This window comes from Phyllobates terribilis, unplaced genomic scaffold (assembly GCF_046119375.1).
Source record: "Phyllobates terribilis strain yellow unplaced genomic scaffold, ASM4611937v1 Scaffold_15__1_contigs__length_34870131, whole genome shotgun sequence".
NCBI classification, from domain to species: Eukaryota; Metazoa; Chordata; class Amphibia; order Anura; family Dendrobatidae; genus Phyllobates; species Phyllobates terribilis.
Window position 1 is genome coordinate 2,684,690 of NW_027362775.1, and position 144,179 is coordinate 2,828,868.

Sequence of the window (144,179 nt, forward strand, 5' to 3'; positions counted from 1 at the left end):
TAAGCTACTGCGACCTCAACGTCTCTTCCAAGGGGCATTTAAACCGATTTGTTAAGCTACTGCGACCTGCACGTGTCTTCCAAGGGTCATTTAAACCGTCTTGTTAAGCTACTGCCACTTGCACGTCTCTTCCAAGGGGCATTTAAACCGTCTTGTTAAACTTCTATAACCTCCACCAATTTTCCAAGGGGCATTTAAACCTTCTTGTTAAGCTACTGCGACCTGCACGTGTCTTCCATGGGGCATTTAAACCATCTTGTTAAGCTACTGCGACATGCATGTCTCTACCAAGGGGCATTTAAACCGTCTTGTTAAGCTACTGCGACCTGCACGTCTCTTCCAAGGGGCATTTAAACAGTCTTGTTAAGATGCTGCGACCTGCATGTCTCTTCCAAGGGGCATTTAAACTGTCTTGTTAAGCTACTGCGACCTCCACCGCTTTTCTAAGGGGCATTTAAACTGTCTTGTTTAGCAATTGCGACCTGCACGTCTCTTCCAAGGGGCATTTAAATCGTCTTGGTAAGCGACTACGACCTGCAAGCCTCTTCCAAGGGGCATTTAAACTGTCTTGTTAACCTACTGCGACCTGCACTTCTCTTCCAAGGGGCATTTAAAATGCTTTGTTAAGCTACTGCGACCTGCACATCTCTTCCAAGGGGCATTTAAACCGTCTTGTTAAGCTACTGCGACCTGCACGTCTCTTCCAAGGGGCATTTAAACCGTCTTGTTAAGCTACTGCGACCTGCACGTCTCTTCCAATTGGCATTTAAACCGTGTTGTTAAGCTTCTGCGACCTGCATGTCTCTTCCAATTGGCATTTAAACTGTCTTGTTAAGCTACTGCGACCTCCACCTCTCTTCCAAGGGGCATTTAAACCGTCTTATTAAGCTACTGCGACCTGCACATCTCTTCCAATGGGCATTTAAACCGTCTTATTAAGCTACTGCGACCTGCACATCTCTTCCAAGGGGCATTTAAACTGTCTTGTTAAGCTACTGCGACCTTCACCTCTCTACCAAGGGGCATTTAAACCGTCTTGTTAAGCTACTGCGACCTGCACGTCTCTTCCAAGGGGCATTTAAACCATCTTTTTAAACTACTGTGACCTGCAAGCCTATTCCAAGGTACATTTAAACCCTATTGTTAAGCTACTGCAACCTGCACGTCTTTTCCAATGGGGATTTAAACCATCTTGTTAAGATACTGCGACCTGCACGTCTCTTCCAAGGGGCATTTAAAACGTCTTGTTAAGCTCCTGCGACCTGCTCGTCTCTTCCAAGGGGCATTTAAACCGTCTTGTTAAGCTACTGCGACCTGCACGTCTCTTCCAAGGCGCATTTAAGCCGTCTTTTTAAGCTACTGCGACTTGCACGTCTCTTCCAAGGGGCATTTAAACTGTCTTGTTAAGCTACTGTAATCCCAACCACTTTTCCAAGGGGCATTTAAACCGTCTTGTTAAGCTACTGCGACCTGCATGTCTCTTCCAAGGGGCATTTAAATCGCCTTGTTAAGCTACTGCGACCTCCACGGCACTTCCAAGGGGCATTTAATCCGTCTTGTTAAGCTACAGCGACCTGCACGTCTCTTTCAAGGGGCATTTAAACTGTCTTGTTAAGCTACTCCGACCTCCACCGCTCTTCCAAGGGGCATTTAAACCGTCTTGTTAAGCTACTGCGACCTGCACGTCTCTACCAAGTGTCATTTAAACCGTCTTGTTAAGCTATTGCGACCTGCACTTCGCTTCCAAAGGGCATTTAAACTGTCTTGTTAAGCTACTGAGACATCCACCGCTCTTCCAAGGGGCATTTAAACCGTCTTGTTAAGCTACTGCGACCTGCACGTCTCTTCCAAGGGGCATTTAAACCGTCTTGGTAAGCTACTGTGACCTGCAAGCCTATTCCAAGGTACATTTAAACCCTCTTGTTAAGCTACTGCGACCTGCACGTCTTTTCCAAGGGGGATTTAAACCATCTTGTTAAGATACTGCGAACTGCACGTCTCTTCCAAGGGGCATTTAAAACGTCTTGTTAGGCTCCTGCGACCTCCTCGTCTCTTCCAAGGGGCATTTATACCGTCTTGTTAAGCTACTGCGACCTGCACGTCTCTTCCAAGGCGCATTTAAACCGTCTTTTTAAGCTACTGCAACTTGCACGTCTCTTCCAAGGGGCATTTAAACCGTCTTGTTAAGCTACTGTAATCCCCACCACTTTTCCAAGGGGCATTTAAACCGTCTTGTTAAGCTACTGCGACCTGCACGTCTCTTCCAAGGGGCATTTAAACCGCCTTGTTAAGCCACTGCGACCTGCACGTCTCTTCCAAGGGGCATTTAAACTGTCTTGTTAAGCTGCTGCGACCTGCAAGTCTCTTCCAAGGGGCATTTAAATCGCCTTGTTAAGCTAATGCGACCTCCACGGCACTTCCAAGGGGCATTTAATCCGTCTTGTTAAGCTACTGCGACCTGCACGTCTCTTTAAAGGGGCATTTAAACTGTCTTGTTAAGCTAATGCGACCTCCACCGCTCTTCCAAGGGGCATTTAAACCATCTTGTTAAGCTACTGCGACCTGCACGTCTCTACCAAGTGGCATTTAAACCGCCTTGTTAAAATACTGGGACCTGCACTTCTCTTCCAAAGGGCTTTTAAACTGTCTTGTTAAGCTACTGAGACTTCCACCGCTCTTCCAAGGGGCATTTAAACCATCTTATTAAGCCACTGCGACTTGCACATCTCTTCCAAGGGGCATTTAAACTGTCTTATTAAGCTACTATGATCTGCACGTCTCTTCCAAGGGGCATTTAAACTGTCTTATTAAGCTACTGCGACCTCCACCGCTCTTCCAAGGGACATTTAAACCGTCTTGTTAAGCTACTGCGTCCTGCATGTCTCTTCCAAGGGGGATTTAAACCATCTTGTTAAGCTACTGTGACCTGCACGACTCTTCCAAGGGGCATTTAAACAGTCTTGTTAAGCTACTGCGACCTGCATGTCTCTTCCAAGGGGGATTTAAACCGTCTTGTTAAGCTGCTGCTACCTGCTCATCTCTACCAACGGTCATTTAAACCATTTTGTTAAGATACTGCGACTTGCACTTCTCTTCCAAGGGGCATTTAAACCGTCTTGTTAAGCTACTGCGACATGCATGTCTCTTCCAAGGGGCATTTAATCCATCTTGTTAAGCTACTGCGACCTACACGTCTCTTCCAAGGGGCATTTAACCCGTCTTGGTAATCTACTGCGACCTGCAATCCTATTCCAAGGCGCATTTAAACCGTCTTGTTAAGCCACTGCGACCTCCACCGCACTTCCAAGGGGCATTTAAACCGTCTTGTTAAGCTACTGCGACCTGCACGTCTCTTTCAAGGGGCATTTAAACTGTCTTGTTAAGCTACTGCGACCTCAACCGCTCTTCCAAGGGGCATTTAAACCGTCTTGGAAAGCTACTGCGACCTGCACGTCTCTTCCAAGGGGCATTTAAACCGTCTTGTTAAGCTACTGCGACCTGCAAGTCTCTTCCAAGGGGCATTTAAACTGTCTTGTTAAGCTACTGCGACTTCCACCTCTCTTCCAAGAGGCATTTAAACGGTCTTGTTAAGCTACTGCGACCTGCAAGTCTCTTCCAAGGCGCATTTAAACCGTCTTTTTAAGCTACTGCCACTTGAATGTCTCTTCCAAGGGGCATTTAAACCGTCTTGTTAAGCTACTGTAACCTCCACCATTTTTCCAAGGAGCATCTAAACCGTCTTGTTAAGCTACTGCGACCTGCACGTCTCTTTCAAGGGGCATTTAAACCGTCTTTTTAAGCTACTGCGACCTACACTTCTCTTCCAAGGGGCATTTAAACCGTCTTGTTAAGCTACTGCGACCTGCATGTCTTCTCCAAGGGGCATTTAAACCATCTTGTTAAGCCACTGCGACCTGCACGTCTCCTCCAAGGGGCATTTAATCCGTCTTTTTAAGCAGCTGCGAGCTGCACGTCTCTTCCAAGGGGCATTTAAACCATCTTGTCAAGCTACTGCAACCTCCACAGCTCTTCCAAGGGGCATCTACACCATCTTGTTAAGCTCCTGCGACATGCATGTCTCTTCCAAGGGTCATTTAAACCATCTTGTTAAGCTTCTGCGACCTCCACCTCTCTTCCAAGGGGCATTTAAACGGTCTTGTTAAGCTACTGCGACCTGCAAGTCTCTTCCAAGGCGCATTTAAACCGTCTTTTTAAGCTACTGCCACTTGAATGTCTCTTCCAAGGGGCATTTAAACCGTCTTGTTAAGCTACTGTAACCTCCACCACTTTTCCAAGGAGCATCTAAACCGACTTGTTAAGCTACTGCGACCTGCACGTCTCTTTCAAGGGGCATTTAAACCGTCTTGTTAAGCTACTGCGACCTACACGTCTCTTCCAAGGGGCATTTAAACCTTCTTGTTAAGCTACTGCGACCTGCATGTCTTCTCCAAGGGGCATTTAAACCATCTTGTTAAGCCACTGCGACCTGCACGTCTCCTCCAAGGGGCATTTAATCCGTCTTTTTAAGCAGCTGCGAGCTGCACGTCTCTTCCAAGGGGCATTTAAACCATCTTGTTAAGCTACTGCAACCTCCACCGCTCTTCCAAGGGGCATCTACACCATCTTGTTAAGCTCCTGCGACATGCATGTCTCTTCCAAGGGTCATTTAAACCCTCTTGTTAAGCTCCTGCGACCTGCACGTCCATTGAAAGGGGCATTTAAACCCTCTTGTTAAGCTACTGCGACCTGCACGTCTCTTCCAAGGGGCATTTAAACTGTCTTGTTAAGCTACTGCGACCTCCACCTCTCTTTCAAGGAGCATTTAAACAGTCTTATTAAGCTACTGCGACCTGCACATCTCTTCCAAGGGGCATTTAAACCGTCTTATTAAGCTACTGCGACCTGCACGTCTCTTCCAAGGGGCATTGAAACTGTCTTGTTAAGCTACTGCGACCTCCACCGCTCTTCCAAGGGGCATTTAAACCGTCTTGTTAAGATACTGCGACCTGCACTTCTCTTCCAAGGGGCATTTAAACCGTCTTGGTAAGCTACTGCGATCTGCAAGCCTATTCCAAGGGGCATTTAAACCCTCTTCTTAAGCTACTGCGAACTGCACGTCTCTTCCAAGGGGTATTTAATCCGTCTTGTTAAGCTACTGCGATCTGCACGTTTCTTCCAAGGTGCATGTAAACCGTCTTTTTAAGCTACTGCGACCTGCACGTCTCTTCCAAGGGGCATTTAAACCGTCTTATTAAGCTTCTGTAACCTCCACCACTTTTCCAAGGGGCATTTAAACCGTCTTGTTAAGCTACTGCGACCTGCAAGTCTCTTCCAAGGGGCATTTTAACCGTCTTGTTAAGCTACTTCGACCTGCATGTCTCTTCCAAGGGGCATTTAAACCGTCTTGTTAAGCCACTGCCACCTGCACGTCTCCTCCAAGGGGCATTTAAACCGTCTTTTTAAGCAGCTGCGACCTGCACGTCTCTTCCAAGGGGCATTTAAACCATCTTGTTAAGCTACTGCGACCTCCACCGCTCTTCCAAGGGGCATTTAAACCATCTTGTTAAGCTATTGCGACATGCACGTCTCTTCCAAGGGGCATTTAAACCGTCTTGGTAAGCTACTGCGACTTGCAAGCCTTTTCCAAGGGGTATTTAAACCCTCTTGTTAAGCTACTGCGACCTGCACGTCTCTTTCAAGGGGGATTTAAACCGTCTTGTTAAGCTACTGCGACCTGCACCTCTCTTCCAAGGTGCATTTATACAGTCTTGTTAAGCTACTGCCACCTGCACGTCTCTTCCAAAGGGCATTTAAACTGTCTTATTAAGCTACTGCGACCTTCACGTCTCTTCCAAGGGGCATTTAAACTGTCTAGTTAAGCTACTGCGACCTCCACCGCTCTTCCAAGTGGCATTTAAACCACCTTGTTAAGCTACTGGGACCTGCACGTCTCTTCCAAGGGGCATTTAAACCATCTTGTTAAGCTACTGCGACCTCCACATCTCTTCCAAGGGGCATTTAAACAATTTTGTTAAGCTACTGCGACCTGCACGTGTCTTCCAAGGGTCATTTAAACCGTCTTGTTAAGCTACTGCCACTTGCACGTCTCTTCCAAGGGGCATTTAAACCGTCTTGTTAAGCTTCTGTAACCTCCACCAATTTTCCAAGGGACATTTAAACCGTCTAGTTAAGCTACTGCGACCTGCACGTCTCTTCCAAGGGGCATTTAAATAGTCTTGGTAAGCGACTGCGACATGCAAGCCTCTTCCAAGGGGTATTTAAACTGTCTTGTTAAGCTACTGCGACCTGCACGTCTCTTCCAAAGGGCATTTAAACTGTCTTGTTAAGCTACTGCGACCTCCACCGCTCTTCCAAGTGGCATTTAAACCACCTTGTTAAGCTACTGGGACCGGCACGTCTCTTCCAAGGGGCATTTAAACCATCTTGTTAAGCTACTGCGACCTCCACGTCTCTTCCAAGGGGCATTTAAACAATTTTGTTAAGCTACTGCGACCTGCACGTGTCTTCCAAGGGTCATTTAAACCATCTTGTTAAGCTACTGCCACTTGCACGTCTCTTCCAAGGGGCATTTAAACCGTCTTGTTAAGCTTCTGTAACCTCCACCAATTTTCCAAGGGACATTTAAACCGTCTAGTTAAGCTACTGCGACCTGCACGTCTCTTCCAAGGGGCATTTAAATAGTCTTGGTAAGCGACTGCGACATGCAAACCTCTTCCAAGGGGCATTTAAACTGTCTTGTTAAGCTACTGCGACCTGCACGTCTCTTCCAAGGGGCATTTAAACTGTCTTGTTAAGCTACTGCGACCTCCACCGCTCTTCCAAGGGGCATTTAAACCATCTTGTTAAGCTACTGCGACCTGCACGTCTCTTCCAAGGGGCATTTAAACTGTCTTGTTAAGCTACTGCGACCTGCACATCTCTTCTAAGGGGCATTTAAACCGTCTTGTTAAGCTACTGCGACTTGCACGTCTCTTCCAAGAGGCATTTAAGCCGTATTGTTAAGCTACTGTAACCTCCACCACTTTTCCAAGGGGCATTTAAACTGTCTTGTTAAGCTACTGCGACCTGCACGTCTCTTCCAAGGGGCATTTAAACCTTCTTGTTAAGCTACTGCGACCTGCACGTCTCTTCCAAGGGGCATTTAAACAGTCTTTTTAAGCTACTGCGACCTCCACTGCACTTTCAAGGGGCATTTAAACAGTCTTGTGAAGCTACTGCGACTTGCACGTCTCTTTCAAGGGGCATTTAAACCATCTTGTTAAGCTACTGCGACCTCCACCGCTCTTCCAAGGGGCATTTAAACCATCTTGTTAAGCTACTGCGACATGCACGTCTCTTCCAAGGGGCATTTAAACCCTCTTGTTAAGCTACTGCGACCTGCACGTCTCTTCCAAGGGGGATTTAAACCATCTTGTTAAGCTACTGCGACCTGCACCTCTCTTCCAAGGTGCATTTAAACCGTCTTGTTAAGCTACTGCGACCTGCACGTCTCTTCCAAGGGGCAATTAAACTGTCTTATTAAGATACTGCGACCTGCAAGTCTCTTCCAAGTGGCATTTAAACCATCTTGTTAAGCTACTGCGACCTGCACGTCCCTTCCAAGGGGTATTTAAAACGTTTTGTTAAGCTACTGCGACCTCCACGTCTCTTCCAAGGTGCATTTAAACCATTTTGTTAAGCTACTGTGACCTGCACGTGTCTTCCAAGGGTCATTTAAACCGTCTTGTTAAGCTACTGCCACTTGCACATCTCTTCCAAGGGGCATTTAAACCTTCTTGTTAAGCTTCTGTAACCTCCACCAATTTTCCAAGGGGCATTTAAACCTTCTTGTTATGCTACTGCGACCTGCACGTCTCTTCCATGGGGCATTTAAACCATCTTGTTAAGCTACTGCGACATGCATGTCTCTACCAAGGGACATTTAAACCGTCTTGTTAAGCTACTGCGACCTGCACGTCTCTTCCAAGGGGCATTTAAATCGTCTTGGTAAGCGACTGCGACCTGCAAGCCTCTTCCAAGGGGCATTTAAACTGTCCTGTTAAGCTACTGCGACCTGCACGTCTCTTCCAAGGGGTATTTAAACTGTCTTGTTAATCTACTGCGACCTCCACCGCTCTTCCAAGGGGCATTTAAACCATCTTGTTAAGCTACTGTGACCTGCACGTCTCTTCCAAGGGACATTTAAACTGTCTTGTTAAGCTACTGCGACCTGCACATCTCTTCTAAGGGGCATTTAAACCGTCTTGTTAAGCTACTGCGACTTGCACGTCTCTTCCAAGGGGCATTTAAGCCGTCTTGTTAAGCTACTGTAACCTCCACCACTTTTCCAAGGGGCATTTAAACCGTCTTGTTAAGCTACTGCGACCTGCACGTCTCTTCCAAGGGGCATTTAAAATGCTTTGTTAAGCTACTGCAACCTGCACGTCTCTTCCAAGGGGCATTTAAACCGTCTTGTTAAGCTACTGCGACCTGCACGTCTCTTCCAAGGGGCATTTAAACCATCTTGTTAAGCGTCTGCGACCTGCACGTCTCTTCCAAGGGGCATTTAACCCGTCTTGGTAATCTACTGCGACCTGCAATCCTATTCCACGGCGCATTTAAACCGTCTTGTTAAGCCGCTGCGACCTCCACCGCACTTCCAAGGGGCATTTAAACCGTCTTGTTAAGATACTGCGAGCTGCACGTCTCTTTCAAGGGGCATTTAAACTGTCTTGTTAAGCTACTGCGACCTCAACTGCTCTTCCAAGGGGCATTTAAACCGTCTTGGAAAGCTACTGCGACATGCACGTCTCTTCCAAGTGTCATTTAATCCATCTTGTTAAGCTACTGCGACCTGCAAGTCTCTTCCAAGGGGCATTTAAACTGTCTTGTTACATAGTAACATAGTAACATAGTTAGTAAAGCCGAATAAAGACTTGCGTCCATCAAGTTCGACCTGTTAGTTCTGTAATTGCTAAAGTTGATCCAGAGGAGGGCAAAAACCCCAAATGATTTGGCCAATCTTCACCTGAGGAAAAATTCCCTCCCGACTCTGAAACCAGCAGTCAGAATAAATCCCTGTATCAACCTACTATTTTATTCTATTTTTAAGTATATGCAGAAATCTGCCTGGTATCTAGAAAAGCATCCAGTCCCCACTTGAACTGGCTTAGTGAATCCGACATTACCGTCTCCTCACTCAATGAATTCCATATTCTCACTGCTCTTACCGTAAAGAACCCCTTCCTATGCTGGTGCTGAAACCTTTTCTCTTCCAGTCTTAGTGAGTGCCCTCTTGTTACCGTAATATCCCTCCTTTTGAACAAATCCCGGGCAAGGTCTCTATACTGTCCCCTAACATATTTGTACACATTTATTATGTCCCCCCTCAACCTTCTCTTTTCCAGGCAGAATAGTCCTAGTTTTGCCAACCTCTCTGGGTATTGCAGTCCCTCCATTCCCTTTATTAATTTTGTTGCCCTCCTTTGTACCTTTTCAAGCTCATTTATATCCTTTCTATATATTGGGGCCCATAACTGAGCACAGTATTCCAAGTGTGGTCTGACCAGTGCTTTGTACAGTGGAAGAACAATGTTCTCAGCCTTTGCAGCTATACCTCTTCTGATACATCCCATTACCCTGTTTGCCCTTACAGCAGCCGCCTGACTTTGGGCACTCCAATTTAGTTTGCTATCAATCAAGATGCCCAAGTCCTTCTCCATCTCTGAATGCCCCAATGATTTCCCATTCAGTGAGTACTGGTGACTTCCATTTTTCCTTCCCATATGTATGACCTTACATTTCTCCTCGTTAAACCTCATTTGCCATTTAATGCTCCACCTACCCAGCTTATCCAAATCCCTCTGTAGGTCTTCACTATCCTCTTTTGTATTAATTGTTTTACATAACTTTGTGTCATCTGCAAATATTGATATTTTACTATTTATCCCGTTGACTATGTCGTTAATAAAGATATTAAATAACATTGGGCCTAGTACAGATCCCTGTGGTACCCCACTAGTGACGCTTACCCAATCTTAGTATATTCCATTTATAACCACCCTCTGCCTTCTATCCTTTAGCCAGTTAGCTACCCACTTGCAGACATTTTCCCCCAGCCCCATCATTCTCATTTTGTATACCAACCTATTATGTGGCACGCTATCGAACGCTTTTGAGAAGTCGAGATACACGACATCCACTGGTTCCCCCTGATCTACTCGAGAGCTAACCTCCTCGTAGAAGTCAATCAGGTTTGTTTGGCAGGAGCGATTCCTCATGAATCCATGTTGGTTCGGGGTTAATAGATTATTAGCATCAAGATGCTCCATGATTGCCTCATTAATAAAGCCTTCAAAAATTTTGCCCACAACGGACGTCAGACTCACCGGCCTATAGTTTCCGGCGTCACTTTTCGCTCCCTTTTTGAATATTGGCACTACATTCGCCTGTCGCCAATCAAGTGGTACAGACCCAGTCTCAACAGAGTCCTTAAATATAAGATATAACGGTCTGTCTATCACATTACTTAGTTCCCTTAGTACCCGTGGGTGTATGCCATCAGGTCCTGGTGATTTGTTAATTTTAATGTTACTGAGGCGTTTCTGTACCCCAGCTTGGGTTAGATTTGTCATACTTAGTGGAGGATTAAGCTTGTCACTTCTTATTTCGCCTGTTAGTTCTTTTTCCTTTGTGAAAGTTGACGAAAAAAATTTATTTAATAGATTAGCTTTATCCTCATCTTTCTCTATGATTTTGCCTTCCTCACTTTTTATCGGTCCAATATTATCCGATTTAATCCTTTTACTATTTATATACGTAAAGAACAGTTTGGGATTTGATCTACTTTCCCTAGCAATACGTCTCTCTGTTTCCTCCTTTGCTATTTTTATTTGTTTTTTACAGGTTCTCGTTTTTTCCTTGTAACACATTAGTGCCTCCTTACTGTTTTCCTGTTTTAATCTCTTGAATGCCTCTTTTTTGCTATTTAACGCCCCTTTTACGTTCTTGTTCAACCATATTGGTTTCCTCTTATTTCTGGCCCTTTTATTCCCATACGGTATATACCTCTCGCACTGAGTATTCAGAATTCTTTTGAAGGTTTCCCATTTACTATTCGTATTTCCTTGATTAAGAACTTTGTCCCAGTCTATAAGTTGAAGGTTTTCTTTCAGCTGATCAAACTTCGCCCTCCTAAAGTTTAATGTTTTTGTTGTTCCCTTATTGATAACCCTACTGAAGGGCATTTTGAAATTGATAATATTATGATCGCTATTACCTAGGTGCCCCCCTATCTGTACCTCAGTTATTCTATCAGGCCTATTAGTCAATATTAAGTCCAACACTGCCTTCCCTCTCGTTGGTTCCTGCACTAGTTGGGAGAGATAATTATCCTTGATATTTGTCAAGAACCTTTTTCCTTTCTGCGATCTACAGGTTTCTGTTTCCCAGTCAATATCCGGGTAGTTGAAGTCCCCCATTACAATCACTTCATTATGTTTTGCTACTTTGTCTATTTGTCCTAATAGCAGTTTCTCATTCTCCTCTGTTATATTGGGTGGCTTATAGCAGACCCCCAGTAATATTTTATTATTATTTTTTGCCCCCTCTATCTCTACCCACATGGACTCGACCCCCTCTTCTCCCTCTCCTATTTCTTCCCTTAGTCTGGGTTTTAGACATGACTTTACATATAAGCAGACTCCTCCGCCTTTCCCCTGTTTCCGGTCCCTTCTAAATAAACTATAATCTGTTAAATTTACCGCCCAGTCGTAGCTATCGTCTAGCCAAGTCTCTGTTATACCTACGATGTCATACCTCTCCTCCGATATAAGCGCCCGTAGCTCATCCGCCTTATTGGTCAGGCTTCTTGCGTTGGTCAGCATGCAAGATAAAACTTTGGGGTTATTTAGCATCCTATTCTTCTCTAACGATCTAACTGTACTATCCCCACCCCCCTCTCCACCCTCATTATATTCACTTCTCCCCTTCCCCCTTGCTTGCCTCACATCCCACCTATTTCCTTGGTTTCCCCCCCCCGTCTCTAGTTTAAAAACTCCTCCAACCTATTAGCCATCTTCTTCCCCAGCACCGCTGCACCCTCCCCATTGAGGTGCAGCCCGTCCCTACGGTAGAGCCTGTAGCCGACAGCGAAGTCGGCCCAGTTCTCCATGAACCCAAACCCTTCTGCCTTGCACCAACTCTTTAGCCACTTATTCACCTCCCTAACCTCCCGTTGGCGCTCCTGTGTGGCTCGCGGGATTGGTAGTATTTCTGAGAAAACTACCTTGGAGGTCCTTGCCCTAAGCTTCCTACCTAGATCCCTGAAATCATTTTTAAGGACCCTCCATCTACCACTCACTTTGTCATTGGTGCCAATGTGGACCATGACCGCTGGGTCTTCGCCAGCCCCACCCAGTAACCTGTCAACCCGATCCGCGATGTGCCGGACTCGAGCGCCAGGGAGGCAGCACACCGTTCGGCGATCCCGGTCTTTGTGACAGATTGCCCTGTCTGTCCCCCTAATAATAGAGTCACCCACTACCAGGACCTGTCTAGCCTGCCCTACACTTCCCCCCTCCCCCTCATTACTGGAGCATACACTCCCCCGGCGGTCAGAGGATCTGTCGTGCTCCAATAATGCCGGTTCTGAACCAGCCTTCCTATACTTCTTCCCTCTATCCCTTCTAACTGTTACCCAGCTCCCTGCCTGTTCAGCCTGCGCTTCCCCACTAAGCTCCACCCCCAGTGTTGACCCATTGAGTGTCTGCTCGGTGAGCAGCAAACTCCGTTCCATGTTGTCGATGCTCCTCAGTACCGCTATCTGAGCACTTAGATCCAGGATTTGGGCTTCCAAGTGCACGATATGCTCACATCTCTCGCAGCAGTATGGATCCCTGAGCGGTAGCTCAGGGAATGCATACATTGCGCAAGATGTACACTGCACGGCTCCGGCCAACATGGACGTCATTCTAAATATGGGGATACAGTCAGTATATATGTACAAGTACAAAACACAATTATTTATATATAGGTGTATGGACGGGGATCAATTAGGGATGTGCAAGTGTATCGATTAGATATCGGCGCGGGATCAGTTAAGTATGGACGGGGGATCAATTAAGTATCAATTAAGTATGGACGGGGGATCAGCTGAGTGGGTCAGGTGGATTAATTAAGTATGGACGGTGTGTCAATTAACTATGGACTGGGATCAATAAGTATGGACTGGGGAAATAATTAATTGTGGACTAGGGAATCAATCAATTAATTATGGACAGGGGGTTTAATTAAATAGGATGGGGGGTAAAGCAAATAAATAGGTATGGACGGTGGGTCAATTAACTAAGGACTGGGGATCAATAAGTATCAATAATATCAATAAATATGGACTGGGGAAATAATTAATTGTGGTCTGGGGAATCAATCAATTAATTATGGACAGGGGTTAATTAAATATGGTGGGGGATAAGGCAAATAGATAGGGACTGGGGATGAGTAAAAGTGGACAAGGGGAATCTATTAAATAGGACAAGGGGAATCAATCAATTATGGGCTGGGGGGGTAAATCATTTAAATGTGGTCAGGGGGATCACTTTAATATGGACGGGGGGTGGTCGGGGATCAATTAAATGAGGACGGGGGGGTCAATTTAATGTGGTCAGAGGGATCAGTTAAATATGGACGGGGGTGTTCAGGGGAATCAATTTAAATATGGACGGGGGTGATCAATTAAATATGGACGGGGGGGTAATCAATTAAATATGGACTAGGGAATACAATACAATTACAATACAGATACAAATACAATACAGTACAGTACACACTTGGGTTCAGTAGGGCCGCTTATCGCGGCCTCCTGCCCCTCACTCACCTCCTCTAGGGACGCTGCACGCTATCACAGCGCGCTTGTCCCTCCGGTCGCCTCTTACCGGTCCTCCTACTGCGACCTCCACCTCTCCTCCAAGGGGCATTTAAATGGTCTTGTTAAGCTACTGCGACCTGCAAGTCTCTTCCAAGGCGCATTTAAACCGTCTTTTTAAGCTACTGCGACTTGAACGTCTCTTCCAAGGGGCATTTAAACCGTCTTGTTAAGCTACTGTAACCTCCACCACTTTTCCAAGGAGCATCTAAACCGTCTTGTTAAGCTACTGCGACCTGCACGTCTCTTTCAAGGGGCATTTAAACCGTCTTGTTAAGCTACTGCCACCTGCATGTCTCTACCAAGGGGCATTTAAACCGTCTTGTTAAGCTACTGCGACCTGCACGTCTCCTCCAAGGGGCATTTAAATCATCTTGTTAAGCTACTGTGACCTCCACCGCTCTTCCAAGGGGCATTTAAACCATCTTGTTAAGCTACTGCGACATGCACGTCTCTTCCAAGGGGAATTTAAACCGTCTTGGTAAGCTACTGCGACTTGCAAGCCTATTCTAAGGGGCATTTAAACCCTCTTGTTAAGCTACTGCGACCTGCACGTCTCATCCAAGTGGGATTTAAACCGTCTTGTTAAGCTACTGCGACCTGCACGTCTCTTCCAAGGGGCATTTAAACTGTCTTATTAAGCTACTGCGACCTGCACGTCTCTTCCAAGGGGCATTTAAACTGTCTCGTTAAGCTACTGCGACCTCCACCACTCTTAGAAGTGGCATTTAAACCATCTTGTTAAGCTACTGCGACCTGCACGTCTCTTCCAAGGGGCATTTAAACCATCTTGTTAAGCTACTGCGACCTGCACGTCCCTTCCAAGGGGCATTTAAACCGTCTAGTTAAGCTACTGCGACCTGCACGTCTCTTCCATGGGGCATTAAAACCATCTTGTTAAGCTACAGCGACCTGCACGTCTCTTACAAGGTGCATTTAAACTGTCTTTTTAAGCTACTGCGACCTGCACATCTCTTCTAAGGGGCATTTAAACCGTCTTGTTAAGCTACTGCGACTTGCACGTCTCTTCCAAGGGGCACTTAAGCCGTCTTGTTAAGCTACTGTAACTTCCACCACTTTCCAAGGGGCATTTAAACCATCTTGTTAAGCTACTGCGACCTGCACATCTCTTCCAAGGGGCATTTAAAATGCTTTGTTAAGCTACTGCGAACTGCACGTCTCTTCCAAGGGGCATTTAAACCGTCTTGTTAAGCTACTGCGACCTCCACTGCACCTTCAAGGGGCATTTAAACAGTCTTGTGAAGCTACTGTGACCTGCATGTCTCTTCCAATGGGCATTTAAATCGTCTTGTTAATCTACTGCGACCTGCACGTCTCTTCCAAGTGGCATTTAAACCATGTTGTTAAGCTACTGCGACCTGCACGTCTCTTCCTAGGGGCATTTAAACTGTCTTTTTAAGCTACTGCGACCTCCACCTCTCTTCCAAGGGGCATTTAAACCATCTTATTAAGCTACTGCGACCAGCACATCTCTTCCAAGGGGCATTTAAACCGTCTTATTAAGCTACTGCGACCTGCACGTCTCTTCCAAGGGGCATTTAAACTGTCTTGTTAAGCTACTGCGACCTCCACCTTTCTTCCAAGGGGCATTAAAACCGTCTTGTTAAGCTACTGTGACCTGCACGTCTTTTCCAAGGGGCATTTAAACCGTCTTGGTAAGCTACTGTGACCTGCAAGCCTATTCCAAGGGACATTTAAACCCTCTTGTTAAGCTACTGCGACATGCACGTCTTTTCCAAGTGGGAATTAAACCATCTTGTTAAGATATTGCGACCTGCCTGTCTCTTCCAAGGGGCATTTAAAACGTCTTGTTAAGCACCTGCGACCTGCTCGTCTCTTCCAATGGGCATTTAAACCGCCTTGTTAAGCTACTGCGACTTGCACGTCTCTTCCAAGGGGCATTTAAATCGCCTTGTTAAGCTACTGCGAACTGCATGTGTCTTCCAAGGGGCATTTAAACCGTCTTGTTAAGCCACTGCGACCTGCACATCTCTTCCAAGGGGCATTTAAACCGTCTTGTTAAGCTGCTGCGACCTGCATGTCTCTTCCAAGGGGCATTTAAATCGCCTTGTTAAGCCACTGCGACCTCCACGGCACTTCCAAGGTGCATTTAAACCGACTTGTTAAGCTACTGCGACCTGCACGTCTCTACGAAGTGTCATTTAAACCGTCTTGTTAAGCTACTGCGACCTGCACTTCTCTTCCAAAGGGCATTTAAACTGTCTTTTTAAGCTACTGAGACTTCCACCTCTCTTCCAAGGGGCATTTAAAACGTCATGTTAAGCTACTGCGACCTGCACGTCTCTTATAAGGGGCATTTAAACCGTCTTGTTAAACTACTACGGCCTGCATGTCTCTTCCAAGGGGCATTTAAACCATCTTGTTAAGCTACTGCGACCTGCACGTCTCTTCCAAGGGGCATTTAACCCGTCTTGTTAAACCACTGCGAACTCCACCGCACTTCAAAGGGGCATTTAAACCGTCTTGTTAAGCTACTGCGACCTGCACGTCTCTTCCAAGGGGCATTTAACCCGTCTTGTTAAGCCACTGCGAACTCCACCGCACTTCAAAGGGGCATTTAAACTGTCTTGTTAAGCTACTGCGACCTCAACCGCTCTTCCAAGGGGCATTTAAACCGTCTTGGAAAGCTGCTGCGACCTGCATGTCTCTTCCAAGGGGCATTTAAACCGTCTTGAAAAGCTACTGCGACCTGCACGTCTCTTCCAAGGGGCATTTAAACCGTCTTGTTAAGCTGCTGTGACCTGCAAGTCTTTTCCAAGGGGCATTTAAACTGTCTTGTTAAGCTACTGCGACCTCCACCTCTCTTCCAACGGGCATTTAAACGGTCTTGTTAAACTACTGCGACCTGCAAGTCTCTTCCAATGCGCATTTAAACTGTCTTTTTAAGCTACTGCGACTTGAACGTCTCTTCCAAGGGGCATTTAAACCGTCTTGTTAAGCTACTGCGACCTACACGTCTCTTTCAAGGGGCATTTAAACCATCTTTTTAAGCTGCTGCGACCTGCATGTCTCTTCCAAGGGGCATTTAAACTGCCTTGTTAAGCTACTGACACCTGCACGTCTCTTTCAAGGGGCATTTAAACTGTCTTGTTAAGCTACTGCGACCTCAACTGCTCTTCCAAGGGGCATTTAAACTGTCTTGTTAAGCTAATGCGACCTGCACGTAACTTCCAAGTGGCATTTAAACCGTCTTGTTAGGCTACTGTGACCTGCAAGTCTCATCCAAGGGGCATTTAAACTGTCTTGTTAAGCTACTGCGACCTCCACCTCTCTTCCAAGGGGCATTTAAACCATCTTGTTACGCTACTGCGACCTGCAAGTCTCTTCCAAGGCGCATTTAAACCGTCTTTTTAAGCTACTGCGCCTTGAACTTCTCTTCCAAGGGGCATTTAAACCGTCTTGTTAAGCTACTGCGACCTGCACGTCTCTTCCAAGGGTCATTTAAACCGTCTTTTTAAGCTACTGCGACCTCCAACTCTCTTCCAAGGGGGATTTAAACCATCTTGTTAAGCTACTGCGACCTGCATGTCTCTTCCAAGGGGCATTTAAACCCTCTTGTTAAGCTCCTGCGACCTGCACGTCTCTTCAAGGGGCATTTAAACTGTCTTATTAAGCGACTGCGACCTGCACATCTCTTCCAAGGGGCATTTAAACCGTCTTATTAAGCTACTGCGACCTGCACGTCTCTTCCAAGGGGCATTTAAGCTGTCTAGTTAAGCTACTGCAACGTCCATCGCTCTTCCAAGGGGCATTTAAACCGTCTTGGTAAGCTACTGCAACCTGCACGTCTCTTCCAAGGTGCATTTAAACCGTCTTTTTAAGCTACTGCGACTTGCATGTCTCTTCCAAGGGGCATTTAAACCGTCTTATTAAGCTACTGTAACCTCCACCACTTTTCCAAGGGGCATTTAATACGTCTTGTTAAGCTACTGCGACCTGCACGTCTCTTCCAAGGGGCATTTAAACCATCTTGTTAAGCTACTGCGACCTGCATGTCTCTTCCAAGGGGCATTTAAACCGTCTTGTTAAGCCACTGCGACCTGTACGTCTCTTCCAAGGGGCATTTAAACCGTCTTTTTAAGCAGCTGCGACCTGCACTTCTCTTCCAAGGGGCATTTAAACCATCTTGTTAAGCTACTGCGACCTCCACCGCTCTTCCAAAGGGCATTTAAACTATCTTGTTAAGCTACTGCGACCTGCACGTCTCTTCCAAGTGGCATTTAAACCGTCTTGGTAAGCTACTGCGACTTGCAAGCCCATTCCAAGGGGCATTTAAACCCTCTTCTTAAGCTACTGCGACTTGCACCTCTCTTCCAAGGGGCATTTAAACCGTCTTGTTAAGTTACTGTAACCTCCACCACTTTTCCAAGGGGCATTTAAACCGTCTTTTTAAGCTACTGCGACCTGCACGTCTCTTCCAAGAGCAATTTAAAATGCTTTGTTAAGCTATTGCGACCTGCACGTCTCTTCCATGGGGCATTTAAACCGTCTTGTTAAGCTACTGCGACCTGCACGTCTCTTCCAAGGGGCACTTAAACCGTCTTGTTAAGCTTCTGCGACCTGCATGTCTCTTCCAAGGGGCATTTAAACCGTCTTGTTAAGCTACTGCGACCTCCACCGCACTTTCAAGGGGCATTTAAACAGTCTTGTGAAGCTACTGCGTCCTGCACGTCTCTTTCATGGGGCATTTAAACTGTCTTGTTAAGCTACTGTGACCTCCACCGCTCTTCCAAGGGGGATTTAAAAAGTCTTGTTAAGCTACTGCGACCTGCACGTCTTTTCCAATGGGCATTTACCCCATCTTGTTAAGCTACTGCGACCTGCTCGTCTCTTCCAAGGGGCATTTAAACTGTTTTGTTAAGCTACTGCGACCTGCACGTCTCTTCTAAGGCGCATTTAAACCGTCTTTTGAAGCTACTGCAACTTGCACGTCTCTTCGAAGGGGCATTTAAACCGTCTTGTTAAGCTACTGTAACTTCAACCAATCTTCCAAGGGGCATATAAACCGTGTTGTTAAGCTAGTGCGACCTGCATGTCTGTTCCAAGGTGTCATTTTTAACCGTCTTGTTAAGCGACTGCGACCTGCATGTCTCTTCCAAGGGGCATTAAAACCATCTTGTTAAGCCACTGCGACCTGTACGTCTCTTCCAAGGTGCATTTAAACCGTCTTTTTAAGCTGCTGCGACCTGCATGTCTCTTCCAAGGGGCATTTAAAACGTCTTGTAAAGCTACTGCGACCTCCTCCGCTCTACCAAGGGGCATTTAAACCATCTTGTTAAGCTACTGCGACATGCACGTCTCTTCCAAGGGGCATTTAAACCGTCTTGGTAAGCTACTGCGACCTGCACGACTCCTCCAAGGGGCATTTAAACCGTTTTCTTAAGCTAATGTGACCTGCACGTGTCTTCCAAGGGTCATTTAAACAGTCTTGTTAAGCTACTGCCACTTGCACGTCTCTTAAAAGGGGCATTTAAACCGTCTTGTTAAGCTTCTGTAACCTCCACCAATTTTCCAAGGGGTATTTAAATCTTCTTGTTAAGCTACTGCGACCTGTACGTCTCTTCCATGGGGCATTTAAACCATCTTGTTAAGCTACTGCGACATGCATGTCTCTACCAAGGGACCTTTAAACCGTCTTGTTAAGCTACTGCGACTTGCACGTCTCTTCCAAGGGGCATTTAAACAGTCTTGTTAAGCTGCTGCGACCTGCATGTCTCTTCCAAGGGGCATTTAAACTGTCTTGTTAAGCTACTGCGACCTCCACCGCTTTTCCAAGGGGCATTTAAACTGTCTTGTTTAGCAACTGTGACCTGCACGTCTCTTCCAAGGGGCATTTAAATCGTCTTTTTAAGCAGCTGCGACCTGCACTTCTCTTAAAAGGGGCATTTAAACCATCTTGTTAAGCTACTGCGACCTCCACCGCTCTTCCAAAGGGCATTTAAACCATCTTGTTAAGCTACTGCGACCTGCACGTCTCTTCCAAGTGGCATTTAAACCGTCTTGGTAAGCTACTGCGACTTGCAAGCCCATTCCAAGGGGAATTTAAACCCTCTTGTTAAGCTACTGCGACTTGCACGTCTCTTCCAAGGGGCATTTAAACCGTCTTGTTAAGTTACTGAAACCTCCACCACTTTTCCAAGGGGCATTTAAACCGTCTTTTTAAGCTACTGCGACCTGCACGTCTCTTCCAAGAGCAATTTAAAATGCTTTGTTAAGCTATTGCGACCTGCACGTCTCTTCCATGGGGCATTTAAACCGTCTTGTTAAGATACTGCGACCTGCACGTCTCTTCCAAGGGGCACTTAAACCGTCTTGTTATGCTTCTGCGACCTGCATGTCTCTTCCAAGGGGCATTTAAACCGTCTTGTTAAGCTACTGCGACCTCCACCGCACTTTCAAGGGGCATTTAAACAGTCTTGTGAAGCTACTGCGTCCTGCACGTCTCTTTCATGGGGCATTTAAACTGTCTTGTTAAGCTACTGTGACCTCCACCGCTCTTCCAAAGGGGATTTAAAAAGTCTTTTTAAGCTACTGCGACCTGCACGTCTTTTCCAATGGGCATTTACCCCATCTTGTTAAGCTACTGCGACCTGCTCGTCTCTTCCAAGGGGCATTTAAACCGTTTTGTTAAGCTACTGCGACCTGCACGTCTCTTCTAAGGCGCATTTAAACCGTCTTTTGAAGCTACTGCAACTTGCACGTCTCTTCGAAGGGGCATTTAAACCATCGTGTTAAGCTACTGTAACTTCCACCAATCTTCCAAGGGGCATATAAACCGTCTTGTTAAGCTAGTGCGACCTGCATGTCTGTTCCAAGGTGTCATTTTTAACCGTCTTGTTAAGCTACTGCGACTTGCATGTCTCTTCCAAGGGGCATTAAAACCATCTTGTTAAGCCACTGCGACCTGTACGTCTCTTCCAAGGTGCATTTAAACCGTCTTTTTAAGCTGCTGCGACCTGCATGTCTCTTCCAAGGGGCATTTAAAACGTCTTGTAAAGCTACTGCGACCTCCTCCGCTCTACCAAGAGGCATTTAAACCATCTTTTTAAGCTACTGCGACATGCACGTCTCTTCCAAGGGGCATTTAAACCGTCTTGGTAAGCTACTGCGACCTGCACGTCTCCTCCAAGGCGCATTTAAACCGTTTTGTTAAGCTACTGTGACCTGCACGTGTCTTCCAAGGGTCATTTAAACAGTCTTGTTAAGCTACTGCCACTTGCACGTCTCTTCCAAGGGGCATTTAAACCGTCTTGTGAAGCTTCTGTAACCTCCACCAATTTTCCAAGGGGTATTTAAATCTTCTTGTTAAGCTAGTGCGACCTGTACGTCTCTTCCATGGGGCATTTAAACCATATTGTTAAGCTACTGCGACATGCATGTCTCTACCAAGGGACCTTTAAACCGTCTTGTTAAGCTACTGCGACCTGCACGTCTCTTCCAAGGGGCATTGAAACAGTCTTGTTAAGCTGCTGCGACCTGCATGTCTCTTCCAAGGGGCATTTAAACTGTCTTGTTAAGCTACTGCGACCTCCACCGCTTTTCCAAAGGGCATTTAAACTGTCTTGTTTAGCAACTGTGACCTGCACTTCTCTTCCAAGGGGCATTTAAATCGTCTTGGTAAGCGACTGCGACCTGCAAGCCTCTTCCAAGGGGCATTTAAACTGTCTTGTTAAGCTACTGCGACCTGCACGTCTCTTCCAAGGGGCATTTAAACTGTCTTGTTAAGCTACTGCGACCTCCACCGCTTTTCCAAGGGGCATTTAAACTGTCTTGTTTAGCAACTGCGTCCTGCACGTCTCTTCCAAGGGGCATTTAAATCGTCTTGGTAAGCGACTGCGACCTGCAAGCCTCTTCCAAGGGGCATTTAAACTGTCTTGTTAAGCTACTGCGACCTGCACGTCTCTTCCATGGGGCATTTAAACCATCTTGTTAAGCTACTGCGACCTGCACGTCTCTTCCAAGGGGCATTTAAACTGTCTTGTTAAGCTACTGCGACCTGCACATCTTTTCTAAGGGGAATTTAAACGTCTTGTTAAGCTACTGCGACTTGCACGTCTCTTTCAAGGGGCATTTAAGCCGTCTTGTTAAGCTACTGTACCCTCCACCACTTTTCCAAGGGGCATTTAAACCGTCTTGTTAAGCTACTGCGACCTGCACGTCTCTTCCAAGGGGCATTTAAAATGCTTTGTTAAGCTACTGCGACCTGCACGTCTCTTCCAAGGGGCATTTAAACCATCTTGTTAAGCTACTGCGACCTGCAGATCTCTTCCAAGGGGCATTTAAACCGTCTTGTTAAGCTACTGCGACCTCCACTGCACTCTGAAGGGGCATTTAAACAGTCTTGTGAAGCTACTGCGACTTGCACGTCTCTTTCAAGGGGCATTTAAACTGTCTTGTTAAGCTACTGCGACCTCCACCGCTCTTCCAATGGGCATTTAAACCGTCTTGTTAAGCTACGGCGACCTGCACGTCTCTTCCAAGTGGCATTTAAACCATGTTGTTAAGCTACTGCGACCTGCACGTCTCTTCCAAGGGGCATTTAAACTGTCTTGTTAAGCTACTGCGACCTCCACCTCTCTTAAAAGGGGCATTTAAACCATCTTATTAAGCTACTGCGACCTGCACATCTCTTCCAAGGGGCATTTAAACCGTCTTATTAAGCTACTGCGACCTGCACGTCTGTTCCAAGGGGCATTTAAACTTTCTTGTTAAGCTACTGCGACCTCCACCGTTCTTCCAAGGGGCATTAAAACCGTCTTGTTAAGCTACTGCGACCTGCACGTCTCTTCCAAGGGGTCATTTAAACCGTCTTGGTAAGCTGCTGTGACCTGCAAGCCTATTCCAAGGGACATTTAAACCCTGTTATTAAGCTACTGCGACCTGCACGTCTTTTCCAAGGGGGATTTAAACCATCTTGTTAAGATACTGCGACCTGCACGTCTCTTCCAAGGGGCATTTAAAACGTCTTGTTAAGCTCCTGCGACCTGCTCGTCTCTTCCAAGGGGCATTTAAACCGCCTTGTTAAGCTACTGCGACTTGCACGTCTCTTCCAAGGGGCATTTAAACCGTCTTGTTAAGCTACTGTAATCCTGACCACTTTTCCAAGGAGCATTTAAACCGTCTTTTTAAGCTACTGCGACCTGCACGTCTCTTCCAAGGGGCATTTAAACCGTCTTGTTAAGCTACTGCGAACTACATGTGTCTTCCAAGGGGCATTTAAATCGTCTTGCTAAGCCACTGCGACCTGCACGTCTCTTCCAAGGGGCATTTAAACCGTCTTCTTAAGCTGCTGCGAACTGCATGTCTCTTCCAAGGGGCATTTAAATCGCCTTGTTAAGCTACCTCGACCTCCACGGCACTTCCAAGGGGCATTTAAACAGACTTGTTAAGATACTGCGACCTGCACGTCTCTACCAAGTGGCATTTAAACTGTCTTGTTAAGCTTCTGAGACTTCCACCTCTCTTCCAAGGGCCATTTAAAACATCATGTTAAGCTACTGCGACCTGCACGTCTCTTATAAGGGGCATTTAAACCGTCTTGTTAAACTACTGCAACCTCCACCGAACTTCCAAGGGGCATTTAAACCGTCTTGTTAAGCTACTGCGACCTGCACGTCTCTTTCAAGGGGCATTTAAACTGTCTTGTTAAGCTACTGCGACCTCAACCGCTCTTCCAAGGGGCATTTTAACCGTCTTGGAAAGCTACTGCGACCTGCATGTCTCTTCCAAGGGGCATTTAAACCGTCTTGAAAAGCTACTGCGACCTGCACGTCTCTTCCAAGGGGCATTTAAACCGTCTTGTTAAGCTGCTGTGACCTGCAAGTCTCTTCCAAGGGGCATTTAAACTGTCTTGTTAAGCTAATGCGACCTCCACCTCTCTTCCAACGGGCATTTAAACGGTCTTGTTAAGCTACTGCGACCTGCAAGTCTCTTCCAATGCGCATTTAAACTGTCTTTTTAAGCTACAGCGACTTGAGCGTCTCTTCCAAGTGGCATTTAAACCGTCTTGTTAAGCTACTGCGACCTGCACGTCTCTTTCAAGGGGCATTTAAACCGTCTTGTTAAGCTACTGCGACCTACACGTCTCTTCCAAGGGGCATTTAAACCGTCTTGTTAAGCTGCTGCGACCTGCATGTCTCTTCCAAGGGGCATTTAAACCGTCTTGTTAAGCTACTGCGACCTCTACCGCACTTCCAAGGGGCATTTAAACCGCCTTGTTAAGCTTCTGACACCTGCACGTCTCTTTCAAGGGGCATTTGAACTGTCTTGTTAAGCTACTGCGACTCCCAACTGCTCTTCCAAGGGGCATTTAAACTGTATTGTTAAGCTAATGTGACCTGCACGTCTCTTCCAAGTGGCATTTAAACCGTCTTGTTAGGCTACTGTGACCTGCAAGTCTCTTCCAAGGGGCATTTAAACTGTCTTGTTAAGCTACTGCGACCTCCACCTCTCTTCCGAGGGGAATTTAAACCGTCTTGTTAAGCTACTGCGACCTGCAAGTCTCTTCCAAGGCGCATTTAACCCGTCTTTTTAAGGTACTGCGACTTGAACGTCTCTTCCAAAGGGCATTTAAACAGTCTTGTGAAGCTACTGCGACCTGCACCTCTCTTCCAAGGGTCATTTAAACCGTCTTTTTAAGCTACTGCGACCTCCAACTCTCTTCCAAGGGGGATTTAAACCATCTTGTTAAGCTACTGCGACCTGCACGTCTCTTCCAAGGGGCATTTAAACCCTCTTGTTAAGCTACTGTAACCTCCACCACTTTTCCAAGGGGCATTTAAAACGTCTTTTTAAGCTACTGCAAACTGCACGTCTCTTCCAAGGGGCATTTAAAATGCTTTGTTAAGCTACTGTAAACTCCACCACTTTTCCAAGGGGCATTTAAAACGTCTTGTTAAGCTACTGCGACCTGCATGTTTCTTTCAAGGGGCATTTAAAATGCTTTGTTAAGCTACTGCGACCTGCACGTCTCTTCCAAGGGGCATTTAAACCGTCTTGTTAAGCTACTGCGACCTGCACGTCTCTTCCAAGGGGCATGTAAACCGTCTTGTTAAGATCCTGCGACCTGCATGTCTCTTCCAAAGGGCATTTAAACCGTCTTGTTAAGCTACTGCGTCCTGCACGTCTCTTTCATGGGGCATTTAAACTGTCTTGTTAAGCTACTGTGACGTCCACCGCTCTTCCAAGGGGGATTTAATTAGTCTTGTTAAGCTACTGCGACCTGCACGTCTCTTCCAATGGGCATTTAACCCATCTTGTTAAGCTACTGCGAACTGCTCGTCTCTTCCAAGGGGCATTTAAACCGTTTTGTTAAGCTACTGCGACCTGCACGTCTCTTCTAAGGCGCATTTAAACCGTCTTTTGAAGCTACTGCAACTTGCACGTCTCTTCGTAGGGGCATTTAAACCGTCTTGTTAAGCTACTGTAACCTCCACCAATTTTCCAAGGGGCATATAAACCGTCTTGTTAAGCTAGTGCGACCTGCATGTCTCTTCCAAGGTGTCATTTTTAACAGTCTTGTTAAGCTACTGCGACCTGCATGTCTCTTCCAATGGGCATTAAAACCATCTTGTTAAGCCACTGAGACCTGCAAGTCTCTTCCAAGGGGCATTTAAACCATCTTTTTAAGCTTCTGCGACCTGCATGTCTCTTCCAAGGGGCATTTAAACCGTCTTGTTAAGCTACTGCGACCTCCTCCGCTCTATCAAGGGGCATTTCAACCATCTTGTTAAGCTACTGCGACCTGCACGTCTCTTCCAAGGGGCATTTAAAACGTCTTGGTAAGCTACTGAACCTGCAAGCCTATTCCAAGGGGCTTTTAAACCCTCTTGTTAAGCTACTGCGACCTGCACGTCTCTTCCAAGGCGGATTTAAACAGTCTTGTTAAGCTACTGCGACCTGCACGTCTCTTCCAAGGGGCATTTAAACCATCTTGTTAAGCTACTGCGACCTGCAAGTCTCTTCCAAGGGGTATTTAAACCGTCTTATTAAGCTACTGTGACCTGCACGTCTTTTCCAAGGGGCATTTAAACTATCTTGTTAAGCTACTGCGACCTCCACCGCTCTTCCAAGGGGCATTTAAACCGTCTTGTTAACGTACTGCGACCTGCACTTCTCTTCCAAGGGGCATTTAAATCGTCTTGTTAAGATACTGCGATCTGCACGTCTCTTCCAAGGGGCATTTAAACCGTCTTTTTAAGCTACTGTTACCTGCACGTCTCTTCCATGGGGCACTTAAACAGTCTAGTTAAACTGCTGCGACCTGCATGTCTCTTCCAAGGGGCATTTAAACTGTCTTTCTAAGCTACTGCGTCCTCCACCGCTCTTCCAAGGGGCATTTAAACTGTCTTGTCAAGCTACTGCGACATTCACGTCTCTTCCAAGGGGCATTTAAATCGTCTTGGTAAGCTACTGCCACCTGCAAGCCTCTTCCAAGGGGCATTTAAACCGTCTTGTTAAGCTACTGCGACCTGCACGTCTCTTCCAAGGGGCCTTTAAACTGTCTTGTCAAGCTACTGCGACCTCCACCGTTCTTCCAAGGGGTATTTAAAGCATCTTGTTAAGCTACTGCGACCTGCACGTCTCTTCCAAGGGGCATTTAAACCATCTTGTTAAGCTACAGTGACCTGCATGTCTCTTCCAAGGGGCATTTAAACTGTGTTGTTAAGCTACTGCAACCTGCACGTCTCTTCTAAGGGGCATTTAAACCATCTTGTTAGGCTACTGCGACTTGCACGTCTCTTCCAAGGGGCATTTACACCGTCTTGTTAAGCTACTGTAACCTCCACTACTTTTCCAAGAGGCATTTAAACGGTCTTGTTAAGCTGCTGCGACCTGCATGGCTCTTCCAAGGGGCATTTAAAACGCTTTGTTAAGCTACTGCGACCTGTACGTCTCTTCCAAGGGTCATTTAAACCGTCTTGTTAAGCTGCTGCGACCTGCATGTCTCTTCCAAGGGGCATTTAAACTGTCTTGTTAAGCAACTGCGACCTGCTCGTCTCTTCCAAGGGGCATTTGAACCGTCTTGTTAAGCTACTGAGACCTTCAAGTCTCTTCCAAGGCTTATTTAAACCGTCTTTATAAGCTACTGCGACTTGAACGTCTCTTCCAAGGGGCATTTAAACAGTCTTGTTAAGCTACTGTAACCTCCACCACTTTTCCCATTGGCATCTAAACCGTCTTGAAAAGCTACTGCGACCTGCACGTCTCTTCCAAAGGGCATTTACACCGTCTTTTTAAGCTGCTGTGACCTGCATGTCTCTTCCAAGGGGCATTTAAACCGTCTTCTTAAGCTACTGTAACCGCCACTACTTTTCCAAGAGGCATTTAAACCGTCTTGTTAAGCTACTGTAACCGCCACTACTTTTCCAAGAGGCATTTAAACCGTCTTGTTAAGCTACTGCGACTTGCACGTCTCTTCCAAGGGGCATTTAAACCGTCTTGTTAAGCTACTGTAACCGCCACTACTTTTCCAAGAGGCATTTAAACCGTCTTGTTAAGCTACTGCGACCTGCATGGCTCTTCTAAGGGGCATTTAAAACACTTTGTTAAGCTACTGCGACCTGCGCGTCTCTTCCAAGGGGCATTTAAACCATCTTGGTAAGCTACTGCGACTTGCAAGCCTATTCCAAGGGACATTTAAACCCTCTTGTTAAGCTACTGCGACCTGCACGTCTCTTCCAAGGGGGATTTAAACTGTCTTGTTAAGCTACTGCGACCTGCACGTCTCTTCTAAGGGGCATTTAAACTGTCTCGTTAAGATACTGCGACCTCCACCGCTCTTCCAAGTGGCATTTAAACCGTCTTGTTAAGCTACTGCGACCTGCACGTCTCTTCCCAGGGTCATTTAAACTGTCTTATTAAGCTACTGCGACCTGCACGTCTCTTCCAAGGGGCATTTAAACTGTCTCGTTAAGCTACTGTGACCTCCACCGCTCTTCCAAGTGGCATTTAAACCATCTTGTTAAGCTACTGCGACCTGCACGTCTCTTCCAAGGGACATTTAAACCATCTTGTTAAGCTACTGCGACCTGCACGTCCCTTCCAAGGGGCATTTAAACCGTCTTGTTTACCTACTGCGACCTGCACGTCTCTTCCAAGGGACATTTAAGCCGTCTTATTAAGCTACTGCGACCTGCACGTCTCTTGCAAGGGGAATTTAAACTGTCTTGTTAAGCTACTGCGACCTCCACCGCTCTTCCAAGGGGCATTTAAATCGTCTTGTTAAGCTACTGCGACTCCACGTCTCTTCCAAGGGGCATTTAAACTGTCTTGTTAAGCTACTGCGACCTGTACGTGTCTTCCAAGTGGCATTTAAACCGTCTTGTTAAGCTACTGCGACTTGCACGTCTCTTCCAAGGGACATTTAAACCATCTTGTTAAGCTGCTGTAACCTCCACCACTTTTCCAAGGGGCATTTAAACTGTCTTGTTAAGCTACTGCGACCTGCACGTCTCTTCCATGGGTCATTTAAACCATTTTATTAAGCTACTGCGACCTGCATGTCTCTACCAAGGGACATTTAAACCGTCTTGTTAAGCTACTGCGACCTGCATGTCTCTTCCAAGGGACATTTAAACTGTCTTGTTAAGCTACTGCGACCTCCACCGCTCTTCCAAGGGGCATTTAAACTGTCTTGTTTAGCAACTGCGACCTGCACGTCTCTTCCAAGTGGAATTTAAATCGTCTTGGTAAGCGACTGCGACCTGTAAGCCTCTTCCAAGGGGCATTTAAACTGTCTTGTTAAGCTACTGCGACCTGCACGTCTCTTCCAAGGGGCATTTAAACTGTCTTGTTAAGCTACTGCGACCTGCACGTCTCTTCTAAGGTGCATTTAAACAGTCTTGTTAAGCTACTGCGACCTGCACGTCTCTTCTAAGGTGCATTTAAACCGTCTTATTAAGCTACTGCGACCTGCTCTTCTCTTCCAAGGAGCATTTAAACCGTCTTGTTAAGCTATTGCGACCTGCATGTCTCTTCCAAGGCGCATTTAATCCGTCGTTTTATGCTACTGCGACTTGCACGTCTCTTCCAAAGGGCATTTAAACCGTCTTTTTAAGCTACTGTAACCTCCACCTCTTTTCCAAGGGGCATTTAAACCGTCATGTTAAGCTACAGCGACCTGCACGTCTCTTCCAAGGGGCATTTAAACCGTCTTTTTAAGCTACTGCGACCTGCATGTCTCTTCCAATCGGTATTTAAACAGTCTTGTTAAGCTGCTGCGAACTGCATGTCTCTTCCAAGTGGCATTTAAACCGTCTTTTTAAGCTACTGCGACTTGCACGTCTTTTCCAAGGGGCATTTAAACCGTCTTGTTAAGCTACTGTAACCTCCACCAATTTTCCAAGGGGCATTTAAACTGTCTATTTAAGCTGCTGCGACCTGCATGTCTCCTCCAAGGGGCATTTAAACCGTCTTGTTAAACTACTGCGACCTCCTCCGCTCTTCCAAGGGGCATTTAAACCATCTTGTTAAGCTACTGCGACCTGCACGTCTCTTCCAAGGGGCATGTAAACCGTCTTGGTAAGCTACTGCGACCAGCACGTCTCTTCCAAGGGGCATTTAAACCATCTTGTTAAGCTACTGTAACCTCCACCACTTTTCCAAGGGGCATTTAAACCGTCTTGTTAAGCTACTTCTACCTGCATGTCTCTTCCAAGGGGCATTTAAACCGTCTTGTTAAGCTACTGCGACCTGCAAGCCTATTCCCAGGGGCTTTTAAACCCTCGTGTTAAGCTACTGCGACCTGCACGTCTCTTCCAAGGGGGATTTAAACCGTCTTGTTAAACTACTGCGACCTGCACGTCTCTTCCAAGGGGCATTTAAACCGTCTTGTTAAACTACTGCGACCTGCACGTCTCTTCCAAGGGGCATGTAAACTGTCTTATTAAGCTACTGCGACCTGCATGTCTCTTCCAAGGGGCATTTAAACTGTCTCGTTAAGCTACTGCGACCTCCACCGCTCTTCCAAGGGGCATTTAAACCGTCTTGTTAAGCTACTGTGACCTGCATGTCTCATCCAAGGGGCATTTAAACTGTCTTGTTAAGCTACTGCGACCTGCACATCTCTTCCAAGGGGCATTTAAACCGTCTTGTTAAGCTACTGCGTCTTGCAAGTCTCTTCCAAGGGGTATTTAAACGGTCTTTTTAAGCTACTGTAACCTTCACCACTTTTCCAAGGGGCATTAAAACCGTCTTGTTAAGCTGCTTCGACCTGCATCTCTCTTCCATGGGGCATTTAAACCGTCTTGTTAAGATACTGCGACCTGCATGTCTCCACCAAGGGACATTTAAACCGTCTTGTTAAGCTACTGCGTCCTGCACGTCTCTTCCAAGGGGCATTTAAAAAGTCTTGTTAAGCTGCTGCGACCTGCACGTGTCTTCCAAGGGGCATTTAAACTGTCTTGTTAAGCTACTGCGACCTCCACCGCTTTTCCAAGGGGCATTTAAACCGTCTTTTTAAGCTACTTCGACCTGCACGTCTCTTCCAAGGGGCATGTAACTGTCTTGTTAAGCTACTGCGACCTCCACCGCTTTTCCAAGGGGCATTTAAACTGTCATGTTAAGCTACTGCGACATGCACGTCTCTTCCAAGGGGCATTTAAACCGTCTTGGTAAGCTACTGCGACCAGCATGTCTCTTCCAAGGGGCATTTAAACCATCTTGTTAAGCTACTGTAACCTCCACCACTTTTCCAAGGGGCATTTAAACCGTCTTGTAAAGCTACTTCTACCTGCATGTCTCTTCCAAGGGGCATTTAAACCGTCTTGTTAAGCTACTGCGACCTGCAAGCCTATTCCCAGGGGCTTTTAAACCCTCGTGTTAAGCTACTGCGACCTGCACGTCTCTTCCAAGGGGGATTTAAACTGTCTTGTTAAGCTACTGCGACCTGCACGTCTCTTCCAAGGGGCATTTAAACCGTCTTGTTAAGCTACTGCGACCTGCACGTCTCTTCCAAGGGGCATTTAAACTGTCTTATTAAGCTACTGCAACCTGCATATCTCTTCCAAGGGGCATTTAAACTGTCTTGTTAAGCTACTGCGACCTCCACCGCTCTTCCAAGGGGCATTTAAACCGTCTTGTTAAGCTACTGTGACCTGCATGTCTCATGCAAGGGGCATTTAAACCGTCTTGTTAAGCTTCTGCGACCTGCACATCTCTTCCAAGGGGCATTTAAACCATCTTGTTAAGCTACTGCGTCTTGCAAGTCTCTTCCAAGGGGCATTTAAACGGTCTTTTTAAGCTACTGTAGCCTCCACCACTTTTCCAAGGGGCATGTAAACCGTCTTGTTAAGCTGCTTCGACCTGCATCTCTCTTCCATGGGGCATTTAAACCGTCTTGTTAAGATACTGCGACCTGCATGTCTCCACCAAGGTACATTTAAACCGTCTTGTTAAGCTACTGCGTCCTGCACGTCTCTTCCAAGGGGCATTTAAAAAGTCTTGTTAAGCTACTGCGACATGCACGTCTCTTCCAAGGGGCATTTAAATCGTCTTGGTAATCTACTGCGACCTGCAAGCCTCTTCCAAGGGGCATTTAAACCGTCTTTTTAAGCTACTGCGACCTGCACGTCTCTTCCAAGGGGCATTTAAACTGTATTGTTAAGCTACTGCGACCTCCACCGCTATTCCAAGGAGCATTTGAACCATCTTTTTAAGCTACTGCGACCTGCACATCTCTTCCAACGGGCATTTAAACTGTCTTATTAAGCTACTGCGACCTGCACGTCTCTTATAAGGGGCATTTAAACCGTCTTGTTAAGCTACTGCGAATTGCATGGCTCTTCCAAGGGGCATTTAAACCGTCTTGTTAAGCTCCTGTAACCTCCACCACTTTTCCAAGAGGTATTTAAACCGTCTTGTTAAGCTACAGCGACCTGCACATCTCTTCCAAAGGGCATTTAAAACCCTTTGTTAAGCTACTGCGATCTGCATGTCTCTTCCAAGGGGCATTTAAACCCTCTTTTTAAGCTACTGTGACCTGCACGTCTCTTCCAAGGGGGATTTAAAAAGTCTTGTTAAGCTACTGCAACCTGCACGTCTCTTCCAAGGGGCATTTAAACCATCTTGTTAAGCTACTGCGACCTGCTCGTCTCTTCCAAGGGGCATTTAAACTGTCTTTTTAAGCTACTGCTACTTGCACGTCTCTTCCAAGGGGCATTTAAACCGTCTTGTTAAGCTACTGCGACCTGCATGTCTCTTCCAAGGGGCATTTAAACCATCTTGTTAAGCCACTGCGACCTGCACGTCTCTTCCAAGGGGCATTTAAACCGTCTTGTTAAGCTGCTGCGACCTGCACGTCTCTTCCAAGTGGCATTTAAACCGTCTTGTTAAGCTACTGCGACCTCCTCCGCTCTTCCAAGGGGCATTTAAACCATCTTGTTAAGTTACTGCGACCTGCACGTCTCTTCCAATGGGCATTTAAACCGTCTTGGTAAGCTACTGCGACTTGCACGTCTCTTCCAAGGGGCCTTTAAACCATCTTGTTAAGCTACTGTAACCTCCACCACTTTTCCAAGGGGCATTTAAACCGTCTTGTTAAGCTACTTCTGCCTGCATGTCTCTTCCAAGGGGCATGTAAACCGTCTTCTTAAGCTACTGCGACCTGCAAGCCTATTCCCAGGGGCTTTTAAACGCTCGTGTTAAGCTACTGCGACCTGCACGTCTCTTCCAAGGGGGATTTAAACCGTCTTGTTAAGCTACTGCGACCTGCACGTCTCTTCCAAGGGGCATTTAAACCGTCTTGTTAAGCTACTGCGACCTGCACGTCTCTTCCAAGGGGCATTTAAACAGTCTTATTAAGCTACTGCGATCTGCATGTCTCTTCCAAGGGGCATTTAAACTGTCTTGTTAAGCTACTGCGACCTCCACCGCTCTTCCAAAGGGCATTTAAACCGTCTTGTTAAGCTTCTGCGACCTGCATGTCTCTTCCAAGGGGCATTTAAACCGTCTTGTTTAGCTACTGCGACCTGCACGTCTCTTCCAAGGGGCATTTAAACCGTCTTGTTAAGCTACTGCGTCTTGCAAGTCTCTTCCAAGGGGCCTTTAAACAGTCTTTTTAAGCTACTGTAACCTCCACCACTTTTCCAAGGGGCATTTAAACCGTCTTGTGAAGCTGATGCGACCTGCATGTCTCTTCCATGGGGAATTTAAACCGTCTTGTTAAGATACTGCGACCTGCATGTCTCTTCCATGGGGCATTTAAACAGTCTTGTTAAGCTGCAGTGACCTACATGTCTCTTCCAAGGGGCATTTAAACTGTCTTGTTAAGCTACTGCGACCTCCACCGCTCTTCCAAGGGGCATTTAAACTGTCTTGTTAAGCTACTGCGACATGCACGTCTCTTCCAAGGGGCATTTAAACTGTCTTATTAAGCTACTGCGACCTGCAAGTCTCTTCTAAGGGGCATTTAAACCGTCTTGCTAAGCTACTGCGACTTCCACGTCTCCTCCAAGGGGCATTTAAACCGTCGTGTTAAGCTCCTGTAACCTCCACCACTTTTCCAAGAGGTATTTACACCATCTTGTTAAGCTACTGCGACCTGCACATCTCTTCCAAGGGGCATTTAAAACCCTTTGTTAAGCTACTGCGACCTGCATGTCTCATCCAAGGGGCATTTAAATCATCTTGTTAAGCTACTGCGACCTCCACCGCACTTCCAAGGGGCATTTAAACCGTTTTGTTAAGCTACTGCGACCTGCACGTCTCTTCCAAGTGGCATTTAAACAGTCTTGTTAAGCTACTGCGACTTGCAAGTTTCTTCCAATGGGCATTTAAACTGTCTTGTTAAGCTACTGCGACCTCCACCTCTCTTTCAAAGGGCATTTAAACCGTCTTATTAAGCTACTGCGACTTGAACGTCTCTTCCAAGGGGCATTTAAACCGTCTTGTTAAGCTAACGTAACCTCCACCACTTTTCCAAGGGGCATCTAAATAGTCTTGTTAAGCTACTGCGACCTGAACGTCTCTTCCAAGGGTCATTTAAACAGTCTTGTTAAGCTACTGGGACCTCCACCTCTCTTCCAAGGTGCATTTAAACCATCTTGTTAAGCTACTGCGACCTGCACGTCTCTTCCAAGGGGCATTTAAACCCTCTTGTTAAGCTCCTGCGACCTGCATGTCCCTAGAAAGGGGCATTTAAACCCTCTTGTTAAGCTACTGCGACCTGCAAGTCTCTTCCAAGGGGCATTTAAACTGTCTTGTTAAGCTACCGCGACCTCCACCTCTCTTCCAAGGGGCATTTAAACAGTCTTATTAAGCTACTGCGACCTGCACGTCTCTTCCAAGGGGCATTTAAACTCTCTTGTTAAACTACTGCGACCTCCACCGCTCTTCCAAGGGGCATTGAAACCGTCTTGTTAAGCTACTGCGATCTGCACGTCTCTTCCAAGGGGCATTTAAACCATCTTGTTAAGCTACTGTAACCTCCACCACTTTTCCAAGGGGCATTTAAACCGTCTTGTTAAGCTACTTCTGCCTGCATGTCTCTTCCAAGGGGCATCTAAACCGTCTTCTTAAGCTACTGCGACCTGCAAGCTTATTCCCAGGGGCTTTTAAACGCTCGTGATAAGCTACTGCGTTCAGCCCGTCTCTTCCAAGGGGGATTTAAACCGTCTTGTTAAGCTACTGCGACCTGCACGTCTCTTCCAAGGGACATTTAAACCGTCTTGTTAAGCTACTGCGACCTGCACGTCTCTTCCAAGGGGCATTTAAACTGTCTTATTAAGCTACTGCGATCTGCATGTCTCTTCCAAGGGGCATTTAAACAGTCTTGTTAAGCTACTGCGACCTCCACCGCTCTTCCAAGGGGCATTTAAACCGTCTTGTTAAGGTACTGCGACCTGCATGTCTCTTCCAAGGGGCATTTAAACCGTCTTGTTTAGCTACTGTGACCTACACGTCTCTTCCAAGGGGCATTTAAACCGTCTTGTTAAGCTACTGCGTCTTGCAAGTCTCTTCCAAAGGGCCTTTAAACAGTCTTTTTAAGCTACTGTAACCTCCACCACTTTTCCAAGGGGCATTTAAACCGTCTTGTTAAGCTGCTGCGACCTGCATGTCTCTTCCATGGGGCATTTAAAACGTCTTGTTAAGATACTGCGACCTGCATGTCTCTTCCAAGGGGCATTTAAACAGTCTTGTTAAGCTGCTGCGACCTGCATGTCTCTTCCAAGGGGCATTTAAACTGTCTTGTTAAGCTACTGCGACCTCCACCGCTCTTCCAAGGGGCATTTAAACTGTCTTGTTAAGCTACTGCGACATGCACGTCTCTTCCAAGGGGCATTTAAATCGTCTTGGTAAGCTACTGCGACCTGCAAGCCTCTTCCAAGGGGCATTTAAACCATCTTGTTAAGCTACTGTGACCTGCACGTCTCTTCAAAGGGGCATTTAAACTGTCTTATTAAGCTACTGCGACCTGCAAGTCTCTTCTAACGGGCATTTAAACCGTCTTGTTAAGCTACTGCGACTTGCACGTCTCCTCCAAGGGGCATTTAAACCATCGTGTTAAGCTCCTGTAACCTCCACCACTTTTCCAAGAGGTATTTACACCATCTTGTTAAGCTACTGCGACCTGCACGTCTCTTCCAAGGGGCATTTAAAACCCTTTGTTAAGCTACTGCGAACTGCATGTCTCATCCAAGGGGCATTTAAACCATCTTGTTAAGCTACTGCGACCTCTACCGCACCTCCAAGGGGCATTTAAACCGTTTTGTTAAGCTACTGCGACCTGCACGTCTCTTCCAAGTGGCATTTAAACAGTCTTGTTAAGCTACTGCGACTTGCAAGTTTCTTCCAATGGGCATTTAAACTGTCTTGTTAAGCTACTGCGACCTCCACCTCTCTTTCAAAGGGCATTTAAACCGTCTTATTAAGCTGCTGCGACTTGAACGTCTCTTCCAAGGGGCATTTAAACCGTCTTGTTAAGCTAACGTAACCTCCACCACTTTTCCAAGGGGCATCTAAATAGTCTTGTTAAGCTACTGCGACCTGAACGTCTCTTCCAAGGGTCATTTAAACAGTCTTGTTAAGCTACTGGGACCTCCACCTCTCTTCCAAGGTGCATTTAAACCATCTTGTTAAGCTACTGCGACCTGCACGTCTCTTCCAAGGGGCATTTAAACCCTCTTGTTAAGCTCCTGCGACCTGCATGTCCCTAGAAAGGGGCATTTAAACCCTCTTGTTAAGCTACTGCGACCTGCAAGTCTCTTCCAAGGGGCATTTAAACTGTCTTGTTAAGCTACTGCGACCTCCACCTCTCTTCCAAGGGGCATTTAAACAGTCTTATTAAGCTACTGCGACCTGCACGTCTCTTCCAAGGGGCATTTAAACTCTCTTGTTAAGCTACTGCGACCTCCACCGCTCTTCCAAGGGGCATTGAAACCGTCTTGTTAAGCTACTGCGATCTGCACGTCTCTTCCAAGGGGCATTTAAACCATCTTGTTAAGCTACTGTAACCTCCACCACTTTTCCAAGGGGCATTTAAACCGTCTTGTTAAGCTACTTCTGCCTGCATGTCTCTTCCAAGGGGCATCTAAACCGTCTTCTTAAGCTACTGCGACCTGCAAGCCTATTCCCAGGGGCTTTTAAACGCTCGTGATAAGCTACTGCGACCAGCCCGTCTCTTCCAAGGGGGATTTAAACCATCTTGTTAAGCTACTGCGACCTGCACGTCTCTTCCAAGGGACATTTAAACCGCCTTGTTAAGCTACTGCGACCTGCACGTCTCTTCCAAGGGGCATTTAAACTGTCTTATTAAGCTACTGCGATCTGCATGTCTCTTCCAAGGGGCATTTAAACAGTCTTGTTAAGCTACTGCGACCTCCACCGCTCTTCCAAGGGGCATTTAAACCGTCTTGTTAAGCTACTGCGACCTGCATGTCTCTTCCAAGGGGCATTTAAACCGTCTTGTTTAGCTACTGCGACCTGCACGTCTCTTCCAAGGGGCATTTAAACCGTCTTGTTAAGCTACTGCGTCTTGCAAGTCTCTTCCAAGGGGCCTTTAAACAGTCTTTTTAAGCTACTGTAACCTCCACCACTTTTCCAAGGGGCATTTAAACCGTCTTGTGAAGCTGATGCGACCTGCATGTCTCTTCCATGGGGAATTTAAACCGTCTTGTTAAGATACTGCGACCTGCATGTCTCTTCCATGGGGCATTTAAACAGTCTTGTTAAGCTGCAGTGACCTACATGTCTCTTCCAAGGGGCATTTAAACTGTCTTGTTAAGCTACTGCGACCTCCACCGCTCTTCCAAGGGGCATTTAAACTGTCTTGTTAAGCTACTGCGACATGCACGTCTCTTCCAAGGGGCATTTAAATCGTCTTGGTAAGCTACTCCGACCTGCAAGCCTCTTCCAAGGGGCATTTAAACCATCTTGTTAAGCTACTGTGACCTGCACGTCTCTTCAAAGGGGCATTTAAACTGTCTTATTAAGCTACTGCGACCTGCAAGTCTCTTCTAAGGGGCATTTAAACCGTCTTGTTAAGCTACTGCGACTTCCACGTCTCCTCCAAGGGGCATTTAAACCGTCGTGTTAAGCTCCTGTAACCTCCACCACTTTTCCAAGAGGTATTTACACCATCTTGTTAAGCTACTGCGACCTGCACATCTCTTCCAAGGGGCATTTAAAACCCTTTGTTAAGCTACTGCGACCTGCATGTCTCATCCAAGGGGCATTTAAATCATCTTGTTAAGCTACTGCGACCTCCACCGCACTTCCAAGGGGCATTTAAACCGTTTTGTTAAGCTACTGCGACCTGCACGTCTCTTCCAAGTGGCATTTAAACAGTCTTGTTAAGCTACTGCGACTTGCAAGTTTCTTCCAATGGGCATTTAAACTGTCTTGTTAAGCTACTGCGACCTCCACCTCTCTTTCAAAGGGCATTTAAACCGTCTTATTAAGCTACTGCGACTTGAACGTCTCTTCCAAGGGGCATTTAAACCGTCTTGTTAAGCTAACGTAACCTCCACCACTTTTCCAAGGGGCATCTAAATAGTCTTGTTAAGCTACTGCGACCTGAACGTCTCTTCCAAGGGTCATTTAAACAGTCTTGTTAAGCTACTGGGACCTCCACCTCTCTTCCAAGGTGCATTTAAACCATCTTGTTAAGCTACTGCGACCTGCACGTCTCTTCCAAGGGGCATTTAAACCCTCTTGTTAAGCTCCTGCGACCTGCATGTCCCTAGAAAGGGGCATTTAAACCCTCTTGTTAAGCTACTGCGACCTGCAAGTCTCTTCCAAGGGGCATTTAAACTGTCTTGTTAAGCTACCGCGACCTCCACCTCTCTTCCAAGGGGCATTTAAACAGTCTTATTAAGCTACTGCGACCTGCACGTCTCTTCCAAGGGGCATTTAAACTCTCTTGTTAAGCTACTGCGACCTCCACCGCTCTTCCAAGGGGCATTGAAACCGTCTTGTTAAGCTACTGCGATCTGCACGTCTCTTCCAAGGGGCATTTAAACCATCTTGTTAAGCTACTGTAACCTCCACCACTTTTCCAAGGGGCATTTAAACCGTCTTGTTAAGCTACTTCTGCCTGCATGTCTCTTCCAAGGGGCATCTAAACCGTCTTCTTAAGCTACTGCGACCTGCAAGCCTATTCCCAGGGGCTTTTAAACGCTCGTGATAAGCTACTGCGACCAGCCCGTCTCTTCCAAGGGGGATTTAAACCGTCTTGTTAAGCTACTGCGACCTGCACGTCTCTTCCAAGGGACATTTAAACCGTCTTGTTAAGCTACTGCGACCTGCACGTCTCTTCCAAGGGGCATTTAAACTGTCTTATTAAGCTACTGCGATCTGCATGTCTCTTCCAAGGGGCATTTAAACAGTCTTGTTAAGCTACTGCGACCTCCACCGCTCTTCCAAGGGGCATTTAAACCGTCTTGTTAAGGTACTGCGACCTGCATGTCTCTTCCAAGGGGCATTTAAACCATCTTGTTTAGCTACTGCGACCTGCACGTCTCTTCCAAGGGGCATTTAAACCGTCTTGTTAAGCTACTGCGTCTTGCAAGTCTCTTCCAAAGGGCCTTTAAACAGTCTTTTTAAGCTACTGTAACCTCCACCACTTTTCCAAGGGGCATTTAAACCGTCTTGTTAAGCTGCTGCGACCTGCATGTCTCTTCCATGGGGCATTTAAAACGTCTTGTTAAGATACTGCGACCTGCATGTCTCTTCCAAGGGGCATTTAAACAGTCTTGTTAAGCTGCTGCGACCTGCATGTCTCTTCCAAGGGGCATTTAAACTGTCTTGTTAAGCTACTGCGACCTCCACCGCTCTTCCAAGGGGCATTTAAACTGTCTTGTTAAGCTACTGCGACATGCACGTCTCTTCCAAGGGGCATTTAAATCGTCTTGGTAAGCTACTGCGACCTGCAAGCCTCTTCCAAGGGGCATTTAAACCATCTTGTTAAGCTACTGTGACCTGCACGTCTCTTCAAAGGGGCATTTAAACTGTCTTATTAAGCTACTGCGACCTGCAAGTCTCTTCTAAGGGGCATTTAAACCGTCTTGTTAAGCTACTGCGACTTGCACGTCTCCTCCAAGGGGCATTTAAACCGTCGTGTTAAGCTCCTGTAACCTCCACCACTTTTCCAAGAGGTATTTACACCATCTTGTTAAGCTACTGCGACCTGCACGTCTCTTCCAAGGGGCATTTAAAACCCTTTGTTAAGCTACTGCGAACTGCATGTCTCATCCAAGGGGCATTTAAACCATCTTGTTAAGCTACTGCGACCTCTACCGCACCTCCAAGGGGCATTTAAACCGTTTTGTTAAGCTACTGCGACCTGCACGTCTCTTCCAAGTGGCATTTAAACAGTCTTGTTAAGCTACTGCGACTTGCAAGTTTCTTCCAATGGGCATTTAAACTGTCTTGTTAAGCTACTGCGACCTCCACCTCTCTTTCAAAGGGCATTTAAACCGTCTTATTAAGCTACTGCGACTTGAACGTCTCTTCCAAGGGGCATTTAAACCGTCTTGTTAAGCTAACGTAACCTCCACCACTTTTCCAAGGGGCATCTAAATAGTCTTGTTAAGCTACTGCGACCTGAACGTCTCTTCCAAGGGTCATTTAAACAGTCTTGTTAAGCTACTGGGACCTCCACCTCTCTTCCAAGGTGCATTTAAACCATCTTGTTAAGCTACTGCGACCTGCACGTCTCTTCCAAGGGGCATTTAAACCCTCTTGTTAAGCTCCTGCGACCTGCATGTCCCTAGAAAGGGGCATTTAAACCCTCTTGTTAAGCTACTGCGACCTGCAAGTCTCTTCCAAGGGGCATTTAAACTGTCTTGTTAAGCTACTGCGACCTCCACCTCTCTTCCAAGGGGCATTTAAACAGTCTTATTAAGCTACTGCGACCTGCACGTCTCTTCCAAGGGGCATTTAAACTCTCTTGTTAAGCTACTGCGACCTCCACCGCTCTTCCAAGGGGCATTGAAACCGTCTTGTTAAGCTACTGCGATCTGCACGTCTCTTCCAAGGGGCATTTAAACCATCTTGTTAAGCTACTGTAACCTCCACCACTTTTCCAAGGGGCATTTAAACCGTCTTGTTAAGCTACTTCTGCCTGCATGTCTCTTCCAAGGGGCATCTAAACCGTCTTCTTAAGCTACTGCGACCTGCAAGCCTATTCCCAGGGGCTTTTAAACGCTCGTGATAAGCTACTGCGACCAGCCCGTCTCTTCCAAGGGGGATTTAAACCGTCTTGTTAAGCTACTGCGACCTGCACGTCTCTTCCAAGGGACATTTAAACCGCCTTGTTAAGCTACTGCGACCTGCACGTCTCTTCCAAGGGTCATTTAAACTGTCTTATTAAGCTACTGCGATCTGCATGTCTCTTCCAAGGGGCATTTAAACAGTCTTGTTAAGCTACTGCGACCTCCACCGCTCTTCCAAGGGGCATTTAAACCGTCTTGTTAAGCTACTGCGACCTGCATGTCTCTTCCAAGGGGCATTTAAACCGTTTTGTTTAGCTACTGCGACCTGCACGTCTCTTCCAAGGGGCATTTAAACCGTCTTGTTAAGCTACTGCGTCTTGCAAGTCTCTTCCAAAGGGCCTTTAAACAGTCTTTTTAAGCTACTGTAACCTCCACCACTTTTCCAAGGGGCATTTAAACCGTCTTGTTAAGCTGCTGCGACCTGCATGTCTCTTCCATGGGGCATTTAAAACGTCTTGTTAAGATACTGCGACCTGCATGTCTCTTCCAAGGGGCATTTAAACAGTCTTGTTAAGCTGCTGCGACCTGCATGTCTCTTCCAAGGGGCATTTAAACTGTCTTGTTAAGCTACTGCGACCTCCACCGCTCTTCCAAGGGGCATTTAAACTGTCTTGTTAAGCTACTGCGACATGCACGTCTCTTCCAAGGGGCATTTAAATCGTCTTGGTAAGCTACTGCGACCTGCAAGCCTCTTCCAAGGGGCATTTAAACCATCTTGTTAAGCTACTGTGACCTGCACGTCTCTTCAAAGGGGCATTTAAACTGTCTTATTAAGCTACTGCGACCTGCAAGTCTCTTCTAAGGGGCATTTAAACCGTCTTGTTAAGCTACTGCGACTTGCACGTCTCCTCCAAGGGGCATTTAAACCGTCGTGTTAAGCTCCTGTAACCTCCACCACTTTTCCAAGAGGTATTTACACCATCTTGTTAAGCTACTGCGACCTGCACGTCTCTTCCAAGGGGCATTTAAAACCCTTTGTTAAGCTACTGCGAACTGCATGTCTCTTCCAAGGGGCATTTAAACCATCTTGTTAAGCTACTGCGACCTCTACCGCACCTCCAAGGGGCATTTAAACCGTCTTGTTAAGCTACTGCGACCTCAACCGCTCTTCCAAGGGGCATTTTAACCGTCTTGTTAAGATACTGCGACCTGCACGTCTCTTCCAAGGGGCATTTAAACCGTCTTATTAAGCTACTGCGACATGAACGTCTCTTCCAAGGGGCATTTAAACGGTCTTGTTAAGCTAACGTAACCTCCACCAATTTTCCAAGGGGCATCTAAATAGTCTTGTTAAGCTACTGCGACCTGCACGTCTCTTCCAAGGGTCATTTAAACAGTCTTGTTAAGCTACTGCGACCTCCACCTCTCTTCCAAGGTGCATTTAAACCATCTTGTTAAGCTACTGCGACCTGCACGTCTCTTCCAAGGGGCATTTAAACCCTCTTGTTATGCTACTGCGACCTGCAAGTCTCTTCCAAGGGGCATTTAAACTGTCTTGTTAAGCTACTGCGACCTCCATCTCTCTTCCAAGGGGCATTTAAACAGTCTTATTAAGCGACTGCGACCTGCACATCTCTTCCAAGGGGCATTTAAACCGTCCTATTAAGCTACTGCGACCTGCACGTCTCTTCCAAGGGGCATTTAACCTCTCTTGTTAAGCTACTGCGAACTCCACCGCTCTTCCAAGGGGCATTGAAACCATCTTGTTAAGCTACTGCGATCTGCACGTCTCTTCCAAGAGTCATTTAAACCGTCTTGTTAAGCTACTGCGACCTGCTCTTCTCTTCCAAGGGGCATTTAAATCGTCTTGTTAAGCTACTACTACCTGCACGTCTCTTCCAAGGTGCATTTAAACTGTCTTTTTAAGCTACTGCGACCTGCACGTCTCTTCCAAGGGGCATTTAATCCATGTTTTAAAGCTACTGCGACCTCCACCGCTCTTCCAAGGGGCAATTAAATCTTCTTGTTAAGCTACTGCGACCTGCACGTCTCTTCCAAGGGGCAATTAAACCGTCTTGGTAAGCTACTGCGACCTGCACGTCTCTTCTAAGGGGCATTTAAACAGTTTTGTTAAGCTACTGTAACCTCCACCACTTTTCCAAGAGGCATTTAAACCTTCTTGGTAAGATAGTGCGACCTGCATGGCTCTTCCAAGGGGCATTTAAAACGCTTTGTTAAGCTACTGCGAACTGCACGTCTCTTCCAACGGGCATTTAAACCGTCTTGTTAAGCTACTGCGACTTGCAAGCCTATTCTAAGGGGCATTTAAACCCTCTTGTTAAGCTACTGCGAACTGCACGTCTCTTCCAAGGGGGATTTAAACCGTCTTGTTAAGCTACTGCGATCTGCACCTCTCTTCCAAGGTGCATTTAAACCATCTTGTTAAGCTACTGCGACCTGCACGTCTCTTCCAAGGGGCATTTAAACTGTCTTTTTAAGCTACTGCGACCTGCACATCTCTTCCAAGGGGCATTTAAACTGTCTCATTAAGCTACTGCGAACTCCACCTCTCTTCCAAGTGGCATTTAAACCATCTTGTTAAGCTACTGCGACCTGCAAGTCTCTTCCAAGGGGCATATAAACCGTCTTGTTAAGCTACTGCGACCTGCACGCCCCGTCCAAGGGGCATTTAAACCGTCTTCTTTAGCTACTGCGACCTGCACGTCTCTTCCAAGGGGCATTTAAGCCGTCTTCTTAAGCTACTGCGACCTCCACCTCTCTTCCAAGGGGCATTTAAACCATCTTGTTAAGCTGCTGCGACCTGCACGTCTCTTCCAAGGGGCATTTAAACCCTCTTGTTAAGCTCCTGCGACCTGCACGTCCCTTGAAAGGGGCATTTAAACCCTCGTGTTAAGCTACTGCGACCTGCACGTCTCTTCCAAGGGGCATTTAAACCGTCTTGTTAAGCTACTGCGACCTGCAAGTCTCTTCCAAGGCGCATTTAAACCGTCTTTTTAAGCTAATGCGACTTGCACGTCTCTTCCAAGGGGCATTTAAACCGTCTTGTTAAGCTACTGTAACCTCCACCACTTTTCCAAGGGGCATCTAAACCGTCTTCTTAAGCTATTGCGACCTGCACGTCTCTTCCAAGGGGCATTTAAACCGTCTTGTTAAGATACTGCGACCTGCAAGTCTCTTCCAAGGGGCATTTAAACCATCTTGTTAAGCTACTGCGACCTGCAAGTCTCTTCCATGGCGCATTTAAACCATCTTTTTAAGCTACTGCGACTTGAACGTCTCTTCCAAGGGGCATTTAAACCATCTTGTTAAGCTACCGTAACCTCCACCACTTTTCCAAGGGGCATCTAAACAGTCTTGTTAAGCTACTGCGACCTGCACGTCTCTTCCAAGCGTCATTTAAACCGTCTTGTTAAGCTACTGCGACCTCCACCTCTCTTCCAAGGGGCATTTAAACCTTCTTGTTAAGCTACTGCGACCTGCACGTCTCTTCCAAGGGGCATTTAAACCCTCTTGTTAAGCTCCTGCGACCTGCACGTCCCTTGAAAGGGGCATTTAAACCCTCGTGTTAAGCTACTGCGACCTGCACGTCTCTTCCAAGGGGCATTTAAACTGTCTTGTCAAGCTACTGCGACCTCCACCTCTCTTCCAAGGGGCATTTAAACAGTCTTTTTAAGCGACTGCGACCTGCACATCTCTTCCAAGGGGCATTTAAACCGTCTTATTAAGCTACTGCGACCTGCACGTCTCTTCTAAGGGGCATTTAAACTGTCTTGTTAAGCTACTGCGACCTCCACCGCTCTTCCAAGGGGCATTGAACCCGTCTTGTTAAGCTACTGTGACCTGCACGTCTCTTCCAAGGGGCATTTAAACCGTCTTGGTAAGCTACTGCGACCTACAAGCCTATTCCAAGGGGCATTTAAACCCTCTTCTTAAGCTACTGCGACCTGCACGTCTCTTCCAAGGGGGATGTAATCCGTCTTATTAAGCTACTCTAACCTCCACCACTTTTCCAAGGGGCATTTAATACGTCTTGTTAAGCTACTGCGATCTGCACGTCTCTTCCAAGGGGCATTTAAACCGTGTTGTTAAGCTACTGCGACCTGCAAGTCTCTTCCAAGGCGCATTTAAACCGTCTTTTTAAGCTAATGCGACTTGCACGTCTCTTCCAAGGGGCATTTAAACCGTCTTGTTAAGCTACTGTAACCTCCACCACTTTTCCAAGGGGCATCTAAACCGTCTTCTTAAGCTATTGCGACCTGCACGTCTCTTCCAAGGGGCATTTAAACCGTCTTGTTAAGATACTGCGACCTGCAAGTCTCTTCCAAGGGGCATTTAAACCATCTTGTTAAGCTACTGCGACCTGCAAGTTTCTTCCATGGCGCATTTAAACCGTCTTTTTAAGCTACTGCGACTTGAACGTCTCTTCCAAGGGGCATTTAAACCATCTTGTTAAGCTACCGTAACCTCCACCACTTTTCCAAGGGGCATCTTAACAGTCTTGTTAAGCTACTGCGACCTGCACGTCTCTTCCAAGCGTCATTTAAACCGTCTTGTTAAGCTACTGCGACCTCCACCTCTCTTCCAAGGGGCATTTAAACCTTCTTGTTAAGCTACTGCGACCTGCACGTCTCTTCCAAGGGGCATTTAAACCCTCTTGTTAAGCTCCTGCGACCTGCACGTCCCTTGAAAGGGGCATTTAAACCCTCGTGTTAAGCTACTGCGACCTGCACGTCTCTTCCAAGGGGCATTTAAACTGTCTTGTCAAGCTACTGCGACCTCCACCTCTCTTCCAAGGGGCATTTAAACAGTCTTTTTAAGCGACTGCGACCTGCACATCTCTTCCAAGGGGCATTTAAACCGTCTTATTAAGCTACTGCGACCTGCACGTCTCTTCCAAGGGGCATTTAAACTGTCTTGTTAAGCTACTGCGACCTCCACCGCTCTTCCAAGGGGCATTGAACCCGTCTTGTTAAGCTACTGCGACCTGCACGTCTCTTCCAAGGGGCATTTAAACCGTCTTGGTAAGCTACTGCGACCTACAAGCCTATTCCAAGGGGCATTTAAACCCTCTTCTTAAGCTACTGCGACCTGCACGTCTCTTCCAAGGGGGATGTAATCCGTCTTATTAAGCTACTCTAACCTCCACCACTTTTCCAAGGGGCATTTAATACGTCTTGCTAAGCTACTGCGATCTGCACGTCTCTTCCAAGGGGCATTTAAACCGTGTTGTTAAGCTACTGCGACCTGCATGTCTCTTCCAATGGGCATTTAAACCGTATTGTTAAGCCACTGCGACCTGCACGTCCCTTCCAAGGGGCATTTAAGCTGTCTTTTTAAGCAGCTGCGACTTGCACGTCTCTTCCAAGGGGCATTTAAACCATCTTGTTAAGCTACCGTAACCTCCACCACTTTTCCAAGGGGCATCTAAACAGTCTTGTTAAGCTACTGCGACCTGCACGTCTCTTCCAAGCGTCATTTAAACCGTCTTGTTAAGCTACTGCGACCTCCACCTCTCTTCCAAGGGGCATTTAAACCTTCTTGTTAAGCTACTGCGACCTGCACGTCTCTTCCAAGGGGCATTTAAACCCTCTTGTTAAGCTCCTGCGACCTGCACGTCCCTTGAAAGGGGCATTTAAACCCTCGTGTTAAGCTACTGCGACCTGCACGTCTCTTCCAAGGGCATTTAAACTGTCTTGTCAAGCTACTGCGACCTCCACCTCTCTTCCAAGGGGCATTTAAACAGTCTTTTTAAGCGACTGCGACCTGCACATCTCTTCCAAGGGGCATTTAAATCGTCTTATTAAGCTACTGCGACCTGCACGTCTCTTCTAAGGGGCATTTAAACTGTCTTGTTAAGCTACTGCGACCTCCACCGCTCTTCCAAGGGGCATTGAACCCGTCTTGTTAAGCTACTGCGACCTGCACGTCTCTTCCAAGGGGCATTTAAACCGTCTTGGTAAGCTACTGCGACCTACAAGCCTATTCCAAGGGGCATTTAAACCCTCTTCTTAAGCTACTGCGACCTGCACGTCTTTTCCAAGGGGGATGTAATCCGTCTTATTAAGCTACTCTAACCTCCACCACTTTTCCAAGGGGCATTTAATACGTCTTGTTAAGCTACTGCGATCTGCACGTCTCTTCCAAGGGGCATTTAAACCGTGTTGTTAAGCTACTGCGACCTGCAAGTCTCTTCCAAGGCGCATTTAAACCGTCTTTTTAAGCTAATGCGACTTGCACGTCTCTTCCAAGGGGCATTTAAACCGTCTTGTTAAGCTACTGTAACCTCCACCACTTTTCCAAGGGGCATCTAAACCGTCTTCTTAAGCTATTGCGACCTGCACGTCTCTTCCAAGGGGCATTTAAACCGTCTTGTTAAGATACTGCGACCTGCAAGTCTCTTCCAAGGGGCATTTAAACCATCTTGTTAAGCTACTGCGACCTGCAAGTCTCTTCCATGGCGCATTTAAACCGTCTTTTTAAGCTACTGCGACTTGAACGTCTCTTCCAAGGGGCATTTAAACCATCTTGTTAAGCTACCGTAACCTCCACCACTTTTCCAAGGGGCATCTTAACAGTCTTGTTAAGCTACTGCGACCTGCACGTCTCTTCCAAGCGTCATTTAAACCGTCTTGTTAAGCTACTGCGACCTCCACCTCTCTTCCAAGGGGCATTTAAACCTTCTTGTTAAGCTACTGCGACCTGCACGTCTCTTCCAAGGGGCATTTAAACCCTCTTGTTAAGCTCCTGCGACCTGCACGTCCCTTGAAAGGGCCATTTAAACCCTCGTGTTAAGCATCTGCGACCTGCACGTCTCTTCCAAGGGGCATTTAAACTGTCTTGTCAAGCTACTGCGACCTCCACCTCTCTTCCAAGGGGCATTTAAACAGTCTTTTTAAGCGACTGCGACCTGCACATCTCTTCCAAGGGTCATTTAAACCGTCTTATTAAGCTACTGCGACCTGCACGTCTCTTCCAAGGGGCATTTAAACTGTCTTGTTAAGCTACTGCGACCTCCACCGCTCTTCCAAGGGGCATTGAACCCGTCTTGTTAAGCTACTGCGACCTGCACGTCTCTTCCAAGGGGCATTTAAACCGTCTTGGTAAGCTACTGCGACCTACAAGCCTATTCCAAGGGGCATTTAAACCCTCTTCTTAAGCTACTGCGACCTGCACGTCTCTTCCAAGGGGGATGTAATCCGTCTTATTAAGCTACTCTAACCTCCACCACTTTTCCAAGGGGCATTTAATACGTCTTGTTAAGCTACTGCGATCTGCACGTCTCTTCCAAGGGGCATTTAAACCGTGTTGTTAAGCTACTGCGACCTGCATGTCTCTTCCAATGGGCATTTAAACCGTATTGTTAAGCCACTGCGACCTGCACGTCCCTTCCAAGGGGCATTTAAGCTGTCTTTTTAAGCAGCTGCGACTTGCACGTCTCTTCCAAGGGGCATTTAAACCGTCTTGTTAAGCTACTGTAACCTCCACCACTTTTCCAAGAGGCATTTAAACCGTCTTTTTAAGCTACTGCGACCTGCATGGCTCTTCCAAGGGGCATTTAAAACGCTTTGTTAAGCTACTGCGACCTGCACGTCTCTTCCAAGGGGCATTAAAACTGTCTTGGTAAGCTACTGCGACTTGCAAACCTATTCCAAGGGGCATTTAAACCCTCTTGTTAAGCTACTGCGACCTGCACGTCTCTTCCAAGGGGGATTTAAACCATCTTGTTAAGCTACTGCGACCTGCAGGTCTCTTCCAAGTGGCATTTAAACCATCTTGTTAATCTACTGCGACCTGCACGTCTCTTCCAAGGGGCATTTAAACCATCTTGTTAAGCTACTGCGTCCTGCTCGTCTCTTCCAAGGGGCATTTGAACCGTCTTGTTAAGCTCCTGCGACCTGCACGTCTCTTTCAAGGTGCATTTAAACTGCCTTTTTAAGCTACTGCGACTTGCACGTCTCATCCAAGGGGCATGAAAACCGTCTTATTAAGCTACTCTAACCTCCACCACTTTTAAAAAGGGACATTTAATCCGTCTTGTTAAGCTACTGCGACCTGCACTTCTCTTCCAAGGGGCATTTAAACCGTTTTGTTAAGCTACTGCGAACTGAATGTCTCTTCCAAGGTGCATGTAAACCGTCTTGTTAAGCCACTGCGACCTGCATGTCTCTTCCAAGGGGCATTTAAACCGTCTTGTTAAGCTACTGTAACCTCCACCACTTTTCCAAGGGGCATCTAAACCGTCTTCTTAAGCTATTGCGACCTGCACGTCTCTTCCAAGGGGCATTTAAACCGTCTTGTTAAGATTCTGCGACCTGCAAGTCTCTTCCAAGGGGCATTTAAACCATCTTGTTAAGCTACTGCGACCTGCAAGTCTCTTCCATGGCGCATTTAAACCGTCTTTTTAAGCTACTGCGACTTGAACGTCTCTTCCAAGGGGCATTTAAACCATCTTGTTAAGCTACCGTAACCTCCACCACTTTTCCAAGGGGCATCTAAACAGTCTTGTTAAGCTACTGCGACCTGCACGTCTCTTCCAAGCGTCATTTAAACCGTCTTGTTAAGCTACTGCGACCTCCACCTCTCTTCCAAGGGGCATTTAAACCTTCTTGTTAAGCTACTGCGACCTGCACGTCTCTTCCAAGGGGCATTTAAACCGTGTTGTTAAGCTACTGCGACCTGCATGTCTCTTCCAATGGGCATTTAAACCGTATTGTTAAGCCACTGCGACCTGCACGTCCCTTCCAAGGGGCATTTAAGCTGTCTTTTTAAGCAGCTGCGACTTGCACGTCTCTTCCAAGGGGCATTTAAACCATCTTGTTAAGCTACCGTAACCTCCACCACTTTTCCAAGGGGCATCTAAACAGTCTTGTTAAGCTACTGCGACCTGCACGTCTCTTCCAAGCGTCATTTAAACCGTCTTGTTAAGCTACTGCGACCTCCACCTCTCTTCCAAGGGGCATTTAAACCTTCTTGTTAAGCTACTGCGACCTGCACGTCTCTTCCAAGGGGCATTTAAACCCTCTTGTTAAGCTCCTGCGACCTGCACGTCCCTTGAAAGGGGCATTTAAACCCTCGTGTTAAGCTACTGCGACCTGCACGTCTCTTCCAAGGGCATTTAAACTGTCTTGTCAAGCTACTGCGACCTCCACCTCTCTTCCAAGGGGCATTTAAACAGTCTTTTTAAGCGACTGCGACCTGCACATCTCTTCCAAGGGGCATTTAAACCGTCTTATTAAGCTACTGCGACCTGCACGTCTCTTCTAAGGGGCATTTAAACTGTCTTGTTAAGCTACTGCGACCTCCACCGCTCTTCCAAGGGGCATTGAACCCGTCTTGTTAAGCTACTGCGACCTGCACGTCTCTTCCAAGGGGCATTTAAACCGTCTTGGTAAGCTACTGCGACCTACAAGCCTATTCCAAGGGGCATTTAAACCCTCTTCTTAAGCTACTGCGACCTGCACGTCTTTTCCAAGGGGGATGTAATCCGTCTTATTAAGCTACTCTAACCTCCACCACTTTTCCAAGGGGCATTTAATACGTCTTGTTAAGCTACTGCGATCTGCACGTCTCTTCCAAGGGGCATTTAAACCGTGTTGTTAAGCTACTGCGACCTGCAAGTCTCTTCCAAGGCGCATTTAAACCGTCTTTTTAAGCTAATGCGACTTGCACGTCTCTTCCAAGGGGCATTTAAACCGTCTTGTTAAGCTACTGTAACCTCCACCACTTTTCCAAGGGGCATCTAAACCGTCTTCTTAAGCTATTGCGACCTGCACGTCTCTTCCAAGGGGCATTTAAACCGTCTTGTTAAGATACTGCGACCTGCAAGTCTCTTCCAAGGGGCATTTAAACCATCTTGTTAAGCTACTGCGACCTGCAAGTCTCTTCCATGGCGCATTTAAACCGTCTTTTTAAGCTACTGCGACTTGAACGTCTCTTCCAAGGGGCATTTAAACCATCTTGTTAAGCTACCGTAACCTCCACCACTTTTCCAAGGGGCATCTTAACAGTCTTGTTAAGCTACTGCGACCTGCACGTCTCTTCCAAGCGTCATTTAAACCGTCTTGTTAAGCTACTGCGACCTCCACCTCTCTTCCAAGGGGCATTTAAACCTTCTTGTTAAGCTACTGCGACCTGCACGTCTCTTCCAAGGGGCATTTAAACCCTCTTGTTAAGCTCCTGCGACCTGCACGTCCCTTGAAAGGGCCATTTAAACCCTCGTGTTAAGCATCTGCGACCTGCACGTCTCTTCCAAGGGGCATTTAAACTGTCTTGTCAAGCTACTGCGCCCTCCACCTCTCTTCCAAGGGGCATTTAAACAGTCTTTTTAAGCGACTGCGACCTGCACATCTCTTCCAAGGGTCATTTAAACCGTCTTATTAAGCTACTGCGACCTGCACGTCTCTTCCAAGGGGCATTTAAACTGTCTTGTTAAGCTACTGCGACCTCCACCGCTCTTCCAAGGGGCATTGAACCCGTCTTGTTAAGCTACTGCGACCTGCACGTCTCTTCCAAGGGGCATTTAAACCGTCTTGGTAAGCTACTGCGACCTACAAGCCTATTCCAAGGGGCATTTAAACCCTCTTCTTAAGCTACTGCGACCTGCACGTCTCTTCCAAGGGGGATGTAATCCGTCTTATTAAGCTACTCTAACCTCCACCACTTTTCCAAGGGGCATTTAATACGTCTTGTTAAGCTACTGCGATCTGCACGTCTCTTCCAAGGGGCATTTAAACCGTGTTGTTAAGCTACTGCGACCTGCATGTCTCTTCCAATGGGCATTTAAACCGTATTGTTAAGCCACTGCGACCTGCACGTCCCTTCCAAGGGGCATTTAAGCTGTCTTTTTAAGCAGCTGCGACTTGCACGTCTCTTCCAAGGGGCATTTAAACCATCTTGTTAAGCTACCGTAACCTCCACCACTTTTCCAAGGGGCATCTAAACAGTCTTGTTAAGCTACTGCGACCTGCACGTCTCTTCCAAGCGTCATTTAAACCGTCTTGTTAAGCTACTGCGACCTCCACCTCTCTTCCAAGGGGCATTTAAACCTTCTTGTTAAGCTACTGCGACCTGCACGTCTCTTCCAAGGGGCATTTAAACCCTCTTGTTAAGCTCCTGCGACCTGCACGTCCCTTGAAAGGGGCATTTAAACCCTCGTGTTAAGCTACTGCGACCTGCACGTCTCTTCCAAGGGCATTTAAACTGTCTTGTCAAGCTACTGCGACCTCCACCTCTCTTCCAAGGGGCATTTAAACAGTCTTTTTAAGCGACTGCGACCTGCACATCTCTTCCAAGGGGCATTTAAACCGTCTTATTAAGCTACTGCGACCTGCACGTCTCTTCTAAGGGGCATTTAAACTGTCTTGTTAAGCTACTGCGACCTCCACCGCTCTTCCAAGGGGCATTGAACCCGTCTTGTTAAGCTACTGCGACCTGCACGTCTCTTCCAAGGGGCATTTAAACCGTCTTGGTAAGCTACTGCGACCTACAAGCCTATTCCAAGGGGCATTTAAACCCTCTTCTTAAGCTACTGCGACCTGCACGTCTTTTCCAAGGGGGATGTAATCCGTCTTATTAAGCTACTCTAACCTCCACCACTTTTCCAAGGGGCATTTAATACGTCTTGTTAAGCTACTGCGATCTGCACGTCTCTTCCAAGGGGCATTTAAACCGTGTTGTTAAGCTACTGCGACCTGCAAGTCTCTTCCAAGGCGCATTTAAACCGTCTTTTTAAGCTAATGCGACTTGCACGTCTCTTCCAAGGGGCATTTAAACCGTCTTGTTAAGCTACTGTAACCTCCACCACTTTTCCAAGGGGCATCTAAACCGTCTTCTTAAGCTATTGCGACCTGCACGTCTCTTCCAAGGGGCATTTAAACCGTCTTGTTAAGATACTGCGACCTGCAAGTCTCTTCCAAGGGGCATTTAAACCATCTTGTTAAGCTACTGCGACCTGCAAGTCTCTTCCATGGCGCATTTAAACCGTCTTTTTAAGCTACTGCGACTTGAACGTCTCTTCCAAGGGGCATTTAAACCATCTTGTTAAGCTACCGTAACCTCCACCACTTTTCCAAGGGGCATCTTAACAGTCTTGTTAAGCTACTGCGACCTGCACGTCTCTTCCAAGCGTCATTTAAACCGTCTTGTTAAGCTACTGCGACCTCCACCTCTCTTCCAAGGGGCATTTAAACCTTCTTGTTAAGCTACTGCGACCTGCACGTCTCTTCCAAGGGGCATTTAAACCCTCTTGTTAAGCTCCTGCGACCTGCACGTCCCTTGAAAGGGCCATTTAAACCCTCGTGTTAAGCATCTGCGACCTGCACGTCTCTTCCAAGGGGCATTTAAACTGTCTTGTCAAGCTACTGCGCCCTCCACCTCTCTTCCAAGGGGCATTTAAACAGTCTTTTTAAGCGACTGCGACCTGCACATCTCTTCCAAGGGTCATTTAAACCGTCTTATTAAGCTACTGCGACCTGCACGTCTCTTCCAAGGGGCATTTAAACTGTCTTGTTAAGCTACTGCGACCTCCACCGCTCTTCCAAGGGGCATTGAACCCGTCTTGTTAAGCTACTGCGACCTGCACGTCTCTTCCAAGGGGCATTTAAACCGTCTTGGTAAGCTACTGCGACCTACAAGCCTATTCCAAGGGGCATTTAAACCCTCTTCTTAAGCTACTGCGACCTGCACGTCTCTTCCAAGGGGGATGTAATCCGTCTTATTAAGCTACTCTAACCTCCACCACTTTTCCAAGGGGCATTTAATACGTCTTGTTAAGCTACTGCGATCTGCACGTCTCTTCCAAGGGGCATTTAAACCGTGTTGTTAAGCTACTGCGACCTGCATGTCTCTTCCAATGGGCATTTAAACCGTATTGTTAAGCCACTGCGACCTGCACGTCCCTTCCAAGGGGCATTTAAGCTGTCTTTTTAAGCAGCTGCGACTTGCACGTCTCTTCCAAGGGGCATTTAAACCGTCTTGTTAAGCTACTGTAACCTCCACCACTTTTCCAAGAGGCATTTAAACCGTCTTTTTAAGCTACTGCGACCTGCATGGCTCTTCCAAGGGGCATTTAAAACGCTTTGTTAAGCTACTGCGACCTGCACGTCTCTTCCAAGGGGCATTAAAACTGTCTTGGTAAGCTACTGCGACTTGCAAACCTATTCCAAGGGGCATTTAAACCCTCTTGTTAAGCTACTGCGACCTGCACGTCTCTTCCAAGGGGGATTTAAACCATCTTGTTAAGCTACTGCGACCTGCAGGTCTCTTCCAAGTGGCATTTAAACCATCTTGTTAATCTACTGCGACCTGCACGTCTCTTCCAAGGGGCATTTAAACCATCTTGTTAAGCTACTGCGTCCTGCTCGTCTCTTCCAAGGGGCATTTGAACCGTCTTGTTAAGCTCCTGCGACCTGCACGTCTCTTTCAAGGTGCATTTAAACTGCCTTTTTAAGCTACTGCGACTTGCACGTCTCATCCAAGGGGCATGAAAACCGTCTTATTAAGCTACTCTAACCTCCACCACTTTTAAAAAGGGACATTTAATCCGTCTTGTTAAGCTACTGCGACCTGCACTTCTCTTCCAAGGGGCATTTAAACCGTTTTGTTAAGCTACTGCGAACTGAATGTCTCTTCCAAGGTGCATGTAAACCGTCTTGTTAAGCCACTGCGACCTGCATGTCTCTTCCAAGGGGCATTTAAACCGTCTTGTTAAGCTACTGTAACCTCCACCACTTTTCCAAGGGGCATCTAAACCGTCTTCTTAAGCTATTGCGACCTGCACGTCTCTTCCAAGGGGCATTTAAACCGTCTTGTTAAGATTCTGCGACCTGCAAGTCTCTTCCAAGGGGCATTTAAACCATCTTGTTAAGCTACTGCGACCTGCAAGTCTCTTCCATGGCGCATTTAAACCGTCTTTTTAAGCTACTGCGACTTGAACGTCTCTTCCAAGGGGCATTTAAACCATCTTGTTAAGCTACCGTAACCTCCACCACTTTTCCAAGGGGCATCTAAACAGTCTTGTTAAGCTACTGCGACCTGCACGTCTCTTCCAAGCGTCATTTAAACCGTCTTGTTAAGCTACTGCGACCTCCACCTCTCTTCCAAGGGGCATTTAAACCTTCTTGTTAAGCTACTGCGACCTGCACGTCTCTTCCAAGGGGCATTTAAACCCTCTTGTTAAGCTCCTGCGACCTGCACGTCCCTTGAAAGGGGCATTTAAACCCTCGTGTTAAGCTACTGCGACCTGCACGTCTCTTCCAAGGGGCATTTAAACTGTCTTGTCAAGCTACTGCGACCTCCACCTCTCTTCCAAGGGGCATTTAAACAGTCTTTTTAAGCGACTGCGACCTGCACATCTCTTCCAAGGGGCATTTAAACCGTCTTATTAAGCTACTGCGACCTGCACGTCTCTTCTAAGGGGCATTTAAACTGTCTTGTTAAGCTACTGCGACCTCCACCGCTCTTCCAAGGGGCATTGAACCCGTCTTGTTAAGCTACTGCGACCTGCACGTCTCTTCCAAGGGGCATTTAAACCGTCTTGGTAAGCTACTGCGACCTACAAGCCTATTCCAAGGGGCATTTAAACCCTCTTCTTAAGCTACTGCGACCTGCACGTCTCTTCCAAGGGGGATGTAATCCGTCTTATTAAGCTACTCTAACCTCCACCACTTTTCCAAGGTGCATTTAATACGTCTTGTTAAGCTACTGCGATCTGCACGTCTCTTCCAAGGGGCATTTAAACCGTGTTGTTAAGCTACTGCGACCTGCAAGTCTCTTCCAAGGCGCATTTAAACCGTCTTTTTAAGCTAATGCGACTTGCACGTCTCTTCCAAGGGGCATTTAAACCGTCTTGTTAAGCTACTGTAACCTCCACCACTTTTCCAAGGGGCATCTAAACCGTCTTCTTAAGCTATTGCGACCTGCACGTCTCTTCCAAGGGGCATTTAAACCGTCTTGTTAAGATACTGCGACCTGCAAGTCTCTTCCAAGGGGCATTTAAACCATCTTGTTAAGCTACTGCGACCTGCAAGTCTCTTCCATGGCGCATTTAAACCGTCTTTTTAAGCTACTGCGACTTGAACGTCTCTTCCAAGGGGCATTTAAACCATCTTGTTAAGCTACCGTAACCTCCACCACTTTTCCAAGGGGCATCTTAACAGTCTTGTTAAGCTACTGCGACCTGCACGTCTCTTCCAAGCGTCATTTAAACCGTCTTGTTAAGCTACTGCGACCTCCACCTCTCTTCCAAGGGGCATTTAAACCTTCTTGTTAAGCTACTGCGACCTGCACGTCTCTTCCAAGGGGCATTTAAACCCTCTTGTTAAGCTCCTGCGACCTGCACGTCCCTTGAAAGGGGCATTTAAACCCTCGTGTTAAGCTACTGCGACCTGCACGTCTCTTCCAAGGGGCATTTAAACTGTCTTGTCAAGCTACTGCGACCTCCACCTCTCTTCCAAGGGGCATTTAAACAGTCTTTTTAAGCGACTGCGACCTGCACATCTCTTCCAAGGGGCATTTAAACCATCTTATTAAGCTACTGCGACCTGCACGTCTCTTCCAAGGGGCATTTAAACTGTCTTGTTAAGCTACTGCGACCTCCACCGCTCTTCCAAGGGGCATTGAACCCGTCTTGTTAAGCTACTGCGACCTGCACGTCTCTTCCAAGGGGCATTTAAACCGTCTTGGTAAGCTACTGCGACCTAGAAGCCTATTCCAAGGGGCATTTAAACCCTCTTCTTAAGCTACTGCGACCTGCACGTCTCTTCCAAGGGGGATGTAATCCGTCTTATTAAGCTACTCTAACCTCCACCACTTTTCCAAGGGGCATTTAATACGTCTTGTTAAGCTACTGCGATCTGCACGTCTCTTCCAAGGGGCATTTAAACCGTGTTGTTAAGCTACTGCGACCTGCATGTCTCTTCCAATGGGCATTTAAACCGTATTGTTAAGCCACTGCGACCTGCACGTCCCTTCCAAGGGGCATTTAAGCTGTCTTTTTAAGCAGCTGCGACTTGCACGTCTCTTCCAAGGGGCATTTAAACCGTCTTGTTAAGCTACTGTAACCTCCACCACTTTTCCAAGAGGCATTTAAACCGTCTTTTTAAGCTACTGCGACCTGCATGGCTCTTCCAAGGGGCATTTAAAACGCTTTGTTAAGCTACTGCGACCTGCACGTCTCTTCCAAGGGGCATTAAAACTGTCTTGGTAAGCTACTGCGACTTGCAAACCTATTCCAAGGGGCATTTAAACCCTCTTGTTAAGCTACTGCGACCTGCACGTCTCTTCCAAGGGGGATTTAAACCATCTTGTTAAGCTACTGCGACCTGCAGGTCTCTTCCAAGTGGCATTTAAACCATCTTGTTAATCTACTGCGACCTGCACGTCTCTTCCAAGGGGCATTTAAACCATCTTGTTAAGCTACTGCGTCCTGCTCGTCTCTTCCAAGGGGCATTTGAACCGTCTTGTTAAGCTCCTGCGACCTGCACGTCTCTTTCAAGGTGCATTTAAACTGCCTTTTTAAGCTACTGCGACTTGCACGTCTCATCCAAGGGGCATGAAAACCGTCTTATTAAGCTACTCTAACCTCCACCACTTTTAAAAAGGGACATTTAATCCGTCTTGTTAAGCTACTGCGACCTGCACTTCTCTTCCAAGGGGCATTTAAACCGTTTTGTTAAGCTACTGCGAACTGAATGTCTCTTCCAAGGTGCATGTAAACCGTCTTGTTAAGCCACTGCGACCTGCATGTCTCTTCCAAGGGGCATTTAAACCGTCTTTATAAGCAGCTGCGACCTGCACGTCTCTTCCAAGGGGGATTTAAACCGTCTTGTTAAGCTACTGCGACCTGCACCTCTCTTCCAAGGTGCATTTAAACCGTCTTGGTAAGCTACTGCGTCCTGCACGTCTCTTCTAAGGGGCATTGAAACCGTCTTGTTAAGCTACTGCGACTTGCACGTCTCTTCCAAGGGGCATTTAAACCGTCTTGTTAAGCTACTGCGACCTCCACCAATTTTCCAAGAGGCATTTAAACTGTCTTGTTAAGCTACTGCGACCTGCATGGCTCTTCCAAGGGGCATTTAAAACGCTTTGTTAAGATACTGCGACCTGCACGTCTCTTCCAAGAGGCATTTAAACCGTCTTGGTAAGCTACTGCGACTTGCAAGCCTATTCCAAGGGGCTTTTAAACCCTCTTGTTAAGCTACTGCTACCTGCACGTCTCTTCCAAGGGGGATTTAAACCGTCTTGTTAAGCTACTGCGACCTGCATTTCTCTTCCAAGGTGCATTTAAACCGTCTTGTTAAGCTACTGCGACCTGCATGTCTCTTCCAAGGGGCATTTAAGCTGTCTTATTAAGCTACTGCGACCTGCACGTCTCTTCCAAGGGGCATTTAAACTGTCTCGTTAAGCTACCACGACCTCCACCGCTCTTCCAACTGGCATTTAAACCATCTTGTTAAGCTACTGCGACCTGCACGTCTCTTGCAAGGGGCATTTAAACTGTCTTGTTAAGCTACTGCGACCTCCACCGCTCTTTCAAGGGGCATTTAAACCGTCTTGTTAAGCTACTGCGACCTCCACGTTTCTTCCAAGGGGCATTTAAACTGTCTTGTTAAGCTACTGCGAACTGCACGTGTCTTGAAAGGGGCATTTATACCGTCTTGTTAAGCTACTGCGACTTGCACGTCTCTTCCAAGGTGCATTTAAACCGTCTTGTTAAGCTACTGTAACCTCCACCACTTTTCCAAGGGGCATTTAAACCGTCTTGTTAAACTACTGCGACCTGCACGTCTCTTCCATGGGGCATTTATACCGTCTTGCTAAGCTACTGCGACCTGCATGTCTCTACCTAGGGACATTTAAACCGTCTTGTTAAGCTACTGCAACCGGCACGTCTCTTCCAAGGGGCATTTAAACAGTCTTGTTAAGCTGCTGCAACCTGCATGTCTCTTCCAAGGAGCATTTAAACTGTCTTGTTAAGCTACTGCGACCTCCACCGCTCTTCCAAGGGGCATTTAAACCGTCTTGTTAAGCTACTGCGACTTGCACGTCTCTACCAAAGGGCATTTAAAACGTCTTGTTAAGCTACTGTAACCTCCACCACTTTTTCAAGGGGCATTTAAACCGTCTTGTTAAGCTACTGCGACCTGCACGTCTCTTCCATGGGGCATTTAAACCGTCTTGTTAAGCTTTTGCGACCTGCATGTCTCTACCAAGGGACATTTAAACCGTCTTGTTAAGCGACTGCGATCTGCAAGCCTCTTCCAAGGGGCATTTAAACCATCTTGTTAAGCTACTGCGACCTGCACGTCTCTTCCAAGGGGCATTTAAACTGTCTTGTTAAGCTACTGCGACCTCCACCGCTCTTCCAAGGGGCATTTAAACCATCTTGTTAAGCTACTGCAACCTGCACGTCTCTTCCAAGGGGCATTTAAACTGTCTATTTAAGCTGCTGCGACCTGTATGTCTCCTCCAAGGGGCATTTAAACCTTCTTGTTAAGCTACTGTAACCTCCACCACTTTTCCAAGAGGCATTTAAACTGTCTTGTTAAGCTACTGCGACCTGCATGGCTCTTCCAAGGTGCATTTAAAACGCTTTGTTAAGCTACTGCGACCTGCACGTCTCTTCCAAGGGGCATTTAAACCGTCTTGGTAAGCTACTGCGACTTGCAAGCCTATGCCAAGGGGCATTTAAACCCTCTTGTTAAGCTACTGCGACCAGCACGTCTCTTCCAAGGGGGATTTAAACCGTCTTGTTAAGCTACTGCGACCTGCATTTCTCTTCCAAGGAGCATTTAAACCGTCTTGTTAAGCTGCTGCGACCTGCACGTCTCTTCCAAGGGGCATTTAAGCTGTCTTATTAAGCTACTGCGACCTGCACGTCTCTTCCAAGGGGCATTTAAACTGTCTCGTTAAGCTACCACGACCTCCACCGCTCCTCCAAGTGGCATTTAAACCATCTTGTTACGCTACTGCGACCTGCACGTCTCTTCCAATGGGCATTTAAACCGTCTTGTTAAGCTACTGCGACCTGCACGTCCTTTCCAAGGGGCATTTAAACCGTCTTGTTTAGCTACTGCGACCTGCACGTCTCTTCCAAGGGGCATTTAAGCCGTCTTATTAAGCTACTGCGACCTGCACGTCTCTTGCAAGGGGCATTTAAACTGTGTTGTTAAGCTACTGCGACCTCCACCGCTCTTCCAAGGGGCATTTAAACCATCTTGTTAAGCTACTGTAACCTCCACCACTTTTCCAAGGGGCATTTAAACCGTCTTGTTAAACTACTGCGACCTGCACGTCTCTTCCATGGGGCATTTAAACCGTCTTGCTAAGCTACTGCGACCTGCATGTCTCTACCAAGGGACATTTAAACCTTCTTGTTAAGCTACTGCGACCTGCACGTCTCTTCCAAGGGGCATTTAAACAGTCTTGTTAAGCTGCTGCAACCTGCATGTCTCTTCCAAGGAGCATTTAAACTGTCTTGTTAAGCTACTGCGACCTCCACCGCTCTTCCAAGGGGCATTTAAACCGTCTTGTTAAGCTACTGCGACTTGCACGTCTGTACCAAGGGGCATTTAAAACGTCTTGTTAAGCTACTGTAACCTCCACCACTTTTCCAAGGGGCATTTAAACCGTCTTGCTAAGCTACTGTGACCTGCACGTCTCTTCCATGGGGCATTTAAACCATCTTGTTAAGCTTCTGCGACCTGCATGTCTCTACCAAGGGACATTTAGACCGTCTTGTTAAGCGACTGCGACCTGCAAGCCTCTTCCAAGGGGCATTTAAAACATCTTGTTAATCTACTGCGACCTGCACGTCTCTTCCAAGGGGCATTTAAACTGTCTTGTTAAGCTACTGCGACCTCCACCGCTCTTCCAAGGGGCATTTAAACCATCTTGTTAAGCTACTGCGACCTGCACGTCTCTTCCAAGGGGCATTTAAACTGTCTATTTAAGCTGCTGCGACCTGCATGTCTCCTCCAAGGGGCATTTAAACCATCTTGTTAAGCTACTGCGACCTCCTCCACTCTTCCAAGGGGCATTTAAACCATCTTGTTAAGCTACTGCGACCTGCACGTCTCTTCCAAGGGGCATTTAAACCGTCTTGGTAAGCTACTGCGACCTGCACGTCTCTTCCAAGGGGCATTTAAACCATCTTGTTTAGCTACTGTTACCTCCACCACTTTTCCAAGGGGCATTTATACCGTCTTGTTAAGCTACTTCTACCTGCATGTCTCTTCCAAGGGTCACTTAAACCGTCTTATTAAGCTACTGCGACCTGGAAGCCTATTCCCAGGGACTATTAAACCCTCTTGTTAAGCTACTGCGACCTGCACGTCTCTTCCAAGGGGGATTTAAACCGTCTTGTTAAGCTACTGCGACCTGCATGTCTCTTCCAAGGGGCATTTAAACTGTTTTGTTAAGCTACTGCGACCTCCACCGATCTTCCAAGGGGCATTTAAACCGTCTTGTTAAGCTACTGCGACCTGCACGTCTCTTCCAAGGGGCATTTAAACCGTCTTGTTAAGCTACTGCGACCTGCACGTCTCTTCCAAGGGGCATTTAAACCGTCTTGTTAAGCTACTGCGTCTTGCAAGTCTCTTCCAAGGGGCATTTAAACGGTCTTTTTAAGCTACTGTAACCTCCACCACTTTTCCAAGGGGCATTTAAACCGTCTTGTTAAGCTCCTGCGACCTGCATGTCTCTTCCAATGGGCATTTAAACTGTCTTGTTAAGCTACTGCGACCTCCACCGCTCTTCCAAGGGGCATTTAAACTGTCTTGTTAAGCTACTGCGACATGCACGTCTCTTCCAAGGGGCATTTAAATCGTCTTGGTAAGCTACTGCGACCTGCAAGCCTCTTCGAAGGGCCATTTAAACCGTCTTATTAAGCTACTGCGACCTGCACGTCTCTTCCAAGGGGCATTTAAACTGTCTTGTTAAGCTACTGCGACCTCCACCGCTATTCCAAGGAGCATTTGAACCATTTTTTAAGCTACTGCGACCTGCACATCTCTTCCAAGAGGCATTTAAACTGTCTTGTTAAGCTAATGCGACCTCCACTGCTCTTCCAAGGGGCATTTAGCCCCTTAAGCTCCGAAGCATTTTTCGTTTTTGCATTTTCGTTTTTGCTCCCCTTGTTCCCAGAGCCATAGCGTTTTTATTTTTTGGTCAATATGGCCATGTGAGGGCTTATTTTTTGCGGGACGAGTTGTACTTTTCAACGCCATTACTAGTTTTATCATATCCTGTACGGGAAAACAGGAAAAAAATTCCAAGTGCGGTAAAATTGCAAAAAAAGTGCAATACCCCAGTTGTTTTTTATTTTTTTTTTTTACCATGTTCACTGAATGCTAAAACTGACCTGCCCTTCTTATTCTACAGGTCATTACGAGTTCATAGACACCAAACATGTATAGGTTCTTTTATACTTAAGTGGTGAAAAAAAATTCCAAAATTTGGTAAAAAAAAAAATAAAAAAATAGCGCCATTTTCTAAGACTTGTAGCGTCTCCATTTTTCGTGATCTGGGGCTGGTTGATAGCTTATTTTTTGCGTGCCAGGCTGACGTTTTTATTGATAACATTTGGGGTAGATCCGATGCTTTGATCGCCCGTTATTGCATTTTATTGCAATTTTGCGGCGACCAAAAAACGTAATTCTGGCGTTTAGAATTTTTTTCTCGCTACGCCGTTTACCGATCGGAATAATTCTTTTTTTATTTTGATAGATCGGGCGATTCTGAACGTGGTGATACCAAATATGTGTATGTGGGTTTTTTTTATATATATTTTATTTTGAATGGGGCGAAAGGGGGGTGATTTAAACTTTTATATTTTTTTATTTTTTTTTATATTTTTAAAAACTTTTTTTTTTTACTTTTTGCATGCTTCTATAGTCTCCATAGGAGACTAGAAGCAGCAACTGTCCGATCGCCTCTGCTACATACAGGGGACCAGCAGATTCCCTGCATGCAGCAGAAATGATCCTGTGCTATGAGCGCCGACCACTAGGTGGCGCTCATAGCGACAAGATCATGACAACCACAGGCGTCTGCTGCAGACCCTGGGTTGTCATGCACGCCCATCGGCGACCCGCGATCACGTGACGGGTTCGCCGGTGGGCGGGGCTTATGACGCGCTACCCGGAAGCGCGCGTTAAATGCTGCTGTCGGAGATTGACAGCAGCATTTAACTGGTTAACAGCCGCGGGTGGATCGCAATTCCACCCGAAGCTGTTGCGGGCACATGTCAGCTGTAAGAATCAGCTGACATGTGCTCGGTTCAGTGAGGGCTCAGCGCCGGAGCCCTCACTGAACCGGAGGTACGCAGATATGCGTACTAATACGTCCCCGGTAAGTAAGGGGTTAAACCATCTTGTTAAGCTACTGTGACCTGCACGTCTCTTCCAAGGGGCATTTAAACTGTCTTATTAAGCTACTGCGACCTGCACGTCTCTTCTAAGGGGCATTTAAACCGTGTTGTTATGCTACTGCGACTTGCACGTCTCTTCCAAGGGGTATTTAAACCGTCTTGTTAAGCTCCTGTAACCTCCACCACTTTTCCAAGAGGTATTTAAACCTTCTTGTTAAGCTACTGCGACCTGCTCGTCTCTTCCAAGGGGCATTTAAAACCCTTTGTTAAGCTACTGCGACCTGCATGTCTCTTCCAAGGGGCATTTAAACCGCCTTGTTAAGCTACTGCGACCTCCAACGCTCTTCCAAGGTGCATTTAAACCGTCTTGTTAAGCTACTGCGACCTGCACGTCTCTTCCAAGTGGCATTTAAACCGTCTTGTTAAGCTACTGCGACCTGCAAGTCTCTTCCAATGGGCATTTAAACTGTCTTGTTAAACTACTGCGACCTCCACCTCTCTTCCAAGGGGCATTTAAAGCGTCCTTTTAAGCTACTGCGACCTGCAAGTCTCTTCCAAGGCGCATTTAAACCGTCTTTTTAAGCTACTGCAACCTGCACGTCTCTTCTAAGTAGCATTTAAACCATCTTGTTAAGCTACTGCGACCTGCAAGTCTCTTCCAATGGGCATTTAAACTGTCTTCTTAAGCTACTGCGACCTCCACCTCTCTTCCAAGAGGTATTTAAACCGTCTTTTTAAGCTACTGCGACCTGCAAGTCTCTTCCAAGGCGCATTTAAGCTGTCTTTTTAAGCTACTGCGACTTGAACGTCTCTTCCAAGGGGCATTTAAACCGTCTTGTTAAGCTACCGTAACCTCCACCACTTTTTCAAGGGGCATCTAAACAGTCTTGTTAAGCTACTGCGACCTGCACGTCTCTTCCAAGGGTCATTTAAACCATCTTGTTAAGCTACTGCGACCTCCACCTCTCTTGCAAGGGGCATTTAAACCCTCTTGTTAAGCTCCTGCGACCTGCACGTCCCTTGAAAGGGGCACTTAAACCCTCTTGTTAAGCTACTGCGACCTGCACGTCTCTGCCAAGGGGCATTTAAACTGTCTTGTTAAGCTACTGCGACCTCCACCTCTCTTTGAAGGGGCATTTAAACAGTCTTATTAAGCGACTGTGACCTGCACATCTCTTCCAAGGGGCATTTAAACCGTCTCATTAAGCTACAGCGACCTCCACCGCTCTTCCAAGGGGCATTGAAACTGTCTTCTTAAGCTACTGCGATCTGCACGTCTCTTCCAAGGTGCATTTAAACCATCTTGTTAAGCTACTGCGACCTGCTCGTCTCTTCCAAGGTGCATTTAAACCGCCTTGTTAAGCTACTGCGACCTGCACGTCTCTTCCAAGGTGCATTTAAACTGTCTTTTTTAGCTACTGCGACTTGCACGTCTCATCCAAGGGGCATTTAAACCATCTTATTAAGCTACTTTAACCTCCACCACTTTTCCAAGGGGCATTTAATCCGTCTTGTTAAGCTATTGCGATCTGCACGTCTCTTCCAAGGTGCATTTAAACCGTCTTGTTAAGCTACTGCGACCTGCATGTCTCTTCCAAGGGGCATTTAAACCATCTTGTTAAGCCATTGCGACCTGCACGTCTCTTCCAAGGGGCATTTAAACCGTCTTTTTAAGCAGCTGCGACCTGCACGTCTCTTCCAAGGGGCATTTAATCCATCTTGTTAAGCTACTGCGACCTCCACCGCTCTTCCAAGGCGCATTTAAATCATCTTGTTAAGCTACTGCGACCTGCAAGTCTCTTCCAAGGGGCATTTAAACCGTCTTGGTAAGCTATTGCGACCTGCACGTCTCTTCTAAGGGGCATTTAAACCATCTTGTTAAGCTACTGCGACTTGCACTTCTCTTCCAAAGGGCATTTAAACCGTCTTGTTAAGCTACTGTAACCTCCACCACTTTTCCAAGAGGCATTTAAACCATCTTGTTAAGCTACTGCGACCTGCACGTCTCTTCCAAGGGGGATTTAAACCGTCTTGTTAAGCTACTGCGACCTGCACCTCTCTTCCAAGGTTCATTTAAATCGTCTTGTTAAGCTACTGCGGCCTGCACGTCTCTTCCAAGGGGCATTTAAACTGTCTTATTAAGCTACTGCGACCTGCAAGTCTCTTCCAAGGGGCATGTAAACTGTCTCGTTAAGCTACTGCGACCTCCACTGCTCTTCCAAGTGGCATTTAAACCATCTTGTTAATCTACTGCGACCTGCACGTCTCTTCCAAGGGGCATTTAAACCGTCTTGTTAAGCTAACGCAACCTGCACGTCCCTTCCAAGGGGCATTTAAACCGTCTTGTTTAGCTACTGCGACCTTGACGTCTCTTCTAAGGGGCATTTAAGCCGTCTTATTAAGCTACTGCGACCTGCACGTCTCTTGCAAGGGGCATTTAAACTGTCTTGTTAAGCTACTGCGACCTCCACCGCTCTTCCAAGGGGCATTTAAACCGTCTTGTTAAGCTACTGCGACCTGCACGTGTCTTCCAAGGGGCATTTAAACCGTCTTGTTAAGCAACTGCGACTTGGACGTCTCTTCCAAGGGGCATTTAAACCGTCTTGTTAAGCTGCTGCGACCTGCATGACTCTACCATGGGGCATTTAAACCGTCTTGTTAAGCTACTGCGACCTTCATGTCTCTACCAAGAGACATTTAAACCGTCTTGTTAAGCTACTGCGACCTGCACGCCTCTTCCAAGGGGCATTTAAACTGTCTTGTTAAGCTGCTGCGACCTGCATGTCTCTTCCAAGGAGCATTTATACTGTCTTGTTAAGCTACTGCGACCTCCACCGCTCTTCCAAGGGGCATTTAAACTGTCTTGCTAAGCTACTGCGACCTGCACGTCTCTTCCAAGGGGCATATAAATCGTCTTGTTAAGCTACTGCGACCTGCAAGCCTCTTCCAAGGGGCATTTAAACTGTCTTGTTAAGCTACTGCGACCTGCAAGTTTCTTCCAAGGGGCATTTAAACTGTCTTGTTAAGCTACTGCGACCTCCACCGCTCTTCCAAGGGGCATTTATAACATCTTGTTAAGCTACTGCGACCTGTACTTCTCTTCCTAGGGGCATTTAAACTGTCTTGTAGGGCTATTGCGACCTGCACGTCTCTTCCAAGGCGCATTTAATCCGTCTTTTTAAGCTACTGCATCTTGCACATCTCTTCCAAGGCGCATTTAATCCGTCTTTTTAGGCTACTGCGACTTGCACGTCTCTTCCAAGGGGCATTTAAAGCGTCTTGTTAAGCTACTGCGACCTGCACGTCTCTTCCAAGCGGCATTTAAATCGTCTTGTTAAGCTATTGCGACCTGCACGTCTCTTCCAAGGGGCATTTAAACCGTCTTTTTAACCTACTGCGACCTGTATGTCTCTTCCAAGCGGCATTTAAACCGTCTTGTTAAGCTGCTGCGACCTGCATGTCTCTTTCAAGGGGCATTTAAACCATCTTGTTAAGCTACTGCGACCTGCACGTCTCTTCCAAGGGGCATTTAAACCGTCTTGGTAATCTACTGTGACCTGCAATCCTATTCCAAGGGGCATGTAAACCCTCTTGTTAAGCTACTGCGACCTGCACGTCTCTTCTAAGGGGGATTTAATAAGTCTTGTTAAGCTACTGCGACCTGCTCGTCTCTTCCAAGGGGCATTTATACCTTCGTGTTAAGCTACTGCGACCTGCTCATCTCTTCAAAGGGGCATTTAAACCGTCTTGTTAAGCTACTGCGACCTGCACGTTTCTTCCAAGGCGCATTTAAACCGTCTTTTTAAGCTACTGCGACCTGCACGTCTCTTCCAAGGGGCATTTAAACAGTCTATTTAAGCTGCTGCGACCTGCACGTCTCCTCCAAGGGGCATTTAAAGAGTCTTGTTAAGCTACTGCGTCCTCCTCCACTCTTCCAAGGGGCATTTAAACCATCTTGTTAAGCTACTGCGACCTGCACGTCTCTTCCAAGGGGCATTTAAACCGTCTTGGTAAGCTACTGCGACCTGCAAGCCTATTCCAAGGGGCTTTTATACCCTTTTGTTAAGCTACTGCGACCTGCACGTCTCTTCCAAGGGGCATTTAAACCGTCTTGTTCAGCTACTGCGACCTGCATGTCTCTTCCAAGGGGCATTTAAACTGTCTTGTTAAGCTACTGCGACCTCCACCTCTCTTCCAAGGGGCATTTAAACCGTCTTATTAAGCTACTGCGACCTGCACATCTCTTCCAAGGGGCATTTAAACTGTCTTATTAAGCTACTGCGACCTGCACGTCTCTTCCAAGGGGCATTTAAACTGTCTTTTTAAGCTACTGCGACCTCCACCGCTCTTCCAAAGGGCATTTAAACAGTCTTGTTAAGCTACTACGACCTGCACGTCTCTTCCAAGGGGCATTTAAACCGTCTTGGTAAGCTACTGTGACCTGCAAACCGATTCCAAGGGACATTTAAACACTATTGTTAAGCTACTGCGACCTGCCCGTCTCTTCCAAGGGGGATTTAAACCATCTTGTTAAGCTACTGTGACCTGTATGTCTCTTCCAAGCGGCATTTAAACCATCTTGTTAAGCTACTGCGACCTGCACGTCTCTTCCAAGGGGCTTTTAAACCGTCTTGGTAATCTACTGTGACCTGCAATCCTATTCCAAGGGGCATTTAAACGCTCTTGTTAAGCTACTGCGACCTGCACGTCTCTTCCAAGGGGGATTTAAAAAGTCTTGTTAAGCTACTGCGACCTGCTCGTCTCTTCCAAGGGGCATTTAAACCATCTTGTTAAGCTACTGCGACCTGCTCATCTCTTCAATGGGGCATTTAAACCGTCTTGTTAAGCTACTGCGACCTGCACGTCTCTTCCAAGGTCCATTTAAACCGTCTTGTTAAGCTACTGCTACCTGCACGTCTCTTCCAAGGGGCATTTAAACAGTCTATTTAAGCTGCTGCGACATGCACGTCTCCTCCAAGGGGCATTTAAAGAGTCTTGTTAAGCTACTGCGTCCTCCTCCGCTCTTCCAAGGGGCATTTAAACCATCTAGTTAAGCTACTGCGACCTGCACGTCTCTTCCAAGGGGCATTTAAACCGTCTTGGTAAGCTACTGCGACCTGCAAGCCTATTCCAAGGGGCTTTTATACCCTTTTGTTAAGCTACTGCGACCTGCACGTCTCTTCCAAGGGGCATTTAAACCGTCTTGTTAAGCTGCTGCGACCTGCACGTCTCTTCCAAGGGGCATTTAAACTGTCTCATTAAGCTACTGCGATCTGCATGTCTCTTCCAAGTGGCATTTAAACTGTCTTGTTAAGCTACTGCGACCTCCACCGCTCTTCCAAGGGGCATTTAAGCCGTCTTGTTAAGCTACTGCGACCTGAACGTCTCTTCCAAGGGGCATTTAAACCGTCTTGTTAAGCTACTGTGACCTGCACGTCTCTTCCAAGGGGCATTTAAACTGTCCTGTTAAGCTACTGCGACCTCCACCGCTCTTCCAAGGGGCATTTAAACCATCTTGTTAAGCTACTGCGACCTGCACGCCTCTTCCAAGTTGCATTTAAACTGTCTATTTAAGCTGCTGCAACCTGCATGTCTCCTCCAAGGGGCATTTAAACCGTCTTGTTAAGCTACTGCGACCCCCTCCGCTCTTCCAAGGGGCATTTTAAATGTCTTGTTAAGCTACTGCGACCTGCACGTCTCTTCCAAGGGGCATTTAAACCGTCTTGGTAAGCTACTGCGACCTGCACGTCTCTTCCAAGGAGCATTTAAACCAACTTGTTAAGCTACTGTTACCTCCACCACTTTTCCAAGGGGCATATAAACCATCTTGTTAAGCTACTGCGACCTGCACGTCTCTTACATGGGGCATTTAAACCGTCTTGTTAAGCTACTGCGACCTGCATGTCTCTACCAAGAGACATTTAAACCGTCTTGTTAAGCTACTGCGACCTGCACGCCTCTTCCAAGGGGCATTTAAACAGTCTTGTTAAGCTGCTGCGACCTGCATGTCTCTTCCAAGGAGCATTTAAACTGTCTTGTTAAGCTACTCCGACCTCCACCGCTCTTCCAAGGGGCATTTAAACTGTCTTGCTAAGCTACTGCGACCTGCACATCTCTTCCAAGGGGCATTTAAATCGTCTTGGTAAGCGACTGCGACCTGCAAGCCTCTTCCAAGGGGCATTTAAACTGTCTTGTTAAGCTACTGCGAACTGCAAATTTCATCCAAGGGGCATTTAAACTGTCTTGTTAAGCTACTGCGACCTCCACCGCTCTTCCAAGGGGCATTTATACCATCTTGTTAAGCTACTGAGACCTGCACGTCTCTTCGTAGGGGCATTTAAACTGTCTTGTAGGGCTATTGCGACCTGCACGTCTCTTCCAAGGCACATTTAATCCGTCTTTTTAAGCCACTGCGTCTTGCACATCTCTTCCAAGGCGCATTTAATCCGTCTTTTTAAGCTACTGCGACTTGCACGTCTCTTCCAAGGGGCATTTAAAGCGTCTTTTTAAGCTACTGCGTCTTGCACGTCTCTTCCAAGGGGCATTTAAACCGTCTTGTTAAGCTGCTGCGACCTGCATGTCTCTTCCAAGGGGCATTTAAACCATCTTGTTAAGCTACTGCGACCTGCTCGTCTCTTCCAAGGGGCATTTACACCGTCTTGGTAATCTACTGTCACCTGCAATCCTATTCCAAGGGGCATTTAAACCGTCTTGTTAAGCTACTGCGACCTGCACGTCTCTTCCAAGGCGCATTTAAACCGTCTTTTTAAGCTACTGCCACTTGCACGTCACTTCCAAGGTCCATTTAAACCATGTTTTTAAGCTACTGCGTCCTGCACGTCTCTTCCAAGGGGCATTTAAACAGTCTATTTAAGCTGCTGCGACCTGCACGTCTCCTCCAAGGGGCATTTAAAGAGTCTTGTTAAGCTACTGCGTCCTCCTCCGCTCTTCCAAGGGACATTTAAACCATCTTGTTAAGCTACTGCGACCTGCACGTCTCTTCCAAGGGGCATTTAAACCGTTTTGGTAAGCTACTGCGACCTGCAAGCCTATTCCAAGGGGCTTTTAAACCCTATTGTTAAGCTACTGCGACCTGCACGTCTCTTTCAAGGGGCATGTAAACCATCTTGTTAAGCTACTGCGACCTGCACGTCTCTTCCAAGGGGCATTTAAACTGTCTTATTAAGCTACTGCGATCTGCATGTCTCTTCCAAGGGGCATTTAAACTGTCTTGTTAAGCTACTGCGACCTCCACCGCTCTTCCAAGGGGCATTTAAGCCATCTTGTTAAGCTACTGCGACCTGAACGTCTCTTCCAAGGGGCATTTAAACCGTCTTGTTAAGCTACTGCGACCTTCATGTCTCTTCCAAGGGGCATTTAAACGGTCTTGTTAAGCTACTGCGACCTCCACCGCTCTTCCAAGGGTCATTTAAACCATTTTGATAAGCTACTGCGACCTGCACGTCTCTTCCAAGGGGCATTTAAACCCGCTTGTTAAGCTCCTGCGACCTGCACATCCCTTGAAAGGGGCATTTAAACCCTCTTGTTAAGCTACTGCGACCTGCACGTCTATTCCAATGGGCATTTAAACTGTCTTGTTAAGCTACTGCGACCTCCACATCTCTTCCAAGGGGCATTTAAACCATCTTGTTAAGCTACTGCGACCTGCACGTCTCTTCCAAGGGGCATTTAAATCCTCTTGGTAAGCTACTGCGACCTGCAAGCCTATTCCAAGGGGCATTTAAACCCTCTTCTTAAGCTACTGCGACCTGCACGTCTCTTCAAAGGGGGATTTAATCCATCTTGTTAAGCTACTGCAACCTGCATGTCTCTTCCAAAGGGCATTTAAACCGCCTTGTTAAGCTACTGCGACCTGCTCTTCTCTTCCAAGGGCCATTTAAACAGTCTTGTTAAGCTACTGCGACCTGCACGTCTTTTCCAAGGTGCATTTAAACCGTCTTTTTAAGCTACTGCGACTTGCACGTCTGTTCCAAGGGGCATTTAAACCGTCTTGTTAAGCTACTGTAACTTCCACCACTTTTCCAAGGGGCATTTAAACCGTCTTGTTAAGCTACTGCGACCTACACGTCTCTTCCAAGGGGCATTTAAACTGTCTTGTTAAGCTACTGCGACCTCCACCGCTCTTACAAGGGGCATTTAAACCATCTTGGTAAGCTACTGCAACCTGCACGTCTCTTCCAAGGGGCATTTAAACTGTCTTGTTAAGCTACTGCGACCTGCACGTCTCTTCTAAGGGGTATTTAAACCGTCTTGTTAAGCTACTGCGACTTGCACGTCTCTTCCAAGTGGCATTTATACCGTCTTGTTAAGCTACTATAACCTCCACCACTTTTCCAAGGGGCATTTAAACCGTCTTGTTAAGCTACTGCGACATGCACGTCTCTTCCAAGGGGCATTTAAAATGCTTTGTTAAGCTACTGCGACCTGCACGTCTCTTCCAAAGGGCATTTAGACCGTCTTGTTAAGCTACTGCGACCTGCACGTCTCTTCCAAGGGGCATTTAAACTGTCTTGTTAAGTTTCTGCGACCTGCATGTCTCTTCCAAGGGGCATTTAAACCGTTTTGTTAAACTACTGCGACATCCACCGCTCTTTCAAGGGGCATTTAAACAGTCTTGTGAAGCTACTGCGACCTGCACGTCTCTTCCAAGGGGCATTTAAACTGTCTTGTTAAGCCCCTGCGACCTGCACGTCTCTTCCAAGGGGCAATTAAACCGTCTTATTAAGCTACTGCGACCTGCACATCTCTTCCAAGGGGCATTTAAACCGTCTTATTAAGCTACTGCGACCTGCACGTCTCTTCCAAGGGGCATTTAAACTGTCTTTTTAAGCTACTGCGTCCTCCACCGCTCTTCCAAAGTCCATTTAAACAGTCTTGTTAAGCTACTACGACCTGCACGTCTCTTCCAATGGGCATTTAAACCGTCTTGGTAAGCTACTGTGACCTGCAAGCCTATTCCAAGGGACATTTAAACCCTCTTGTTAAGCTACTGCGACCTGCACGTCTCTTCCAAGGGGGATTTAAACCATCTTGTTAAGCTACTGCGACCTGCATGTCTCTTCCAAGGGGCATTTAATCCGTCTTATTAAGCTACTGCGACCTGCACGTCTCTTCCAAGGGTCATTTAAACTGTCTTTTTAAGCTACTGCGTCCTCCACCGCTCTTCCAAAGTGCATTTAAACAGTCTTGTTAAGCTACTACGACCTGCACGTCTCTTCCAATGGGCATTTAAACCGTCTTGGTAAGCTACTGTGACCTGCAAGCCTATTCCAAGGGACATTTAAACCGTCTTGTTAAGCTACTGCGACCTGCACGTCTTTTCCAAGGGGGATTTAAACCATCTTGTTAAGCTACTGCGACCTGCATGTCTCTTCCAAGGGGCATTTAAACCGTCTTGTTAAGCTACTGCGACCTGCTCGTCTCTTCCAAGGGGCATTTAAACCGTCTTGTTAAGCTACTGCGACCTGCACGCCTCTTCCAAGGCGCATTTAAACGGTCTTTTTTAGCTACTGCGACTTGCATGTCTCTTCCAAGGGGCATTTAAACAGTCTTTTTAAGTTACTGTAACCTCCACCTCTTTTCCAAGGGGCATTTAAACCGTCTTGTTAAGCTACTGCGACCTGCACGTCTCTTCCAAGGGGCATTTAAACCGTCTTGTTAAGCTAATGCGAACTGCATGTCTCTTCCAAGGGGCATTTAAACCGTCTAGTTAAGCCACTGCAACCTGCACGTCTCTTCCAAGGGGCATTTAAACCGTCTTGTTAAGCTGCTGCGACCTGCATGTCTCTTCCAAGGGGCATTTAAACCGTCTTGTTAAGCTACTGCGACCTCCACCGCTCTTCCAAGAGGCATTTAAACCATCTTGTTAAGCTACTGCGATCTGCACGTCTCTTCCAAGTGGCATTTAAACTGTCTAGTTAAGCTACTGCGACCTGCACTTCTCTTCCAAAGAGCATTTAAACTGTCTTGTTAAGCTACTGAGACTTCCACCGCTCCTCCAAGGGTCATTTAAAACGTCTTATTAAGCTACTGCGACTTGCACATCTCTTCCAAGGGGCATTTAAACCGTCTTATTAAGCTACTGCGACCTGCACGTCTCTTCAAGGGGCATTTAAACTGTCTTTTTAAGCTACTGCGTCCTCCACCGCTCTTCCAAAGTGCATTTAAACAGTCTTGTTAAGCTACTACGACCTGCACGTCTCTTCCAATGGGCATTTAAACCGTCTTGGTAAGCTACTGTGACCTGCAAGCCTATTCCAAGGGACATTTAAACCCTCTTGTTAAGCTACTGCGACCTGCACGTCTCTTCCAAGGGGGATTTAAACCATCTTGTTAAGCTACTGCGACCTGCATGTCTCTTCCAAGGGGAATTTAAACCGTCTTATTAAGCTACTGCGACCTGCACGTCTCTTCCAAGGGGCATTTAAACTGTCTTTTTAAGCTACTGCGTCCTCCACCGCTCTTCCAAAGTGCATTTAAACAGTCTTGTTAAGCTACTACGACCTGCACGTCTCTTCCAATGGGCATTTAAACCGTCTTGGTAAGCTACTGTGACCTGCAAGCCTATTCCAAGGGACATTTAAACCCTCTTGTTAAGCTACTACGACCTGCACGTCTCTTCCAAGGGGGATTTAAACCATCTTGTTAAGCTACTGCGACCTGCATGTCTCTTCCAAGGGGCATTTAAACCGTCTTGTTAAGCTACTGCGACCTGCTTGTCTCTTCCAAGGGGCATTTAAACTGTCTTGTTAAGCTACTGCGACCTCCACCGATCTTCCAAGGGGCATTTAAACCGTCTTGTTAAGCTACTGCGACCTGCACATCTCTTCCAAGGGGCATTTAAACCATCTTGTTAAGCTACTGCGACCTGCACGTCTCTTCCAAGGGGCATTTCAACCGTCTTTTTAAGCTACTGCGTCTTGCAAGTCTTTTCCAAGGGCCATTTAAACAGTCTTTTTAAGCTACTGTAACCTCCACCACTTTTCCAAGGGGCATTTAAACCGTCTTGTTAAGCTACTGCGACATGCACGTCTCTTCCAAGGGGCATTTAAAATGCTTTGTTAAGCTACTGCGACCTGCACGTCTCTTCCAAAGGGCATTTAGACCGTCTTGTTAAGCTACTGCGACCTGCACGTCTCTTCCAAGGGGCATTTAAACTGTCTTGTTAAGTTTCTGCGACCTGCATGTCTCTTCCAAGGGGCATTTAAACCGTTTTGTTAAACTACTGCGACATCCACCGCTCTTTCAAGGGGCATTTAAACAGTCTTGTGAAGCTACTGCGACCTGCACGTCTCTTCCAAGGGGCATTTAAACTGTCTTGTTAAGCCCCTGCGACCTGCACGTCTCTTCCAAGGGGCAATTAAACCGTCTTATTAAGCTACTGCGACCTGCACATCTCTTCCAAGGGGCATTTAAACCGTCTTATTAAGCTACTGCGACCTGCACGTCTCTTCCAAGGGGCATTTAAACTGTCTTTTTAAGCTACTGCGTCCTCCACCGCTCTTCCAAAGTCCATTTAAACAGTCTTGTTAAGCTACTACGACCTGCACGTCTCTTCCAATGGGCATTTAAACCGTCTTGGTAAGCTACTGTGACCTGCAAGCCTATTCCAAGGGACATTTAAACCCTCTTGTTAAGCTACTGCGACCTGCACGTCTCTTCCAAGGGGGATTTAAACCATCTTGTTAAGCTACTGCGACCTGCATGTCTCTTCCAAGGGGCATTTAATCCGTCTTATTAAGCTACTGCGACCTGCACGTCTCTTCCAAGGGTCATTTAAACTGTCTTTTTAAGCTACTGCGTCCTCCACCGCTCTTCCAAAGTGCATTTAAACAGTCTTGTTAAGCTACTACGACCTGCACGTCTCTTCCAATGGGCATTTAAACCGTCTTGGTAAGCTACTGTGACCTGCAAGCCTATTCCAAGGGACATTTAAACCGTCTTGTTAAGCTACTGCGACCTGCACGTCTTTTCCAAGGGGGATTTAAACCATCTTGTTAAGCTACTGCGACCTGCATGTCTCTTCCAAGGGGCATTTAAACCGTCTTGTTAAGCTACTGCGACCTGCTCGTCTCTTCCAAGGGGCATTTAAACCGTCTTGTTAAGCTACTGCGACCTGCACGCCTCTTCCAAGGCGCATTTAAACGGTCTTTTTTAGCTACTGCGACTTGCATGTCTCTTCCAAGGGGCATTTAAACAGTCTTTTTAAGTTACTGTAACCTCCACCTCTTTTCCAAGGGGCATTTAAACCGTCTTGTTAAGCTACTGCGACCTGCACGTCTCTTCCAAGGGGCATTTAAACCGTCTTGTTAAGCTACTGCGAACTGCATGTCTCTTCCAAGGGGCATTTAAACCGTCTAGTTAAGCCACTGCAACCTGCACGTCTCTTCCAAGGGGCATTTAAACCGTCTTGTTAAGCTGCTGCGACCTGCATGTCTCTTCCAAGGGGCATTTAAACCGTCTTGTTAAGCTACTGCGACCTCCACCGCTCTTCCAAGAGGCATTTAAACCATCTTGTTAAGCTACTGCGATCTGCACGTCTCTTCCAAGTGGCATTTAAACTGTCTAGTTAAGCTACTGCGACCTGCACTTCTCTTCCAAAGAGCATTTAAACTGTCTTGTTAAGCTACTGAGACTTCCACCGCTCCTCCAAGGGTCATTTAAAACGTCTTATTAAGCTACTGCGACTTGCACATCTCTTCCAAGGGGCATTTAAACCGTCTTATTAAGCTACTGCGACCTGCACGTCTCTTCAAGGGGCATTTAAACTGTCTTTTTAAGCTACTGCGTCCTCCACCGCTCTTCCAAAGTGCATTTAAACAGTCTTGTTAAGCTACTACGACCTGCACGTCTCTTCCAATGGGCATTTAAACCGTCTTGGTAAGCTACTGTGACCTGCAAGCCTATTCCAAGGGACATTTAAACCCTCTTGTTAAGCTACTGCGACCTGCACGTCTCTTCCAAGGGGGATTTAAACCATCTTGTTAAGCTACTGCGACCTGCATGTCTCTTCCAAGGGGAATTTAAACCGTCTTATTAAGCTACTGCGACCTGCACGTCTCTTCCAAGGGGCATTTAAACTGTCTTTTTAAGCTACTGCGTCCTCCACCGCTCTTCCAAAGTGCATTTAAACAGTCTTGTTAAGCTACTACGACCTGCACGTCTCTTCCAATGGGCATTTAAACCGTCTTGGTAAGCTACTGTGACCTGCAAGCCTATTCCAAGGGACATTTAAACCCTCTTGTTAAGCTACTACGACCTGCACGTCTCTTCCAAGGGGGATTTAAACCATCTTGTTAAGCTACTGCGACCTGCATGTCTCTTCCAAGGGGCATTTAAACCGTCTTGTTAAGCTACTGCGACCTGCTTGTCTCTTCCAAGGGGCATTTAAACTGTCTTGTTAAGCTACTGCGACCTCCACCGATCTTCCAAGGGGCATTTAAACCGTCTTGTTAAGCTACTGCGACCTGCACATCTCTTCCAAGGGGCATTTAAACCATCTTGTTAAGCTACTGCGACCTGCACGTCTCTTCCAAGGGGCATTTCAACCGTCTTTTTAAGCTACTGCGTCTTGCAAGTCTTTTCCAAGGGCCATTTAAACAGTCTTTTTAAGCTACTGTAACCTCCACCACTTTTCCAAGGGGCATTTAAACCGTCTTGTTAAGCTGCTGCGACCTGCATGTCTCTTCCACGGTGCATTTAAACCGCCTTGTTAAGCTACTGCGACCTGCACGTCACTTCCAAGGTGCATTTAAACCGCCTTGTTAAGCTACTGCGACCTGCACGTCTCTTCCAAGGTGCATTTAAACTGACTTTTTTAGCTACTGCGACTTGCACGTCTCATCCAAGGGGCATTTAAAACATCTTATTAAGCTACTTTAACCTCCACCACTTTTCCAAGGGGCATTTAATCCGTCTTGTTAAGCTATTGCGATCTGCACGTCTCTTCCAAGGGGCATTTAAACCGTCTTGTTAAGCTACTGCGACCTGCATGTCTCTTTCAAGGGGCATTTAAACCATCTTGTTAAGCCACTGGGACCTGCATGTCTCTTCCAAGGGGCATTTAAACCGTCTTTTTAAGCAGCTGCGACCTGCACGTCTCTTCCAAGGGGCATTTAATCCATCTTGTTAAGCTACTGCGACCTCCACCGCTCTTCCAAGGCGCATTTAAATCATCTTGTTAAGCTACTGCGACCTGCAAGTCTCTTCCAAGGGGCATTGAAACCGTCTTGGTAAGCTAATGCGACCTCCACCGCTCTTAGAAGGGGAATTTAAACCGTCTTGTTAAGCTACTGCGACCTGTACGTCTCTTCCAAGGGGCATTTAAACCGTCTTCTTAAGCTACTGCGACCTGCACGTCTGTTGAAAGGGGCATTTAAACCATTTTCTTAAGCTACTGCGACCTGCACGTCTCTTCCAAGGGGCATTTAAACCATCTTGTTAAGCTACTGCGACCTGCACGTCTCTTCCATGGGGCATTTAAACCGTCTTGTTAAGCTACTGCGACCTGCATGTCTCTACCAAGAGACATTTAAACCGTCTTGTTAAGCTACTGCGACCTGCACGCCTCTTCCAAGGGGCATTTAAACAGTCTTGTTAAGCTGCTGCGACCTGCATGTCTCTTCCAAGGAGCATTTAAACTGTCTTGTTAAGCTACTCCGACCTCCACCGCTCTTCCAAGGGGCATTTAAACTGTCTTGCTAAGCTACTGCGACCTGCACATCTCTTCCAAGGGGCATTTAAAGCGTCTTTTTAAGCTACTGCGTCTTGCACGTCTCTTCCAAGGGGCATTTAAACCGTCTTGTTAAGCTACTGTAACCTCCACCTCTTTTCCAAGGGGCATTTAAACCGTCATGTTAAGCTACTGCGACCTGCACGTCTCTTCCAAGGGGCATTTAAACCATCTTGTTAAGCTACTGCGACCTGTATGTCTCTTCCAAGCGGCATTTAACCCGTCTTGTTAAGCTGCTGCGACCTGCATGTCTCTTCCAAGGGGCATTTAAACCATGTTGTTAAGCTACTGCGACCTGCACGTCTCTTCCAAGGGGCATTTAAACCCTCTTGTTAAGCTACTGCGACCTGTATGTCTCTTCCAAGCGGCATTTAACCCGTCTTGTTAAGCTGCTGCGACCTGCATGTCTCTTCCAAGGGGCATTTAAACCATCTTGTTAAGCCACTGCGACCTGCATGTCTCTTCCAAGGGGCATTTAAACCGTCTTTTTAAGCAGCTGCGACCTGCACGTCTCTTCCAAGGGGCATTTAATCCATCTTGTTAAGCTACTGCGACCTCCACCGCTCTTCCAAGGCGCATTTAAATCATCTTGTTAAGCTACTGCGACCTGCAAGTCTCTTCCAAGGGGCATTGAAACCGTCTTGGTAAGCTAATGCGACCTCCACCGCTCTTACAAGGGCAATTTAAACCGTCTTGTTAAGCTACTGCGACCTGCACGTCTCTTCTAAGGGGCATTTAAACCATCTTGTTAAGCTACTGCGACTTGCACTTCTCTTCCAAGGGGCATTTAAACCGTCTTGTTAAGCTACTGTAACCTCCACCACTTTTCCAAGAGGCATTTAAACCGTCTTGTTAAGATAGTGCGACCTGCATGGCTCTTCCAAGGGGCATTTAAAACGCTTTGTTAAGCTACGGCGACCTGCATGTCTCTTCCAAGGGGCATTTAAACCATCTTGGTAAGCTACTTTGACTTGCAAGCCTATTCCAAGGGGCATTTAAACCCTCTTGTTAAGCTACTGCGACCTGCACGTCTCTTCCAAGGCGCATTTAAACCGTCTTTTTAAGCTACTGCCACTTGCACGTCTCTTCCAAGGTCCATTTAAACCATCTTGTTAAGCTACTGCGTCCTGCACGTCTCTTCCAAGGGGCATTTAAACAGTCTATTTAAGCTGCTGCGACCTGCACGTCTCCTCCAAGGGGCATTTAAAGAGTCTTGTTAAGCTACTGCGTCCTCCTCCGCTCTTCCAAGGGACATTTAAACCATCTTGTTAAGCTACTGCGACCTGCATGTCTCTTCCAAGGGGCATTTAAACCGTTTTGGTAAGCTACTGCGACCTGCAAGCCTATTCCAAGGGGCTTTTAAACCCTATTGTTAAGCTACTGCGACCTGCACGTCTCTTTCAGGGGGCATGTAAACCGTCTTGTTAAGCTACTGCGACCTGCACGTCTCTTCCAAGGGGCATTTAAACTGTCTTATTAAGCTACTGCGATCTGCATGTCTCTTCCAAGGGGCATTTAAACTGTCTTGTTAAGCTACTGCGACCTCCACCGCTCTTCCAAGGGGCATTTAAGCCGTCTTGTTAAGCTACTGCGACCTGAACGTCTCTTCCAAGGGGCATTTAAACCATCTTGTTAAGCTACTGCGACCTTCATGTCTCTTCCAAGGGGCATTTAAACGGTCTTGTTAAGCTACTGCGACCTCCACCGCTCTTCCAAGGGTCATTTAAAACATTTTGATAAGCTACTGCGACCAGCACGTCTCTTCCAAGGGGCATTTAAACCCGCTTGTTAAGCTCCTGCGACCTGCACATCCCTTGAAAGGGGCATTTAAACCCTCTTGTTAAGCTACTGCGACCTGCACGTCTCTTCCAATGGGCATTTAAACTGTCTTGTTAAGCTACTGCGACCTGCACGTCTCTTCCAAGGGGCATTTAAACCCTCTTGGTAAGCTACTGCGACCTGCAAGCCTATTCCAAGGGGCATTTAAACCCTCTTCTTAAGCTACTGCGACCTGCACGTCTCTTCCAAGGGGGATTTAATCCATCTTGTTAAAATACTGCAACCTGCATGTCTGTTCCAAAGGGCATTTAAACCGCCTTGTTAAGCTACTGCGACCTGCTCTTCTCTTCCAAGGGCCATTTAAACAGTCTTGTTAAGCTACTGCGACCTGCACGTCTCTTCCAAGGTGTATTTAAACCGTCTTTTTAAGCTACTGCGACTTGCACGTCTGTTCCAAGGGGCATTTAAACCGTCTTGTTAAGCTACTGTAACTTCCACCACTTTTCCAAGGGGCATTTAAACCGTCTTGTTAAGCTACTGCGACCTACATGTCTCTTCCAAGGGGCATTTAAACTGTCTTGTTAAGCTACTGCGACCTCCACCGCTCTTCCAAGGGGCATTTAAACTGTCTTGCTAAGCTACTGCGACCTGCACATCTCTTCCAAGGGGCATTTAAAGCGTCTTTTTAAGCTACTGCGTCTTGCACGTCTCTTCCAAGGGGCATTTAAACCGTCTTGTTAAGCTACTGTAACCTCCACCTCTTTTCCAAGGGGCATTTAAACCGTCATGTTAAGCTACTGCGACCTGCACGTCTCTTCCAAGGGGTATTTAAACCGTCTTGTTAAGCTACTGCGACCTGTATGTCTCTTCCAAGCGGCATTTAACCCGTCTTGTTAAGCTGCTGCGACCTGCATGTCTCTTCCAAGGGGCATTTAAACCATGTTGTTAAGCTACTGCGACCTGCACGTCTCTTCCAAGGGGCATTTACACCGTCTTGGTAATCTACTGTGACCTGCAATCCTATTCCAAGGGGCATTTAAACCGTCTTGTTAAGCTACTGCGACCTGCACGTCTCTTCCAAGGCGCATTTAAACCGTCTTTTTAAGCTACTGCCACTTGCACGTCTCTTCCAAGGTCCATTTAAACCATCTTGTTAAGCTACTGCGTCCTGCACGTCTCTTCCAAGGGGCATTTAAACAGTCTATTTAAGCTGCTGCGACCTGCACGTCTCCTCCAAGGGGCATTTAAAGAGTCTTGTTAAGCTACTGCGTCCTCCTCCGCTCTTCCAAGGGACATTTAAACCATCTTGTTAAGCTACTGCGACCTGCATGTCTCTTCCAAGGGGCATTTAAACCGTTTTGGTAAGCTACTGCGACCTGCAAGCCTATTCCAAGGGGCTTTTAAACCCTATTGTTAAGCTACTGCGACCTGCACGTCTCTTTCAGGGGGCATGTAAACCGTCTTGTTAAGCTACTGCGACCTGCACGTCTCTTCCAAGGGGCATTTAAACTGTCTTATTAAGCTACTGCGATCTGCATGTCTCTTCCAAGGGGCATTTAAACTGTCTTGTTAAGCTACTGCGACCTCCACCGCTCTTCCAAGGGGCATTTAAGCCGTCTTTTTAAGCTACTGCGACCTGCACGTCTCTTCCAAGGGGCATTTAAACCGTCTTGTTAAGCTACTGCGACCTTCATGTCTCTTCCAAGGGGCATTTAAACGGTCTTGTTAAGCTACTGCGACCTCCACCGCTCTTCCAAGGGTCATTTAAAACATTTTGATAAGCTACTGCGACCAGCACGTCTCTTCCAAGGGGCATTTAAACCCGCTTGTTAAGCTCCTGCGACCTGCACATCCCTTGAAAGGGGCATTTAAACCCTCTTGTTAAGCTACTGCGATCTGCACGTCTCTTCCAATGGGCATTTAAACTGTCTTGTTAAGCTACTGCGACCTCCACATCTCTTCCAAGGGGCATTTAAACCATCTTGTTAAGCTACTGCGACCTGCACGTCTCTTCCAAGGGGCATTTAAACCCTCTTGGTAAGCTACTGCGACCTGCAAGCCTATTCCAAGGGGCATTTAAACCCTCTTCTTAAGCTACTGCGACCTGCACGTCTCTTCCAAGGGGGATTTAATCCATCTTGTTAAGCTACTGCAACCTGCATGTCTGTTCCAAAGGGCATTTAAACCGCCTTGTTAAGCTACTGCGACCTGCTCTTCTCTTCCAAGGGCCATTTAAACAGTCTTGTTAAGCTACTGCGACCTGCACGTCTCTTCCAAGGTGTATTTAAACCGTCTTTTTAAGCTACTGCGACTTGCACGTCTGTTCCAAGGGGCATTTAAACCGTCTTGTTAAGCTACTGTGACTTCCACCACTTTTCCAAGGGGCATTTAAACCGTCTTGTTAAGCTACTGCGACCTACACGTCTCTTCCAAGGGGCATTTAAACTGTTTTGTTAAGCTACTGCGACCTCCACCGCTCTTACAAGGGGCATTTAAACCATCTTGGTAAGCTACTGCAACCTGCACGTCTCTTCCAAGGTGCATTTAAACCGCCTTGTTAAGCTACTGCGACCTGCACGTCTCTTCCAAGGTGCATTTAAACCGCCTTGTTAAGCTACTGCGACCTGCACGTCTCTTCCAAGGTGCATTTAAACTGACTTTTTTAGCTACTGCGACTTGCACGTCTCATCCAAGGGGCATTTAAAACATCTTATTAAGCTACTTTAACCTCCACCACTTTTCCAAGGGGCATTTAATCCGTCTTGTTAAGCTATTGCGATCTGCACGTCTCTTCCAAGGGGCATTTAAACCGTCTTGTTAAGCTACTGCGACCTGCATGTCTCTTCCAAGGGGCATTTAAACCATCTTGTTAAGCCACTGCGACCTGCATGTCTCTTCCAAGGGGCATTTAAAGCGTCTTTTTAAGCAGCTGCGACCTGCACGTCTCTTCCAAGGGGCATTTAATCCATCTTGTTAAGCTACTGCGACCTCCACCGCTCTTCCAAGGCGCATTTAAATCATCTTGTTAAGCTACTGCGACCTGCAAGTCTCTTCCAAGGGGCATTGAAACCGTCTTGGTAAGCTAATGCGACCTCCACCGCTCTTACAAGGGGAATTTAAACCGTCTTGTTAAGCTACTGCGACCTGCACGTCTCTTCTAAGGGGCATTTAAACCATCTTGTTAAGCTACTGCGACTTGCACTTCTCTTCCAAGGGGCATTTAAACCGTCTTGTTAAGCTACTGTAACCTCCACCACTTTTCCAAGAGGCATTTAAACCGTCTTGTTAAGATAGTGCGACCTGCATGGCTCATCCAAGGGGCATTTAAAACGCTTTGTTAAGCTACTGCGACCTGCATGTCTCTTCCAAGGGGCATTTAAACCATCTTGGTAAGCTACTTTGACTTGCAAGCCTATTCCAAGGGGCATTTAAACCCTCTTGTTAAGCTACTGCGACCTGCACGTCTCTTCCAAGGCGCATTTAAACCGTCTTTTTAAGCTACTGCCACTTGCACGTCTCTTCCAAGGTCCATTTAAACCATCTTGTTAAGCTACTGCGTCCTGCACGTCTCTTCCAAGGGGCATTTAAACAGTCTATTTAAGCTGCTGCGACCTGCACGTCTCCTCCAAGGGGCATTTAAAGAGTCTTGTTAAGCTACTGCGTCCTCCTCCGCTCTTCCAAGGGACATTTAAACCATCTTGTTAAGCTACTGCGACCTGCATGTCTCTTCCAAGGGGCATTTAAACCGTTTTGGTAAGCTACTGCGACCTGCAAGCCTATTCCAAGGGGCTTTTAAACCCTATTGTTAAGCTACTGCGACCTGCACGTCTCTTTCAGGGGGCATGTAAACCGTCTTGTTAAGCTACTGCGACCTGCACGTCTCTTCCAAGGGGCATTTAAACTGTCTTATTAAGCTACTGCGATCTGCATGTCTCTTCCAAGGGGCATTTAAACTGTCTTGTTAAGCTACTGCGACCTCCACCGCTCTTCCAAGGGGCATTTAAGCCGTCTTGTTAAGCTACTGCGACCTGAACGTCTCTTCCAAGGGGCATTTAAACCGTCTTGTTAAGCTACTGCGACCTTCATGTCTCTTCCAAGGGGCATTTAAACGGTCTTGTTATGCTACTGCGACCTCCACCGCTCTTCCAAGGGTCATTTAAAACATTTTGATAAGCTACTGCGACCAGCACGTCTCTTCCAAGGGGCATTTAAACCCGCTTGTTAAGCTCCTGCGACCTGCACATCCCTTGAAAGGGGCATTTAAACCCTCTTGTTAAGCTACTGCGACCTGCACGTCTCTTCCAATGGGCATTTAAACTGTCTTGTTAAGCTACTGCGACCTCCACATCTCTTCCAAGGGGCATTTAAACCATCTTGTTAAGCTACTGCGACCTGCACGTCTCTTCCAAGGGGCATTTAAACCCTCTTGGTAAGCTACTGCGACCTGCAAGCCTATTCCAAGGGGCATTTAAACCCTCTTCTTAAGCTACTGCGACCTGCACGTCTCTTCCAAGGGGGATTTAATCCATCTTGTTAAGCTACTGCAACCTGCATGTCTGTTCCAAAGGGCATTTAAACCGCCTTGTTAAGCTACTGCGACCTGCTCTTCTCTTCCAAGGGCCATTTAAACAGTCTTGTTAAGCTACTGCGACCTGCACGTCTCTTCCAAGGTGTATTTAAACCGTCTTTTTAAGCTACTGCGACTTGCACGTCTGTTCCAAGGGGCATTTAAACCGTCTTGTTAAGCTACTGTAACTTCCACCACTTTTCCAAGGGGCATTTAAACTGTCTTGTTAAGCTACTGCGACCTCCACCGCTCTTACAAGGGGCATTTAAACCATCTTGGTAAGCTACTGCAACCTGCACGTCTCTTCCAAGGTGCATTTAAACCGCCTTGTTAAGCTACTGCGACCTGCACGTCTCTTCCAAGGTGCATTTAAACCGCCTTGTTAAGCTACTGCGACCTGCACGTCTCTTCCAAGGTGCATTTAAACTGACTTTTTTAGCTACTGCGACTTGCACGTCTCATCCAAGGGGCATTTAAAACATCTTATTAAGCTACTTTAACCTCCACCACTTTTCCAAGGGGCATTTAATCCGTCTTGTTAAGCTATTGCGATCTGCACGTCTCTTCCAAGGGGCATTTAAACCGTCTTGTTAAGCTACTGCGACCTGCATGTCTCTTCCAAGGGGCATTTAAACCATCTTGTTAAGCCACTGCGACCTGCATGTCTCTTCCAAGGGGCATTTAAACCGTCTTTTTAAGCAGCTGCGACCTGCACGTCTCTTCCAAGGGGCATTTAATCCATCTTGTTAAGCTACTGCGACCTCCACCGCTCTTCCAAGGCGCATTTAAATCATCTTGTTAAGCTACTGCGACCTGCAAGTCTCTTCCAAGGGACATTGAAACCGTCTTGGTAAGCTAATGCGACCTCCACCGCTCTTACAAGGGGAATTTAAACCGTCTTGTTAAGCTACTGCGACCTGCACGTCTCTTCTAAGGGGCATTTAAACCATCTTGTTAAGCTACTGCGACTTGCACTTCTCTTCCAAGGGGCATTTAAACCGTCTTGTTAAGCTACTGTAACCTCCACCACTTTTCCAAGAGGCATTTAAACCGTCTTGTTAAGATAGTGCGACCTGCATGGCTCTTCCAAGGGGCATTTAAAACGCTTTGTTAAGCTACTGCGACCTGCATGTCTCTTCCAAGGGGCATTTAAACCCTCTTGTTAAGCTACTGCGACCTGCACGTCTCTTCCAAGGGGGATTTAAACCGTCTTGTTAAGCTACTGCGACCTGCACCTCTCTTCCAAGGTTCATTTAAACCGTCTTGTTAAGCTCCTGCGGCCTGCATGTCTCTTCCAAGGGGCATTTAAACTGTCTTATTAAGCTACGGCGACCTCCACTGCTCTTCCAAGTGGCATTTAAACCATCTTGTTAAGCTACTGAGACCTGCACTTCTCTTCCAAGGGGCATTTAAACCGTCTTGTTAAGCTACTGCGACCTGCACGTCCCTTCCAATGGGCATTTAAACCGTCTTGTTTAGCTACTGCGACCTTGACGTCTCTTCTAAGGGGCATTTAAGCCGTCTTATTAAGCTACTGCGACCTGCACGTCTCTTGCAAGGGGCATTTAAACTGTCTTGTTAAGCTACTGCGACCTCCACCGCTCTTCCAAGGGGCATTTAAACCGTCTTGTTAAGCAACTGCGACCTCCACGTCTCTTCCAAGGGGCATTTAAACTGTCTTGTTAAGCTACTGCTACCTGCACGTCTCTTCCAAGGGGCATTTAAACCGTCTTGTTAAGCTACTGCAAACTCCACCATTTTTCCAAGGGGCATTTAAACCATCTTGTTAAGCTACTGCGATCTGCACGTCTCTTCCATGGGGCATTTAAACCGTCTTGTTAAGCTACTGCGACCTACATGTCTCTACCAAGAGACATTTAAACCGTCTTGTTAAGCTACTGCGACCTGCACGCCTCTTCCAAGGGGCATTTAAACAGTCTTGTTAAGCTGCTGCGACCTGCATGTCTCTTCCAAGGAGCATTTAAACTGTCTTGTTAAGCTACTCCGACCTCCACCGCTCTTCCAAGGGGCATTTAAACTGTCTTGCTAAGCTACTGCGACCTGCACATCTCTTCCAAGGGGCATTTAAATCGTCTTGGTAAGCGACTGCGACCTGCAAGCCTCTTCCAAGGGGCATTTAAACTGTCTTGTTAAGCTACTGCGACCTGCAAGTTTCATCCAAGGGGCATTTAAACTGTCTTGTTAAGCTACTGCGACCTCCACCGCTCTTCCAAGGGGCATTTATACCATCTTGTTAAGCTACTGAGACCTGCACGTCTATTCCTAGGGGCATTTAAACTGTCTTGTAGGGCTATTGCGACCTGCACGTCTCTTCCAAGGCGCATTTAATCCGTCTTTTTAAGCTACTGCGTCTTGCACATCTCTTCCAAGGCGCATTTAATCCATCTTTTTAAGCTACTGCGACTTGCACGTTTCTTCCAAGGGGCATTTAAAGCGTCTTTTTAAGCTACTGCGTCTTGCACGTCTCTTCCAAGGGGCATTTAAACCGTCTTGTTAAGCTACTGTAACCTCCACCTCTTTTCCAAGGGGCGTTTAAACCGTCATGTTAAGCTACTGCGACCTGCACGTCTCTTCCAAGGGGCATTTAAACCGTCTTGTTAAGCTACTGCGACCTGTATGTCTCTTCCAAGCGGCATTTAACCCGTCTTGTTAAGCTGCTGCGACCTGCATGTCTCTTCCAAGGGGCATTTAAACCATCTTGTTAAGCTACTGCGACCTGCACGTCTCTTCCAAGGGGCATTTACACCGTCTTGGTAATCTACTGTGACTTGCAATCCTATTCCAAGGGGCATTTAAACCGTCTTGTTAAGCTACTGCGACCTGAACGTCTCTTCCAAGGCGCATTTAAACCGTCTTTTTAAGCTACTGCCACTTGCACGTCTCTTCCAAGGTCCATTTAAACCATCTTGTTAAGCTACTGCGTCCTGCACGTCTCTTCCAAGGGGCATTTAAACAGTCTATTTAAGCTGCTGCGACCTGCACGTCTCCTCCAAGGGGCATTTAAAGAGTCTTGTTAAGCTACTGCGTCCTCCTCCGCTCTTCCAAGGGACATTTAAACCATCTTGTTAAGCTACTGCGACCTGCACGTCTCTTCCAAGGGGCATTTAAACTGTTTTGGTAAGCTACTGCGACCTGCAAGCCTATTCCAAGGGGCTTTTAAACCCTATTGTTAAGCTACTGCGACCTGCACGTCTCTTTCAGGGGGCATGTAAACCGTCTTGTTAAGCTACTGCGACCTGCACGTCTCTTCCAAGGGGCATTTAAACTGTCTTATTAAGCTACTGCCATCTGCATGTCTCTTCCAAGGGGCATTTAAACTGTCTTGTTAAACTACTGCGACCTCCACCGCTCTTCCAAGGGGCATTTAAGCCCTCTTGTTAAGCTACTGCGACCTGAACGTCTCTTCCAAGGGGCATTTAAACCGTCTTGTTAAGCTACTGTGACCTTCATGTCTCTTCCAAGAGGCATTTAAACGGTCTTGTTAAGCTACTGCGACCTCCGCCGCTCTTCCAAGGGTCATTTAAAACATTTTGATAAGCTACTGCGACCAGCACGTCTCTTCCAAGGGGCATTTAAACCCGCTTGTTAAGCTCCTGCGACCTGCACATCCCTTGAAAGGGGCATTTAAACCCTCTTGTTAAGCTACTGCGACCTGCACGTCTCTTCCAATGGGCATTTAAACTGTCTTGTTAAGCTACTGCGACCTCCACATCTCTTCCAAGGGGCATTTAAACCCTCTTGGTAAGCTACTGCGACCTGCAAGCCTATTCCAAGGGGCATTTAAACCCTCTTCTTAAGCTACTGCGACCTGCACGTCTCTTCCAAGGGGGATTTAATCCATCTTGTTAAGCTACTGCAACCTGCATGTCTGTTCCAAAGGGCATTTAAACCGCCTTGTTAAGCTACTGCGACCTGCTCTTCTCTTCCAAGGGCCATTTAAACAGTCTTGTTAAGCTACTGCGACCTGCACGTCTCTTCCAAGTTGTATTTAAACCGTCTTTTTAAGCTACTGCGACTTGCACGTCTGTTCCAAGGGGCATTTAAACCGTCTTGTTAAGCTACTGTAACTTCCACCACTTTTCCAAGGGGCATTTAAACCGTCTTGTTAAGCTACTGCGACCTACACGTTTCTTCCAAGGGGCATTTAAACTGTCTTGTTAAGCTACTGCGACCTCCACCGCTCTTACAAGGGGCATTTAAACCATCTTGGTAAGGTACTGCAACCTGCACGTCTCTTCCAATGGGCATTTAGACCGTCTTGTTAAGCTACTGTGACCTGCACGTCTCTTCCAAGGGGCATTTAAACTGTCTTGTTAAGTTTCTGCGACCTGCATGTCTCTTCCAAGGGGCATTTAAACCGTTTTGTTAAACTACTGCGACATCCACCGCTCTTTCAAGGGGCATTTAAACAGTCTTGTGAAGCTACTGCGACCTGCACGTCTCTTCCAAGGGGCATTTAAACCGTCTTATTAAGCTACTGCGACCTGCACATCTCTTCCAAGGGGCATTTAAACCGTCTTATTAAGCTACTGCGACCTGCACGTCTCTTCCAAGGGGCATTTAAACTGTCTTTTTAAGCTATTGGGTCCTCCACCGCTCTTCCAAAGTGCATTTAAACAGTCTTGCTAAGCTACTACGACCTGCACGTCTCTTCCAATGGGCATTTAAACCGTCTTGGTAAGCTACTTTGACCTGCAAGCCTATTCCAAGGGACATTTAAACCCTCTTGTTAAGCTACTGCGACCAGCACGTCTCTTCCAAGGGGGATTTAAACCATCTTGTTAAGCTACTGCGACCTGCATGTCTCTTCCAAGGGGCATTTAAACCGTCTTATTAAGCTACTGCGACCTGCACGTCTCTTCCAAGGGGCATTTAAACTGTCTTTTTAAGCTACTGCGTCCTCCAACGCTCTTCCAAAGTGCATTTAAACAGTCTTGTTAAGCTACTACGACCTGCACGTCTCTTCCAATGGGCATTTAAACCGTCTTGGTAAGCTACTGTGACCTGCAAGCCTATTCCAAGGGACATTTAAACCCTCTTGTTAAGCTACTGCGACCTGCACGTCTCTTCCAAGGGGGATTTAAACCATCTTGTTAAGCTACTGCGACCTGCACGTCTCTTCCAAGGGGCATTTAAACCGTCTTGTTAAGCTACTGCGACCTGCTCGTCTCTTCCAAGGGGCATTTAAACCGTCTTGTTAAGCTACTGCGACCTGCACGCCTCTTCCAAGGCGCATTTAAACGGTGTTTTTTAGCTACTGCGACTTGCACGTCTCTTCCAAGGGGCATTTAAACAGTCTTTTTAAGTTACTGTAACCTCCACCTCTTTTCCAAGGGGCATTTAAACCGTCTTGTTAAGCTACTGCGACCTGCACGTCTCTTCCAAGGGGCATTTAAACCGTCTTGTTAAGCTACTGCGAACTGCATGTCTCTTCCAAGGGGCATTTAAACCGTCTAGTTAAGCCACTGCAACCTGCACGTCTCTGCCAAGGGGCATTTAAACCGTCTTGTTAAGCTGCTGCGACCTGCATGTCTCTTCCAAGGGGCATTTAAACCGTCTTGTTAAGCTACTGCGACCTCAACCGCTCTTCCAAGAGGCATTTAAACCATCTTGTTAAGCTACTGCGATCTGCACGTCTCATCCAAATGGCATTTAAACCGTCTAGTTAAGCTACTGCGACCTGCACTTCTCTTCCAAAGAGCATTTAAACTGCCTTGTTAAGCTACTGAGACTTCCACCGCTCTTCCAAGGGTCATTTAAAACGTCTTATTAAGCTACTGCGACTTGCACATCTCTTCCAAGGGGCATTTAAACCGTCTTATTAAGCTACTGCGACCTGCACGTCTCTTCCAAGGGGCATTTAAACTGTCTTTTTAAGCTACTGCGTCCTCCACCGCTCTTCCAAAGTGCATTTAAACAGTCTTGTTAAGCTACTACGACCTGCACGTCTCTTCCAATGGGCATTTAAACCGTCTTGGTAAGCTACTGTGACCTGCAAGCCTATTCCAAGGGACATTTAAACCCTGTTGTTAAGCTACTGCGACCTGCACGTCTCTTCCAAGGGGGATTTAAACCATCTTGTTAAGCTACTGCGACCTGCATGTCTCTTCCAAGGGGCATTTAAACCGTCTTATTAAGCTACTGCGACCTGCACGTCTCTTCCAAGGGGCATTTAAACTGTCTTTTTAAGCTACTGCGTCCTCCACCGCTCTTCCAAAGTGCATTTAAACAGTCTTGTTAAGCTACTACGACCTGCACGTCTCTTCCAATGGGCATTTAAACCGTCTTGGTAAGCTACTGTGACCTGCAAGCCTATTCCAAGGGACATTTAAACCCGCTTGTTAAGCTACTGCGACCTGCACGTCTCTTCCAAGGGGGATTTAAACCATCTTGTTAAACTTCTGCGACCTGCATGTCTCTTCCAAGGGGCATTTAAACCGTCTTGTTAAGCTACTGCGACCTGATTGTCTCTTCCAAGGGGCATTTAAACCGTCTTGTTAAGCTACTGCGACCTGCACGCCTCTTCCAAGGCGCATTTAAACGGTCTTTTTTAGCTACTGCGACTTGCACGTCTCTTCCAAGGGGCATTTAAACAGTCTTTTTAAGTTACTGTAACCTCCACTTCTTTTCCAAGGGGCATTTAAACCGTCTTGTTAAGCTACTGCGACTTGCACGTCTCTTCCAAGGGGCATTTAAACCGTATTGTTAAGCTACTGCGAACTGCATGTCTCTTCCAAGGGGCATTTAAACCGTCTAGTTAAGCCACTGCAACCTGCACGTCTCTTCCAAGGGGCATTTAAACCGTCTTGTTAAGCTGCTGCGACCTGCATGTCTCTTCCAAGGGGCATTTAAACCGTCTTGTTAAGCTACTGCGACCTCCACCGCTCTTCCAAGAGGCATTTAAACCATCTTGTTAAGCTACTGCGATCTGCACGTCTCTTCCAAGTGGCATTTAAACCGTCTAGTTAAACTACTGCGACCTGCACTTCTCTTCCAAAGAGCATTTAAACTGCCTTGTTAAGCTACTGAGACTTCCACCGCTCTTCCAAGGGTCATTTAAAACGTCTTATTAAGCTACTGCGACTTGCACATCTCTTCCAAGGGGCATTTAAACCGTCTTATTAAGCTACTGCGACCTCCACCACCCTTCCAAGGGGCATTTAAACCGTCTTGTTAAGCTACTGCGACCTGTACGTCTCTTCCAAGTTGCATTTAAACTGTCTTATTAAGCTACTGCGACCTCCACCGCTCTTCCAAGGACCATTTGAACAATCATTTTAAGCTACTGCGACCTGCATGTCTCTTCCAAGGGGCATTTAAACTGTCTTGTTAAGCTACTGCGACCTACACATCTCTTCAAGGGGCATTCAAACTGTCTTGTTAAGCTACTGCGACCTGCACGTCTCTTCCAAGGGGCATTTAAACTGTCTTGTTAAGCTACTGCAACCTCCACCTCTCTTCCAAGGGGCATTTAAACCACGTTGTTAAGCTACTGTGACCTGCACGTCTCTTCCAAGGGGCATTTAAAATGTCTTGGTAAGCTACTGCGACCTGCAAGCCTCTTCGAAGGGGCATTTAAACCGTCTTGTTAAGCTACTGCGACCTGCACGTCTCTTCCAAGGTGCATTTAAACTGTCTTGTTAAGCTACTGCGACCTCCACCGCTCTTCCAAGCAGCATTTGAACCATCATTTTAAGCTACTGCGACCTGCACGTTTCTTCCAAGGGGCATTTAAACTGTGTTGTTAAGCTACTGCGACCTGCACGTCTCTTCCAAGTGGCATTTAAACTGTCTTGTTAAGCTACTGCGACCTGCACGTCTCTTCCAAGGGGCATTTTAACCGTCTTGGTAAGCTACTGCGACCTGCAAGCCTCTTTCAAGGGGCATTTAAACCGTCTTGTTAAGCTACTGCGACCTGCACGTCTCTTCCAAGGGGCATTTAAACTGTATTGTTAAGCTACTGCGACCTCCACCGCTCTTCCAAGGAGCATTTGAACCATCATTTTAAGCTACTGCGACCTGCACGTCTCTTCCAAGGGGCATTTAAACTGTCTTGTTAAGCTACTGCAACCTCCAACGCTCTTCCAAGCGGCATTTAAACCATCTTGTTAAGCTACTGTGACCTGCACGTCTCTTCCAAGGGGCATTTAAACTGTCTTGTTAAGCTACTGCGACCTTCACGTCCCTTTTAAGGGGCATTTAAACCGTCTTGTTAAGCTGCTGCGACTTGCACGTCTCTTCCAAGGGGCATTTAAACTGTTTTGTTAAGCTCTTGTAACCTCCACCACTTTTCCAAGAGGCATTTAAACCGTCTTGTTAAGCTACTGCGACCTGCCAGTCTCTTCCAAGGCGCATTTAAAACCCTTTGTTAAGCTACTTCGACCTGCATGTCTCTTCCAAGGGGCATTTAAACCGTCTTGTTAAGCTACTGCGACCTGCATGTCTCTTCCAAGTGGCATTTAAACCGTCTTGTTAAGCTACTGCGACCTGCACGTCTCTTCCAAGGGGCATTTAAACTGTGTTGTTATGCTACTGCGACCTCCACCTCTATTCCAAGGGGTATTTAAACCGTCTTGTTAAGCTACTGCAACCTGCTCGTATCTTCCAAGGGGCTTTTAAACCGTCTTGTTAAGCTACTGCGACCTGCAAGTCTCTTCCAAGGCGCATTTAAACTGTCTTTTTAAGCTACTGCGACTTGAAGGTCTCTTCCAAGGGGCCTTTAAACCGTCTTGTTAAGCTACTGTAAACTCCACCACTTTTCCAAGGGGCATCTAAACCATCTTGTTAAGCTACTGCGACCTGCACGTCTCTTCCAAGGGGCGTTTAAACCGTCTTGTTAAGCTACTGCGACCTGCATGTCTCTTCCAAGGGGCATTTAAACCGTCTTGTTAAGCTACTGCGACCTGCACGTCTCTTCCAAGGGGCATTTAAACCGTCTTGTTTAGCTACTGCGACCTCCACCGCACTTCCAAGGGGCATTTAAACCGTCTTGTTAAGCTACTGCGACCTGCACGTCTCTTTTAAGGGGCATTTAAACTGTCTTGTTAAGCTACAGCGACCTCAACCGCTCTTTCAAGGGGCATTTAATCCGTCTTGTTAAGCTACTGTGACCTGCACGTCTCTTCCAAGTGGCAGTTAAACCGTCTTGTTAAGCTACTGCGACCTGCAAGTCTCTTCCAAGTGGCATTTAAACTATGTTGTTAAGTTATTGCGATCTCCACCTCTCTTCCAAGTGGCATTTAAAACGTCTTGTTAAGCTACTGCGACCTGCTCGTCTCTTCCAAGGGGCATTTAAACCGTCTTGTTAAGCTACTGCGACCTGCAAGTCTCTTCCAAGGCGCATTTAAACCATCTTTTTAAGCTACTGCGACTTGAACGTCTCTTCCAAGGGGCATTTAAACTGTTTTGTTAAGCTACCGTTACCTCCACCAATTTTCCAAGGGGCATCTAAACAGTCTTGTTAAGCTACTGCGACCTGCACGTCTCTTCCAAGGGGCATTTAAACCATCTTGTTAAGCTACTGCGACCTTCATGTCTCTTACAAGGGGCATTTAAACGGTCTTGTTAAGCTACTGCAACCTCCACCGCTCTTCCAAGGGTCATTTAAACCATTTTGATAAGCTACTGCGACCTGCACGTCTCTTCCAAGGGGCATTTAAACCCGCTTGTTAAGCTCCTGCGACCTGCACGTCCCTTGAAAGGGGCATTTAAACCCTCTTGTTAAGCTACTGCGACCTGCATGTCTCTTCCAATATGCATTTAAACTGTCTTGTTAAGCTACTGCGACCTCCAGATCTCTTCCAAGGGGCATTTAAACCATCTTATTAAGTTACTGCCACCTGCACATCTCTTCCAAGGGGCATTTAAACCATTTTATTAAGCTACTGCGACCTGCACGTCTCTTCCAAGGGGCATTTAAACTGTCTTGTTAAGCTACTGCGACATCCACAGCTCTTCCAAGGGGCATTTAAACCATCTTGTTAAGCTACTGCGACCTGCACGTCTCTTCCAAGGGGCATTTAAACCCTCTTGGTAAGCTACTGCGACCTGCAAGCCTATTCCAAGGGGCATTTAAACCCTCTTCTTAAGCTACTGCGACCTGCACGTCTCTTCCAAGGGGGATTTAATCCATCTTGTTAAGCTACTGCAACCTCCACCTCTCTTCCAAGGGTCATTTAAACAGTCTTGTTAAGCTACTGCGACCTGCTCTTCTCTTCCAAGGGGCATTTAAACCGTCTTGTTAAGCTACTGTGAACTGCACGCCTCTTCGAAGGAGCATTTAAACTGTCTTGTTAAGCTACTGCGACCTGCACGTCTCTTAAAAGGGGCATTTAAACCGTCTTGTTAAGCTACTGCGACTTGCACGTCTCTTCGAAGGGGCATTTAAACCTTCTTGTTTAGGTATTGTAACCTCCACACTTTTCCAAGGGGCATTTAAACCGTCTTGTTAAGCTACTGCGACCTGCATGTCTCTTCCAAGGGGCATTTAAACCGTCTTGTTAAGCTACTGGGACCTGCACGTCTCTTCCAAGGGGCATTTAAACCGTCTTGTTAAGCTGCTGCGACCTGCATGTCTCTTCCAAGGGGTATTTAAACCGTCTTGTAAAGCTACTGCGACCTGAGCTTCTCTAGCAAAGGGCATTTAAACCGTCTTGTTAAGCTACTGCGACCTGCACGTCTCTTCCAAGGAGCATTTAAACCGTCTTGTTAAGCTACTGCGACCTCCACCGCTCTTCCAATGTCATTTTAACCGTCTTGTTAAGCTACTGCGACCTGCACGTCTCTTCCAAGGGGCATTTAAACCATCTTGTTAATCTACAGCGACCTCCACCGCTTTTCCAAGGAGCATTTAAAGCGTCTTGTTAAGCTACTGCAACCTGCAAGTCTCTTCCAAGGAGTATTTAAACCGTCTTGTTAAGCTACTGCGACCTCCACCACTCTTCCAAGGAGCATTTAAACCGTCTTGTTAAGCTACTGCGACGTGCACGTCTCTTCCATGGGGCATTTAAACTGTCTTGTTAAGCTACTGCGAACTGCACGTCTCTTCCAAGGGCGATTTAAACCGTCTTGTTAAGCTACTGCGACCTGCACGTCTCTTCCAACGGGCATTTAAACCATCTTGTTAATCAACTGCGTCCTCCACCGCTATTCCAAGGGGCATTTAAACCGTCTTGGTAAGCTGCTGCGATCTGCACGTCTCTACCAAGGGGCATTTAATCCATCTTGTTAAGCTACTGCGACCTCCACCGCTCTTCCAATGTCATTTTAACCGTCTTGTTAAGCTACTGCCACCTGCACGTCTCTTCCAAGGGGCATTTAAACCATCTTGTTAATCTACTGCGACCTCCACCGCTTTTCGAAGGGGCATTTAAAGCGTCTTGTTAAGCCACTGCAACCTGCAAGTCTCTTCCAAGGAGTATTTAAACCGTCTTGTTAAGCTACTGCGACCTCCACCGCTCTTCCAAGGAGCATTTAAACCGTCTTTTTAAGCTACTGCGACGTGCACGTCTCTTCCATGGGGCATTTAAACTGTCTTGTTAAGCTACTGTGAACTGCACGTCTCTTCCAAGGGCGATTTAAACCGTCTTGTTAAGCTACTGCGACCTGCACGTCTCTTCCAACGGGCATTTAAACCATCTTGTTAATCAACTGCGTCCTCCACCGCTATTCCAAGGGGCATTTAAACAGTCTTGGTAAGCTGCTGCGATCTGCATGTCTCTTCCAAGGGGCATTTAAACCGACTTGTTAAGCTACTGCGACCTGCACGTCTCTTCCAAGGGGCATTTAAACCGTCTTGTTAAGCTACTGCGACCTGCATGTCTCTTCCAATGGGCATTTACACCTTCTTGTTAAGCTACTGCGACCTGCAAGTCTCTTCCAAGAGGCATTTAAACCGTCTTGTTAAGCTTCTGCGACCTCCACCTCTCTTCCAAGGGGCATTTAAACCATCTTGTTAAGCTACTGCGACGTGCTCATCTCTTCCAAGGGGCATTTAAACCGTCTTTTTAAGCTACTGCGACCTGCACGCCTCTTCCAAGGGCATTTAAACCGTCTTGTTAAGCTACTGCGACCTGCACTTCTCTTCCAAGGGGCATTTAAATCGTCTTGTTAAGCTACTGCGACTTGCACGTCTCTTCCAAGGGGCATTTAAACCTTCTTGTTTAGCTACTGTAACCTCCACCACTTTTGCAAGGGGCATTTAAACCATCTTGTTAAGCTACTGTGACCTGTATGTCTCTTCCAAGGGGCATTTAAACCGTCTTGTTAAGCTAATGTGACCTGCTCGTCTCTTCCAAGGGGCATTTAAACCGTCTTGTTAAGCTACTGCGACCTGCACTTCTCTACCAAAGGGCATTTAAACCGTCTCGTTAAGCTGCTGCGACCTGCACGTATCTTCCAAGGGGCATTTAAACTGTCTTGTTAAGCTACTGCGACCTCCTACGCTCTTCCAAGGGGCATTTTAACCGTCTTGTTAAGCTACTGCGACCTGCACGTCTCTTCCAAGGGGTCATTTAAACCATCTTGTTAATCTACTGCGACCTCCACCGCTTTTCCAAGGGCCATTTAAACCGTCTTGTTAAGCTACTGCGACCTGCATGTCTCTTCCAAGGGGCATTTAAACCATCTTGTTAAGCTACTGTGACCTGCACCGCTTTTCCAAGAGATATTTAATCCATCTTGTTAAGCTACTACGACCTGCACCGCTCTTCCAAGGGGCATTTAAACCGTCTTGTTAAGCTACTGCGACCTGCACTCCTCTACCAAAGGGCATTTAAACCGTCTTGTTAGGCTACTGCGACCTGCACGTCTCTTCCAAGGGGCATTTAAACCGTCTTTTTAAGCTACTGCGACCTCCTCCGCTCTTCCAAGGGGCATTTTAACCGTCTTGTTAAGCTACTGCGACCTGCATGTCTCTTCCAAGGGCATTTAAACCGTCTTGTTAATCTACTGCGACCTCCACCGCTTTTCCAAGGGGCATTTAAATCGTCTTGTTAAGCTACTGCGACCTGCACGTCTCTTCCAAGGGGCATTTAAACCGTCTTGTTAAGCTACTGCGACCTGCACGTCTCTTCCATGGGGCATTTAAACCGTCTTGTTAAGCTACTGAGAGCTGCACGTCTCTTCCAAGGGGCATTTAAACCGTCTTGTTAAGATTCTGCGACCTGCACATCTCTTCCTACGGGCATTTAAACCATCTTGTTAAGCTACTGCGACCTGCACGTCTCTTCCAAGGAGCATTTAAACCGTCTTGTTAAGCTACTGCGACCTCCACCGCTCTTCCAAGGGGCATTTAAACCGTCTTGTTAAGCTACTGCGACCTGCACGTCTCTTCCATGGGGCATTTAAACCATCTTGTTAAGCTACTGCGACCTGCACTTCTCTTCCAAAGGGCATTTAAACCGTCTTGTTAAGCTACTGCGACCTGCACGTCTCTTCCATGGGGCATTTAAACCGTCTTGTTAAGCTACTGCGACCTGCACGTCTCTTCCAAGGGGCATTTAAACCGTCTTGTTAAGCTACTGCGACCTGCAAGTCTCCTCCAAGGATCATTTATACCGTCTTGTTAAGCTACTGTAACCTCCAACACTTTTCCAGGGGGCATTTAGACCGTCTTGTTAAGCTACTGCGACCTGCACTTATCTTCCAAGGGGCATTTAAACCGCTGTGTTAAGCTACTGCGACCTGCATGTCTCTTCCAATGGGCATTTAAACCTTCTTGTTAAGCTACTGCGACCTCCACCTCCCTTCCAAGGGGCATTTAAACAGTCTTGTTAAGCTATTGCGACCTGAAGTTGACGCGCCCCCTGGGCCATGTTCAGGGGAAACCCGGAGCCGGATCTGGATAGGGGTAGTAGTCCTTGTGGCGGTGACCCGGTCCGTGCCCAGGGTGTCAAACTAAGTGGCAGTCTGTGGCAGTAGATGTTAACTTGATCGACTACGCCACCTGTTGAGTGCGGCTTTGAAGCCGCCGCTGCAGAACAGTCCACTGAGGCCAGGTGTATAGGTATGTGCAGCGTGGTGGTATAACCCCCAACGGGAGGGGTATGGCCTCAGGGCAGCAGATGTGGATGATGGGGGTAGCAGGAACCACTCAGAGACGATGCGGTGTAGTTCAGGGTCTTTACTGGTAACAAAGATAGACCCTCCCGGAGTACTTGCTAGCGATCGGGGCCTGGTCAGTCCTTGAGCAGATGGGATCTCCCCTGGCCAGGTGGAGTTGTAGGCCTCCCAAACTAACGATACTCTTCTGGCTACCTTGCTAGAGGCGGATATAAGTAGCCCACGTCCCTGAGTGTACCGTGTGGTGCTCACCCGTATGGCCGGTGACTCGGGGCCTTCTAATGGCTTCCGCTCCACGACGGCGGTGCTGGTCCCACGCGTGTGACCGTGCCTTGGGGTTTCTGGGCCAGAGGACCTGAAATCCCCTGCCGGTCGGTTTCTGCTGCTGGGTAAGGATTAGTCCCCACAGCCTCGGACTCCGGGTCCGGTGATAACTTCTCAGTCAGGGCGAGCTCTGCAGCTGCCAGCCCCTGACTCCTTGTAGCACTGCTCCCACAGAGCTCCTGTTGTTTCTTCCTATGCTGCTTCTCTTTTCTACTCCAGGCATGGCCCAGGAGCTGGGCCCAGCCGGAGCCACAGCTCCCTGTCAGCCCCTCCTGGCCGAACTCTCCCTCAGAACTCTCTAACCCTGCCTCAGCCCCAGGTTTATATAGGGGAAGTCCTTCCCCTCCCAGGACTGGGCAGGAGGTGTGGCATGCATAGGATTCCTGACCAAGAGACCTCCCACCTGCTCTCAGACATAACATTGCTGTTACTGTGGAAACCAGACCCCTGGGGTGCCACATTCCCCCCTAGTGAAATTTAGTACTCCGGGACTAAACATATTTTTAGAAAAACATAACAGGGTACCAACAATAATAATACAATAAGAAAAGCACATAAAGGTGGTCACGGCATGTCCGTAACCGGGTGCAGTCTTTGAAGAAAAGCAAGGTGTCCATTTCACCAAAACAGGGAGACGTAACCAGGTAGGGGTCTGTCCTGCCCCAAGTCCTTAACAGTCTTTAGTCCATCCTGGGTTACGCTCCACTAACTGTACAAGGTGGCCGCTCTCAGTCCTCGGCCAGTGGGGAAAAAGGGATGGCTGTTCACAGTCCTCAGCCTGGTAAGGGATAGGGGATGGCTGCTCACAGTCCTCAGCCTGGTAAGGGATAGGGAATGGCTGCTCACAGTCCTCAGCCTGTGGGAATTGGGGCACACGGGAACAGTTCACACTTGTCCCAACGGGGACCATATTTTACTTAGCAGCAGTCCTTGTACCCTAACGGGTAACTATGTACAGCTCTTTATTCACGCTACTTCCCTTCAGCAGCTATGTCCTCTTTGTGCTCCCCCCTAAGGGTAGTCCTCAGACCCGTCCGGGTCCTTTTGGCTTTCCTCGTATTGGTAGTATGTGTCTGGACGATACCGCAGCTCCTCCTCAGTCAGACGGTGTACATGGAGGGCGTACAGTCCTTTGGCACCCGGGGAGTTCAGGCCTTGCGACCGGGCCTGGAGAGGGTCGCCGTTGATGACGCCCGGGATCAGAGGGTGCGAATTTGGGCCTGGGCGCGGGCTGGTGGTGGCAGTGCCCAGGGCTGGAGGTCTCGGCCGCAGGTCTTGTTGCGGGGGCTGGAGCAGATCGGTGTCTACAGCGCCCGGGGTCAGCGGCTCCACCAGGGGGCCCGGGAGCAGGCTGACGCTGGCAGCGTCCGGGACAGGGAGACTCCTCTTACCTGCTCCAGCGACAGCTCCTGCGTCACGCGTCTTCTCCTGGTGCTGGTCGGGGCCCGCGACGGCTGGGGCGCTGCCGATGCTGGGCAGCTTAGTCTGCTGCCGGATCCGCCATCTTGCTGTCCGTTCCTGGTGTCCTCCTCCCCCCTAGTGGACCGTGGCCTACCTTGCGATGATCCTCTTCCGTAGGCCGCGGCTCCGCAGTGGATCGTCAGGGTTGAGGACCTTCCGTCGCGCTCCTGTGACGTCGGCGTCTGCTGGGCTCCTTCCAGGACCTTACGCAACGTCCGGACGTGAGGCGGGGCTTCAGTTCTCGCGCTCTTTCGAAGTCCACGCCCCTCTTCTTCCCGCGCGGCGTCTTCAAGATGGCGTCCAACGGCGGGAAAACTCCACGGATGGCGGGAAGAAGGCAGAAGATGGCGCCGGATGGCGGGAAAACTTCGCGGATGGCGGGAATCTTCACCACTGGTAAGTTTTGAACAGTCTTTTTCAGGCACGCAGTACCCGGTGGTTGCGGGCACGAAATCCTGCCGACTACACCAAAAGTTGACGCGCCCCCTGGGCCATGTTCAGGGGAAACCCGGAGCCGGATCTGGATAGGGGTAGTAGTCCTTGTGGCAGTGACCCGGTCCGTGCCCAGGGTGTCAAACTAAGTGGCAGTCTGTGGCAGTAGATGTTAACTTGATCGACTACGCCACCCGTTGAGTGCGGCTTTGAAGCCGCCGCTGCAGAACAGTCCACTGAGGCCAGGTGTATAGGTATGTGCAGCGTGGTGGTATAACCCCCAACGGGAGGGGTATGGCCTCAGGGCAGCAGATGTGGATGATGGGGGTAGCAGTAACCACTCAGAGACGATGCGGTGTAGTTCAGGGTCTTTACTGGTAACAAAGATAGACCCTCCCGGAGTACTTGCTAGCGATCGGGGCCTGGTCAGTCCTTGAGCAGATGGGATCTCCCCTGGCCAGGTGGAGTTGTAGGCCTCCCAAACTAACGATACTCTTCTGGCTACCTTGCTAGAGGCGGATATAAGTAGCCCACGTCCCTGAGTGTACCGTGTGGTGCTCACCCGTATGGCCGGTGACTCGGGGCCTTCTAATGGCTTCCGCTCCACGACGGCGGTGCTGGTCCCACGCGTGTGACCGTGCCTTCGGGTTTCTGGGCCAGAGGACCTGAAATCCCCTGCCGGTCGGTTTCTGCTGCTGGGTAAGGATTAGTCCCCACAGCCTCGGACTTCGGGTCCGGTGATAACTTCTCAGTCAGGGCGAGCTCTGCAGCTGCCAGCCCCTGACTCCTTGTAGCACTGCTCCCACAGAGCTCCTGTTGTTTCTTCCTATGCTGCTTCTCTTCTCTACTCCAGGCATGGCCCAGGAGCTGGGCCCAGCCGGAGCCACAGCTCCCTGTCAGCCCCTCCTGGCCGAACTCTCCCTCAGAACTCTCTAACCCTGCCTCAGCCCCAGGTTTATATAGGGGAAGTCCTTCCCCTCCCAGGACTGGGCAGGAGGTGTGGCATGCATAGGATTCCTGACCAAGAGACCTCCCACCTGCTCTCAGACATAACATTGCTGTTACTGTGGAAACCAGACCCCTGGGGTGCCGCACTCTTCTTTTCCAAGGGGCATTTAAACCGTCTTTTTAAGCTACTGCGACCTGCACGTCTCTTCCATATGCACGTCTCTTTGCATATTCCCACTGCATTTTGGGGTAAGTGAAGAGTCTCCGCGAGCTCAAAGAACACTGGATTTTGGCTGTTGGAGCTGAAAAGAGGACATCGGTAAACCGCGCGCATTTTGAGGCTTTTTTTTTAAGCTTTTTTCACTGTTTTCAGAACATTAACAATAAGAACATGGAAGAGTCCAGGAGCCATTTGGTGAGCTGCATATCCTGCTACATGTTCACAGACTTGCCAGTGGAAAAGCCAAACTTCACATGCCAGATGTTAGAACCTTGCTGTTAGGTTTTTTTTCCTTTGCTGGTCACATGACCTTGTTGGCCTATTTAATCCTGCTCCGCCCTTCTGGCTTTGCTGGACTTCATTGTATATCTACTTTCTAGCTAGCCTGTGCTCTGTATCTACCTCTGTTAGTTTGCTTGGTCTACGGACCTCTATGTTCTATCTATTTTGTTTGTTCGTCTGTCTGCTACTATTTCTGTTAGGAGGTGTCCCATATTCCTCCCAGTCCTTAGTACTTGTAGGGATTCCCTCCCCACATCTATAGGTCTCCGTACAGACTAGATTAGGACTTTAGCAGGTCTGATCGCAGGATCAGGTTCCCTGTTACATCGTAGGGATTCAGCTGAGTCTTATAGTAGGGACAGATCTCCTCTCTTTCCTTAGCTTTGGTAGCAGAACATAACAGTAAGTCCAGCCTGCAAATTCTCTAAGGAAAGATTATTTTTTTTTTCTTTTTTTTTTTTTGTTCCATCATGGTGTCGGTTCAGGATTTGGCTAAACACCTGCAGGGACTCTCTCTGGAAGTGGCCGAGCTCCGTCAGCACGTGAGTAACTGTCCTGGAGCATATTTCTTGGAGCCTAAGGTATGTTTGCCGGATTTATTTTTTGGTGAACATCGAGAATTTTTTTCATTTAAAAATGCTTGCTTATTGTATTTTCGTTTGAGACCCAAGTCCTCTGGGGATGAATCCCAGCGCGTAGGGTTCATAATGTCACTTTTGCGCAAAGAGCCTCAGGAGTGGGCCTTTTCTTTGCAACCTAGTGATACATGCTTCAGATCAGTGGATAGTTTTTTTTCTGCTTTAGGACTATTATATGATGATCCTGACCGTGTGGCATCAGCTGAGACTGAGTTGAGACGTTTAAAACAAGGATCAGGTAATGTGGAAAAATATTGTACACATTTTCGTCGTTGGTCCACTCAAACAGGGTGGAACGATTCTGCTCTGAAAAGTCTATTTCTTGCTGGGCTCAGTGAAAGGGTTAAAGACCTGCTAATTGCTTATCCTACACCTGAGGATTTGCAACAGGCTATGCAATTAGCTATACGGGTGGATAGAAGACTGCGTGCTAGGGTTAATGAGAGCAAATCCTCTGCTATGTCAGTTTCTGGTTATGATAATGTGTGTACTAACAGTGGTGAACCGATGGAGATTGGATCGGTGGCACCTCGCTCTCAAGAAAAAGACCGTCGTTTTTCGGAAGGCTTGTGCTTCTATTGCGGAAAATCTGGTCATTTGATTAAAGGCTGTGAGCTTCGTATAAAGAAAGAAAAAAAAATGGTCAGTCACGCCCGTATTGCCTGTTTAAATTCCAAGGGTATATTTTTAGCTGCTTCCACGATTGCTCAGGAAAAATTAATGGAATTTCGGGTGTTTGTTGATTGCGGGTCTACACTGAATGTAATTGATGGGGGATTCGTGGAAAAACTCAATTTAAAACCTGAACCTTTATCATCCCCCATTGCTGTGGTTTCTGTGGATGGCTCCCCTTTGAAGAATATTACTCTCAAGGTCAGTGAATTTCCTCTCACTATTAATGGTGTTCACCATGAGAAATTGGATTTGGTAGTGTTGAATAACTTGCCTTCTCCAGTAATATTGGGTTTGCCCTGGTTAAAATTTCACAATCCTGTACTGGATTGGTCTACCAGTGAAATTAAATCCTGGAGCCATAAATGTTATGACAAGTGTTGTAGCGGGCGTATTGCAGCTTTGGATAGGGGAGAATTGCCTGTTCCTATTCAGGATTTTTGGAGAGTTTTTTCTGAGAAGGAATCACAGGTTTTGCCTCCCCATAGAGACTATGATTGTTCTATTGAATTTGTCCCTGGAGCGACTCTTCCTAAAAGTCGTTTATTTAACCTTACTATTCCTGAGAGGAAGGCTTTGGAGGAATACATACAGACAAGTTTGGCCGCCGGTCACATTAGGCCCTCTAAGTCTCCTGTGGCGGTTGGATTTTTTTTTGTAAAAAAAAAGGACGGCGGTTTACGTCCTTGTCTGGATTTCCGTGAGATTAACAAAATTACGGTACGCAATCCTTACCCACTGCCATTGATTCCTGATCTGTTTAACCAGTTATTGGGGGCCAAGTGGTTCTCTAAAATTGACCTTAAGGGGGCATACAATCTGTTGCGCATGAAGGAGGGTGATGAATGGAAGACTGCTTTTAACACTCCTGTGGGTCATTTTGAGAATCTGGTTATGCCTTTTGGTCTTACTAATGCTCCTGCATTTTTTCAGAATCTGATTAATGACATCCTTAGACCTTTGATTGGTAAAAATGTGGTTGTGCATTTGGATGACATTTTGATTTATTCGCCAGATCTGGAGTCTCATTGGCGGAGCGTGCGTGAGGTATTACAGTTATTAATGGACAATTCGCTTTTTGCTAAGCTGGAGAAATGTGAGTTCGCTGTACAGAGAATTAGTTTTTTGGGCTACATTATCTCCAGCAAAGGTTTTGAGATGGATCCGGTTAAGGTTCAGGCTGTGCAGGAATGGCCTAGGCCTATTGGTTTGAAATCGATACAGAGGTTTTTGGGTTTCGCCAATTACTATAGAAAATTTATAAAAAATTTTTCTAGTATTGTCAAACCTCTGACTGATCTCACCAGGAAAGGTGCTGATGCGGTTCAGTGGTCTTCTGAGGCCATTGAAGCTTTTGTGTATCTCAAGGAGAGGTTCACCTCTGCTCCCATCCTTATGCAGCCTGATGTTACTAGGCCGTTTTTGGTTGAGGTTGATGCTTCCTCTGTGGGGGTTGGCGCAGTATTGTCCCAGGATAACGGGGATGGATTACATCCCTGTGCCTTTTTTTCAAAAAATTTTTCGGAGACTGAATTGAATTACGATATTGGTAATCGGGAATTATTGGCTATTAAACTCGCATTTGAACACTGGCGCCACTTCTTGGAAGGTGCGGAATTTCCCGTTCAGGTTCTTACGGATCATAAAAATCTGATATATCTTGATGCTGCCAAGCGCCTGAATGCCCGTCAGGCTAGGTGGGCACTGTTTTTCTCGCGGTTTAATTTCTCCGTTACTTACATCCCTGGTACTAAGAATGTTAAGGCGGATGCCTTGTCTCGCAGTTTTTCTCCCATAGTCGGTGCTGAGAAAGAGGAAAACATTTTACAAGAAGGTGTTGTGATAGCTGCTTTAGACTCCGTTTTGGAAGATGAGATTCTTAAAGCACAGGAGAATGCCCCTTCTAACACTCCTCATGGGAGGTTGTTTGTGCCTGGGACCTTTAGGAGAGATTTGTTTGTTGAGTGTCACGAATCTCGGTTGGCAGGTCATCCCGGAATCTCTGAGACCAAGAGACTGGTGGGTCGCAGTTTTTGGTGGCCTGGATGGCAGAAGGAAGTCATTAAGTGGGTGCGCCAATGTACTATATGTGCTAGATCCAAGTCCTCACATACTCCTGCTGCGGGGTTGCTTTGTCCTTTGGAGGTCCCCAGTGCTCCTTGGACACATTTGGCTATGGACTTTATAACTGACCTTCCCCCCTCTGAGGGTTTTACTGTCATCTGGGTGGTCGTGGACCGTTTTAGCAAGATGTGTCACTTGGTTCCCTTCGTCAAACTGCCCTGCGCTAAAACTCTCGCTAAGGCCTTTGTCAAGGAAATTGTCAGACTTCATGGCGTTCCTACTGACATTGTTTCTGATAGGGGTCCTCAGTTCGTGGCTCGTTTTTGGCGTGCCTTTTGTGACAGGTTGGGAATTCATTTGTCGTTTTCGTCCGGATACCATCCTGAATCTAATGGCCAGACAGAAAGGAAAAACCAGGATGTTGAGCAGTTCTTGCGTTGTTTTGTGGCAGACAATCAAGAGGGGTGGTCTGAGTTTCTGCCACTTGCCGAATTTGCTCTGAACAATCATACATCTTCTTCTGCTGGTTGTTCGCCTTTTTTTTGTTGTTCTGGGAGACATCCGTCGTTTGGGTCGTTCTCCAAGTTGGGATCTGCCGTGCCTGAGGAGGAGAATTTTTCCGGTGATTTGGAAAGAGTTTGGACGGATGTGCGTGGTAATCTTCAGGAGGCCAACAGAAAATCTAAAGACTACTTTGATAGGAAACGACAGGAGGTTTTGTTCGCTGTTGGTGACATGGTTTGGTTGTCCTCTAGGAATCTCCGGTTGAGGATTCCTTCTAAGAAATTGGGTCCCAAGTTTGTAGGGCCCTTTAAGGTGCTTCAGGTTGTCAACCAATCTGCTGTTAGGTTGGAGGTTCCTACCTCCTGGAGAATTAATCCGGTCTTTCATGTCTCTCTGTTAAAAAAAGCTGTTGTGTCGGATGGTGACGCCTCTGCCTCTGTTCCTCCGGTGGTGGAGGACGGGGAATATGAAATTTCTCGCATCCTTGACTCTAGACGGTATAGAGGTAGTTTGCAGTATCTTGTGGCCTGGAAAGGTTTCGGACCCGAGGATAACTCTTGGGTGAGGTCAGATGATGTTTCCGCGTCCAGACTTATCAGAGCGTTTCACAGGAGATTTCCTGATAAGCCTGGTCCTAGGGGATCCGGAGGATCCTCTTAGAAGGGGGGGTACTGTTAGAACCTTGCTGTTAGGTTTTTTTTCCTTTGCTGGTCACATGACCTTGTTGGCCTATATAATCCTGCTCCGCCCTTCTGGCTTTGCTGGACTTCATTGTATATCTACTTTCTAGCTAGCCTGTGCTCTGTATCTACCTCTGTTAGTTTGCTTGGTCTACGGACCTCTATGTTCTATCTATTTTGTTTGTTCGTCTGTCTGCTACTATTTCTGTTAGGAGGTGTCCCATATTCCTCCCAGTCCTTAGTACTTGTAGGGATTCCCTCCCCACATCTATAGGTCTCCGTACAGACTAGATTAGGACTTTAGCAGGTCTGATCGCAGGATCAGGTTCCCTGTTACATCGTAGGGATTCAGCTGAGTCTTATAGTAGGGACAGATCTCCTCTCTTTCCTTAGCTTTGGTAGCAGAACATAACACCAGAAATGCAAGCTTGTGTCCCTGTTGGAGGAAAAGTTGCAAAATCTAGAAGAGAGGTTAACTACCTTGAAAATCATTAAGGAAGGTGAAGAGTTCTTAGACAGAGCAGAATTATCTCTTCATGATTCAGAAAGAGAAGAAATTCGAACTGCACCTGACGAAACAGAGGAATGGAAGCATGTGACCCACAGAAGCAGGAGGATCGAGAGGCAGTCAGCACCCATACTGCTCAGGAACCAGTACCAGGCTCTCATGCAGGAGAACCACGAAGAAATACAGCAAAATAAGACTTTGCTAGCAATGAATAACCTTGTAAGCCCTCAGAATCCTCCTGGATGGAGAAAGAAGAATGTTGTGAAGAAAAAACGGAGAGTGGTGGTCATGGGGGATTCCCTGTTAAGAGGAACAGAGGCCGCTATCTGCAGACCAGACATAACCTCAAGAGAAATGTGCTGTCTTCCAGGAGCAAAAATTAAAGATGTGTCTGACAGGATATCAAGACTCTTCAGACCTACAGATCACTACCCATTCCTGCTAATACATGTGGGGACAAATGACACCGCAAGAAAGGACCTGGAAACCATCTGCAGTGACTTTGAAGACTTAGGCAAGAAAGTGAAAGAATTGGGAGCGCAGGTGGTCTTCTCATCCATCCTCCCAGTGGATGGCCATGGAACAATGAGGTGGAATAAGATTCTACAGGTGAACAACTGGCTACGTCGATGGTGCCGTCAACAAGAATTTGAATTTCTGGATCACGGAATGAATTACCTATACGATGGACTACTTGCTAGAGATGGGGTGCACCTAACGAAGACTGGAAAACATGTATTTGGAAGTCGCCTTGCTACACTCATCAGAAGAGCTTTAAACTAGAACAATGTGGGAAGGGAAGCAAAAGGCCAGAAAAAGCCATACAGCTGACAAATACTATTGAGATCTGTGCTACTGGAAGTGGAAAGGAAGAACAAAGACAAAACAATTTAAATAATAAAAATATGGGAGGAAGAGAAACCAATCACAAACTAAAATGTTTTTATACAAATGCACAAAGCATGGGCAACAAACAAGGAGAATTGGAACTACTAATGCAAGAAAAGAAATATGATGTCATTGGAATCACTGAAACTTGGTGGGACGATACACATGATTGGAATAAAAGGCTAAAAGGATACAACTTATTTGCAAGAAACAGACTTGATAAACGAGGAGGAGGTGTTGCATTGTATGTTAGAAAAGCGTATATCTGCACAGAGATTGAAGCTTCAGAGACTGGGAGTTCTGTGGAAACTGTTTGGGTAAGAATACAAGGAGAGAACAACGGAAAGGACACCATTGTAGGCATTTACTACAGGCCACCTGGGCAAGCTGAAGATATGGGTGAACTCTTTATGTATCAAATGACCAAGTTCTCCAAAAAATATGACGTAGTGGTCATGGGAGATTTCAACTATCCAGACATTTGTTGGGAATCTCTCTCAAGTAAAACTAACAGGTCAAGCAAATTCTTATCCTCTCTTGCTGACAACTTTATCTTCCAAAAGGTAGGGGAGAAAACCAGGGGATCTGCTACTTTGGATCTAATCCTTATAAACAGGGAGGAAATGGTTGAGTAGGTAAAGGTGGCTGGGACCCTAGGAGGCAGCGATCATGCTATTATAGAATTTTGGATAACTAGAGGAGGAAGACATGTGAAGACTCAAACTTCAAGGTTAGATTTTAGATAGGCAGATTTTAAGAGACTCAGAAAGAGAATAGGAGGGATCCAATGGCTGGATGTCCTTAAGGACAAAAATGTCCAGGAAGGATGGGAAATTTTTAAAAATGAGATTCTCAAAGCACAATCGTTAACAATCCCGAAAAGTAGGAAGAATGGGAAGCATTTAAGGAAACCAGGATGGATGAACACAGAACTTAAACACATGCTAAAAAGAAAGAAAGAAATGTTTATTAAATGGAAAGAGGGAGGCATATCTAAAGAAGATTATAATGCAGTCTGCAGATCCTGTAGGGCACGTATCAGGTTAGCTAAAGCTGACAATGAATTAAGGCTTGCAAGAGATGTCAAAAGCAATAAAAAAGGATTTTGGGGGTATGTCAAAAGTAAAAGAAAAGTCAAAGATGCTATAGGATTTTTACAGGATGAAAATGGAGAAAAGGTAAGAGAGGATGTTGAGAAGGCCGAACTTTTTAATTCCTATTTTGCATCTGTTTTCTCTCAGAAAGAAAATGTAACATCAACTGATCTTCACTGTCCTTTTAAAGGAATAGAGGAATCCAAGTTATCTGTAAACAGAAAGATTGTGAGGGAATATTTAGCTAACATAAATAAGTTCAAGTCTCCAGGTCCAGATGAATTACACCCCAGAGTACTGAAGGAGATCGTAGAAGAAATTTTAGAACCACTCTCCATAATCTTTGAAAATTCTTGGAGAACAGGAGAAGTCCCAGAAGACTGGAGAAGAGCAAATGTTGTTCCTATCTTCAAAAAGGGGAAGAAGGTGGACCCTGGGAACTATAGGCCGGTGAGTCTGACTTCTATACCAGGAAAGATCTTTGAACAAATTATTAAACAACATGTATGTAAGTACATGGATACGAATGAAGTGATTAACCAGAGTCAGCATGGGTTTGTAACTAACAAGTCATGTCAGACTAACTTAATTTCCTTCTATGACAGAATCACTGACTGGGTGGATCAGGGAAATGCTGTAGATATAGTATATCTTGACTTCAGCAAAGCATTTGACAAAGTATCTCACACCATCCTTATTGAAAAAATGACCAAGTATGCAATGGACCAGGCAACTGTTAGGTGGATTCATAACTGGCTTAGTGATCGGGCTCAAAGGGTGGTTGTATATGGCTTCACATCCAGCTGGATGAATGTCTCAAGTGGGGTACCACAGGGCTCCGTCCTGGAACCTGTATTGTTCAACATCTTTATCAATGATTTAGATGAAGGAATTGAGAGTAAACTGATTAAATTTGCTGATGACATAAAGCTAGGAGGGATAGCTAATACTAGAGAAGAGAGAGAGAGGTTTCAAAAAGACCTAAATAAACTGGAGCAGTGGGCAGCAACCAACAGAATGGTTTTTAACAGGGAAAAATGCAAAGTACTATATCTGGGCAATAAAAATGAAAAAAGCATATACAGAATGGGAGGAATAGAGCTAAGCAACAGTACATGTGAAAAAGACTTAGGTATACTAATAGATAATAGACTGAACATGAGTCAACAGTGTGATGCAGCAGCAAAAAGGCAAATACAATTCTGGGATGTATTAACAGAAGCATACAGTCTAGATCACGTGAAGTCATTATCGGTCTTTACTCCTCTTTGGTCAGACCTCATCTGGAATACTGTGTACAGTTTTGGGCACCACATTTTAAAAAAGACATAGACAAACTGGAGCAAGTTCAGAGAAGAGCGACCAGAATGGTGACTGGTCTGCAAACCATGTCCTATGAGGAACGGTTGCAGGATTTGGGAATGTTTAGCTTGCAAAAAAGAAGACTGAGAGGAGACTTAATAGCTGTCTACAAATATGTCAAGGGCTGTCACATTGTAGAAGGATCATCTTTATTCTCATTTGCACAAGGAAAGACTAGAAGCAATGGGATGAAACTAAATGGGAGGAGACACAGATTAGATATTAGAAAAAACTTTTTGACAGTTAGGGTGATTAATGAGTGGAACAGGCTGCCACGAAAGGTGGTGAGTTCCCCTTCAATGGACGTCTTCAAACAGAGGCTGGACAGACATCTGTCTGAGATGATCTAGTGAATCCTGCTTTGAGCAGGGGGTTGGACCAGATGACCCAGGAGGTCCCTTCCAACTCTACCATTCTATGATTCTATGATTCTATGATTCCATGGGGCATTTAAACCGTCTTGTGAAGCTACTGCGACCTGCACGTCTCTTCCAAGGGGCATTTAAACCGTCTTGTTAAGCTACTGCAAACTCCACCGCTCTTCCAAGGGGCATTTAAACCGTCTTGTTAAGCTACTGCGACCTGCACTTCTCTACCAAAGGGCATTTAAACCGCCTTGTTAAGCTACTGCGACCTGCCAGTCTCTTCCAAGGGGCATTTAAACTGTCTTGTTAAACTACTGCGACCTCCACCGCTGTTCCAAGGGGCATTCAAACTGTCTTGTTAAGCTACTGTGACCTGCACGTCTTTTCCAAGCGGCATTTAAACTGTCTTGTTAAGCTACTGCGACTTGCACGTCTCTTCCAAGGGGCATTTAAACCGTCTTGTTAAACTACTGTAACCTCCACCCCTTTTCCAAGGGGCATTTAAACCGTCTTGTTAAGCTACTGCGACCTGCACATCTCTTCCAAGGGGCATTTAAACCGCTGTGTTAAGCTCCTGCGACCTGCATGTCTCTTCCAAGGGGCATTTAAACCTTCTTGTTAAGCTACTGCGACCTGCAAGTCTCTTCCAAGTGGCATTTATACCGTCTTGTTAAGCTACTGTAACCTCCAACACTTTTCCAGGGGGCATTTAGACCGTCTTGTTAAGCTACTGCGACCTGCACTTATCTTCCAAAGGGCATTTAAACCGCTGTGTTAAGCTACTGCGACCTGCATGTCTCTTCCAATGGGCATTTAAACCTTCTTGTTAAGCTCCTGCGACCTCCACCTCTCTTCCAAAGGGCATTTAAACAGTCTTGTTAAGCTACTGCGACCTGCTCTTCTCTTCCAAGGGGCATTTAAACCGTCTTTTTAAGCTACTGTGACCTGCACGCCTCTTCCAAGGAGCATTTAAACCGTTTTGTTAAGCTACTGCGACCTGCACGTGTCTTCCAAGGGGCATTTAAACCGTCTTGTTAAGCTACTGCGACTTGCACGTCTCTTCCAAGGGGCATTTAAACCTTCTTGTTTAGGTATTGTAACCTCCACCACTTTTCCAAGGGGCATTTAAACCGTTTTGTTAAGCTACTGGGACCTGCATGTCTCTTCCAAGGGGCATTTAAACCGTCTTGTTAAGCTACTGGGACCTGCATGTCTCTTCCAAGGGGCATTTAAACCGTCTTGTTAAGCTGCTGCAACCTGCATGTCTCTTCCAAGGGGCATTTAAACCGTCTTATTAAGCTACTGCGACCTGCACTTCTCTACCAAAGGGCATTTAAACGGTCTTGTTAAGCTACTGTGACCTGCACGTCTCTTCCAAGGAGCATTTAAACCATCTTGTTAAGGTACTGCGACCTCCACCGCTCTTCCAATGGCATTTTAACCGTCTTGTTAAGCTACTGCGACCTGCACGTCTCTTCTAAGGGGCATTTAAACTATCTTGTTAATCTACTGCGACTTCCACCACTTTTCCAAGGGGCATTTAAAGCGTCTTGTTAAGCTACTGCAACCTGCACCTCTCTTCCAAGGAGTATTTAAACCGTCTTGTTAAGCTACTGCGACCTCCACCGCTCTTCCAAGGAGCATTTAAACCGTCTTGTTAAGCTACTGCGACGTGCACGTCTCTTCCATGGGGCATTTAAACTGTCTTGTTAAGCTACTGCGAACTACACGTCTCTTCCAAGGGCCATTGAAACCATCTTGTTAAGCTACTGCGACCTGCACGTCTCTTCCAACGGGCATTTAAACCATATTGTTAATCAACTGCGTCCTCCACCGCTATTCCAAGGGGCATTTAAACCGTCTTGGTAAGCTGCTGCGATCAGCACGTCTCTACCAAGGGGCATTTAATCCATCTTGTTAAGCTACTACGACCTACACCGCTCTTCCAAGGGGCATTTAAACCGTCTTGATAAGCTACTGCGACCTGCACGTCTCTTCCAAGGGGCATTTAAACCGTCTTGTTAAGCTACTGCGACCTGCATGTCTCTTCCAAGGGGCATGTAAACCTTCTTGTTAAGCTACTGCGACCTGTATGTCTCTTCCAAGGGGCATTTAAACCGTCTTGTTAAGCTACTGTGACCTGCACGTCTCTTCCAATGGGCATTTAAACCGTCTTGCTAAGCTGCTGCGACCTGCATGTCTCTTCCAAGGGGCATTTAAACCATGTTGTTAAGCTACTGCGACCTGCACTTCTCTACCAAAGGGCATTTAAACCGTCTCGTTAAGCTGCTGCCACGTGCACGTATCTTCCAAGGGGCATTTAAACCGTCTTGTTAAGCTACTGCGACCTCCTCCGCTCTTCCAAGCGGCATTTTAACCGTCTTGTTAAGCTACTGCGACCTGCACGTCTCTTCCAAGGGGTCATTTAAACCATCTTGTTAATCTACTGCGACCTCCACCGCTTTTCCAAGGCGCATTTAAACCGTCTTGTTAAGCTACTGCGACCTGCACGTCTCTTCCAAGGGGTATTTAAACCGTCTTGTTAAGCTACTGCGACCTCCACCGCTTTTCCAAGGGGCATTTAAACCGTCTTGTTAAGCTACTGCGACCTGCACATCTCTTCCAAGGGGCATTTAAACCATCTTGTTAAGCTACTGTGACCTGCACCGCTCTTCCAAGGGGTATTTAATCCATCTTGTTAAGCTACTACGTCCTCCACCGCTCTTCCAAGGGGCATTTAAATCGTCTTGTTAAGCTACTGCGACCTGCATGTCTCTTCCAAGGGGCATTTAAACCATCTTTTTAAGCTACTGCGACCTGCACGTCTCTCCCAAGGGGCATTTAAACCGTCTTGTTAAGCTACTGCGACCTGCACGTCTCTTCCATGGGGCATTTAAACCATCTTGTTAAGCTACTGCGACTTGCACGTCTCTTCCAAGGGGCATTTAAACCTTCTTGTTTAGCTACTGCGACCTGCATGTCTCTTCCAAGGGGCACTTAAACCGTCTTGTTAAGCTACTGCGACCTCCACCGCTCTTCCAAGGGGCATTTAATCCGTCTTGTTAAGCTACTGCGACCTGCACTTCTCTACCAAAGGGCATTTAAACTGTCTTGTTAGGCTACTGCGACCTGCACGTCTCTTCCAAGGGGCATTTAAACCGTCTTTTTAAGCTACTGCGACCTCCACCACTCTTCCAAGGGACATTTTAACCGTCTTGTCAAGCTACTGCGACCTGCACGTCTCTTCCAAGGGGCATTTAAACCGTCTTGTTAATCTACTGCGACCTCCACCTCTTTTCCAAGGGGCATTTAAATTGTCTTGTTAAGCTACTGCGACCTGCACGTCTCTTCCAAGGGGCATTTAAACCGTCTTGTTAGGCTACTGCGACCTGCACGTTTCTTCCGAGGGGCATTTAAACCGTCTTGTTAAGCTACTGCCACCTGCACGTCTCTTGCAAAGGGTATTTAAAACGTTCTGTTAAGCTACTGCGACCTGCACGTCTCTTCCAAGGGGCATTTAAATCATCTTGTTAAGCTACTGCGACCTGCACGTCTCTTACAAGGGGCAATTAAATCGTCTTGTTAAGCTACTGCGATCTCCACCTCTCTTCAAAAGGGGCATTTAAACCGTCTTGTGTAGCTACTGCGCCATGCACGTCTCTTCCAAGGGGCATTTAAACCGCCTTGTTAAGCTACTGCTACCTCCACCGCTCTTCCAAAGGGCATTTTAACCGTCTTGTTAAGCTACTGTGACAAGCACGTCTCTACCAAGGGGCATTTAAACCGTCTTGTTAAGCTACTGCGACCTCCACTGCTCTTCCAAGGGGCATTTAATCCGCCTTGTTAAGCTACTGCGACCTGCACGTCTCTTCGAAGCGGCATTTAAAACGTCTTGTTAAGCTACTGCGAACTGCACGTCTCTTCCAAGGGGCATTTAAACCATCTTGTTAAGCTACTGTGACCTGCATTTCTCTTCCAAGGGGCATTTAAACTGTCTTGTTAAGCTACTGCGACCACCACCGCTTTGCCAAGGGGCATTTAAACCATCTTGTTAAGCTACTGTAACCTCCACCACTTTTCCAAGGTGCATTTAAACCATCTTGTTAAGCTACTGCGACCTCCACCGCTCTTCCAAGGGGCATTTTAACTGTCTTGTTAAGCTACTGTGACCTGCACGTCTCTACCAAGGGGCATTTAAACCGTCTTGTTAAGCTACTGCGACCTCCACTGCTCTTCCAAGGTGCATTTAATCCATCTTGTTAAGCTACTGCGACCTGCACGTCTCTTCGAAGGGGCATTTAAACCGTCTTGTTAAGCTTCTGCGAACTGCACGTCTCTTCCAAGGGGCATTTAAAACATCTTGTTAAGCTTCTCCTACCTGCACGTCTCTTACAAGGGGCATTTAAACTGTCTTGTTAAGCTACTGTGACCTGCATGTCTCTTCCAAGGGGCATTTAAACTGTCTTGTTAAGCTACTGCGACCTCCACCGCTCTGCCAAGGGGCATTTAAACCATCTTGTTAAGCTACTGTAACCTCCACCACTTTTCCAAGGTGCATTTAAAGCGGCTTGTTAAGCTACTGCGACCTGCATATCTCTACCAAGGGGCATTTAACCGTCTTGGTAAGCTACTGCGACCTGCACGTCTCTTCCAATGGGCATTTAAACCATCTTGTTGATCAACTGCGTCCTCCACCGCTTTTCCAAGGAGCATTTAAACCGTCTTGGTAAGCTGCTGCGATCTGCACGTCTCTACCAAGGGGCATTTAATTCATCTTGTTAAGCTATTACGACCTACACCGCTCTTCCAAGGGGCATTTAAACCGTCTTGTTAAGCTACTGCGACCTGCATGTCTCTTCCAAGGTGCATTTAAACCGTCTTGTTAAGCTACTGCGACCTGCATGTCTCTTCCAGGGGGCATTTAAACCTTCTTGTTAAGCTACTGCGACCTGCAAGTCTCTTCCAAGGGGCATTTAAACCGTCTTGTTAAGCTACTGCGACCTCCTCCGCTCTTCCAAGGGGCATTTAAACCGTCTTGTTAAGCTACTGCGACGTGCTCGACTCTTCCAAGGGGCATTTAAACCGTCTTTTTAAGCTACTGCGACCTGCACGTCTCTTCCAAGGGGCATTTAAACCGTCTTGTTAAGCTACTGCGACCTGCACGTCTCTTCCAAGGGGCATTTAAACCGTCTTGTTAAGCTACTGCGACTTGCACGTCTCTTCCAACGGGCATTTAAACCTTCTTGTTTAGCTACTGTAACTTCCACCACTTTTGCAAGGGGCATTTAAACCATCTTGTTAAGCTACTGCGACCTGTATGTCTCTTCCAAGGGGCATTTAAACCGTCTTGTTAATCTACTGCGACCTGCACGTCTCTTCCAAGGGGCATTTAAACCGTCTTGCTAAGCTGCTGCGACCTGCATGTCTCTTCCAAGGGGCATTTAAACCGTCTTGTTAAGCTACTGCGACCTGCACTTCTCTACCAAAGGGCATTTAAACCATCTCGTTACGCTACTACGACCTGCACGTATCTTCCAAGGGGCATTTAAACCATCTTGTTAATCTACTGCGACCTCCACCTCTTTTCCAAGGGGCATTTAAACCGTCTGGTTAAGCTACTGCGACCTGCACGTCTCTTCCATGGGGCATTTAAAACGTCTTGTTAAGCTACTGCGACCTGCACGTCTCTTCCAACGGGCATTTAAAACATCTTGTTAATCTACTGCGACCTCCACCGCTTTCCCAAGGGGCATTTAAACCGTCTTGTTAAGCTACTGCGACCTGCACGTCTCTTCCAAGGGGCATTTAAACCATCTTGTTAAGCTACTGTGACCTGCACCTCTCTTCCAAGGGGCATTTAATCCATCTTGTTAAGCTACTACGACCTCCACCGCTTTTCCAAGGGGCATTTAAATCGTCTTGTTAAGCTACTGCGACCTGCATGTCTCTTCCAAGGGGCTTTTAAACCATCTTTTTAAGCTACTGCGACCTGCACGTCTCTCCCAAGGGGCATTTAAACCGTCTTGTTAAGCTACTGCGACCTGCACGTCTCTTCCAAGGGGCATTTAAACCATCTTGTTAAGCTACTGCGACCTACACGTCTCTCCCTAGGGGCATTTAAACCGCCTTGTTAAGCTACTGCGACCTGCACGTCTCTTCCAAGGGGCATTTAAACCATCTTTTTAAGCTACTGCGACCTGCACGTCTCTCCCAAGGGGCATTTAAACCGTCTTGTTAAGCTACTGCGACCTGCACGTCTCTTCCAAGGGGCATTTAAACCTTCTTGTTTAGCTACTGCGACCTGCACGTCTCTTCCAAGGGGCACTTAAACCGTCTTGTTAAGCTACTGCGACCTGCATGTCTCTTCCAAGGGGCACTTAAACCGTCTTGTTAAGCTACTGCGACCTCCACCGCTCTTCCAAGGGGCATTTAATCCGTCTTGTTAAGCTACTGCGACCTGCACTTCTCTACCAAAGGGCATTTAAACCGTCTTGTTAGGCTACTGCGACCCGCACGTCTCTTCCAAGGGGCATTTAAACCGTCTTTTTAAGCTACTGCGACCTCCACCTCTCTTCCAAGGGACATTTTAACCATCTTGTTAAGCTACTGCGACCTGCACGTCTCTTCCAAGGGGCATTTAAACCGTCTTGTTAATCTACTGCGACCTCCACCGCTTTTCCAAGGGGCATTTAAATTGTCTTGTTAAGCTACTGCGACCTGCAAGTCTCTTCCAAGGGGCATTTAAACCGTCTTGTTAAGCTACTGCGACCTGCACGTTTCTTCCAAGGGGCATTTAAACCGTCTTGTTAAGCTACTGCGACCTGCACGTCTCTTCCAAGGGGCATTTAAACCGTCTTGTTAAGCTACTGCGACTTGCACGTCTCTTCCAAGGGGCATTTAAACCTTCTTGTTTAGCTACTGCGACCTGCATGTCTCTTCCAAGGGGCACTTAAACCGTCTTGTTAAGCTACTGCGACCTCCACCGCTCTTCCAAGCGGCATTTAATCCGTCTTGTTAAGCTACTGCGACCTGCAATTCTCTACCAAAGGGCATTTAAACCGTCTTGTTAGGCTACTGCGACCTGCACGTCTCTTCCAAGGGGCATTTAAACCGTCTTTTTAAGCTACTGCGACCTCCACCGCTCTTCCAAGGGACATTTTAACCGTCTTGTTAAGCTACTGCGACCTGCACGTCTTTTCCAAGGGGCATTTAAACCGTCTTGTTTATCTACTGCGACCTCCACCGCTTTTCCAAGGGGCATTTAAATTGTCTTGTTATGCTTCTGCAACCTGCACGTCTCTTCCAAGGGGCATTTAAACCGTCTTGTTAAACTACTGCGACCTGCACGTTTCTTCCAAGGGGCATTTAAACCGTCTTGTTAAGCTACTGCCACCTGCATGTCTCTTGCAAAGGGTATTTAAAACGTTCTGTTAAGCTACTGCGACCTGCACGTCTCTTCCAAGGGGCATTTAAATCATCTTGTTAAGCTACTGCGACCTGCACGTCTCTTACAAAGGGCAATTAAATCGTCTTGTTAAGCTACTGCGATCTCCACCGCTCTTCAAAAGGGGCATTTAAACCGTCTTATTTAGCTACTGCGCCATGCACGTCTCTTCCAAGGGGCATTTAAACCGCCTTGTTAAGCTACTGCGACCTCCACCGCTCTTCCAAAGGGCATTTTAACCGTCTTGTTAAGCTACTGTGACTAGCACGTCTCTACCAAGGGGCATTTAAACCGTCTTGTTAAGCTACTGCGACCTCCACTGCTCTTCCAAGGGGCATTTAATCCGTCTTGTTAAGCTACTGCGACCTGCACGTCTCTTCGAAGCGGCATTTAAAACGTCTTGTTAAGCTACTGCGAACTGCACGTCTCTTCCAAGGGGCATTTAAACCGCCTTGTTAAGCTACTGCGACCTCCACCGCTCTTCCAAAGGGGATTTTAACCGTCTTGTTAAGCTACTGTGACCAGCACGTCTCTACCAAGGGGCATTTAAACCGTCTTGTTAAGCTACTGCGACCTCCACTGCTCTTCCAAGGGGCATTTAATCCGTCTTGTTAAGCTACTGCGACCTGCACGTCTCTTCGAAGCGGCATTTAAAACGTCTTGTTAAGCTACTGCGAACTGCACGTCTCTTCCAAGGGGCATTTAAACCGTTTTGTTAAGCTACTGCGACCTCCACTGCTCTTCCAAGGGGCATTTAATCCATCTTGTTAAGCTACTGCGACCTGCACGTCTCTTCGAAGCGGCATTTAAAACGTCTTGTTAAGCTACTGCGAACTGCACTTCTCTTCCAAGGGGTATTTAAATAGTGTTGAGCCACCCCCGTAGTGTTCGAGTTCGGTTCGGTTCGTCGAACACCCGTGTGTTCGCCGAACTGTTCGTCGAACTGTTCGTCGAACACCTTCGAACACCGTTAAAACCAATGGCAGGCAAACAAAAACACATAGAAACACATAGAAAACACCTTCAAAGGTGTCCAAAAGCTGACAAACTGCTCAGAAGACATAACTAACACATGGAAAAGTGACAAGTACATATAGTCATGCGAAAATAAAAGAGGTGGAGGAGTAAAAGGAGGGGGAGACACAGATATAGGCATGTCATGCCCTTCTAAAATCGAAAAAGTGAGAAGACGACACGGCCAGTCCGCTCCTGCCCGTGCCACCTCCGTGTCGCCGGGTTTGTGCCAGAGCCGCGGTGAACCCTGATGGCCAGCCCCCCTCTCCCAATACTGGTGCCTGTCCGCTGGTGGGTCGAGCGAGCCCCCCTGTGGTGGAGGCAGCTCTAAGCTTTTTAATTTAAATTGTCTCTCTAATTTGAATGAATACACTTTAAATCCATTTACAAGGATCTATTGGAGGGCAAGTCTCATGCCAGCAGCCGCGTAATTCCAGCTCCAGTAGCGTCCACTAAAGCTGCTGCAGTTAAAAAGCTTTTATAAGGATCGAGCTCGGCTGTCCACCGCAAGGCATCCTACTGCCAGTCCCAGCTCCTATGCCTTGGGGTGCCTCCTGATGCTCTTCACTAAGTATCCCATGGTCCCGAAGCATTTCCTTTGAAAAAATTAAGTGTCTAAACTACAGGTGGTGTAGCTTGCTTAACAGCCGGGATAATCCGCTGACTAGCAGACACTGCTAATAGGCACAAAGTATTTCCTGGGCTAGATGCAGTTAAAAATTTGTAATTAGATACTCTCGTTGGATGCTGAGAAAGCATTCCATAGAGTCTCCTGGCACGCCATATATGATTCTCTTAAAAAGCTTGGGGTAGGGGTCTAGGGGACCCTTTTATAGCCAAAATCACGGCCCTGTATCACAATACGTCACCTAGGCTGAAGATAAATGGAACTGTAGCACCCTGAGGGCTCGGTTGCTACAGACGTATTGCACCTCACCCAGAGGTGTGATATCTCACTCTCATGTAAGGATGGAGTGTGGATCAGGACCCGACACCTGCATGCATTACACCACATTGCCGTGGGGCAGGGCGACCAATATGCCCCTGAGATGGGCACGACAGTCCCTGTCCCTGGCTGGAGTGGGGGGAGGGAACACTGAGGAAGGGGAACCCTGTAGTGCAGGAGCAGGGAGGAAGCAGTTCCTGGGTGCATTGAGAAGGGAGTATAAAAGGTGGGCACCATCTTAGTTCAGTGCAGAGAAGTCTGAGCAGAAGTGGCAGGGAGCAGGGGCTCTGCATGAGCTCTGCTCCGGAGGCGGGCCTAGTAACAGAGGCCCAGGCCTGGAAGAGGGAGAAGGAAGGAAGAGGAGCGGAGAAGGCTCCAAGAACGAGGAATGAAGGGATCCCAGGGGTGCGGACGGGCGAGTCGCCACCGCACGCCCGAATCCACCTGCGTGGAGGGGTCAGGCCAAAGGGGGAGACCGGTCCCCGAACTAGTGGAGGCAGGAAACGACCCTCAGCTAGAAACCGGAGGATCTGACATTTTATGTGGCGCAGCCCCTCGCTACACCCGCTAGGAAGGCACCACATAGGGTCAGGGAAACTGGCGCCAAGTTTACCAAGAGGAGGCCCGAGGCAGCCGGACAGAAGTGTTGGTAAGAAAGGCCAGACAAAGGACACACAAAGGGGGTCCTGTGAAGTGCTCCAAAGTTATCTGGGAGTTGTCTGAGCCCCTCACCTGGTGAGCACAGTACGACGTGGGCAGCCGTTATCTGCAGACGTGGTCTGGATAATAAGAACTGTGAGTAAAGGCCCTGAACTGCATCACTGACTCCGTGTCGTTACTGCTGCTGCCCTGCACCATCACCCCCATCCTCCGCATACACTGCCCTGAGGCTATACTCCTCCCGTGGGGAGTTATGCTACGCTCTGCTGCACCCACAACACCAGCCTCAGCGGTCTGCCCTGTAGCGGCGGTTCACTCTGACCGCAATCCACGGGTGGTGTAGTCGGACATTTAAACATCAAAACCACATAAATAGTTCCGCCACTGGTTTGACCGCCCTGAGCCACGGAACCGGGTCGCCGCCACGAAGACTACAACCACCAGCATCCACCAAAAAGGGTCCGGCTCCGGGTGTCCCAAGGCCCAGGGGGTGCGTCAGAACATTTTCATCAACTTTCACAATCACCAATGGGACAAGGCAGGGATGTCCTCTGTCCCCTCTCTTATACATCCTAGTGACGGAGCACCTCCTCTCATCAATTCGCCATAACCCCAATATTAGGTGGATTGAGGTGGGAGGCACCGAGTACAAGTGCTCTCTATTTGCTGATGATGTCCTAGTATATATCACTCAATCACATATATCCATCCATGCTGTTATGGCTGAAATAGATCACTTTGTTACATGGTAAAATTTTAAAATCAATGCAGCGAAGTCTGAGGCCCTCGATGTCTCCCTCCCCAAATCCATATAGGATTCCATCCAGTCCAACTTTCCCTTTGCCTGGCCCTCACAGGGTATCAAATACTTAGGAATTCCTATTCATAGAGACCTCTCCCATCTATGTTATCTTAATTTTGGGCCCTTTATTGAACAACTCCATACAGACCACGGTTGGCAAGTTAGAACTGTAAGATTCACTACGTGAACCACTAGTGTTTTGTGGAAAAGCACATGTACACTGCGTTCCAAATTATTATGCAAAAAGTGTTTAGGAGTGATAAGGGAAGAATTTGTTTGTTTGTCAGTTAAACTCATTGATGGTGATGTGTGTCAGGGCTCTTTATATTACTGTAAGCAATTGCAGACACCTGTGCTAATTGGTTTGGCAGGTATGTCCAATGAAAGGCAAGACTACTTAAGAAGGCTCTCTCACATTATTAAGCAGCCTACATTTTCTGCCAAAATGGGAAAGAAAAAGGATGTGTCGGCTGCTGAGAAGCAACAAATTGTGGAGTGTTTAGGTCAAGGCATGACTACAATCAACATTGTGCGATGATCAGGATGAAGTGTCTTGGCAATCAAGAAGTATGTAGCTGATTCACAGTACACACGTGTGCGTGCTGATAAGGGCAAATTGAGGACTCTTTCCTACAGGCAATTATGTCAGGTTGAAAGAGCAGCGGCAAAAAAGCCTTGTCATAGCAGCAGACAAGTTTTTGAAGCTGCTTGTGCCTCCAACGTCCCCCGAACAACAAGATGCAGGGTCCTTCAGAGGTTTGCAGCTGTGCATACGCCATCCTGTCGACCTCCTCTATCCACTTCACACAAGCAGAAACGGCTCCAGTGGGCCAAACATTACATGAAGACTGATTTCAAAACTGTTTTGTTCACGGATGAGTGCCGTGCAGCGCTCGATGGTCCAGATGGATGGAGTGGAGGATGGCTGGTTGATGGACACCCCACGCAAACACGGCTACAGCGCCAACAAGGAGGAGGTGGAGTAATGTTTTGGGCTGGAATCATGGGGAGAGAGATTGTCGGCCCCTTTAGGATCCCTGAAGGCGCTAAAGATGAACTCCATAATGTATGTGGATTTTCTCAAACAGCACTTCCTGCCATGGTTCAAGAAGAAGAACCGTGTATTTCACAGCAAGATCATTTTTCTGCATGATAATGCACCATCTCATGCTGCACATAAAACATCTGCATCTCTGGCTGATATGGGCATAAAAGGGGACAAGCTTATGGTGTGACCCCCATGCTCCCCTGACCTCTACCTCATTCAGAACCTTTGGAGCATCATTAAAAGGAGTGTCTATGATGGCGGGAGGCAGTTCACATCTAAGCAACAGCTCTGGGAGGGTATTCTGTCCTCATGCAAAACAATTGAAGCAGAAACCATCCAAAACCTGACAAATTCAATGGACGAGAGAGTTCAGAAGCTCCTTTCGAACAAGGGGTCCTATGTGAAAATGTAACATCACCTAGAATAAAGTTTTGAGTTGAAAACTGTTTGATTTCAGTTTCTAACAACCTGCTAATGCTTATAATTTCAAAAATGACCATTTTTTTGGTATTTATTAAAATGAAAAGGTTGATCGAAAAGTTTGGGGGATCTAAGAGTGTGGCAACCCAGTAGTCATGATTACTTCGAATTCTGACAATATGAGGGTCATGCTGCAGGTAGTGCAGCAAGAAGGCACTTATGTGTCTTGCGCATCTCGGAGCCCCAAAATTATTTTCCGGGCTAGATGCAGCTAAAAATTATTTTTAATTTTAAATCTGGTGAAGCTTTAGTATAGATGGCCTAATAGGATCAGTGCTGCACACTGCTACAAAGCCCAAATTATTTTCCAGTCAAGATACAGATAAACATGATTAGTAATTTGAAAGCTTAAAACGGTTGGTAGGGTGATTTTAACCAATCATCAAGCTTTTACTCTCCCCAGGATGACACAGGGGTAGAAAAGTCGTTTCGGATCCATGATTTGTTCATCTTTATGAACGTGAGTCTGTCTACATTATCAGTGGAGAGCCGCGTGCGCTTATCTGTCAGCACACCACCAGCAGCGCTGAACACACGTTCAGACAGAACGCTGGCTGCGGGGCATGACAAGATCTCCAAGGCGTAAGTGGCTAGCTCCGGCCATTTATCCAGATTGGAAGCCCAAAAAGAGCAAGGGTCCAGTGACACAGTCGTGGCTTCAATGTTTACTTGGAGATACTCCTGTACCATCGTCTCTAGGCGTTGACTATGTGTCAGACTTCTTGTCTCCTGTGGCCTTGCAAAGGATGGGCTAAAAAAGTGGTGAAATGATTCTGCAAAATTGATGTTACCAGCAGATACTGTGGTTCTGTTACGGTTTGAGTGCTGAACACTTGACGGTCCCACGGTTGGCAAGTTGGAACTGTGAGATTCACTACGTGCACCACTGGTATTTTGTGGAAAAGCACATGTAAGATTCTGCAACAGTCTTTGCTGATACTCCTGCATGCGTGCATCCCTTTCTATGGCAGGAATAATTTCTGCAAATTTACTTTTGTACCGGGGATCTAACAGTGTGGCAACCCAGTAGTCAGGATTATTTCTAATTCTCACAATTCAAGGGTCATGTTGCAGGTAGTGCAGCAAGAAGGCACTCATGTGTGTTGCACATCCAGGAGCACCAAGTCCCTGTTGTGTTGGTGGCGAGGTAACAATCATGCTTCCTTCCTCTGTCCTCTCCCCCCAACCTCGCACAACAGAAATGTGATCAAGGTCTCCCTCATCTGATGAGTCTTCCATCAGTTCGTCCTCCACTTCTTCCTGGGCTCCTGCACCTTCCTCACTAGTTTGGCTGCTACCATGCGCCCTGGTAAAACCATCTCCCCCACCCTCACATGCCTGCCGCCTTGGTGCTGCCGACCGTCTGGACCTTGCAGATGTTAGCCCTTCCGCATACAACTCCTCCTCCTCTACTTCCTCCACCTCCTCTTGTGCCACCACCTGACTCCGAATTCTGTTTAACATGTGCTCCAGCATGTAAATCACCGGAATAGTCATGCTGATAATGGCATCGTCAGCACTAAACATCTTCGTCGCCATTTCAAAACTGTGCAGAAGGGTGCATAGGTCCCTGATCTGAGACCACTCCTCCAGCGTGATTTGCCCCACCTCTGAATCTCGTTGGCCCAGGCTATACGTCAGAACGTATTGCACCAGGGCTTGTCGGTGCTGCCACAGTCGCTGCAACATGTGCAGAGTTGAATTCCACCGGGTAGGCACATCGCATTTTAGCCGGTGAAGTGGCAGGCCCAACGACTTCTGTAGAGATGTAAGTCGCTGAGCTGCGGGATGCGAACGGCGGAAGTGAGCACACAGCGACCATGCCCTCTGCAGAAGGCCATCTAGTCTGGGATAGTGGGCTAAAAATTGCTGGACAACCAGGTTCAACACGTGAGCCATACAAGGCACGTGTGTGACATTGCCCCGGCGAAGGGCCGCACCCAGGTTTGCAGCATTGTCGCACACGGCCTTCCCTGGTTTCAGGTCCAGTGGAGACAACCATTCATGAAATTGGTTCTCCAGAGCTGACCACAACTCCTCAGCTGTGTGACTCACATTTCCCAGACATTTCAATGTAAAAACCGCCTGATGACGTTGAGCCCTACTGCCAGCATAGTAAGGAGGTGTGCAGGATCCCTTCTGCGCAGTTAGAAAGCTTGTGGCATGACCAGACAGGCTTTGGGTGCAGGTGGAAGACCGAGAGGAGGTTGAGGAGGCAGAAGCAGTGGAGGAACTTTGACATAAAGAGGATTGACGCACAACTCGTGGGGACGGCAAGACTTGGACAGCAGCCCCTTGTCCTGCTGTCACCATAGTTACCCAGTGCCCAGTCAGCGACATGTAACGCCCCTGTCCATGCCTACTCGTCCAAGTGTCTGTGGTGAAATGAGTTTCTCAAAGAAGCTGTGATGTTGTGTGCGACATGCTGGTGGAGCGCAGGCACACCTTTCTTTGAGAAGTAGTGCCGACTGGGCATCTGGTACTGGGGCACTGCGACGGACATAAGGTCTCGAAAATCCTCTGTGTCCACCAGGCGGAAAGGCAGCATTTCTGTAGCCAAGAGCTTGCAGATGGTGAAATTCAACCTCTTAGCTTTCTCATGGCTAGGAGGAAATGGTCTTTTACTTGTCCACATCTGAGGGACCGAGGGCTGGCTATTGTGCTTAGACAGGGTTGATAAGGGTGTCCCCGGCAAACTGCCGGTCTGTGAGGAAGATGCAGGCGGACATGTTAGGTTGCCTTGATCCAAAGGTGGTGCTATCGATGTCGGACAGCGCTCAACACCAGCTGGTGTTACCACCTCCAAAGAAAATGATGACCTGCCAATCACGCTGGCTGTTGCGGGTAAAGAGGTGGCAGGTCTGCGCCCCAAAACAGGTGTGACTGCTGTCCCCCCAGTCACAGAGGATGAAGAGGCCGCGGATGCACAAGATATGGCAGACGGTGGTTGGCCCGGCCGGCTAGGCCGCATTGTAGCACACTGAGCTTCCCACTGCAACTTATGCTTCATGTCCATGTGCCGGTTCATGCATGAAGTACTCAAACTATGTATTTTTTGGCCTCTACTTAGCTTTTGCTGACAAATGTTACAGATAACACGAGTTGGGTCATCTTTATCGATCTGAAAAAATGCCCAGGCTATGCAAGGCTTAGCACCCATGCAACCTGAAGAGCCACCACGACTTGTGGTGAGAGGCAGAGTTGTGTTTGAGGATGCAGTTGTTGACGTGCTTCCAGTACTACGTCTCTGTCCAGGAAGGCGCAACCTGACCTCGTCGTCACTAGCATCTTCCTCCACCTCCTCTGCTGACCTCATCTCTTGGCTGACTGTGGGTTGACAGTAAGTGGGATCTCCAACCTCATCATCATCACCCTGTGCGTTATCACACCCGTCGTCCTCAGAGCCAACCTGTTCCTGCCCTGACAAAAAACTAAAGTTGTCGCTCCAATCAGGTATTTGAGTCTTATCATCGTCTTCCTCATTGTCTCCACCAACAGGAGTTACAGTTTGGGAATGAGGGTCTACATTATGGTCAGAACCTTCTGCGTCTGGTCCTGGATCCGACTCATAAAGATTCTGGGCATCAGTGCAGATCATTTCCTCGTCTGGATTCACTGAAGCGCTGGAGTCGACCTCTGATTCCCAGGCTATAGTATGAGTAAACAGCTCTGGAGACTCAACCATCTGTTCTACCTCATACTCAGACGGGCAGCTGGAGATTTGGGAGCTGTGAGGAAGCAAGTGCGATTGGGGTGACACCTTTGAGGACTGGAGTATTTGTGATGTTGAAGTTGATGTGGAGGAGAGCCCACTTAAAGGAGAACTTGATATCCGTTGAAGCACCTGCTGTTTTTGTGCCTCATCTGGAATTTGTAGCGATTGGCGTGGCCGTAAGAAAGGGATCTTATCACATTGTCCGCTAAAAAAAGTAGACATTTTAGTTTGGCTGGAAGATGGTCTTTCTTCTGCAGATGTTACTGTTGCTTTAACACCTACCCCACGGACACAACCTTTTTTCCCCTTCCCAACACGCCTATTCCCCTTTCCACCAGCAGCAGGCCTTTTTCCACTCATTTTGGTGGTTAACTAATTCACAACTCTGGAGTTGTTTGCACAAAAAAACAATGGATGGTAACCGAGCAGAGCTGAGTGGCCAAACTGTGGTATTAGGCCAAAACTATTGGCTGGGTTAGATGCAGAAAAAAATTATATTCAATTTGCAACCTGATGGAGGTCAGTATAGATGGACTAATACAACAAGTCCCACACACAGCTAGAAGCCCAATATTTTTTCAGAGGTAGATGCAGAAAAAAATATATTCAGTTTGCAACCTGATGGAGGTCAGTATAGATGGACTAATACAACAAGTCCCACACACAGCTAGAAGCCCAATATTTTTTCAGAGGTAGATGCAGAAAAAAATATATTCAGTTTGCAACCTGATGGAGGTCAGTATAGATGGACTAATACAACAAGTCCCACACACAGCTAGAAGCCCAATATTTTTTCAGAGGTAGATGCAGAAAAAAATATATTCAGTTTGCAACCTGATGGAGGTCAGTATAGATGGACTAATACAACAAGTCCCACACACAGCTAGAAGCCCAAATATTTTTTCAGAGGTACTGTAGATGCAGATAAAAATTATTTTTAATTTGCAACCTGATGGAGGTCAGTATAGATGGACTAATAGAGAAAGTCCGACACACTGCTAGAAGGCCAAATATTTTTTCAGAGCTAGATGCAGAAAAAAATTATATTCAGTTTGCAACCTGATGGAGGTCAGTATAGATGGACTAACAGAGAAAGTCCCACACACTACTAGAAGGCCAAATATTTTTTCAGAGCTAGATGCATACAAAAAATTATTTTGAATTTGCAACCTGATGGAGGTCAGTATAGGTGGACTAATAGAACAAGTCCCCCACACTGCTAGAAGGCCAAATATTTTTTCAGAGCTAGATGCAGAAAAAAATGATATTCAGTTTGCAACCTGATGGAGGTCTGTATAGATGGATTAATAGAACAAGACCCACACACAGCTAGAAGCCCAATATTTTTTCAGAGGTAGATGCAGAAAAAAATATATTCAGTTTGCAACCTGATGGAGTTCATTATAGATGGACTAATACAACAAGTCCCACACACAGCTAGAAGCCCAATATTTTTTCAGAGGTAGATGCAGAAAAAAAATATATTCAGTTTGCAACCTGATGGAGGTCAGTATAGATGGACTAATACAACAAGTCCCACACACAGCTAGAAGCCCAATATTTTTTCAGAGGTAGATGCAGAAAAAAATATATTCAGTTTGCAACCTGATGGAGGTCAGTATAGATGGACTAATACAACAAGTCCCACACACAGCTAGAAGCCCAAATATTTTTTCAGAGGTACTGTAGATGCAGATAAAAATTATTTTTAATTTGCAACCTGATGGAGGTCAGTATAGATGGACTAATAGAGAAAGTCCCACACACTGCTAGAAGGCCAAATATTTTTTCAGAGCTAGATGCAGAAAAAAATTATATTCAGTTTGCAACCTGATGGAGGTCAGTATAGATGGACTAACAGAGAAAGTCCCACACACTACTAGAAGGCCAAATATTTTTTCAGAGCTAGATGCATACAAAAAATTATTTTGAATTTGCAACCTGATGGAGGTCAGTATAGGTGGACTAATAGAACAAGTCCCACACACTGCTTGAAGGCCAAATATTTTTTCAGAGCTAGATGCAGAAAAAAATTATATTCAGTTTGCAACCTGATGGAGGTCTGTATAGATGGATTAATAGAACAAGACCCACACACAGCTAGAAGCCCAATATTTTTTCAGAGGTATATGCAGAAAAAAATATATTCAGTTTGCAACCTTATGGAGGTCAGTATAGATGGACTAATACAACAAGTCCCACACACAGCTAGAAGCCCAATATTTTTTCAGAGGTAGATGCAGAAAAAAATATATTCAGTTTGCAACCTGATGGAGGTCAGTATAGATGGACTAATACAACAAGTCCCACACACAGCTAGAAGCCCAATATTTTTTCAGAGGTAGATGCAGAAAAAAATATATTCAGTTTGCAACCTGATGGAGGTCAGTATAGATGGACTAATACAACAAGTCCCACACACAGCTAGAAGCCCAAATATTTTTTCAGAGGTACTGTAGATGCAGATAAAAAATATTTTTAATTTGCAACCTGATGGAGGTCAGTATAGATGGACTAATAGAGAAAGTCCGACACACTGCTAGAAGGCCAAATATTTTTTCAGAGCTAGATGCAGAAAAAAATTATATTCAGTTTGCAACCTGATGGAGGTCAGTATAGATGGACTAATAGAATGATGCTATGCCCAAAAGATTTTACTTCACTAGGTGCAGTAAAAAAATTGGTATTCTATACACAGGTGGTATATCTTGCAACACAGATAGGCTACTCCACTGACTAACACACTCTGCAATAGGCCAAAAAGGATTAGCTTTGCTAGATTCAGCCAAATGCTGTGAAAAAAACTTGCACAGCACTTGCACAGACCTGCCTGGCAAAAACTGATAGGAACTGATGTAACCTAGTCCTGAAAAGGACTCCAATTACAATTAGTCTTTACTCCCACAATCTATCTATTTAAGAGCACAGACCTCCCTGATAAAAGTCGTAGGAAATGCTGTAACCTAGTCCTTAAAAGGACTGCAATCACAACTATTCCCTACTCCCAAGCTATCTGTATATTTGTGCGAAAATTGGCTTGAAATTAACAAGGTATAGCGCACACAGCAACAGCGGTGCCGTCTAACACGCAGCTGCAGCAGTGAGAAAATGGTGGCGACGGTGAAAATGGCTTGGTCTTATAGGGCAAGGACATGTGACATACACTGCCAATGACACATGCCCTTGCTTGTGTGAAAAAAAGCACTTCGCTCCGTGTGTGCGCTGCTGATAGGCTGACAGATTGCACCTCCCCACTGCAAATGCGGGAAAGAGAAAAAAAAATGGAGATCTTCATTGTTCCTGCAGAGATCCATCCCCTGCCCCTCCCCCCACCCCTCTGTACACTCAAACTGCGTATTAACATTAATTTTCATCATTACTGAGAAAAAATCCAGTTATGATTTTGGTGCACGAACAGTTATCGAACATAACCTCGAACAGCCGAATTTTTCTCAAATTGTTCGTGTTCGCCGAACGGCTCGAACACCGCCCAAAACAGCTCGAATTTGAGATTGGCGAACAGGTCGAGTAGAACAACGCTCATCTCTACATTTAAACCGTCTTGTTAAGCTTCTCCGAACTGCACGTCTCTTCCAAGGGACATTTAAACCGTCTTGTTAAGCTACTGTGACCTGCATTTCTCTTCCAAGGGGCATTTAAACCGCCTTGTTAAGCTACTGCGACCTCCACCGCTCTTCCAAAGGGCATTTTAACCTTCTTGTTAAGCTACTGTGAACAGCACGTCTCTACCAAGGGGCATTTAAACCATCTTGTTAAGCTACTGCGACCTCCACTGCTCTTCCAAGGGGCATTTAATCCGTCTTGTTAAGCTACTGCGACCTGCACGTCTCTTCGAAGCGGCATTTAAAACGTCTTGTTAAGCTACTGCGACCTGCACGTCTCTTCGAAGCGACATTTAAAACGTCTTGTTAAGCTACTGCGAACTGCACGTCTCTTCCAAGGGGCATTTAAACCGTCTTGTTAAGCTTCTCCGAACTGCACGTCTCTTCCAAGGGGCATTTAAACCGTCTTGTTAAGCTACTGTGACCTGCATTTCTCTTCCAAGGGGCATTTAAACTGTCTTGTTAAGCTACTGCGACCACCATTGCTTTGCGAAGGGGCATTTAAACCATCTTGTTAAGCTACTGTAACCTCCACCACTTTTCCAAGGTGCATTTAAACCGTCTTGTTAAGCTACTGCGACCTCCACCGCTCTTCCAAAGGGCATTTTAACTGTCTTGTTAAGCTACTGTGACCTGCACGTCTCTACCAAGGGGCATTTAAACCGTCTTGTTAAGCTACTGCGACCTCCACTACTCTTCCAAGGGGCATTTAATCCATCTTGTTAAGCTACTGCGACCTGCACATCTCTTCGAAGGGGCATTTAAACCGTCTTGTTAAGCTACTGCGAACTGCACGTCTCTTCCAAGGGGCATTTAAAACATCTTGTTAAGCTTCTCCGACCTGCACGTCTCTTACAAGGGGCATTTAAACCGTCTTGTTAAGCTACTGTGACCTGCATGTCTCTTCCAAGGGGCATTTAAACTGTCTTGTTAAGCTACTGCGACCTCCACCGCTCTGCCAAGGGGCATTTAAACCATCTTGTTAAGCTACTGTAACCTCCACCACTTTTCCAAGGTGCATTTAAAGCGGCTTGTTAAGCTACTGCGACCTGCATATCTCTACCAAGGGGCATTTAACCGTCTTGGTAAGCTACTGCGACCTGCACGTCTCTTCCAACGGGCATTTAAACCATCTTGTTGATCAACTGCGTCCTTCACCGCTTTTCCAAGGGGCATTTAAACCGTCTTGGTAAGCTGCTGCGATCTGCACGTCTCTACCAAGAGGCATTTAATTCATCTTGTTAAGCTACTACGACCTACACCGCTCTTCCAAGGGGCATTTAAAACCGTCTTGTTAAGCTACTGCGACCTGCACGTCTCTTCCAAGGGGCATTTAAACCGTCTTGTTAAGCTACTGCGACCTGCATGTCTCTTCCAGGGGGCATTTAAACCTTCTTGTTAAGCTACTGCGACCTGCAAGTCTCTTCCAAGGGGCATTTAAACCGTCTTGTTAAGCTACTGCGACCTCCTCCGCTCTTCCAAGGGGCATTTAAACCGTCTTGTTAAGCTACTGCGACGTGCTCGACTCTTCAAGGGGCATTTAAACCGTCTTTTTAAGCTACTGCGACCTGCACGCCTCTTCCAAGGGTCATTTAAACCGTCTTGTTAAGCTACTGCGACCTGCACGTCTCTTCCAAGGGGCATTTAAACCGTCTTGTTAAGCTACTGCGACTTGCACGTCTCTTCCAACGGGCATTTAAACCTTCTTGTTTTGCTACTGTAACCTCCACCACTTTTGCAAGGGGCATTTAAACCATCTTGTTAAGCTACTGCGACCTGTATGTCTCTTCCAAGGGGCATTTAAACCGTCTTGTTAATCTACTGCGACCTGCACATCTCTTCCAAGGGGCATTTAAACCGTCTTGCTAAGCTGCTGCGACCTGCATGTCTCTTCCAAGGGGCATTTAAACCGTCTTGTTAAGCTACTGCGACCTGCACTTCTCTACCAAAGGGCATTTAAACCGTCTCGTTACGCTACTACGACCTGCACGTATCTTCCAAGGGGCATTTAAACCGTCTTGTTAAGCTACTGCGATCTCCTTCGCTCTTCCAAGGGGCATTTTAACCGTCTTGTTAAGCTACTGTGACCTGCACGTCTCTTTCAAGGGGCATTTAAACCATCTTGTTAATCTACTGCGACCTCCACCTCTTTTCCAAGGGGCATTTAAAACGTCTTGTTAAGCTACTGCGACCTGCACGTCTCTTCCAAGGGGCATTTAAACCGTCTTGTTATGCTACTGCGACCTCCACCGCTTTTATAAGGGGCATTTAAACCGTCTGGTTAAGCCACTGCGACCTACACGTCTCTTCCATGGGGCATTTAAACCGTCTTGTTAAGCTACTGCGACCGGCACGTCTCTTCCAACGGGCATTTAAACCATCTTGTTAATCTACTGCGACCTCCACCGCTTTTCCAAGGGGCATTTAAACCGTCTGGTTAAGCTACTGCGACCTGCACGTCTCTTCCAAGGGGCATTTAAACCATCTTGTTAAGCTACTGTGACCTGCACCTCTCTTCCAAGGGGCATTTAATCCATCTTGTTAAGCTACTGCGACCTGCATGTCTCTTCCAAGGGGCATTTAAACCATCTTGTTAAGCTACTGGGACCTGCACGTCTCTTCCAAGGGGCATTTAAACCATCTTGTTAAGCTACTGCGACCTGCACGTCTCTTCCAAGGGGCATTTAAACCGTCTTGTTAAGCTACTGCGACCTCCACCGCTTTTCCAAGGGGCATTTAAACCGTCTTGTTAAGCTACTGGGACCTGCACGTCTCTTCCACGGGCCATTTAAACCGTCTTATTAAGCTACTGTGACCTGCACGTCTCTACCAAGGGGCATTTAAACCATCTTGTTAAGCTACTGCGACCTCCACTGCTCTTTCAAGGGGCATTTAAACCGTCTTGTTTAGCTACTGCAACCTGCACGTCTCTACCAATGGGCATTTAAACCATCTTTTTAATCTACTGCGCCATGCACGTCTCTTCCAAGGGGCATTTAAACCGTCTTGTTAAGCTACTGTGACCTGCACGTCTCTACCAAAGGGCATTAAAACTATCTTGTTAAGCTACTGTGACCTTCACCGTTCTTCCAAGGGGCATTTAAACCGTCTTGTTAAGCTACTCTGACCTGCACGTCTTTTCCAAGGGGCATTTAAACCGTCTTGTTAAGCTACTGCGACCTGCACGTCTCTTCTAATGGGCATTTAAACCATCTTGTTAAGCTACTGCGACTTGCACGTCTCTTCCAAGGGGCATTTAAACCGTCTTGTTAAGCTACTGTAACCTCCACCACTTTTCCAAAGGGCATATAAACCGTCTTGTTAAGCTACTGCGACCTGCACGTCTCTTCCAAGGGGCATTTAAACCGCTGTGTTAAGCTACTACGACCTGCATGTCTCTTCCAAGGGGCATTTAAACTGTCTTGTTAAGCTACTTCGACCTCCACCTCTCTTCCAATGGGCATTTAAACCGTCTTGTTAAGCTACTGCGACCTACTCGTGTCTTCCAAGTGCATTTAAACCGTCTTTTTAAGCTTCTGTGACCTGCACGCCTCTTCCAAGGAGCATTTAAACCGTCTTGTTAAGCTTCTCCGACCTGCACGTCTCTTCCAAGGGGCATTTAAACCGTCTTGTTAAGCTACTGTGACCTGCATGTCTCTTCCAAGGGGCATTTAAACTGTTTTGTTAAGCTACTGCGACCTCCACTGCTATGCCAAGGGGCATTTAAACCTTCTTGTTAAGCTACTGTAACCTCCACCACTTTTCCAAAGTGCATTTAAACCGTCTTGTTAAGCTACTGCCACCTCCACCGCTCTTCCAAAGGGCATTTTAACCTTCTTGTTAAGCTACTGCGACCTCCACTGCTCTTCCAAGGGGCATTTAATCTGTCTTGTTAAGCTACTGCGACCTGCACGTCTCTTCAAAGGGGCATTTAAACCGTCTTGTTAAGCTACTGCGACCTGCACCCCTTTTCCAAGGAGCATTTAAACCGTCTTGTTAAGCTACTGCAACCTGCATGTCTCTTCCAAGGGGCATTTAAACCTTCTTGTTAAGCTACTGCGACCTGCAAGTCTCTTCCAAGGGGCATTTAAACTGTCTTGTTAAGCTACTTCGACCTCCACCTCTCTTCCAAGGGGCATTGAAACTGTCTTGTTAAGCTACTGCGACCTGCACCCCTTTTCCAAGGAGCATTTAAATCGTCTTGTTAAGCTACTGCGACCAGCACGTCTCTTCCAAGGGGCATTTAAACCATCTTTTTAAGCTACTGTGACCTGCACGCCTTTTCCAAGGAGCATTTAAACCGTCTTGTTAAGCTACTGCGACCTGCACGTCTGTTCCAAAGGGCATTTAAACCGTCTTTTTAAGCTACTGTGACCAGCACGCCTTTTCCAAGGAGCATTTAAACCGTCTTGTTAAGCTACTGCGACCTGCACGTCTCTTCCAAGGGGCATTTAAACCGTCTTGTTAAGCTACTGCGACCTGCTCGTCTCATCCAAGGGGCATTTAAACCGTATTTTTAAGCTACTGTCACCTGCACACCTTTTCCAAGGAGCATATAAACCGTCTTGTTAAGCTACTGCGACCTGCACGTCTCTTCCAAGGGGCATTTAAACCGTCTTGTTAAGCTACTGCGACTTGCACGTCTCTTCCAAGGGGCATTTAAACCTTCTTGTTTAGCTAATGTAACCTCCACCACTCTTCCAAAAGGCATTTAATCCGCCTTGTTAAGCTACTGCGACCTGCATGTCTCTTCCAAGGGGCATTTAAAGATTCTTGTTAAGCTACTGCGACCTCCACCTCTCTTCCAAGGGGCATTTAAACCGTCTTGTTAAGCTACTGCGACCTGCTCGTCTCTTCCAAGGGGCATTTGAACCGTCTTTTTAAGCTACTGTGACCTGCACGCCTTTTCCAAGGAGCATTTAAACCATCTTGTTAAGCTACTGCGACCTGCACGTCTCTTCCAAGGGGCATTTAAACTGTCTTGTTAAGCTACTGCGACTTGCACGTCTCTTCCAAGGGGCATTTAAATCTTCTTGTTTAGCTACTGTAACCTCCACCACTTTTCCAAGGTGCATTTAAACCGTCTTGTTAAGCTACTGGGACCTGCACGTCTCTTCCAAGGGGCATTTAAACCGTCTTGTTAAGCTGCTGCGACCTGCATGTCTCTTTCAATGGGCATTTAAACCATCTTGTTAAGCAAGTGCGACCTGCACTTCTCTACCAAAGGGCATTTAAACCGTCTTGTTAAGCTACTGCGACCAGCACGTCTCTTCAAAGGGTCATTTAAACGGTCTTGTTAAGCTACTGGGACCTGCACGTCTCTTCCAAGGGGCATTTAAACTGTCTTGTTAAGCTGCTGCGACCTGCATGTCTCTTTTAAGGGGCATTTAAACCATCTTGTTAAGCAACTGCGACCTGCACTTCTCTACCAAAGGGCATTTAAACCGTCTTGTTAAGCTACTGCGACCAGCACGTCTCTTCCAAGGGGCATTTAAACCGTCTTGTTAAGCTACTGCGACCTCCACCGCTCTTTCAAGGGGCATTTAAACCGTCTTTTTAAGCTACTGCGACCTGCACGTCTCTTCCAAGGAGCATTTAAACCGTCTTGTTAAGCTACTGCGACTTCCACCGCACTTCCAAGGGGCATTTAAACCATCTTGTTAAGCTACTGCAACCTGCACGTCTCTTCCAACGGGCATTTAAACCATCTTGTTAAGCTACTGCGACCTGCACGTCTCTTCGAAGGGGCATTTAAACCGTCTTGTTAAGCTACTGCGAACTGCACGTCTCTTCCAAGGGGCATTTAAAACGTCTTGCTAAGCTTCTCCGACCTGCACGTCTCTTACAAGGGGCATTTAAACCGTCTTGTCAAGCTACTGTGACCTGCATGTCTCTTCCAAGGGGCATTTAAACTGTCTTCTTAAGCTACTGCGACCTCCACCGCTCTGCCAAGGGGCATTTAAACCATCTTGTTCAGCTACTGTAACCTCCACCACTTTTCCAAGGTGCATTTAAACCGTCTTGTTAAGCGACTGCGACCTGCACGTCTCTTCCATGGGGCATTTAAAGCGGCATGTTAAGCTACTGCGACCTGCATATCTCTACCAAGGGGCATTTAACCGTCTTGTTAAGCTACTGCGACCCCCACCGCTCTTCCAAGGTGCATTTAAACCGTCTTGTTAAGCTAGTGCGACCTGCACCTCTCTTCCAAGGGGCATTTAAATCATCTTGGTAAGCTACTGCGACCTGCATGTCTCTTCCAACGAGCATTTAAACCATCTTGTTAATCAACTGCGTCCTCCACCGCTTTTCCAAGGGGCATTTAAACCGTCTTGGTAAGCTGCTGCGATCTGCACGTCTCTACGAAGGGGCATTTAATCCATCTTGTTAAGCTACTACGACCTACACCGCTCTTCCAAGGGGCATTTAAACCATCTTGTTAAGCTACTGCGACCTGCATGTCTCTTCCAAGGGGCATTTAAACCGTCTTGTTAAGCTACTGCGACCTGCATGTCTCTTCCAGGGGGCATTTAAACCTTCTTGTTAAGCTACTGCGACCTGCAAATCTCTTCCGACGGACATTTAAACCGTCTTTTTAAGCTACTGCGACCTCCACCTCTCTTCCAAGGGGCATTTAAACCGTCTTGTTAAGCTACTGCGACGTGCTCGACTCTTCCAAGTGGCATTTAAACCGTCTTTTTAAGCTACTGCGACATGCACGCCTCTTCCAAGGGGCATTTAAACCGTCTTGTTAGCTACTGCGACCTGCACGTCTCTTCCAAATGCATTTAAAGCGTCTTGTTAAGCTACTGCGACTTGCACGTCTCTTCCAAGGGGCATTTAACCTTTCTTGTTTAGCTACTGTAACCTCCACCACTTTTGCAAGGGGCATTTAAACCATCTTGTTAAGCTACTGCGACCTGTATGTCTCTTCCGAGGGGCATTTAAACCGTCTTGTTAAGCTACTGTGACCTGCACCGCTCTTCCAAGGGGCATTTAATCCATCTTGTTAAGCTACTATGACCTCCACCTCTTTTCCAAGGGGCATTTAAATCGTCTCGCTAAGCTACTGCCACCTGCATGTCTCTTCAAGGGGCATTTAAACCATCTTTTTAAGCTACTGAGACCTGCTCGTCTCTCCCAAGGGGCATTTAAACCGTCTTGTTAAGCTACTGCGACCTGCACGTCTCTTCAAAGGGGCATTTAAACCATCTTGTTAAGCTACTGCTACCTGTACGTCTCTTCCAAGGGGCATTTAAACCGTCTTGTTAAGCTACTGCGACTTGCACGTCTCTTCCAAGGGGCATTTAAACCGTCTTGTTAAGCTTCTGCGACCTACACGTCTCTCCCAAGTGGCATTTAAACCGTCTTGTTAATTTACTGCGACCTGCACGTCTCTTCCAAGGGCATTTAAACCATCTTTTTAAGCTACTGCGTCCTGCACGTCTCTCTCAAGGGGCATTTAAACCGTGTTGTTAAGCTACTGCGACCTGCACGTCTCTTCCAAGGGGCATTTAAACCGTCTTGTTAAGCTACTGCGACTTGCACGTCTCTTCCAAGGGGTATTTAAACAATCTTGTTAATCTACTGCAACCTCCACCGCTCTTCCAAGGGGCATTTTAACCGTCTTGTTAAGCTACTGCGACCTGCACGTCTCTTCCAAGGGGCATTTAAACAATCTTGTTAATCTACTGCGACCTCCACCGCTTTTCCAAGGGGCATTTAAATCGTCTTGTTAAGCTACTGCGACCTGCACGTCTCTTCCAAGGGGCATTTAAACCGTCTTGGTAAGCTACTGCGACTTGCACGTCTCTTCCAAGGGGCATTTAAACCTTCTTCTTTAGCTACTGTAACCTCCACCTCTTTTCCAAGGGGCATTTAAAACATCTTGTTAAGCTACTGCGACCTGCATGTCTCTTCCAAGGGGCATTTAAACCATCTTGTTAAGCTACTGGGACCTGCACGTCTCTTCCAAGGGGCATTTAAACCGTCTTGTTAAGCTGCTGCGACCTGCATGTCTCTTCCAAGGGGCACTAAAACCGTCTTGTTAAGCTACTGCGACCTCCACCGCTCTTCCAAGGGGCATTTAAACCGTCTTTTTAAGCTACTGCGACCTGCACTTCTCTACCAAAGGGCATTTAAACCGTCTTGTTAAGCTACTGCGACCTGCACGTCTCTTCCAAGGGGCATTTAAAACGTCTTTTTAAGCTACTGCGACCTCCACCGCTCTTCCAAGGGGCATTTAAACCGTCTTGTTAAGCTACTGCGACCTGCACGTCTCTTCCAAGGGGAATTTAAACCGTCTTGGTAAGCTACTGCGACTTGCACGTCTCTTCCAAGGGGCATTTAAACCTTCTTCTTTAGCTATTGTAACCTCCACCTCTTTTCCAAGGGGCATTTAAAACATCTTGTTAAGCTACTGCGACCTGCATGTCTCTTCCAAGGGGCATTTAAACCTTCTTCTTTAGCTACTGTAACCTCCACCTCTTTTCCAAGGGGCATTTAAACCGTCTTTTTAAGCTACTGCGACCTGCACTTCTCTACCAAAGGGCACTTAAACCGTCTTGTTAAGCTACTGCGACCTGCACGTCTCTTCCAAGGGGCATTTAAAACGTCTTTTTAAGCTACTGCGACCTCCACCGCTCCTCCAAGGGGCATTTTAACCGTCTTGTTAAGCTACTGCGACCTGCACGTCTCTTCCAAGGGGCATTTAAACAATCTTGTTAATCTACTGCGACCTCCACCGCTTTTCCAAGGGGCATTTAAATCGTCTTGTTAAGCTACTGCGACCTGCACGTCTCTTCCAAGGGGCATTTAAACCGTCTTAGTTAGCTACTGCGACTTGCATGTCTCTTCCAAGGGGCATTTAAACCTTCTTGTTTAGCTATTGTAACCTCCACCTCTTTTCCAAGGGGCATTTAAACCATCTTGTTAAGCTACTGAGACCTGCATGTCTCTTCCAAGGGCCATTTAAACCATCTTGTTAAGCTACTGGAACCTCCACCGCTCTTCCAAGGGGCATTTTAACCGTCTTGTTAAGCTACTGCGACCTGCACGTCTCTTCCAAGGGGCATTTAAACAATCTTGTTAATCTACTGCGATCTCCACCGCTTTTCCAAGGGGTATTTAAATCGTCTTGCTAAGCTACTGCGACCTGCACGTCTCTTCCAAGGGGCATTTAAACCGTCTTGGTTAGCTGCTGCGATCTGCACGTCTCTACCAAGGGGCATTTAATCCGTCTTGTTAAGCTACTACGACTTCCACCGCTCTTCCAAGGGTCATTTAAACCGTCTTGTTAAGCTACTGAGACCTGCACGTTACTTCCAAGTGGCATTTAAACCGTCTTGTTAAGCTACTGCGACCTGCACGTTTCTTCCAAGGGGCATTTAAACCGTCTTGTTAAGCTACTGCGACCTGCACTTCTCTTGCAAGGGGTATTTAAAACGTTTTGTTAAGCTACTGCGACCTACGCGTCTCTTCCAAGGTGCATTTAAACCTTCTTCTTTAGCTACTGTAACCTCCACCTCTTTTCCAAGGGGCATTTAAACCATCTTGTTAAGCTACTGCGACCTGCATGTCTCTTCCAAGGGGCATTTAAACCATCTTGTTAAGCTACTGGGACCTGCACGTCTCTTCCAAGGGGCATTTAAACCGTCTTGTTAAGCTGCTGCGACCTGCATGTCTCTTCCAAGGTGCACTTAAACCGTCTTGTTAAGCTACTGCGACCTCCACCGCTCTTCCAAGGGGCATTTAAACCGTCTTTTTAAGCTACTGCGACCAGCACTTCTCTACCAAAGGGCATTTAAACCATCTTGTTAAGCTACTGCGACCTGCATGTCTCTTCCAAGGGGCATATAAAACGTCTTTTTAAGCTACTGCGACCTCCACCGCTCTTCCAAGGGGCATTTTAACCGTCTTGTTAAGCTACTTCGACCTGCACGTCTCTTCCAAGGGGCATTTAAACAATCTTGTTAATCTACTGCGACCTCCACCGCTTTTCCAAGGGGCATTTAAATCATCTTGTTAAGCTACTGCGACATGCACGTCTCTTCCAAGGGGCATTTAAACCGTCTTGGTAAGCTACTGAGACTTGCACGTCTCTTCCAAGGGGCATTTAAACCTTCTTGTTTAGCTACTGTAACCTCCACCTCTTATCCAAGGGACATTTAAACCATCTTGTTAAGCTACTGAGACCTGCATGTCTCTTCCAAGGGGCATTTAAACCATCTTGTTAAGCTTCTGGAACCTCCACCGCTCTTCCAAGGGGCATTTTAACCGTCTTGTTAAGCTACTGCGACCTGCACGTCTCTTCCAAGGGGCATTTAAACAATCTTGTTAATCTACTGCGACCTCCACCGCTTTTCCAAGGGGTATTTAAATCGTCTTGCTAAGCTACTGCGACCTGCACGTCTCTTCCAAGGGGCATTTAAACCGTCTTGGTTAGCTGCTGCGATCTTCACGTTTCTACCAAGGGGCATTTAATCCGTCTTGTTAAGCTACTTCGACTTCCACTGCTCTTCCAATGGTCATTGAAACCGTCTTGTTAAGCTACTGTGACCTGCACGTTTCTTCCAAGGGGCATTTAAACCGTCTTGTTAAGCTACTGCGACCTGCACGTCTCTTGCAAGGGGTATTTAAAACCTTTTGTTAAGCTACTGCAACCTACACGTCTCTTCCAAGGGGCATTTAAATCATCTTGTTAAGCTGCTGCGACCTCCACCGCATTTCAAAGGGGCATTTAAACCATCTTGTTAAGCTACTGGGACCTGCACGTCTCTTCCAAGGGGCATTTAAACCGTCTTATTAAGCTACTGTGACCTGCACGTCTCTACCAAGGGGCATATAAACCGTCTTGTTAATCTACTGCGCCATGCACGTCTCTTCCAAGGGGCATTTAAACCGTCTTGTTAAGCTACGGCGACCTCCACCGCTCTTCCAAAGGGCATTTTAACCGTCTTTTTAAGCTACTGTGACCTGCACCACTTTTCCAAGGGGCATTTAAACCGTCTTGTTAAGCTTCTCCGAACTGCACGTCTCTTCCAAGGGGCATTTAAACCGTCTTTTTAAGCTACTGTGACCTGCATGTCTCTTCCAAGGGGCATTTAAACTGTCTTGTTAAGCTACTGCGACCACCACCGCTTTGCCAAGAGGCATTTAAACCATCTTGTTAAGCTACTGTAACCTCCACCACTTTTCCAAGGTGCATTTAAACCGTCTTGTTAAGCTACTGCGACCTCCACCGCTCTTCCAAAGGGCATTTTAACTGTCTTGTTAAGCTACTGTGACCTGCACGTCTCTACCAAGGGGCATTTAAACCGTCTTATTAAGCTGCTGCGACCTCCACTGCTCTTCCAAGGGGCATTTAATCCGTCTTGTTAAGCTACTGCGACCTGCACGTCTCTTCGAAGGGGCATTTAAACTGTCTTGTTAGGCTGCTGCGACCAGCATGTCTCTTCCAAGGGGCATTTAAACCGACTTGTTAAGCTACTGCGACATGCATATCTCTACCAAGGGGCATTTTGAAACATCATGTTAAGCTACTGCGACCTGCACGTCTCTTCCAAGGGGCATTTAAACTGTCTTGTTAGGTTGCTGCGACCAGCATGTCTCTTCCAAGGGGCATTTAAACCGACTTGTTAAGCTACTGCGACCCCCACCGCTCTTCCAAGGGGCATTTAAACCGTCTTGTTAAGGTACTGCGACCTGCACCTCTCTTCCAAGGGGCATTTAAATCGTCTTGTTAAGCTACTGCGACCTGCAAGCCTCTTCCAAGGGGCATTTAAACCTTCTTGTTAAGCTACTGCGACCTGCACGTCTCTTCCAAGGGGCATTTAAACTGTCTTGTTAAGCTTCTGCGACCTCCACCGCTCTTCCAAGGGGCATTTAAATCTTCTTGTTAAGCTACTCTGACCTGCAAGTATCTTCCAAGGGGCATTTAAACCGTCTTTTTTAAGCTACTGCGACCTGCACGTCTCTTCTAAGGGGCATTTAAACCATTTTATTAAGCTACTGTAACCTCCACCAGTTTTTCAAGGGGCATTTAAACCGTCTTGTTAAGCTATTGCGACCTGCACGTCTCTTCCAAGGGGCATTTAAACCGCTGTGTTAAGCTATTGTGACCTGCATGTCTCTTCCAAGGGGCATTTAAACCTTCTTCTTAAGCTACTGCGACCTGCAAGTCTCTTGCAAGGGGCATTTAAACTGTCTTGTTAAGCTACTTCGACCTCCACCTCTCTTCCAAGGGGCATTTAAACTGTCTTGTTAAGCTACTGCGACCTGCACCCCTTTTCCAAGGAGCATTTAAACCGTCTTGTTAAGCTACTGCGACCTGCCCGTCTCTTACAAGGGGCATTTAAACCATCTTTTTAAGCTACTGTGACCTGCACGCCTTTTCCAAGGAGCATTTAAACCGTCTTGTTAATCTACTACGACCTGCACGTCTCTTCCAAGGGTCATTTAAACCGTCTTTTTAAGCTACTGTGACCGGCACGCCTTTTCCAAGGAGCATTTAAACCGTCTTGTTAAGCTACTGCAACCTGCACGTCTCTTCCAAGGGGCATTTAAACCGTCTTGTTAAGCTACTGCGACCTGCTCGTCTCTTCCAAGGGGCATTTAAACTGTATTTTTAAGCTACTGTCACCTGCACACCTTTTCCAAGGAGCATTTAAACCGTCTTGTTACGCTACTGCGACCTGCACGTCTCTTCCAAGGGACATTTAAACCGTCTTGTTAAGCTACTGCGACTTGCACGTCTATTCCAAGGGGCATTTAAACCTTCTTGTTTAGCTACTGTAACCTCCACCACTTTTCCAAGGGGCATTTAAACCGTCTTGTTAAGCTACTGCGACCTGCATGTCTCTTCCAAGGGGCATTTAAACCGTCTTGTTAACCTACTGGGACCTGCACGTCTCTTCCAAGGGGCATTTAAACCGTCTTGTTAAGCTGCTGCGACCTGCATGTCTCTTCCAAGGGGCATTTAAACCATCTTGTTAAGCTACTGCTACCTGCACTTCTCTACCAACGGGCATTTTAACCGTCTTGTTAAGCTACTGCGACCTGCACGTCTCTTCCAAGGGGCATTTAAACCATCTTGTTAATCTACTGCGATCTCCACCGCTTTTCCAAGGGGCATTTAAATCGTCTTGTTAAGCTACTGCGACCTCCACCGCTCTTCCAAGGGGCATTTAAACCGTCTTGTTAAGCTACTGCAACCTGCATGTCTCTTCCAAGGGGCATTTAAACCGTCTTGTTAAGCTACTGCGACCTGCACGTCTCTTCCAAGGGGTATTTAAACCGTCTTGTTAAGCTACTGCGACCTGCACTTCTCTTCCAACGGACATTTAAACCATCTTGTTAATCTACTGCGACCTCAACCGCTTTTCCAAGGGGCATTTAAACTGTCTTGGTAAGCTGCTGCGATCTGCACGTCTCTATCAAGGGGTTATTTAATCCATCTTGCTAAGATACTATGACCTACACCGCTCTTCCAAGGGGCATTTCAACCGTCTTTTTAAGCTACTGCGATCTGCATATCTCTTCCAAGGGGTATTTAAACATTCTTGATAAGCTACTGCGACCTACAACCTCTCTTGCAAGGAGCATTTAAAGCGTCTTGTTAAGCTACTGCGACGTGCTCGTCTCTTCCAAGGGGCATTTAAACCGTCTTGTTAAGCTACTGGGACCTGCACGTCTCTTCCAAGGGGCATTTAAACCGTCTTGTTAAGCTGCTGCGACCTGCATGTCTCTTCCAAGGGGCATTTAAACCATCTTGTTAAGCTACTGCGACCTGCACTTATCTACCAAAGGGCATTTAAACCATCTTGT